This window comes from Chanodichthys erythropterus, chromosome 21 (assembly GCF_024489055.1).
Source record: "Chanodichthys erythropterus isolate Z2021 chromosome 21, ASM2448905v1, whole genome shotgun sequence".
NCBI classification, from domain to species: Eukaryota; Metazoa; Chordata; class Actinopteri; order Cypriniformes; family Xenocyprididae; genus Chanodichthys; species Chanodichthys erythropterus.
In genome coordinates, this window is record NC_090241.1 from 5,505,442 (window position 1) to 5,623,394 (window position 117,953).

The 117,953-nt window shown below is 38.5% G+C and overlaps 2 protein-coding genes and 1 long non-coding RNA gene across 10 annotated transcripts; 2 read left to right on the forward strand and 1 right to left on the reverse strand.

The window, feature by feature from the left end:
* The first annotated feature begins 3,973 nt into the window (after positions 1-3,973).
* scn1lab (sodium channel, voltage-gated, type I like, alpha b) lies at positions 3,974-46,292 on the forward strand. The gene is made up of 27 exons (XM_067374807.1): positions 3,974-4,018; positions 4,196-4,518; positions 4,703-4,821; positions 8,786-8,875; positions 11,441-11,569; positions 12,633-12,724; positions 15,747-15,998; positions 16,333-16,396; positions 16,838-16,979; positions 17,713-17,919; positions 18,807-19,082; positions 19,937-20,275; positions 20,384-20,513; positions 25,349-25,587; positions 27,225-27,398; positions 27,726-28,082; positions 30,001-30,492; positions 35,117-35,249; positions 36,929-37,083; positions 37,176-37,349; positions 37,478-37,600; positions 40,435-40,716; positions 40,828-40,881; positions 41,224-41,361; positions 41,778-41,882; positions 42,020-42,290; positions 43,669-46,292. Exons 2-27 carry the CDS (start codon positions 4,249-4,251, stop codon positions 44,862-44,864), a joined length of 6,003 nt encoding a protein of 2,000 aa, XP_067230908.1. The 5' UTR covers positions 3,974-4,018; positions 4,196-4,248; the 3' UTR covers positions 44,865-46,292.
* Positions 27,940-69,204, reverse strand: LOC137011720 (uncharacterized). Of its 2 annotated transcripts, none has more exons than XR_010893515.1 (3): positions 68,984-69,204; positions 41,266-41,339; positions 27,940-28,076 (listed from the first exon to the last, which is right to left on the reverse strand). It is a non-coding gene; the product is annotated as an uncharacterized lncRNA (long non-coding RNA). The 2 variants fall into 2 exon arrangements; XR_010893514.1 differs by lacking the exon at positions 27,940-28,076 and adding an exon at positions 40,576-40,913.
* On the forward strand, positions 57,761-101,896 carry xirp2a (xin actin binding repeat containing 2a). Of its 7 annotated transcripts, none has more exons than XR_010893513.1 (11): positions 57,761-58,932; positions 76,759-76,855; positions 82,693-82,823; positions 84,147-84,281; positions 84,579-84,647; positions 84,768-84,834; positions 84,941-85,044; positions 85,699-94,771; positions 101,381-101,413; positions 101,574-101,666; positions 101,759-101,896. XR_010893513.1 is itself a non-coding variant. In XM_067374804.1 (11 exons), exons 1-10 carry the CDS (start codon positions 58,747-58,749, stop codon positions 101,603-101,605), a joined length of 9,927 nt encoding a protein of 3,308 aa, XP_067230905.1. In that variant the 5' UTR covers positions 57,761-58,746; the 3' UTR covers positions 101,606-101,620; positions 101,759-101,896. The 7 variants fall into 7 exon arrangements, 6 of the variants coding, with proteins under 6 accessions (XP_067230905.1, XP_067230902.1, XP_067230903.1 ...); XM_067374804.1 differs by having other exon boundaries at positions 101,574-101,620; XM_067374801.1 differs by lacking the exon at positions 101,574-101,666 and having other exon boundaries at positions 57,762-58,932; positions 101,381-101,514; positions 101,759-101,895.
* Positions 101,897-117,953: the final 16,057 nt, after the last annotated feature.

Sequence of the window (117,953 nt, forward strand, 5' to 3'; positions counted from 1 at the left end):
ATCAATCAGTGAGATCCAAATCCTTAAAACAGACGGAAAATAACTAATTTATATTTTTATTTGCACTTTAACGGCCTGTAAAGTGCCAAATTTGCTATTAAATGAAATAAAAATAAATTTGTGTCTAAAAATGCGTTCAATACGTAAGAGTCAACGTGACTCAAAAACTGTCATCAAGAATAGCACGCGAATATGACGGCGGTGGAGGAAGCGCGTGGCGGATGACCTGAACTGAGCCCAGGCGGAAGCGCGCGCACACCTGTGTTTCAGCACCATGGAGAGCAGCTGTTGCGAATCCCTATTATTCTAGACGAAGCAGAACCATTTTAACACACAGTTGAGGAAAATGTGTCAAATTCTTAAATAGAATGCAGCAACACAGCCTATGGACATGTCACGTGTTGTTGTTTTGTTTGAGTTTAGTGTGAGGTATAGTGTGGAAGGTCACTCCCCCCCCCATCTGTCAGAAATCATATACGTACAGTCTTTAACACATACATACAGTGTCTAAATATGTATGCATGACTGTCATGGTTTGAGGGACAATTCTGACACACTTCAGATGCCTAGGAATATTTTAATCCATCTCTGTGACATACTGTCAAGATCTTTCAGTATCCCAGTAAACTAGAGTAGCATGCAGGATCCACTGAGGTGACATATTTTACTCTGATGATGGTCTATTTAATGAGTTTTCTCAATGGCATTGTATTTAGGATGACTATGCATGTTTCTGAACTTTATTATGATACCAGAGGAGCTTCCTCCATTTCTCAGTGTTTGTTTTTTGACAGCTCATCAAAATCATGAGGAGTAGTAGTGGTTTACCCAGGAGTGCCTACTGTACACTTAAACTGTGCCAATATCCCCAACCTCCTCTCTGAGGTTTGGTTTGACCCTGGAGACTCCCTGGCTGGGAGTAATGGCACTCCAGAGGGTTGGCTCATTTTTGGAGGGGGGTTAAATAAGGGGATCATTGGATGAGTGCTTGGATGGGTGGATGCATGGATGAGGGAGTTGTTTTTTTACTTCTGTCCTCAGAGGGAACAGGCTGAACTGGCTGGGTGACGGTAGGGAGAGAGAGACAAGTCACATTGCTCACTCGCAGACCCACATGCAAACAATTGCTTGTCGAATATTAGTCACAGTTGCAAGCTGAAATATAACCCAGAGCAGGCGAGGGCACCCTGGAATATTTTCTAGAAAACATTGTTAGCGGGAGTTCTGCACAGAATGAATGCAGACAACTCAAACTTGGTCAAAAATCTTACTGCACCAAGAAACTAAGAAAGTCTATGCTTCTACTGAATATATTAGTATACATTTGTACTGTAAGTATTGATTTATTTGAGGTATGCTTCATATTCCAGGCATGCAATTTTAATGCAGATTTGTATAAGGATGTTTGTTCTCAAACAGCTTTTCACCTCTGCTTTTCACTGTGGTAGTTATTTGTGCAAAGATGAAAAAGGTATAGCATATTTTGTTTGGTCACAGTTTTATAAATGCTTTTTATCTCTGTTTTCATCTTCATTCATTAAAAGTGCATGATCCGGTGAGTTAAGAGATTTTTAGTACTACTGATTTTTCAGTTTGCTTGATGAAATGTTTTTATTGCATCTAATACTCTGCCTTTTCAGTTGGATGAGGACTAAGAGTTTTGCATCGTGGGTGGTTTGGTTTGGAGCCATGTCAACTGTTGTTTGTGTGAAAGAAATCCTAGTTCTAGAAAATTCTAGAAACTGCTGTTGCATGTTAAATAAAACAATGACTGTTTTATAAATGTTTTGTTTTTTATAACTGTCAACTGAAATGGTATTGCCTAAAAAAGGAAGAATGGAGCCTCATTTAGGCATACTGTAGATAGGGTTGTAATTATGGCATCTTTAACATGGTTTCGAAACTATAACAAGAATGTGGCCTTTATTTTTCAGAGTTGTCCTGAATCCACCATTTTGAATTGGAAAATTGTTTTGTTAAAGATTAGGGGTGTAACGGTACACAAACATGACAGTTCGGTACCTACCTGGGTAGTTCGGCACGGGTTCGGTACAGCTGGGGGGAGAAAACTAAACCTAAAAATTGCTGAATTTAAACAGTGGCTTATTGAAAAAAATTGTGTCTCTCTTTTTAAATAAATTCAATTATAATTAACATTGTTTTAAGGATAAAAAAATCTATCTCAGCTAATGCTGTAAATTATATACAGGGAGCCGTTTCTTGCACATTACTATAATATTAAAGGTTACAATTAACAACAGAGCACAAATTATTAAATTCATCTGCTATTTATTTTTAGATATAATAATCAACACTCAAATAAAAAAAACAACATGTAAATTGCACATAAAGCAGGTTTTGCATTAACTTCTAAATCTAATTATAAAATTATTACTCCAATTCATTTTTGAACTATAATTATTTATAACTTGTTTTCATGACAAATTTATTTAAACATATATTAACTAATTAAGACATTACTAACAGGTAAAGTAAATATAATGAATATATAAGCTAATATAGTGCATATATTTAATGAAAGACTCCCCTCTAGAGTCAGTTTCTCTAATAAACTAACATGCTGTCAACACTAAATGACTTACCTGAGGTAAATGTAATACTAAATTAAATATTATTCTCAAGCTGTTTTATTAATGTCTTTCTACAGTTGAAACACTGGTTGAGAGATTACATAAGTATTGTCTCTTCTTCTGTGCTTTTTTCAGTTTGCAAACAGCGTTGCATTACAGTGCACACCTCCTTCTGAATTGGAGTGTGAATCGCATGTGACTGTATTCGTCGTCTAACTGCATGAACCGAACCGTGACGTACGTACCATAAGGTTCGGGATGAATACATGTACATGTTACACCCCTATTAAAGATGTATAAATCTAAATTGTTGGGGGATGGGGGATTGAATTTCATAATCCATTTTAGACAGCCAGATGAGTACTCAGGTGCCACTCACAGGAATGTTATTATCTCCCAAACTGGATTTTGTATTCCAGTGTGAGTTATGTGACATACAGTGTGTGTTACACAGTTAATAAATAAATGGACATAAAATATGTGCGGAAAAAAGGACATTAAACTATGCAATGTTCAGGCAGGTCAATTATACAGTTTAGTGGTCATTATAAAACAATATTTGACTGAGGAATTCTATGACTGACCAATCAGAATCAAGAACAGCAGATAACCTTGTAATAAAATGTGGGATCTTTCACTAGCCATTTTAAAAATATTTTTGCAAGAAGTCTCTTATGCTCACAAAGGCTGCATTTATTTGATCAAAATACAGTAAAAAGAGCAATCTGAAATAGAATTACAATTTAAAATAACTGTTTTAATATATTTTAAAATGTAATTTATTCCTGTGATAGCAAAGCTGAATTTTCAGCATCATTACTCCAGTCTTCAGTGTCACATGATTCTTAAGAAATCATCCTAATATGCTGATTTGGTGCTCAAGAAACATTTCCTCTAGCAGTTGTACTGTGTAATATTTTTATAGATACCGTGATCATTTTTCTAAAGAACATTCTTAATGAAATTTATTTGAAATATATTTTTTTAACAATGTAAAAGTCATTACTGTCACTTTTGATCAATTTAATGCATTCTGACGCCAAGCTTATGATTCATAGTCATCTCTTTCTCTTCCTTATGCTTTCTCCATCTCTATAGCTCTTTCTTCTGTTTTGCCTCATATCTTATCTTATATGTCTGTATTCTTTGAGTCAGTGAATCTTGAAGGGGAGGGGGGATTCATAGGGGCCATGGAGCCCCTGGGACTGTAGCTGATTTGCTCTGAGTACACGCCCAGTTTGGCGCTCACAGGTCTGGTCACAGCACTCAGGGCAGAACGCCAGACTGGCTATTTATGCCTGGTGACCCGCAGGCATTGCTTCCCTACTGTAACATACACAGAACTGGTACAACCATCTAGTTCTGTAAACACACACACACAAGCTGCACCTAATGTCACTGCATGAATATTAACAGCCTCTTTATTGGTAATAATTATGAAATCTTTTTCCGAGTCTCCGGTGTGATGCTGTTTGTTATGTAAATAAATTGACTTTGGTTAATTTAATATTTTTTTAAACTGTCACAGATTGACTCAATTCATAAAATTCAAGAATGGAATGATCAATCTTCTGTGTATTGAACGTGTGATTTCCTTCCTTCAGCTCCCAGAGTGACCGGAGATTAGCTGGTGCAGCTACCAGAGCAGGATGTCAATATGGCTGCTCAGCTGCTCGTTCCACCCGGACCTGACAGCTTCCGGCCCTTCGTGCCCGAGTCTCTCGCTGCTATCGAGCGCCGCATCGCAGAGGAGGCGGCCCAACGGCCCAAAGGCGAGAGACGGCCTGATGATGATGACGAAAACGGGCCCAAACCCAACAGCGATTTGGAGGCGGGAAAATCCCTGCCCTTTATCTATGGAGACCTTCCACCCAACATGGTGTCCGTCCCGCTGGAGGATCTGGACACCTACTACAGCAACCAAAAAGTATGTGAAAGAAGATTTTTAAAATGGAAACATTTAGCTTTGTGTTACTTGTTATTTGACAACAGGTCTTCAGTCTGGTGCGAGAACGTGTTTCATGCTATGAAGTTATATAACACCTTGTTATTTGAAAAGAGATTGTCACAGGCTGTGCACTGTAACCACAATCCGTTTTTCTCTGCTTCAGACCTTTATAGTATTGAATCGTGGGAAGGCTATATTCCGCTTTAATGCTACGCCGGCCTTGTATATTTTGAGCCCTTTCAATCCATTGAGGAGAATCTCCATCAGGGTCCTGGTGCATTCATATCCTTTATCAGCTGAATGGATGTATGCAAGCATCTAAACAGGTTATAGATTAAGGCCTGTTCACATGAAGAACAATAAATATAATGACAACTACATTAGCGCACATTGCAGTTATGTTGTCTGGCACTTTAAATGCTCAAACTCTTTAAAGTCTGGTGGATTCTGATTGGCTGTCACTAGCTACATTTACATGGACACTTTTTGTTTCAGTCGGAATGAAATGAGACTTAATATTGATCTATTTCAGGTCCTAGAGCACATGAACCATTGTGTTGTGCTCCTTATATTTAACAAGCAGTAAACCACCCTTCCCACGCCCAAAACACGCCCAAAATTTTTTTAGAATGACACGATATTCACTAGGGCTGGGTATTGACACAATTTTCACGATTCAATTCGATTTCCATTCACATGCTTTCGATTCGATTACGATTTCGATTCGATATCGATTTTTTTGAATGTAGTATATCAGTTACAGTACATGGCAAATTTTCTAGAGGAAAAAAATCTCTCAACTAATGCTGTAAACTACACATGGGAGTCAGTTGGTACTACTTTGCTATAACATTAAAGGTTAAAATGAACTTATTTATATACAAACGCAAATTACACTCAATTATGTTTTTTATAATAAGTAAAGTTTAGAATTACATAATCATATTTCTACTCCAATTCATTTTTTTTTTAATATAAACATTTAAATCGTGGATGGCGTAAATTATTTATTTAAACATGCATTAAATATTGAAGAACATTATAATGAATATGTAAAGGTGCATAGCTATATTTATCAGAATGCTCCTTTCTATAGTTCACTTTTATAGCTGACTAATGAGTTTATGGTCACTGAATATGTTTTTCTGAGGTAAATGTGACGTTACGTGACATTGTTTACAAGCTGTTTTATTGACGTCTCTCCGCGGTTGAAACACTGATTGAGCTATTTATTACACGAAGCATGATACGGATTTTGGTAAGTTGTACTGTATATTTTAAATTATATATATTTTATATTTATACCTTCAGATGTTAATTCATGTTTATTTTGCGCTGTAACTGGTATTAAAGCGGAGGATAGGATGTTCACATGCGCTCGTGCTGTCGCTTCTCTTTAAAGGTGCCGTAGAATGGAAAATTTAATTTACCTCAGCATAGTTGAATAATAAGAGTTCAGTACATGGAAATGACATACAGTTTCCTCCTTCTTATATAAATCTTATTTGTTTAAAAGACCTCCAAAAAACAGGTGAATCTCAACATAACACCGACTGTTACGTAACAGTCGGGATCATTAATATGTATGACCCCAATATTTGCATATGCCAGCCCAAGTTCCCAACATTATGAAAGGCATTAGACAAGGGCAGGACGTCTGGATGTGCATAGCTGAATCATCAGACTAGGTAAGCAAGCAATAACAACAGCGAAAAATGGCAGATGGAGCAATAATAACTGACATGATCCATGATAACATGATATTTTTAGTGATATTTGTAAATTGTCTTTCTAAATGTTTCGTTAGCATGTTGCTAATGTACTGTTAAATGTGGTTAAAGTTACCATCGTTTCTTACTGTATTCACGGAGACAATACTGTCGTTATTTTCATTTTTTAAACACTTGCAGTCTGTATAATGCATAAACACAACTTCATTCTTTATAAATCTCTCCAACAGTAATGTTAGCTTTAGCCCATTAGCCATGGAGCACCATCAAACTCATTCAGAATCAAATGTAAACATCCAAATAAATACCATACTTACGCGATTAGACATGCTGCATGACAAACACATTGTAAAGGTCCATTTTGAGGGTTATATTAGCTGTGTGAACTTTGTTTATGCTGTTTAAGGCAGTTGCGAGCTCGGGGGCAGGGAGCAGGAGAATTTAAAGGGGCCGCGCGCTGAATCAGCGCATATTTAATGATGCCCCAAATTAGGCACTTAAAAAAATGAATTAAAAAAATCTATGGGGTATTTTGAGCTGAAACTTCACAGACACATTCAGGGGACACCTTAGACTTATATTACATCTTTTGAAAACGCGTTCTACGGCACCTTTAACTGAGGCGCTAAAGCGATCTGTCACGCCACATTAAACAGCACCAAAACGGTATTTATTTTTTCATTCTCATAATAAGATGGATGTCATTTGAAATCTGAGACTTTGTTTCATATCAAAAGTAACAAAGCACAAAGATTATTGCAATTTATTGGATGGGAGGCGCTACATATTCTGCTCAATCATCAATTGAAAACAGACTAGACTAAGCGATTCTTGGGATTTAAGAATCGATATTGGTTCGTAAAAATGAGAATCGATTAAAATCAAGAAATCGATATTTGTTTACCCAGCCCTAATATTCACCAACAAAAGCATGTTCCTCCTGTCATTATGCCATTTCTACATCATTCCACATGTGCAGTACTTTACAGTTTCGGTTTTAAATCCGATCAAGTGTTTACATGTCCTCTCGATCGGATTAGAAAAGGATTAAATCACCCCTTGCAATTCTAATGAAATGTAATCAGATTTGGCTAATTCATTCCAATTGACGTGGTTACATGTGACATTTTCATTCCGACTGTGCAAGTAGTCCGATTACAATGGGATCATTAGGGTCCATGTAAAAGGAGCTATTGTTTTTATCGTTCATCAGCTGGGAAAAAATAGTTTTGAAAGTGATTCCACTGATAGTTTCTCTGTGCCTTATCGTTATAGATGTGGACAGTGCTATTCTTTTATATTTAGAATGATTTTTAGAACCATACTTTATTGTTATCTTTATAGATATTGTTTGATTGTGAATAGGCCTTTAGTCTTGTATAGCCAGACTGTCATGTGTAGCCTGTTTTGGTTTCGTTTTCCCTGTGTTCTGTTCCCATTTTTTCCTGCCTGATTTGCCAGTTAGTTTCCATGGTGTTTAATTAGTTAACACCTGTTCTGTTTCAGTTAATCATCCCCTGTGTATTTAAGCCCTCAATTGCCTGTGTTCCATTGTCTGGTCTAGTCTAGTCAGTGTGGTTTTCTGTTGGATTTATTAAAAGGCTGTTTATTTTGTATTCTTTTTTTGACTTCATGTGTTCATAACAGCCACAGTATGTGACAAAAAAAATGAAACCAAAACAGTCTACACGTGATACAGACTTTTTATTGCGACATTAATTCTAGTCTGTGTTAACAGGAACCAACATCTGACAATCTGACCAACATTTTAAGGGAACATAGTAAACTTGTTTTGTTTTTACATATACAGTTCAAAAGTTTGGGCTCTGTAAAATTTTGTATTGTTTTTTTGAAAGATGTCTCTTATGCTCACCAAGACTGCATTTATTTGATTAAAAAAAACAGTAATATTGTGAAATATTATTACAATTTAAAATAAGTTTTCTATTTTAATATACATTCATGTAATTTATTCCTGTGATGCAAAGCCGAATTTTCAGCATCATTAGTGTCACTAATGAAGTGACAGAAATCATCCTAATATGCTGATTTGTTGCTCAAGAAATAATTCTTATTATTATCAATGTTGAAAAACAGGTGCTTCGTACAGTATTTCTTTTAATTTTTTAAAAAGATTTCTTGATGAATAGATCAAAGAGTTGATACATTTTGTGACAATTTAAAAGTATTAACTGTCACTTTTGATCAATTTAATGCATCCTTACCAAATTAAAGTATGAATTTCGTACAAAATAAATCTTACAGACCCCAAACTTTTGAGTGGTATTGTACATACAGCAGAATTAGAGTTGTGCTTCTGTAAATTTAATTTGTAATTGTCTCAAAAATTTTGATTTCTTTCAAATATTTGGCAAACTTTGGCAAATCCAGTGATTAATTCTTTCCTACAGGCATTGCACATTTTGCCATTTGTCATTTGAGGCTGAGATTTGGTCTGGTTGTGTATATGTATTTGCATGTGTTTTCTTTGTGTATATTCCTTGACTTCTGCTTACGCTGTTCAGTTTTGTGATCATGTGCACAATCTTGACCAACTGCGCCTTCATGACCCTCAGCAATCCCCCGGACTGGGCCAAGAACGTGGAGTAAGTCACATCTTGCGCATAGATTTTTAGGAAGTTTACAATCTAACCTGATTAACAGTTGTTAAATACCCCAATAAATCAAAATTTTAGTTTTGTGGCTTTTAGTCCATTTATGTCAGCATTTGGACCATCTCTGTCCTAGTGTACTCCTAAATGTTGACAACATTATCAGTATTCTGGAGCAATGAACTAAACATATTGACGAACTTCTATGCAGTTGTATGGGCAAATTTTTGTCCAATAAAATGCTCTGTAAGATGTGTCATATCCCCCGATTTATATATGATATATATAGGCAATTTTGGAAAGGCTATCAATAGCAAGGTAGCTTTGAAAGCATAAGATGGTCCCACCCTCCCTTCCCAGCACTACTCAAAGCCACACCTCCTCCAAAACACATGAACGCACACAGCCAGAGCAGAGTCTGCAAAGCGTCTTGAGAGACGGCATTAAATGACCTTTTGTCTCAAAGCACATAACATTATAATAATATTGAACATAAACAACTTACAGAGCTCTTACTTGTACCACCTGACTGCTGAAGATTCATTTCGGCACTGATAGTGTTAACATAGAAACGCATAAATCCGAGTCTGAGGACGCGAACAGCTTCGGGTAGAATGTCACAGGTTGCCATCTTGTAATTATGGTGAGAACATGTATATATACAACATGGTTCAGGAGGAACTGTAAAATGTGGCTGCTGTTTGTTTGCTTCCAATTACTGCATTCGGACTGAATGCAATGATTGGACGAACATATTTTGGTCCTGAGACTTCGACAGAAGATATATGTACATGTTTTAATATTTAGACCACTTCTATTATTTATTGCTATTAGGATGTGAAGAGAGTTTCAACCAGAATAACAAAAAGTGTTTATGAAAAACATTGCCTACCCTACCTTTAAATACCAGCTGTTACTGAATAACAATGGAAATGACAAAAGAAAAAGAAAAACTCCAGCTAATATATATTCTACCATAATATAGTCTATATTTCAAGTTTTCTAAAGCCATACAATAACTTTGTGATAGGAAGTGACTGAAAATAGTCATTATTCACAGATAATCTTCTCCTCTAGTGAGTTGTTGATTCAAGAACTGCTGTGACCGGATCATTGAGTCAGTGATATTTCGAACAAATCTCTTGATCCAATTTTTCACTTATCTAGTTTTTGAGTTATACTCAGTGACTCAAACACTCAGTTGTTGCTGTTCTCAATAATATCTTAATGCAGTGGAAGATTTCCAGGGAAGTAACACACCCACTTTGTGCCCCATCAGACTGAGAACGAGACTGTAAACAAAACATACATTGAGAAGTATGTCTGATGGATGTTAACTAGTTAACTAATGAACCTTATTTTAAAATGTTACAATTAATACTAAAACTGAATTTCTCTGAAATCATTTTTTCAATGCAGTCAATAAGTGAAACGCAAGATGGCACCAATTGCATTTGTATGAAACAAGATTCAGCATTGCCATGGACAACAGTGAATATGTCTGACTAATAAATGCTGTGATTGACCAATCAAAATCACATATTATAGATAATAATATAATGAATGCCATTTAGTTGTTAATTTAATTATCATGCTTAATGTAAGGATGGGTATTGTTCCCTTATTAATAATAGGCTTAATTTATATGTTAATCATTAAATAATTGGCATATTATAAATATGTTATAAATCCACAAATAAATATAATTTATTTGTGGATTAATTTATTTAGTTTCTTAAATGTTCAAGATTCTTGTCTTTTTTTATTTCATTTTTCATTTTTAAAAAAAATGTCATTTGGTGTATAAGAAATAACTAAAACAACATTAAAAAATGCAATAAAGTTTCATGGTACTATAAAACTGAATTAGTTAAGCAGATTGCTTAAAGTTTTAAAATTATGAAATTGCACATGACATCGACCATTCTAAATGTGCTGCTCAAGTTAAAATTAAAAGTTCAACTTTTAAAAAACATGTCTCTAGACCTTTTTTTGTTTTGTTTTGTTTTAGTTTTTTTGTTCCACTGACTTGTGTTTTAACCGTAAAAAATGTGCTTTTTGTGCATGGCCCCTTATGCTTTTAATGTTCTTCTTTCTCTTCTTAAGGCCAATTCGCACTGCACCAACAGACGGCAACAGACACTTTGTCGGGTTTTGTCAGATCAGTATGTTACTCGTGTCGGTGTCTGTCAGCGTTGTTCAGCGCTTGATTTCGCCGATTGAACATGTTGAATCTGCATTTGTCGGGTCTTGGAATGTCTGAGAAATGACATACTGTAATCTGGTTGGCATCTGTCGGTGCAGTGTGAAGTGGCCTTTAGACATTTTTGTTTCATGTTAAAAGATTTAAGAGTTAAGTAAATAATTTTTACTTACTGTAAGTCTATCAGTATTCCTTGCCCCAAAGTCATTTTTCAAATGTAAATTCGTCAACACAGAATATAAAATAGCATTTGACAAATCATTACATGGGGTCTTTAACACTTGATTGTTTTAATTTCATATTTAATTGTTCTTAATTTTTTGAATGGTGGTGAAGATTTGTTTGTGTGCATTCAGGTACACGTTCACAGGGATCTACACCTTCGAGTCCCTGATTAAGATCCTGGCACGGGGCTTCTGCGTGGGGAAGTTCACTTTCCTGCGAGACCCCTGGAACTGGCTGGATTTCAGTGTCATTCTGATGGCGTGAGTATTTCTGAGGACAACTGCCTCTGATGCATATTAATTTGTATTAGAGCTGCATGATTCTGGATAAATTGAAAAAATTGCATTTATTTGGTTTAAAATAGAGATCACGATTCTCCCACGATTCTGAGTAGTGTTAATCGCTGCTTACTATTTAAAATATATATAATTTATAAGCAAATTAATTTGAATGAATTATTGTTTTTAAAGAATCGGTTTGAATGAATGATTCAATGACTCACTCATAAAGACTTAACTTGTTTCATTACTGGATTAATCAGCGTTTTTGAACAAATCTCTTGAATGTACGGAGCCCCACACAGGAAAAAAATAGTAGGCTAAACCGTGCGCAAGATTTACTAATTTGTTCCCTTGATATATAAATAGTGCGCACAATTTACTAATTAGTAAATCCTGTGCATGATTTACTTTTTTCTTGCATGTCATGTGCGGGGTTCCATATGAATGATTGATTCAATGACAAATACATTCTTTAACAGTCACTTGTCGCCACCTACTGGTGTAACAATGTAATTCTTTATTTGAAGCATCAAGTTACTTTCAAAAGGTGATTTGCTCTATTTTGAGCACTACTGTAGACATCAGTGTTTACATCCAAACTATAAACTTTCATAACTATAAACTTTCAAAAATTAATTTGAAATTTGTAAGACAGAATTAATAATACAGTGTCGTTGAAAAGACTGTCAAGCTGTTTCATACCTATGCCTATACACTGCTCTCTCTGGGTCAGTGGCAGCGAAGATTTTAATGTTCCGCTGAGATCGTACATAATAGACGTAGACGAATCGCTGTCATTTAGGAATAAGGGCCTTTGAATCGAGATCGTGATATTTTAACAATTAATCCTGCAGCTCTATTTTGTATTAAAAAATGAGATTGTACACTGTTTTCCCTGAACTGTTAATGAGAGTTTGCTCAGATAGTTTTGGACACATTGATGAAGGAAAGCTGGTGAATCCATGTCGGTTGCAGTTGTGTGAGTTTGAGCGAGTGTGTTGGCGTGCGTGTGCTTGTGGTAACTCTCTATTTGATTCTACAGGTATGTAACTGAGTTTGTAAACCTAGGCAATGTGTCAGCTCTCCGCACATTCAGAGTGCTCAGAGCTTTGAAAACTATCTCAGTCATCCCAGGTAAGGGATGTATGTGTGCGTGTGTATAGACGTGCGCATGCGTGTGCGCGTAAACACGGGTGTCAGTCAGGTGTGTGTCTCTGTGTGACGTTTCCCTCTGCTGCCCTGTCCTGTCCTAACATGTGCGTGTGTGTGTTTGTGCGTGCGTGTGTGTGTGTGTGTGTGTGTGACCCCTCCCCCTCCTCCCTCCCCTCCCTACAGATATGTAACAGAATTTGTGGATCTGGGCAATGTCTCAGCACTGAGAACCTTCAGGGTTTTACGAGCACTCAAAACTATATCAGTGATTCCAGGTGAGGGCTAGCTCACAGGCTGCCTCTCTCTTCATCTGAGCTCTCGCTCACTCCATCCCCTCCTCCGCTGGCCTTTCTCTCTCATTCTGTCGCTCCAAGCGGTCAGAGAAAGCAGGAATCCGCTCGGGTGTAAAAAAACGGGATTCCAGGCTTTTAAAAACACATTCTGTAGTTTTCCTCATAACCCTTTTGCCGGGCTCTGCGCTGTTATTTCCCAAAGACCATCACGCCTTGGGAAAGGTCTCCCATCATGCCTTGGGAAATAGACAACTGGGCATTTTTTGAGTTGTGTTGTTTTTCTTTTGCATGAGACATTGCTGAAGCCTATAGTCTGAGATAGAGAACTTGAGACCCTCTACTCTTCTCTTCTCCTCTGTCTGCTGTTTGAGTTCTATGTGCATGCGCATCGTCGGCCGTGTCCGTTATATCCTGTGCTGTGTGTGTGTGTGTGTGTGTAAAGCACAGATACACATGCATGCACGCACATGCTACACTTCCACTCACTGTCCTACACTGCATGCTTTAATGTTATTAATACGCAATATCACAAACATTTACTCAACTAACATGTACACTAATATTTTAAACCATGTTTTAATCTCCAAAGGCTTCTGATTGTTTACTTTTATATTTGTATTGTTATTCTAGTCCAAAGAAATGATTAAAGTAACTATAATGTCAAAATTAAAATCAATGTTGTATACTGCCAGATTTTAAAGAAATACTTCAGCCAGCCATTTTTCTTCTTTATTCATCCTCCAAACCTTATTCCAAACCAAACCTATATGCTGTTTTTTAAAATAGCGTGTGTGAAGGACATATCAGAATTTTAGTCTTAATTTAAAGGTACGCTACACAAGATTTTCTTAATGCCACCAAACCTGACGTTGACACATCAACAGAGATTTTCAGTGAAAATGACTTGAAAATGTCTTTTTTTTGTAACACAAAGCTATTAGATGGCTTCAGAAAGCTTAAAATGTAGTGGACCAAATATATAGGGCACTTTTATGGTGCTTTTATGGATAATATTTGGGATATTGACAGCTGTGGTTTCTATCAACTGTGTGAAGAACCTTTTAAAGGTGACCTATTATACCCCTTTTTACAAGATGTAATATAAGTCTCAGAGGTCCCCAGAATGTGTCTGTGAAGCTTCAGCTCAAATTACCCAGTTGATTTTTTTATTATACCGTGTCTATTTTTGGGTTGGAGAAACATTGCGCTGATTTGGTGTGTGTACCTTTAAATGCAAATTAGCTTGTGCTCCCCACCCCCAAGCTCACGATTCCAATACATTGAGTCATAAACAATACAGGAGAAGCTCACACAGCAAATAAAGCTCTCAAAATGGATCATTACAAACTGTTTGTGATGCAGCATATCAGATCACGTAGGTATGTCATGTATTTTGTGGATGTTTGCTAACATTCGATTCTGAATGATTTTGATAGCGTGCTGCACGGCTAACGTGGATAAAGTTGCACACTGTTGGAATAATACTCAATAAGAATGAAGATGCATTTATGAATTATACACACTGCAAGTGTTTTCGGGTTAAAAATAAAAATAACATGGCTCTGGTCTACGTGAAGACAGTAGGAAATAATGGTAACTTTAGCCACATTTAACAGTACATTAGCAACATGCTAACGAAACACATTCAGAAATACAATTTGTAAACATCACAAAATTTATATGAAATCGGATCATGAACAGTTGGTATCTATCCATCTTTGAGAGTCAACTTCACTGCAAATCTGGACACAGATCAGTGATAATGTTTACATATCACAAGCTTAGGGATGGTCGTTCTTGAGTCCTGCTGTCCTGCAGAGTTTTGCTCCGACCCAACTTCCTTCATGTAGCTTTAGTAATCCTGATGACATTCAGTTGTTTGTTCGGGACTGTAGCTAAAGTGTGCAGGACAGCTGCACTCCAGGACCAATGTTACTAGTACACCGTTGCTTGCGAAAATAAAACGTGCAGATTAAGGGGCAGTAATATTATAATAAGATCCCCTTCCTGCTTCACAAGGGGAGCGAAATCTTAGTGGCTCGTATTTTTCACATGCTTGCAGAGAAAGGCTTACCAAAACAAAGTTTGTCCTTTTTCACATTTTCTGGGTTGGTAGATGCAACAGGGACCCGATTATAGCACTTAAACATGGAAAAAGTCAGATTTTCATGACAAGTCCCCTTTAAATTTCATTTTTGTGCTTTCAAGGAAAAATAACAGCACAAAGGTTTGGAATAACATGAGGATGGATAAATAATGTGTTTCTGGGTGAACCATTCCTGGAAAAATATATGTACATATATATCAGGATGACAGAAACAGTAACAATTTAACAATAAGGTACTATTTGTTAACATTATTTAATGCATTAAGCATTATGAACTAACAATGAACAATATTTTATAGTATTTAGATTCATGGTAATTAACAGTATTAATAAACTATTGTTAATTATTCATGTTTGTGATAATCTTACACAAAAAAAGGTATAAATATATTAGTAAATGTAAGAATTAATAATATCTAAGATTAATAAATGTTATTTAACATAGCTATTATGTTATATAATGTTAACAGATTATACCTTATTATAAAGTGTTACCATAAGATCTTTTTAATATCTATGTAGTTGTAACATAGGCATACTCACAGTGTGTTTGAGTTGTTGTGCGCATCAGCAGTGTTTGTGACCACCGTTGCGTGTTCCTCAGGGCTGAAGACCATCGTTGGAGCTCTGATCCAGTCCGTGAAGAAGCTGTCAGACGTGATGATCCTGACGGTGTTCTGTCTGAGTGTGTTTGCTCTGATCGGACTGCAGCTCTTCATGGGAAACCTGCGGCAGAAGTGTGTGAAGATGCCGGAAGTCAATGTCACTGAAAACCACACTACCACGCTGAACTATAGTATCGGCTCAGAGCTGCAGAACTCCACCTTTAACTGGACAGTGTACATTAGTGATGAGAGTAAGTAAAGAATGTGTGTGTGTGTGTGTTAATGAGATGCTCGTTGACACTGCATGTTCTTGCGGATGTAAGGAGTGCTCCACTGGCCCAAGGAAAATTAGTCATCTTAAGCACTCTTATGGGTGTGTGTGTGTGTGTGTGTGTGTGTGTGTGTGTGTGTGTGTGTGTGAATGTGTGTTGCCAGCAGTGAATGTGATTTAAGGGCTAGCTTTCATTTAGAAACTTCCTTCAGGCTACAGGATTCAGGGCTAGAAACTTATATTGTGCGTCTTTGTGTGTTCTGCTTCTTATCTTTATATTATTTATCTTGACATTTAGCCTTTTTCCCTTTTAGAAAATTATTATTACCTCCCAGGCCGCAGAGATGCTTTGCTATGTGGAAATTCAAGCGATGCAGGGTAAATATATGTTCTTTCAGAATTTACATGCCAGTTCAAATTAAAACATGTCCTTATAGTTATTAGAATATAGATACAATTTTTGTAACAAAGACAAGTTTTGCAGGTTTTCTTATCAATCTAACATATCTCCCTTTTTTTATTAGTTAAGTGTATGAAATGCAGTGGTTCTGAGCCTTTTTTGACTCCAAGGGGGACCCCCATTTGTCCAAGACAATATTTGAAGATCCTCCTATTTAAGCTATAGTGGTACTTCTGTTGTAACAAAAATGCATTTAGCATTTAAATTATGTTAATAGAACTCAATTTTAATTATTTTAAGACTAATTGGGACCCCCGAAGTTTTCTGAGGCCACTGAACCACTGATATGGTGTAATAAATGGCTTACTCTTATTAACTGCATATACTGAAAACCCTTTTCTAATTGGTGGGGATTACAGGCAGTGCCCAGAGGGCTTCGCATGTATAAAAGCAGGGCGTAATCCTGACTACGGCTACACAAGCTTTGACACGTTCAGCTGGGCCTTCCTCTCTCTCTTCCGACTCATGACACAAGACTTCTGGGAAAACCTCTACCAGCAGGTACAGTTTTGATATCTCATCGCTGGCCACCTTGTCTCAATATCCTCCTGTAGGCATGAAAAGACACCCAGAATCCTTCTATACCAAGTCTAGACCATGGCTTTTTTATTTCCTATAAGCATTACCCCACACCACTATTTCTTGAATCTCCAGCGGCACAGCAGAATGATTCAGTTTTATATAATTTGTTAGCTAAATGAAAGCGATGAGAGAAAACTGTAATGAGGACAGTCAAAAAATGTTCTTGTTGTATACAAATTACTAAAGTTCTTGTAAGGAATTTAGCTGGCTGGAATATGTGTAGTACAAATTAAATCCATACAGACCACATCCACCATGTGTCACTTTGTCATGTGACCTACGGCATCAGTTGCATCACTTCACTGCCATTCACAACTCCTTCCCTGTGGCCTTTGAATACACACTTCTGAATCTCTGCGGGGTCATCCGGGTACTTTTCCCCTACTGTCTTCGAATACTATATAGTAAAGAAATAGGCATTTTCAGATGCAGGGCAGGTTCTTTTTTGTGTAGTAAGTGATATTTTATTAACATTAGCAAAAAGAATTAGGCTTCACCCCAAGCATTTGGCAACCAACCTGAGGCATTGGACCACATCAACATCTCTTCATTGACTAATTCGTACCATTTAATTTGCTTTCTCATTCTCTTTTTACAAAAGAAGCATTTTTGTAACATTTTGTTTTGTATTTGTGTGTTCTTTCTCTCACAGACACTGCGTGCAGCTGGAAAGCCCTATATGATCTTCTTTGTTCTTGTGATCTTTCTGGGCTCCTTTTATCTGGTGAATCTCATCCTGGCTGTGGTGGCCATGGCATATGATGAGCAGAACCAGGCCACCATAGAAGAGGCCCAACAGAAAGAAGAAGAGTTTCAAGCCATGCTGGAACAGCTGAAGAGACAACAAGAAGAGGCACAGGTAGCAAACAAACACACGCAAACTTGTACAAGCATGTTAGAATGCACAAACGTACATGAACGACGTCAAATGGTCTCCTCATGGGGCACGTTCACTTGAACAGACAGACAGTTTTTCACATTGATTTACAGTTATTATTTGTTCTCATTATTTTTGTTTTGATCATTATTTTATACTAGTTTACTGATCTCTTCCTATGCCTTCATAATCTCTGAAGTTTCTCAGCACCACACTTGCTGTGGCTAACACAGCCCTGTCGCCATGGAAACCAACAGATAATGAGAGAGACTGAGGGAGTGTCCTTTCTCCTAGTAAACATGAAAAAGAGAGAAATAATAGAAAAACAGAAAAAGAGCAAGATGCAGAATGAACTCCAAAATGGCGACTATGTGTTCTCTATGGTGGCGGATTGATGGATGGATGGATGGATGGATGGATGAATGAATGGATGAATGGATAGATAGATAGATAGATAGATAGATAGATAGATAGATAGATAGATAGATAGATAGATAGATAGATAGATAGATAGATAGATAGATAGATAGATAGATAGATAGATAGATAGATAGATAGATAGATAGATAGATAGATAGATAGGGGTTATTGCATGTGATTCTAAATGTTAGTCACAAAGACATAATAATTAAAAAAGAAAGTTAAAAACATTATGCAGTGGTAAGGATTAGTGAGAATGGAATAAAGCAGCAAGAACAACTATGTGACTAACACGTGTAATTTAGTCTGATCACATAAAGTGATCTTCTTTCCTTCTTCAATACTCACTGTTTATCCGTCTCTTGTCTCTGCTTTCGGTATGTAAGCTTGAACTGAGTCTACCCCTGGTTGCCCCTAACAACGGTGCTTGTGCTGTGATTGGCTGGCAGGTTGCCGCGGCAGCAGCAACAGAGAGTGGGGAGTACAGCGGGAGGGGGGGCTTGTCAGAGGAAAGCTCCTCCGGGGGGTCCAGACTCAGCTCCAAGAGCGCTAAAGAGAGAAGGAACAGGAGGAAGAAAAGAAAACAAAGGGAAGAAGAAGAGAAAGCCGATCAGGAGAAGTTCCATAAGTCCGCCTCAGAGGACAGTATCAGACGTTCTGGATTTCGATTATCCATAGATGCCAACCGCCTCTCATATGAGAAGAAATGTTCCACTCCAAATCAGGTGACTTCCTCCTTTGTGTGGCATTGTGGGAAATATGGTTTGATGAATGTTTCTGTGTTCTTCGGATAGTTCTCAGCTTTTCAAGATAGTTTAGGTGGGTGGAGTGCTAATTGGCTACAGCACCCAGTAAAGAAGTGTGACAGTCTCAGACAGAAAATTGTTAAACTCTTTATATTAGCTCATCAAAATGTTCAGCAATGCACTTGTACACAGAGGATTACAGGGCTCAGGTGTCATAAAGGTGTCATAGATGCATTACACAGATGCTTCAAAACTGATCCAGATATGAATTAAAGTTGATATAAATGTGGTTGAGATGTGGTTTCAATTAATTCTAACAAATCTGAACAAATGCAATCCACCAGAATCTATTATATAAGGGAAAACATAAATGCTACCTTCACAAAGGGTTGATGACGGCATCTACAATAAAACAAATCAGATATGCACTTACAATGAAATATGACATACAGTATTATGAGCACATGACATATTATAACAAATATAAACTTTAGAAACAAAATGAATAAATTTTTACATATTTTGCACCAGCTGATGATAGACATGCTGTCAGATTGCAGAATGCAAATCCACAGAGCAGGAATTTTGATGTCATAACAAACAAAATCAAATCTACAGGCGATTTAGTACAAAGATAGTAGATTTTAGAGAAACCATGTGTGTGTGTGTGGGTGTGTTCCTTAATTACGAATTATTTTTCAATGCAGTATTAGAGTTTCAAAGAAGCAAGCTATTAACCTTCAAAGATTAGTGATTAGTAATTTAATGGACACATAAATTCTCAGAATCGCTTGTAAAAAAAAATATAATTTTTGTTTTGATCTCTTTTTCAGTCTCTTCTCAGCATTCGTGGATCTCTCTTCTCCCCGAGGAGGAACAGTCGTGCGAGTCTTTTCAGTTTTCGTGGTAGAGCACGAGACTTTGGCTCAGAGAATGATTTTGCAGACGATGAGCACAGCACTTTTGAAGATAGCGACAGTCGCCGCGGATCGCTCTTCGTACCTCGTTGTATTGAGAGACGAAGTTCCACTGTCAGCCACTGCAGCCTTGCCCCCAGGATTATGCTCCCAGCCAATGGGAAAATGCATTGCACAGTTGATTGCAATGGAGTGGTGTCACTGGTGGGTGGGACATCTGTGCCAACTTCACCAATCGGACGTTTGTTACCAGAGGTAGAGCACTTGAAATACACAAAAATAAACGTTTAACCCATAAGGAAACTACAGCTTATATGTGAACAATATTATGCTCAATCCTCATGGTGTTTTTTTTCTTTCTAGGGCACAACCACTGAGTCTGATGTACGTAAGAAACGTTCAGGATCACACCAGCCATCTGATTATCTGGACGAAACAGTAGCCAGAAAAAGAGCTCTGAGTGTGGCCAGCATTCTGACAAATACTATGGAAGGTCTGAAACACACACTAACCTCAAATTTGCACATACAGAATACATATATAAGCACACACTTACTTAGATGTAGTTATGCAAAGTTTGATTCTGGCATGCATATATTTTTGAATGTTTGGACATTTTAACATGTACAATATCAACATATTGACAACATCAAAAATGTAAATATGACATACAGTATTGTTGGAGAGGCTTCTGCTCTCCTGGGTGTTGGTCAGAGCACAAATAATGAGGAGACAGGTAATCAGCTTAACACTGTGTATTGGAGGCAGAGGGATGGGCCACAGATTTATATTCAAAGATGTTCATAGTCTAAAAAACATTAGTACCATAAAGATAATGAATAAATTAAATATATATACAATAATAAACATTCACTGTTACATAATACAACAGAAGTATCCCTAATTCACATCAGTGAAGTTTACATACATAAACATATAGTTTAATAAACAGAAATGAGGCATTTCACAGAAAACCATAAGTGATAAGTTGCCATTACTAACATATAATGCCCATATTTGTATAGAATCATGGTGTAAATGAGCAGCATTCAGCCGAACATAATGCTATTCACTGTATTATATCCTATCATATATTATACAATTATATCAGAACCTGTAACATTAATCTGCATCTTAATAAAGAATGAATAATCACACGTTAAATAATACAGGACATGTCTACAGGACATGTCTGGGCATGCACGTATGTAAGAGAATAAATACAGTACCATTTGGAACACTGTAAACCTTAATATAATACAAATGGATTACTTTGAGGTCAATGACTAACACCTTGATGTTACATCTGCAGCAATCACCACAAACAAACTGGAATTAACATTCTTTCTGTTGATGGCTCAAACAAATAGCAATGACACAGCAGATAGCAGCAGCTCAACTGCTGCTCGCTACTAGAATATTACTTTGACTATGGTTTCAAAATAAAGGGCCTTCTTGATGGAGCCTTTAATACAGCTGCCCCCAAAAATGCAGAGCATCTTTGCTTTCATGAAATGCGACTCAACTAATCAGGGTTGGGGCATTAAGCCCATCCTTTGGTAAGGCCAGCAGGATGACCAGATCTAGTGTAAACTTTACCCTTTATCTCCACATCAGCTGACCTGATATGACCATCTGGGCTTGAGTGGGTCATGACTTGTCCCACAGGCTATAAGCTCCAAGGTAGTTGGAGGTGTACAATCATAACAAATATTTTCTCCTTCAAGTCAGGTGGGGAGGCTTGCCATTTCTGCCAGGTTTGAAGGCTAGGAAGGTAATCTCTTATGAACCTGGACCAGAATTGGTCTGCTTGGACCTTGGAATGTCTCCAGTGATCTCAGAATCTGGATAAATGGCTTGAGGTAGAGACCTGTCGGGCTGCCCCATGAGGAGACTATTTGACGTCATCTGCCATGTCTGATGACATACCCCAAGGGTTTTGAGTTCATTGAGACTTCCTCTGGAACTGACTGTGAACCTAAAACTGTGTACAAGACCGATTTAACAGATCTCACCTTCCTCTCCCAAATCCCAATGGGATTAAAGAGGAATTGGATCCTCTGGTAAGCAAGCTGGCACTGTAGGTCAGGAAGCATTGCGGCATAAGCTTCCCGTAACTCTCTTTCACCCCCATGGAAGTTTGTATCTTGATCCAACCATAACTTTGCTGGTGTCCCTCTCTTTGCGACAAATCTTCTAAGAGCCATGAGGAATGAGTCCATACTCATTCTAGGGAGTAGGTCAAAATTCACCGCTCTTGTTGTCAAACATTTAAGGAGAATATCCCACCACTTCTCTGTGCCTCTTCCAATTTTGACAAGAAGGGGTCTAAAGCAGTCCAGTCCTCAGGAATAGAAGGCAGGCTTGCAGAGATGAGGACCAGAGGATGTAAAACAGTGTCATTGACTCCTGCAACTCTCCTCAAATGCCCTCCTTCCCGGATCCATTTAAGGGGCTAGAGAAACTATTCGACTTCTGGACCTTAAAAACATGGAAGGATTCTTGCTGCACCCATTTGAGGATAAGGACCTCAGCCTGGCAGTAATCCTCAGCCTCTGGAGAAGTTCCTGGAGCAAGATTACTATGAAGTTCTTGGGTGGTAATGTCCAATAGTTACTGCCAGCTGTTGTAGTTCCTGCTATCGGTGTTGCCCAAAGAGGATCTCAGCGATTTGGTTTCCCACAAAGACTTGGTAGCGACTGGATTCTGGAGAGAAGAATAGTCCTCTCAGAGCTGTTATCAAGAAGAGTGAATCTTTGTCCTCCTTCTGGGATGGACTAACATTCACCCCATGAAGAGGACGGAGATGGGTGCCTTGGCAAAGGTTGCAGGGCTTCTTAAAGGGATAGTTCCCCCAAAATTTGGCGTAAAGGTCAAGGACTAGAATAAGCAGGCACAGAGTTGAATCACAGGTAAATGGGCACTGTCATATGGTTGGCAGGTAAGGGCTTGGATGCAGATGTTAGTAACTCTTTAGTAAAGCTCTTTAGGGGTAGGAGGGGGAGGAAGTCCACTAGTGGGTCTGTGGGATTACAGGTTGGTAAGTAGTGGCACCCATGTCGGACAGTGCAAGGGTGCCTCACCGTGTCCTCAAGTCAACATTAGGATCAGGCCATGGCAGTGGGGGAAGCTCAGCAAAGTTTTTATCCTCTGCAAGGGTTGTAGGTTCATATGGCCTCACGGGGGACTGGATAACTGCAATGGCCAATGGTTGTACTGGTGAGAGTTTCTGGCCTCTGGCTTGACTGAGGTTGGCTCAAAGGGACTCAGCCACTTAAACTAATTGTCTGACTTTTGCATGGACTTCTCCCAACTCCCTCAAGTCTGTACACTGTAGAGTCTTATAACTCAGACATGATCTTTAAACCATCAGAACAGACAAGGTCATCAACGTGGGGATGGGGTTGCTGGTGTTGTAAGGCTGGAAGGATTGAGGAATCCGTTGGGCCTCCCATGTGTATGTTACATCATACTCAGTGACAGGTCCACCTAGGGTATATTGTACCTCATATTGCTGTAGGTAAACTGGAAGAGGAGTGTGGTGCTTGGGGCAAGATGCTCAAGTAATCATCTCATCAGAGTCCATTATGTCAGAAGGAAATACTCAATCTGGCTCAAAGGACCAATTTTGTTGGAGAGGCTTTTAGAGTTTTAGGTTCTCATTAGGTAATGGATGAGTAAACCCCTGTGGGTGCCGGTTAGAGCACAAATAATGAGGAGACAGGTAATCAGCTTAACACTGTGTATTGGAGGCAGAGGAATGGGCCACAGATGTATATTCAAAGATGTATATTCAAGATAATCAATAAACTAAATATATAGATAACAGTAATACAGATTCACTGTTACATAATACAACAGAAGTATCCCCAATTCACATAAGTGACATTTCCATACATGAACATATAGATTAATAAACAGAAACGAGGTATTTCACAGAAAAATACAAGCCATAAGCAATAAGTTGCCATTACTAACATTCAGTGCTCATATATGGATAGAATCGTAGTGTAAATGAGCAGCATTCAACTAAACATAACACTAATCACTCATTCAGTATTATAACCGAATAAAGATTAAAGGGTCATGAAACGTTCAAATGTTATTATCCGTAGTTTTAATTGTAGGAGAAACCTAGATCATTTTAACTTTTGTTGCTTTTATTTTCATCTTCTGGGTTTAAATTAATCTTCGTGTCAACATCACAACGTGGCAACGTCAAACCTCCGGCAGAGGTTCTGTGTCGCATACATTCTCTTTAATTCATTTTGTCCCCACAACGTAGGGTTTACCAGAACCACACAAACACACACACACACACTCATATACTGAACTTTAAACACTGACTTTAAGTCACATAGCTGCTGACATGCCATTGCACTCTCAACATATTCATCTAATATTTAGTCATCACACACACACTAAACGTCACAATCTTCTACAAACAGTGTCATATACATTTTTTTCAAACCAACTTTCCTATTTATTCCTGCAAAATACTTTACAGTAACTTTACATGTAAAGCACTTTAAATGTACATATATGTGTACACTAGGCTTGCCTGTATATCAATTCCACTTTCAAATGTCCCATATTTGTGTAGATCAATCACATTGAGGTTTATATTCAATTGCCCATTAAATGTCAATTGTGGTAATGACATGATGCCATTCATTGTGCTGTGTACCCTAGTTTCATTAATGCAGCCCATCCAAAAACAATATTGTAATTTTCTTTCTTACAGCAACAGCTAATAGATTGTAAAGTCATTTTTTTCACACAGCATCATGATAGAGTGGTGAAATATTAACAGGGTCATAACAAATGAAAATGAACAAATTAATTTCGCTGTTTACTGTGATCAATTGCAATTGGTCTCATGTAATCCATTGTGATTGTGATTATAAACTTATTTATTAAATAAATAATATTAATAATAATAATAATATTAAAACTGGTAATTCCAAATAATAAATGCACTGTCAGAAAAAAATGTGCAAAAAATCTCATTTTAGTTTGTCACTCTGGCAGTGTACTCAAATGTGCACTTTTTTACTGTATCTGGTAATGTGCTAATATGCACCTTTTAGTCGTAAATAGGTACTGCACCAGTGACTGCTGCTGTTGTAGCCCTAAAGATGTAATTTTAACATTAATTTTTCTGACAGTATATAGAATCTACAGAAAGGGTGTGTTTTAAATAATATTTGTCTAATGGAATCTTTTTTAACATACTTCTATTATTTTTTATTTCTTAGGGTACAATTGGTAATTTTGAAAGCCAACAGTTATAATCTGTCCTAAACTGTAAATAATTTGTGTTCACAGAACTCGAGGAATCACGGCAGAAGTGCCCTCCTTGTTGGTACAAATTTGCCAATAGCTTCCTGATCTGGGACTGCTATCCAGCCTGGCTGAAGGTGAAGGAGATTGTGAACATGATCGTGATGGATCCGTTTGTTGACCTGGCCATAACCATCTGCATTGTTCTCAACACCCTCTTCATGGCTATGGAACACTACCCCATGACACCAGGATTCAACCATGTGCTGTCAGTTGGGAACCTGGTAAGATCTGAATGACAGATTCTCGTTAATGCAGTATTTTTTAATAGTTTTTTTATTATCTTTATTTTATTTAAAATCAGCACACAAATACACTATTGTTAGTAATTTTACTACTAAGATGAAGCAAACTCTTATGCTGCATTAAAATCTTAAGCCGCTTTTCCACCATCAGGCCTACGAACGATAAGTAATGGTTCCAGTTATATTTCCACTAGTGCTTGATTCAGCGTAGCATGATTACAAACCGTTTTTGGCCTGGAAATTCTCAGCACGGTTGGCTTACTGAACTGTGCTGGTAGAATGCATGTAGATCTCTATTTTAGCAAAATAAACACAAGTTAATAATATATGTATATTTTTTATAATTTTATTTATAACAGTTTTTATATAAACATAAAACAGATAAAAATCTCAATGTATACATAAATATACTATACACACAAAAAGGAAACAAACAAAAGAGAACCACACCCCCACCCCCCACGAACAGGCACCAGATACAATGAAAAATAAACATCTTACACAAAACCATACATAAACAAACAAAACATGGAGTGAAGAAATACATCAGTGAAGCTATCCATTTACATGAATGCACAAGCAAATTAAACTCTTAAACAGATACCTAAGAAAGGGGCCCCAGATTTAATCAAATTTTTTAAAAGCATCAATCCTGAAAAAACGAATCTTTTCGAGCTTGAGGGCAGCAACCATCTCCACCAACCATTTATGAAAACTGGGCAGTAAAGTGGACTTCCACTCCATCAAAATCACCCTTTTAGCTACCACCATACCAAACATAAGAGACAATTGCTGAGAATGTGTTAATGCTAGTGTAGGATCAGAACACCCAAGCAAAGCTAATTCAAAGTCTGGACTGATATTTTCTCCAAAAACATTTGAATACCACTGAAAAATATTCTTCCAAAACTCAGAAATCTCAGGGCAAAACCAAAAAGTATGAACATGCGTGCCATCTGAGCTCTTACATCTGTCACATAATGGGGAAACTGAAGGGTAAATTTTAGTTTAGTTTTGGTATAGTGTAACCTACGCTATACTTTAAACTGTATAAATTGTAATCTGTTATTAATAGAGCAGGTATAAATTAGTTTCAGTCCCTCTTCCCAAATCTCATTTGAGATATTAATTCTGATATCATTTTCCCTGCAGAATGAGAAACGAACAAAGAAACAAATTGTGTCACCAAATGTTTGTCCACAGGAGGTTGGCCCAAAAGATCGTACATATAATGATCCTGAGGCAAATCCTGAAATTCAGTAAAAGAATGGTTTATGTAGTGGCGCACTTGTAAATATCAGAAAAAAATGTGATTGGGAAAGATCAAAGGTTTTATACTAGTGTTCATAGGTGGCAGTTAATAATAAAATTAAAAGTAATATCTGATCATAAGGTGGTCGCTATTTACATCTCATACTGTCTGTAAACAAAGACCTCTGTTATCAGCCCCACAGTGGAAAATGAAACCATATCCATACAGGCTGGGACAGATCGGCATGAAACGGAATGGTTAAGCAACGAGAATGGTTTGGCTCACTGGTGGAAAAATGGCTTGTTGGGATTGTTTAGTTGCGTATCTCAGTTCTGCTGATTTGTTCCTGATGGGCTCTGTGCAGGTATTCACAGGAATCTTCACAGCAGAGATGTGTCTGAAAGTAATTGCTCTGGACCCATATTACTACTTCCAAGAAGGCTGGAATATCTTTGACGGCATCATTGTAAGCCTGAGTCTTATGGAACTGGGCCTGGCCAATGTTGAGGGACTTTCGGTGTTGCGCTCCTTTAGATTGGTGAGAAAATCTCTCTTCTTGCCTTCCTACAGAGGTCTCAAATTTTTGTATAGTGGGATTCGAAGGTTTAAGACCTCTAGTGAAAATGGTTCCATTTTGCTTTTTTTTTCTAATTTAATACTTATACTTTCATTACAAATAATGTCATAAACATATCAATTTGACTGAAATTTACAACAGTAGCACTTGAGCTGCATGAACGACACATGCATGTGGACTCAACTGTACAGTATGTCTGATACCATTTGAGAAATTTCAGGGTTATGGCTGGATCACAAAACATCTCTTTTCTAATGTTCCTTTTCTCATTCTTCTTCTTGCCCTTAGTTAAGAGTCTTTAAGCTGGCAAAGTCTTGGCCCACCCTGAACATGCTGATAAAGATTATTGGTAACTCAGTTGGTGCTTTGGGAAATCTAACCCTCGTCCTGGCCATCATTGTCTTCATATTCGCTGTGGTTGGAATGCAGCTGTTTGGAAAGAGTTACCGAGAGTGCGTCTGCAAGATTTCGGAGGACTGTGTGTTGCCGCGGTGGCACATGGACGATTTCTTCCACTCCTTCCTGATTGTATTCCGAGTGCTTTGTGGCGAATGGATCGAAACCATGTGGGACTGCATGGAAGTGGCGGGACAGTCAATGTGTCTCATCGTCTTCATGATGGTCATGGTCATTGGGAATCTGGTGGTAAGACCAATCATGTCACAAGGAGACACCTGGAAGATGGGCTTTCCCTATAACTTCCTCCTTCTATTGTGTCTTCCTTTTTATTTGTCTCATGTACATTTACTTTGCAGTTTGACGTATCCCGCATTGGTGACTGTGATTTTGGCAAGTAGGATATGCTCCTGGATCAACATCTTTGTTAATCCTGCAACAACATATGAACTAATCAGAATTCAAGTTTAGAGTATGGGCAAGGGTCAAGGCTTTGAGTTCAGCAATGTCCTGCCCATCTGATTTTAGGTATGTGATGGTTAAGGTTTAAGGTTATGTATATTTCACAGGATGTTGATTCAGGAACACTGCTACTTTGCAACTTCAGTCATTTGAAGTACTTGTTTTGGATTCCCTATGGAAAATTCACAAATTACAATTTAGTGCAGCTCAATTCAAATTTATCTTAAAAGGATGGTTCACCCAAAAATGAAAATTCTGTCATTAATTACTCACCCTCTCATGTTGTTTCAAACCCGTAAGACTTTCGTTCATCTTCGGAACACAAATTAAGATATTTTTGATGAAATCAAATTTTCTGAAGAGACACGATCGCTTTTTATGATGAACAGACTGAATTTAAGACTTTATTCAAATATACTCACACTCATACTTATTTACTCACACATCAGTTGTAGTAAATGGTGAGTAATTAATGGCAGAATTTCCATTTTTGGGTGAACTATCCTTTCAAGCTTTTATTTCTATTTTGATTTTCAAGAAATACAGAAAAATCATAAAATATAATATATATTATACTGACCAGGTAAATAATAATACTTGATTACACCTGTTATTGGACACTTACAGAATAAATTAATCATTGGTCATTAGTTCACATGAATATGGTGTTCTACAATGGCATTGGTAAGCAAAAATATTTACTTTTGCATGATGCTTTATGCATGCATATAGGTGACTGCATAAAGCCCATTGACCACTGTTGAAGCATGAATTAAAGTCAGCAAAGCATCTTTTTAACTGTTCAGTTGAACAAAAAAAGAACTGACCACAATCCAGTTATACGAGTGAATCTCTTTCACATTTTTAAATTTTGAAATTGTAATTTGCATAGAAAAAATTAAGCCTGTTTTGGGACCATTAAGATTTTTTGCATTTTCATGACATTTAAGCATATGTTCCTTCCCTTACATGTGATTTGTTTCAAATTTTTTTGCAATTCCCATTATTCTTGGTGATTCTATATGTGTACTACTGTAATACAGTATTTTTACTGTGTCATATTGGATAAAAGCATATATTACTGATTTTAAATTAAAATAGTAAAACATTATTTACAGAGTCCTACAATAGTTTTATTTTCATTACATTTGTTTTTTTCTTTTTTGAGGTACACTACCGTTCAAAAGTTTAGGATCAGTAATGTTTTTTAAAAGAAGCCTTTTATGCTCAACAAGGCTGTATTTATTTGATCAAATACTGTAAAAAACAGTAATATTGTGAAATATTATTACATTTAATTTAAAATAACTGTTTTCTATTTGAATATATTTTAAAATGTAATTTATTCCTGTGATGCAAAGCTGAATTTTCAGCATCATTACTCCAGTCTTCAGTGTCACATGATCCTTCAGAAATCATTCTAACATGCTTTAACAACATTTGGTGCTCAAGAAACATTTCACATTATTACTTATGTTGAAAACCAAACGTATTTACGGTCAATTTAATACATTTTTGCTGAATAATTGTATCAATTTCAAAACAAACAAACAAAAAAAAAACTCCCAACTTTTTACCCAGACATATTTTTAACAGGTTTCAAGAGATTCACCCTTACATGTTGTGATCATTTCTGAATAGAATCAATTCATCTTGTTGGTGCTTGACCTTGCTGATTCTGAGTGTGTGTGCTGTTGTGTGGCAGGTGTTGAACCTTTTCCTGGCCTTGCTGTTGAGCTCTTTCAGTGCCGATAATCTCGCCGCCACAGATGACGACAGCGAAATGAACAACCTGCAGATCGCCGTGGGCCGAATACATAAAGGTATTGCACTGGTCAAGTCAACTTTGCGCCAGTTCCTCCAAAGCCTCTGCCTGGCCGGCTCCAAACCACGCGCACTAGATGAAGAGAAACCCCTTGACGACCTACACAGCGACGGCAAGGAGAACTGCTTGTCCAATCACGCTCCAGTGGCCGTCGACCTCACTAAAGACTATCTGAAGGATGGTTGCGTTTCCCCTGGTAACGGGGTGGAAGGTCACGTAAAGTATGGAATTGAGGAAGGCGACTACATGTCGTTCATACACAATCCCAGCCTCACTGTTACAGTACCGATTGCGGTGGGAGAGTCGGACTTTGAAAATCTGAACACGGAAGATTTCAGTAGCGACTCGTCTGACGTCGAGGGCAGTAAAGAGGTAAGCCGGATTACTACGACTAAACAGAAATTTCACTTTTAATATGCATGAAACAATTCTGAGTTTTTGTTTCAGTGTCGGAGAGAGTTGCTATGTAACATAATGTAAAAAAAAAGTCATTTTAATGGTTTATTTTTATTAATTTAGGTTTGTTTGTAATTCATCAGGAGTCAATGTCTCTTTTCCTTTAGGGAACAAACAGTTGTGTTGAGTCATATTGCCATTGCATCATTCTCTGCTCAGAGCTACAGCCCATTACATGTGTGTGTATGTGTGTGTGTACGTGGGTGTTTTTACTGTGCCATGGGCTTCAGCGCAGTTTGACCCTGTTCATCTGCAGCTAGTTAAAACAAACCTCTGGGCATTGTAGCAGGTAGACTTAGTGAGTATACTCATTACATCAATACACGTTCTCATAAACGCGCACTGTCTGGCACACACACAACCTCTCACACACTCTAATGTGTATTATTTACGACCAACTGAGCAGGCATGGCATCATGCATCCCAGACTATGAATGAGGCTGTTAAATTCAGCATCCTTGCCCAGGGTGAAATTGAGTATGCTTAACTGTCTGTATGTTTGTGTGTGTCTATTATTGTCTGGCTGTATGTGTGTGTTTGTATTCCAGCACATTTCCATGCTTTTCCAGCAGTACTGTCAATGTGCTTAAACTTTTCTCTCTCCCCTCTTCTAACTTGATCTATTTCTATATCTAATTTAAGTGGTTCAGTGTTGAAGTTGCAGACGTTATTATCCATGTTATGTGAAGTGTGTATCTCCTCTCTGTGTGTGACCTGTTATTGCAGCGTTATGACAGACGAACCCCAGGTTTTCTCTGAGAGAGCCCTGTAAGAGACTCACCTTCCTCCTCACCCACACTAACCATGGAGACTGCCTTTGTCATCTAAATCAGACCAAACTCTCGTCTCTCTCATTTTATCTCTCTTTTTGGATCGGATTGCCCTTTTGTTTTTCGTTTCTCAATGCCTGTGCCCTTCCCTCCCTCTTAAACAACCCTATTTTGCACCGAAGAGAGACAGCTGTCAACCTTTTTGTTTTGGTTTGTTTTCTACATGACTTTGTGTTTCTGTTGTAGCACTGGGCTTCTTTGCAGTACCTTCAGTCATATGGAATGAGCAAGATCATCATTTTACATCAATAGCCCATCGAACATCTTTCTGTTACATTAGCTTGTATGTTTCCTTTTTTTTTTCTTTTTTTTTTTTTTGTACAAGCTATCAGTGAGCATTCAGAGCTAAATTACCTGAAAGCAGGAAGCGGTTGAGTGTGCACGTGCGTGTGTGTGTGTGAGGAGAGGTGAGCTTTGAAAAACAGCAAACTTATTACTGTCAATGTAGAATTAGTCAATCTCTAAATGATCCATAATAGAATGAGGAAAGCTAGTTGATCCAGCTACAAGCTTATTACAAATAGAGTTTTTTATTATTATTATTTTTTTTTTTTATATATATAAACAACTGTTTTTAAAGGTTTATCTTAACTTGCATATACAGTACAACCCGAATTCTGGAAAAGTTGGGAAGGTTTTTTTTAAATTTGAATAAAATGAAAACTAGAAGACCACATGAGCCAATGTTTATTCACAATAGAACATAGATAACATAACAAATGTTTAAACTGAGAAATTTTACACTTTTATGCACAAAATAAGCTCATTTCAAATTTGATGCCTGCTACAGGTCTCAAAAAAGTTGGCACAGGGGCAAAAAATGTCTGAAAAAGCAAGAAATTTTGAAAAGATTTAGCTGGGAGAACATCTAGCAACTATTAAATTAATTGATATCAGGTCTGTAAAATGATTAGCTATAAAAGGGATGTCTTAGAGAGACAGAGTCTCTCAAAAGTAAAGATGGGCAGAGCTGTGAAAGAGTGCGTAAAACGTCAAATTGCAAAGGCTTTGCAACATCATCAAAATATTCAGAGAAACTGGAGAAATCTCTGCATAAGGGACATGGCTGAAGACCTTTATTGAATGCCTGTGGTCTTCAGGCCCTCAGACAACACTGCGTGATTGTGTCAATGACATTACTAAATGGGCCCAGGAATACTTCCAGAAACCACTGTCGGTAAACACAGTCCGCCGTGCCATCTGCAGATGCCAACTAAAGCGTTATCATGTAGAAAGGAAGCCATTTGTGAACGTGGTCCAGAAGTGCCATAATGTCCTGTGGGCCAAGTTCATTTGAAATGGACTGTTTCAGAGTGGAAAGGTGTTCTATGGTCAGACGAGTCCAAATTTGACATTCTTGTTGGAAATCACGGACGCTGTGCTAAAGAGGAGGGAGGCCTTCCAGCATGTTATCAGCGTTCAGTTCAAAAGCCAGCATCTCTGATGGTATGGGGATGCATAAGAGCATACGGTATGGGCAGCTTGCATGTTTTGGAAGGCACTATGAATGCTTTCATTAAATTTTTTGTTGAAAGGTTTTAGAGCAACATTAAATGAAAAATACATCAAAGATAACCACAAACTCTTCAGCAGCTGAAAACTTATATCAAGCAAGAATGGGACCAAATTCCAAGACCAAAACTCCAGAAACCCATAACCTTGATGCCCAGACATCTTCAAACTATTTTGAAAAGAAGAGATGCTACACCATGGTAAACATGCCCCTGTCCCAACTATTTTGAGACCTGTAGCAGGCATCAAATATGAAATGAGCTCATTTTGTGCATAAAATTGTAAAATTTCTTAGTTTTAAACATTTGTTATGTTATCTATGTTCTATTGTGAATAAAATATTGGCTCATGTGATTCGAAAGTCTTCTAGTTTTCATTTTATTCAAATTTAAAAAAAACTTCCCAACTTTTCTGGAATTCGGGTCGTAATTCTTTTTGAATATTTTATTCATATTTGATGGCAGATTGTTATTTGCAAATATTATTGTGATATATTGCACTGTAAACTGCTGCAATAGTGGGAATCTGTCTTCATAGCAGTTCAAGGCATTGCTCAATCTGCTGAGGTGTGTAATTGCTAACTGCATTTATGTCATTTGTTGTTGCATATACAACGAGGAGGTTCTGCTCTGTTGGAACCAAGCCAATGGTTAATTTAGAAAGATATTTGATGATAACTTGACTTTTTGACTTCTGTGCCTCCTTACATTTGTCTGCCAATGAGACAGATCTATTCCTAATCGGATTTGAAGACATGAACTGGAAGTTAGGGAGTACCAGAGAGTAACAGGGGATTAGCAACCAAATCAGAATGTTTCACCCTTTAGACTTTAATCCATCAATTAGACTTGCTTTAGATCCAACATCAGAAAATATTTCAGATTAATGAGAGGCTTATTTAAAGCTTAGAGATTCTACAGTGAATCCATTCAGTCTGGGTCAGGGAAGCTTGTTCAGGTTTGCTCAGCCTCTTATATTCCTACTGTGATTAAAATGTTAGAGACATTCTGGAAGATTCTGAAATTGCACACCGCATGCTTACATCATTCCCCCGCGCCGCATTAGCTGGGTGCCACGGCAACCAGCGCTCCAGCTCAGTTTTAGACAGCATCCTCCTCTATGTATTTTTTTAGCCTCTTTCTGTTTCTCTGACTGACCGTTTTATCAATCCAGTGGCCGCAAAACCATCACAAGGGTCAATATCTTTACGACCCACAGTCTGTTAGGTTAAGAAGTACACTGTGGTCAGGAATACTTCATTATCATGTCAAATAATGAGTTCTTACCCACTACGTTTTAGGTGTACAATATCATATATTTCTAAATCATCAAATTTATTTATGGAAAAAGCTTTTGTGTTATTTTTCTGCAAAATAATCAACCCCTTGAGTGTATTAAGGGTGAATATTGTTAGATAATTATGTCATCCAGCAAAAATTGATAAGTAATTATGTTTTCCTGAGATGTTATCCCCATGTTAGGCTCCAGTTAAAGTCGTTTTCCTCAATCAAAGCTAATGAAATGCTGTCTCAGACTTAGCGTGTGGCTCTGGTGTTAGTTAACGCTAATGCGGCTCCCCTCCTCTTCAAACTGACTGGCGGACCGAAGCTTGACCACTGCTTAACGGAATGGACTTCCAGCCTGTGTTTTCATGTCAATCAAGGGATTGCACTCAGTGGGGCGGGGTCATGTGATAATCTGAATCATGCCAAACCAAATGTATTGGGATTATCCAATAGAAACCATTTATTTTTGGAAGGGGTGGGGAAAGGTAAGGGGTTGACATTTGCACTGGACATGAAAATACTCAAAGCACTCAACATTTGATGACAAGATCACAAGCTTGGATGAGAAAAAAATGCACCTTGAGAAACAAAAAAACATGCATGAGGAAGGAATGAAGGCACATCAAATGTACCCACAGCTGACTGTGAGATTATACGGTGAAGCCAGAGACGTTTGTCTTCATGCCTGGCTGCTAATTAGAAAATCAATTCACTGAATCAAATCAATCTCTAAATCCACCGGCTTGTAGGTACTTTTGAATGATCTGAAACTGCATGAGACTGAGAATAACTGCAAAAGTAAACTGGACGAGATGGTGTGCTTCAGCCAAGTCTAATTTTGTGCGTGTGTGTGTGTGTGTGTGTGTTTGCTTTCTTGTGTCTAATTGTGTGGCTGCATGGATGCCTGTGTAGAAGCTGCCTGTTGATGCGGTTCTCAGTTCCTCAGAGGGGAGCACAGTCGATATACGACCCCCAGGAGAGGGGGCGGAGTCCGTCGAGTTGGAGCCGGAAGAGTCCCTGGACCCAGAGGCCTGCTTTACAGAAGGTGTGTGTGTGTGTGTGGTTCAGGTATTCCCTACATTATGGGGACAAAATGTCCCCACAATGATAGTAATAACAGAAATTTTTGGTTTTGTGGGGACATTTTTGGTCCCCATGAGGAAATTGGCTAAATCATACTAAATATAAGAATATACAGTTTGCACAGTATATCATTATGTCAATGGAAAGTCCCCATAAAACATGGAAACCCAACATATCCAGCTTATTTGGCTGTAAAGAAAGATGTTCTCTCTTTAAACTCAACATGAAATGGAAATGGACCTAGATACCTTATTAATACACATTCGAGATTTTATTCTGGATGATTCTGTGACTAGTGCATGTTTTTTCAACATGATAACTTGCTCCGCCTTTAAATCAGTTTTTTTTTTTTTTTTTTTTTTGATGGGCTGTGCCTGCTTACTGGTTAATGTCACCCTATAACCATTGTTGGTTAAAGGTAATCATTAGCCAAAAAGCTATTTAGGCATTATTTTAGGCCATTGTTGTTGGTAATACAGCCTTTCTAAATGATTGCCCATAGTTAACGCTCTGATGGCAGTTAATGTTAATTAGAGAAAAGAGCATTACTATTGGCATATGTCACAATGGTCTTGTGGGTGAATTGACCCTCAGCCTATACAAACTGGTCAAGGGGGCAGTAACACTCCTCAATCAACTGACAACATTCATACTTGCCACCTGACTTCATTGTGGCTTTGGAATGACCATTTAGGATCAATTTCTAATTAGTCACAGCTTTTTTCACATTTAATGTTCTCTTTCACTCTGAAATGCAGTTACAAAATGAGTTGTGAGTACTGCATTGATTTTAAGGGGAGCATAGTTTGCAAAACCAGATTTATTTGCTTTTCTTATGAAAAAGATTTAAAGGCACTAAAGTATGTAAGTACTGATAGACTCAATCTCCCTCTCTAGTCCATTCATTGTAACAATGTTGACAAATTGGCTCATTTAGAAACATAAATATGAGTACATTTACAAAATGTTCACGGTCTGCAAGATTTTTTTTAAAGAAATCAATACTTTTATTCAGCATAGATGCATTAAATGAATCCAAAGTGACTGTAATTGTTACAAAAAATGTTGTTTCGAATAAATAAATAGTTCTTTTGAACCTTTCTATTTATCAAATACATACAAAGCAGCACAACTGTGTTCAACGCTAATAATGCTAAAAATAGTTTCTTGAGCACCAAAATCCGCTTATTACAATGATTTCTGAAGGATCATGTGAAACTGAAGACTGGAGTAATGATGCTGAAAATTCAGCTTTGCCATCACAGCAATAAATGATTGATCAAATAAATGCAGCCTTGGTCAGCTGAACCAAAACTTTTGAATAATAGTGTTTGGCCAAGTTCACATATCACAATTACAGTATTCAGCAACTTCATATGCATGTCCTGAAGGGTACATGCAGTAACAAACCAGCCTGTTTAAGGGCTAGAGAGAAGGTTGAAGCCTTGGATCTTTGACTAACATTATATTTGTATTTCAGAGGAAAAATGCTTTAAAAACTACAGTTCGGCTCCTTTATGGCATACTGTACATAGTACCAAAGCGAGAGAGAGTTTTTGGGAGAGTGGACTTTTTATACTGAGCTCAATTGTTATGCTGTCCACCCACATTAAGTGACTTTTCTCTGTATCTTTTGCTCAGGCTGTGTGATGAGGTTTCAGTGCTGTCAGGTCGATGTGGAGAAGGGAAAATGGAAGAGTTGGTGGAATCTCAGGAAAACCTGCTTCATCATTGTAGAGCACAACTGGTTTGAGTCCTTTATCATCTTCATGATTTTACTCAGCAGTGGAGCATTGGTGAGCACCCACACACACTATATACTCACCCCCTGTCAACCGTCCCAGTCTTTTTTATTACAAACATTTTGTTGCTGTTTATGTGTGTTCAGGCTTTTGAGGACATTTACATCGAGCAGCGCAAGACTATAAAGACGGTGTTGGAATATGCAGATAAAGTCTTCACATACGTCTTTATTTTGGAGATGCTTCTGAAGTGGGTTGCTTACGGCTTCGCCAAATACTTCACCAATGCTTGGTGCTGGCTTGACTTCCTGATTGTTGATGTATGTATGGACCTTGTATATTGCTTTGCAACTATACAGTATGTGTGTGTAAGTGCATAGTGTGTGTTTTCTGGATGTGAACACATGCATGTTCCCTACATGAATGGATGCATGTGTTTGTTTTGCAGGTGTCGTTGGTGAGTTTGGTGGCAAATGCTCTTGGTTACTCTGAACTAAGTGCCATTAAGTCCCTGAGAACTCTGCGTGCTCTTAGACCTTTGAGAGCATTGTCACGCTTCGAGGGAATGAGGGTAAGACACTCACACAAACACACTTAAGCATCATGTATGCTGTGATTTAACCAAGTAAGACATGTTCCTGGATGCCTAACCTTATATCTAACATTACAGAGTAATGATTGGGTGTTAGTGATGTAAAGATTCACATTAGTTACACTTAGTGTTGAAATTCTGTATGTTCTCTATTTGGTACATTGCTATTACTGTGGTGCACCGATTAGAAATTTTGAGGCTAATATGATAACCAATATTTTAGTCAGAAATTAAGATTGGATTCATTGTTACATTCATTTATAGTTAAGTTTAACTACTTTTACAATGTTAAAGGGTTAGTTTACACAAAAATTAAAATTCTGTCATTAATTTCTCACCCTCATGTCGTTCCACAACCGTAAGACCTTTGTTCATCTTCGTAACACAAATTAAGATATTTTTGATAAAATCCAATGGCTCAGTGAGTCCTCCATTGCCAGCAAGATAATTAACACTTTCAGATGCCCAGAAAGATACTAAAAACATATTTAAAACATGTTCATGTGACTACAGTGGTTCAACCTTAATGTTATGAAGTGACAAAAATACTTTTTGTGCGCCCAAAAAAGTAAAATTCAACAATATCTAGTGATAGGCGATTTCAAAACACTGCTTCATGAAGCTTCGAAGCTTTACGAATCTTTTGTTTCGAATCAGTGGTTCAAACTGCCAAAGTCATGCCCCCCAGTGGCGAACCATTGAAATTTCGAAACACTTATCACATAATGAAGCCTCTTTTACTGAAATCACATGACTTTGGCAATTTGATACACGTTGCGAACCACTGACGACACTGAATAAAGTCGTTATTTTGTTTTTTTGGCGCACAAAAAGTATTCTTGTCACTTCATAACATTAAAGGTGCTATCAAACGTTTTTTTTACAAGATGTAATATAAGTCTAAGGTGTCCCCTGAATGTGTCTGTGAAGTTTCAGCTCAAAATACCCCATAGATTTTTTTAAATTAATTTTTTTAACTGCCTAATTTCATTACATCATTAAATATGAGCCGATTTATGCTGTGCGGCCCCTTTAAATCTCGTGCTCTCCGCCCACGGAGCTCGCGCTTGCCTTAAACAGTGCATAAACAAAGTTCACACAGCTAATATAACCCTCAAATGGATCTTTACAAAGTGTCCGTCATGCATGTGGCATGCATGCGTCGGATTATGTGAGTATTGTATACTGTTATATTGTTGACATTTGATTCTGAATGAGTTTGAGGCTGTGATCCGTGGCTAACGGCTAATGCTACACTGTTGGAGAGATTTAAAAGTTGTGTTTATGCATTATACAGACTGCAAGTGTTTAAAAATGAAAATAGCGACGGCTCTTGTCTCAGTGAATACAGTAAGAAACGATGGTAACTTTAACCACATTTAACAGTACATTAGCAACAGTACATGCTAACGAAACAATTTACAAATATCACTAAAAATATCATGATATCATGGATCATGTCAGTTATTATTGCTCAATCTGCCATTTTTTGCTATTGTTCTTGCTTGCTTACCTAGTCTGATTATTTGGTTGTGCACATCCAGACGTTACTGGCTGCCCTTGTCTAATGCCTTTCATAATGTTGGGAACATGGGCTGGCATATGCAAATATTGGGGGCGTACACCCCGACTGTTAAGTAACAGTCAGTGTTATGTTGAGATTCGCCTGCTCTTCGGAGGTCTTTTAAACAAATGAGATTTATATAAGAAGGAGGAAACAATGGAGTTTGAGACTCACTGTATGTCTTTCCATGTACTGAACTCTTGTTATTTAACTATGCCAAGATAAATTAAATTTTTCATTCGAGGGCACCTTTAAGGTTGAATCACTGTAGTCACATGAACTTTTTTAATATGTTTTTAGTAGCTTTCTGGGCATTGAAAGTGTTAATTATCTTGCTGGCAAAATCAAACTACGCTTCAAATTTTTTTCAGAAAATTCTGTAATTTTGGGTTGACCAATGAACATGTCCTACTACTTGAGAAAAACATGTTAAGCAGCATGCTCTCATACAAAAATACTGTTAAATTTTTAAGTGTTGTTGGGAAGATGTGGCCCTCTTGCATGCTGATGGTGAATATTAAAGAGGACATCCTGTTTACATGAATAAGTGAATACTATATGTTGACTGTTTTTAGACTTTTCTCTTTAGTGTGCATGCCTCTCTGCATGTGCCTTGGTGAGAACTCTCTGATCTATTCTGATGATTCTGTGGTGGTTGTTGTGTTGTTTGTGACTTGACCTTACATTTCTTTCTCTGTTATGTGTCTCTTTTCATTTGCAGTAAACAAATGTTGTGACGTCATCGTGTCTCCACAAGGTTTTTTTCTGTTTTCATTTTTTGTTTTTTCCACATTTTGGTAGCTCAAAAGATGTGTGATACACCCTCTAAAAGATGTTTTTGTTAAAACATTATGTTCTATGAACAAAATTCTAGTGGGTTAATAATTAGAAATAATTAGCTATTAGATATAAATAAGGCAGATTGAATCAGAAATCAAATTGACACATTAGCCATTGTTCAATTATTATCCTTTTTATTAACTAATCGGTTTTAATGTAGAATAAAATAGGTTTAGCTTTGCTATTCTTTGCTAAACCCTCTAAAACTCAACTTGTCATTTCCCAGAATTGTATTATCTTAATTTGTGGTAAGGATTTAGCTTTTATTAGAGCGTAAGCTATACGTTATAGAAGTTTAGGAAGTTCATTGTAGTTTCCTCAGCTCTTGTGTCGTTAGCAAGAGTTTCTGTGCGTGACGTGAATAAGCTAAGGTATTTGTATGTGACATGATATATTTCTTTTTTTCTAGGTTGTAGTGAATGCCCTGCTGGGAGCCATACCTTCCATCATGAATGTGCTGCTGGTGTGTCTGATCTTCTGGCTGATCTTCAGCATCATGGGGGTGAACCTCTTCGCTGGGAAATACTACCATTGCATTAATATCACCAACGAAGAAATTATTCCCATCACTGTGGTCAATAACAAGTCCGATTGCCTAGCCCTGATTAATAACAATGATACGGCACGCTGGAAAAACGTGAAAATTAATTTCGATAACGTGGGAGCCGGATACCTGGCACTACTGCAAGTGGTGAGTGAGCTGAACTCGTGACCCAGACCGTGATTTATGTTAAGTACGAGGTTGTCTGTTGTAGTATATTTACATTATTTATTGATTATTGATTTTTTTCTGTTTCACAAGGCCACGTTTAAAGGATGGATGGACATCATGTACGCAGCTGTGGATTCTCGTGATGTAAGTGTTTCTCTTCACTGTAGTGGACAGATCTGTAAAAGCCATTTTTAATTATTCAGGTTGCAATGTTACTTTCAAACCACCTTTGCCTCTTATAGTTCACTGTCACTTGTATTCTTGTTTTGAAGTAAACATAAATTAATTAATATTTGTGATTTAACAATTAATGAATCAATGGGATAAAGAATATTTTTGCATGGAAATTCTCACATATCCTTTGGTTTTGTTTGAGTACAATACATAGACAACTGTGGTCAGTGAACTAATGCAGATTAAGTTACTTGTAATGCACATGAGTAGTGTGAATGTGTAATAAAATACAACATTTTCTTGTTCTTGCAGGTGGAGCTGCAGCCTGACTACGAATGTAACATTTACATGTACCTGTACTTCGTCATCTTCATTATCTTCGGCTCCTTCTTTACCCTCAACCTCTTCATTGGTGTCATCATCGATAACTTCAATCAGCAGAAGAAAAAGATAAGTATTTAAACTGATTGAGGTGAATTTAAACACTTTAATATAATGTAAGATGCAGCTCTGTTAAGACCTTAGTTATCATTGTTTGTGTTTAGTACAAGTAATGAGGAATATTAAGCATATTACAATATGAAGCCTCAAATCAACCTCTGCGATTTTCAGTTTACTTTCAAAGAGAATGTGATGTGTACACAATCTGTGGTTTTGTTTAGTGAGCACAATGGTACCTTATTGAACTGGTTTTGTTTATAAAACACACAATGGTTGTCCATTGAGAGATTAATAGAACCTGGTATGGGCTGAACTGCCTCTGACATTTTCTGAGGTTCACAGGTGAAAAACTGGTTGCTTTATGTTTGTGTTGTGACATATAATGAAACCATGGTTGTAACCAGTCTTCTTCATTTGCTCTTTACCTTGGAGGTCAGGATATATTCATGACAGAAGAACAGAAGAAATATTACAATGCCATGAAGAAACTGGGATCTAAGAAGCCTCAAAAGCCAATTCCCAGGCCTACGGTATGACACACACAGCTCACTTCCACAGACCGTCACACTAGGGTTTTAAGAACGTCCACTGTTTTTATTAAACAGCATTATTTTCTTTATATGACATAGATATATATATATGATAATTTCTCTGTACTTCCCTCTAGAACAAGTTTCAAGGCATTGTCTTTGACTTAATCACCAAACAAGCCTTCGATATTGTCATTATGATCCTGATCTGCTTGAACATGGTGACCATGATGGTGGAAACTGATGACCAGACAGATGATATGGACAATATTTTGTACTGGATAAACCTGGTTTTCATCGTCCTCTTCACTGGAGAATGTGTGCTCAAGATGATCTCCCTCCGGCACTACTACTTCACCATTGGCTGGAATGTGTTTGACTTCGTAGTGGTGATTCTGTCTATTGTTGGTAAGAGATTCTTGGAGATTCTACAAACATTTACTATCATAACACTTTTTAGTGGATTTAGGCCAACAACATACTTTATGTAAATATTATGTACATGTTGTTCCTTCATTACAGTAAAGGTGCAGTCACATATACAGTTGTTTGGCACATTTTTGCAGATGAAATCTAGTCATTTCAATAGGAATCCATTCGATCAGGAATTTCGAACGAGGGCAAAAGAAATAACTGATTCAGTTCCGTCCACGGGCAGCGGAAGCAAAAAAATGTGGGTGGATCCTCCCCCAGAAAGATTTTACTGGAGAAGATGCCATTTCCAGTATTCCAGTGCTTTTTAATTAGACAAGTAAGGGATAATCTATGTCTAGCTGTGCAGTAAACGATTTTAATGCACAGCCAGCCTTTAACATTTTTTATATGTACAGCTAGCCGTGGATTATTCCACTTATTTCATGGTAATTTTATTTATTTTTTTTTTTTAAGATATATTTATGGGTTTTTGTGCTTTTATTCAAATAGGACAGTAGAGAGCAGACAGGAAAGAGGGGGCAGGATCGGCAAAGGACCTCGAGACAGGAATCGAACTCAGGTCCCCGTGAACGCATTTGCGCCATGTGTCGTCGCACTAATCACTAGGCTATCGGCGCCAATGTCATTTTATTGTTAATGATTTTTGTAGTCAATGTTTGACTGGAAGGGTAAAACTGACAAACTGTTATTTTCGTCAGTGACGGTTCGTTAGATCTAGCATTCTGCCCACTTTTGAATCAGATACAGAGATTAAGCAGGGCGTGACTTGTTGACTTGGAACTACCTGGATTTGAGGAAGCAGCAGTTTTGATGTCAAGGCTGCCTGTAGCTAAAATGTGGAATGGAGTTTAATTTATTAGGGCATTCCTCAAGTGGAATGGATTTGACTGACGGTGCTCTGAAAAGTGAACAGACATATGCACTGAATTGGAAATGGTAAAAAAAAAATTGCAGAATGCGACCGCAACATAATTGATATGAAAGAGTAAACTGGCCAAAGAAGACAGTTTAGGCCAGGGATGGTGAACATCGGTCCTGGAGAGCCAAAGTCCTGCAAACACACCTGAACAAGCTATTCAAGCTCTACTAGAAAGCTATAGGCAGGTGTGTTTTTATCAGGGTTGGAGCTAAACTCTCTAGGACTGGAGTTCAGCACCGCTGGTTTAGGCTAATGTCTGCTATAGTTATATATGATTACCTTGCAGTAATGCTTAAAATGCAACAATGCTAGAAGCATTTACCATAATGTACTGTATTTGTGTAGAGTTTGCTTTGACCCTACCTCAATAGAGTGTTGTATAAAAATGATGAGATCACTTATTGTTTTTTTCTTTTTCTTTTTTTTTGTCAGGCATGTTCCTCTCTGAGATGATTGAGAAATATTTTGTATCGCCAACCTTATTCCGAGTCATCCGACTTGCCAGAATCGGTCGCATTCTTCGTCTCATCAAAGGCGCCAAAGGCATTCGTACGCTCCTGTTTGCCTTGATGATGTCACTTCCTGCCTTGTTCAATATTGGCCTCCTTCTCTTCCTAGTCATGTTTATCTATGCCATCTTTGGAATGTCCAACTTTGCCTATGTGAAGAAAGAGGCGGGGATCGATGACATGTTCAACTTTGAGACATTCGGGAACTCGATGCTTTGCCTGTTCCAGATCACCACTTCTGCAGGATGGGACGGCCTCTTGGCGCCCATCCTGAACAAGCAAGATCCAGACTGCGACAGCGAAACAGAGCACCCGGGCAGCTTGTACCGCGGCAACTGCGGAAACCCCTCGGTCGGCATCTTCTTCTTCGTGAGCTACATCATCATCTGCTTCCTGATTGTGGTGAACATGTACATCGCTGTGATCTTGGAGAACTTCAGCGTAGCCACCGAGGAGAGTGCCGAACCGCTCAGCGAGGATGACTTTGAAATGTTCTACGAAGTCTGGGAGCGATTCGACCCCAATGCTACGCAGTTCGTGGAGTACAACAAGCTTTCTGACTTTGCAGATGCTCTGGATCCTCCGTTACGCATCGCCAAGCCAAACAAGATCCAGCTCATTGCCATGGACCTGCCCATGGTCAGTGGGGATCGCATCCACTGCCTGGACATCCTGTTTGCCTTTACTCTGAGGGTACTGGGAGAGGAGGGTGAGATGGATGCCCTGAGGGGACAAATGGAGGATCGTTTCATGGCCTCCAATCCCTCCAAAGTCTCCTACGAGCCCATCACGACAACCCTCCGGAGGAAACAGGAGGAGATGTCGGCCTCCGTCATTCAAAGGGCCTTCCGACGGTACCGCATAAGGCAAACGGTAAAGAAGGCCTCTAAAGCGTATCGGCAACAGCTGCAAGACGGGGTCGTGCATATCCCGGAGAAAGAGGTGCTTGTCATTGGAAAGTTTCAAGAGAACTCTGCGTCGGACAAAACGGATATGACTCCCTCTTCTGCCTCTCCGCCATCTTATAACAGTGTGGCCAAGTCAGAGAAAGACAAATATGAAAAAGAGAGGAGAGAGAAGGAGGACAAAGCAAAAGATGCAAGGGACAGAAAAAAATGAACGAGGGATTGAAACAGAGACTGTTCTTTTCAACTGAGACACTGTTTACAGAGCGGAACGCAAGCACCGAGGGGCAATTCACCTCAAGCGGTTTTGGAACTAATGCCAAACTGAGTGCGTGTGTGGGCCGGAGTGTGTGTATGTGCGTGTGTCTAGACTATTGTGCGCGTGCCCACCGAGCTAGCCTTAGGGTGCGTTTATGGTGTTGACGGAAAGCGTTCATTCAAGGACAGTGCCGCGACGAACACACGCACGCACACACGCTCGAGTATGACTGTTGAATCCCTAAAGACATTGGTGTGAAACAAAATGGCAAGTATAGAGTGGTGTGTGAGTTTGTCTTTTAGTTTTGAGTGTTGTCACACAATCCTGAGGACTAAAAGAAACTGTTATAGTCATCAGTAGCTAGTGCTAACACTACCGCTGGTGTCTTTCTTATTGAATGGCGTATTATATACCTGCACATTTTTGTTAGCTCATTTTTTTAATCATGTTGAACTTTTCTACTCATAGGTTTGATTGTCTAAACTACTTCATTTAAGGGCACGTCTGTGGAGGGGCTGGGGAATGTCGGTCATATCCGGTAGTGAATTATCTGAACGCTCCTATAACGGGACCTCATTTACTTTAGCGTTAGCGTATGCCGAACAAACCACACACACACACACACACACACACACACACAAACACCTTTATATATATATATATATATATACACCAGTAGGTTCCAAGTGCTACAAAATCAATCACTCAGTAAGCTGAGAGCAGAATGCTACTGTACTAATCAGGACTTTAACACATAGAATGTTTTTTTATTATTTATGGATGGAGATGTAGACCTGTCTGCACTGCCTTACTGAACACAAAAATGGATTGATTGAACGCAATCGTCCACTGTTGATAGCGGAATGAGCCAAACTCAGTGATTTTGTCAAAATGTATCTGATTCAAAAATGCTGATCAATGTTTTAGGTTCATGTTAAGCTCAATTGACAGCATTTGTGTCACTATAAGGCACTTACAATGGGGGTAAAAATGATGTGATATAAAATGGTTAAATGACAATAGATATTAAAATACACACTGTTTACAGCCACATGTATAGTAGAGCCACAAAACTATTATATTATTAAATATTATGTACAAAATATTACATAGAATAAATGCGACTCGTGTGATATAACTGCTTACTAATCTTGTCGGTTATCTTTAAAATCTGTTATCACGATAACGCTAGTAAAGCCTGTAAACTCAATAAAATTTTGCACAATATCTGCACAAAGACACCAAGAAGGAAGGTGAGGCGTTGTACCAAATTTCCAGATTTTTTTGTTATTTCTATCTTAAAGGGTCAGTTCACCCAAAAATGAAAATTCTCTCAATGTTATGAAGCGACGATAATACTTTTTGTGCGCCAAAAAAACTAAATAACGGCTTTACTCAACAATATCTAGTGATGGGCGCTTTCAAAACACTGCTTCATGAAGCTTCACAAATCTTTTTTTTTTTTTCAAATCAGTTGTTCGGAGCGTGTATCAAACTGCCAAAGTCACGTGATTTCAGTAAACGAGGCTAGTTACTTCATAAGTGTGTCAAAACGTTTCGAAATTTCAATGGTTCACGTGACTGGCAGTTTGATACGCGCTCTGAACCACTGATTCGAAACAAAAGATTTGTGAAGCTTCATGAAGCAGTGTTTTGAAATCGCCCATCACTAGATATTGTTGAATAAAGTCGTTATTTTGGTATTCTCAACACTTCATAACATTAAGGTACTCACATGAACTGTTTTAAATATGTCTTTAGTAGCTTTCTGGGCAATGAAAGTGTTAATTGTCTTGCTCTCAATGAAGGCCTCAGATTTTATTAAAAATATCTTAATTTGTGTTCTGAAGATGAACGAAGGTCTTACAGGTGTGGAACGACATGAGGGTGAGTAATTAATGACAGAAATTTCATTTTTGGGTGAACTAACCCTTTAAAGGGGCCACTTCCTATATTTTTTCTGTGCGTCTAATCAGAAGTTGTTTATTATGTCTTTACCCGACACCTGGTGCAAACAACACGTTTCTGGAATAGCAAAAACCACAGAAATTAAATTAAAAAAATATCTTACTACAAAAATTACTTTTAAATTCTCAAACAATGATTCTTTTTTTAATATAATTATTTATTATTTCCTTTCACATAAGATTCAATGTAACCGTTTTATCAAAAATATGAGTTGTACATCTTGGCATGCAAACCCTTCAGATGCTTACTTCTATTGGCAGTGTCTTACTCTAACCTTGATTCTTATTTTAGGGACTTCATTCCCGATGGTAATCAATATTATGCAACAAATGTTGTTCATTGAAGCCTAAACATTCTTTTAATTTGTACACCACAGATGATGGCGAACACAAGACATGTATCCATTCCACCCCTCCGTAAATGAGCGCAATGTTAACAGACTTCGGATAGCCTGAATGTACACTCACTGGTGAACGTGATAGGAAACGCCAATGTCACCCTACTGAATGTCTCTGTGCCAGACAGCCACATGTCTCACCTCCTCATTTTATTTTGAACAAAAAGAAAGAAAAAAAAAAAAAACATGCATAGATCTTCCAGATCTAATACCATTCCGTGCATAGGTGCAGGTCAACCTGTCAGTGGATGTCTACTGAAAAACAATTTTCCTCGTTTTTGAAGTTCAATGTCTGTCGCCGAGCAACAGCAACACCCTGAGTTCAGCTGAATAATACAATTATGACATGAGCTCTTCTGTTGAATTAGTGGTGGTGATTTTGTATGTATATACTGGCACGCTGTATCTCACCTCTGTACTCAACTCTGTAGAGGAGCACTTTTACACGCCACTTAAACTGTCATTTGGATGCATGTGATCAGTGTGTGAGAGGTGTACGTGCGAGTGTGAAAGAGAAAAAGAATATGAGAGATCTATATGTGTTTTGACTGTATGTACTGGGGCCACCATCGATGTGCTTTATTCTCATTTTCTTTATTGTTTATAATGTAAATAGTAGTTTGAAGCTCATGTTATTGTTTTGTTTTGTTTTTTTAACTTATTTTGTTTACATTTTTTTGCACAGTGCTACATGTGAAGGCCAGGTCCTGGTTTTAAATGTACATAAAAATTTATGAAGCAATCAGTGGTCGTCATATTTCATTCGTAGTGTGGTAGTAAACTGCATGCACTATATTAACCAATTACATGGTGACGTTATTTTAAAAGCCAAAAGAATAAAGATCATATTTTTTGTACCAAAGTTAAACTTATTATATTCGTTATTACGCACTCTGAAAGTACATTGCAAATATAATTTCGAGAGAGAATCATGGCAGAGAAATACATACTTTTTGTTGGGTTACTTGAAAATGCTTATGATTTGCAATCGTGTACCTTTTGTTTTGAATGTGCAATATGAATTGATTTCCTCTGAAGCGGAGCAGAGTTTGCAGACATCCACTGTAGTTTTCCAAAATAAAGCACATTTTGGGAAACCAGTAACTGAAAAGCCTAAGACAGTTATTTTGGAAATGTTTTTTTTTTTTTTTTTTTTTTGTCAAATAAGCAGCATTTGTCTCCAGTCTATTGACTGTATTGGTATATTTGTGCCATTCAAAAATTAATAAATAATCCAAATATAACAAATAGCTATCAGTCGATATAGCCATTATTTTGTGAACATTTCACCTCTAGACATCACAAATTGCTGAGAAGAGAAATGGAAGGAGGTGTAGAAGAGAGGTAAGAACAGGAGAGGGTCTAAATTTAGTCTGTTGGGTGAGATTAACTGCTGCAATCATCCTTCTAGTACTGCTAACATAGAACCAAGACTGAGAGTGTGTGTGTGTGTGTGTGTGTGTGTGTGTGTGTGTGTGTGTGTACATGGAGAAACACTCTGCAATCAGGAGTGACCCTGCTGGAGTGCCTTTCTTCCTGTTGCCTGGCAACCTGACATCACAGTACACCCTTCAGTGATTGATCACACAGCATCTACCCATAGTGCTCTGGGGTTTTCAGCAGGCTTTCCCCAACCAACAGCCCTCATTCTCAGTGTCTCTCATCCCCTCTCTCTCACACTCACTCATTCATGCTTTTTGTTCAGTCAGAGAGAGACACGGGCTCACGTTTCCTGACGTCACACTGTCTCTGTCTGATTCTTTTGAGGAGAGCTGTTTATTTTAGTCTTTAATGGCGAGGTCTGCTACAGGAGATGACGCTGCTGTGTTTATGTATGAGCTGATAAGGTTTTTTTTATGATCTGAAAATGTGTTTGTTTGTCCATTTTTTCCCCCCCAAATCAACTGAATCAAAAAACAGAAAAATAATGAAGGATAACATCAGAGATGCACAGATTAATATCCGCACCATATTCTATATTCTAAAAAAATAGAGGGTGGGGTTGGTGAATGGTGAGTGACTGACACTGGTAACATTTCAATAAAGTCTCATTCTAAATAGTCCGAGGCGCCCTCTTGTGGTTGAATGATGGTACACGTGTTGTATGATCGACGATTGCCCTTCATAAGCAAACGTGGCGTTGCACCACATGAGCAGAGAGAGTTTTTAATGATTTCTGTCTTAAAGGGGCCATAGCCTGCACTTTTTAAATCATGTTTTGATCAAATGATAAAGTAATTAATCGCTACGTTTTCAGTAAATAGTCAGTGAAAAAAGGTGCTTTAGAAAATGCTGATGATCAACCTCAGGTAAATTACTCCATTTTAAGGAATTCTCCATTTTTACGTTTTAGATAATGCATTTTGTCACTTAAGAAATTATAGTTTGGAACAACATTAGGGTAACTGATGACAGTTTTTTTTTTTTTTTTTTTTGGTTGATCTAAACCTTTGAACCTCTTGTGGAAAAGAAGTACACTTTAGTATAGGCCTACTTTTAAAAATAACACTTAATACAGAAATGATATACTTTAAAGGAATATACTTACAGTATATGCAAACTTAGTGTAATTTTTTGGACAGTTAACTGGCATGTAATTTACAGTTAAATGAAGATGTAATAGTTAAAATGTTTTATTAAATGTAGTTAGTTCAACTTAAGAGTACTTTTATGACACATTTAAAGGGTTAGTTCACTCAAAAATGAAAATTCTGTCATTAATTACTCACATTCATGTTGTTCCACACCTGTAAGACCTTCATTCATCTTCAGAACACAAATTAAGATATTTTTGATGAAATCTGAGATGTTAGTCAACCTGACTACAGTGGTTCAGCCACAGTGTAAGCATTCTGCAGTAGAACCTGGAAGCACTGAACTTAGTGTAAGGGAATGACAGGGGAGAGAAGTAATTGTTGAATAAATAATTATTTTTGTTTGTTTTTTGCACACAAAAAGCATTCTCATCGCTTTATAACATTAAGGTTGAACCGCTGTAGTCATGTTGACTATTTTAACCATGTCTTTACTACTTTTCTGGACATTAAATGTGGTACTTACATTGCTTTCTATGGAGGATAAAAAAAAAAAAACCTCTTGGATTTCATCAAAAATATCTTAATTTGTGTTCCGAAGATGAACGAAGGTCTTACAGGTGTGGAACGACATGAGGGTGAGTAATTAATGACAGAATTTTCATTTTTGGGTGAACCAACTCTAAGCAGGAATTAGATACATTTTTATATGTAATTTCATAATTCTATTGTTATTAATGGTAAACTACAATACTTTAATATAATTGCTATTGAAAACAATTGTAGTGTCATGTATGTAAATATGTAATTACACATTTTATAAAGTTTAAGTTGTAATTTTGAATTTAAAATACTTTATTTGTAATATAAAATAACACACTACAGTTAAAATTATGATCAAGTATTTTACATGCACTTTCGTTTGTTCAAATCAAAACAAGCATAGTTCATTAAAGCACAACAAAAGATTATTAAAATATAATGATCTAAAATTCAGTTTTTAAGTAAAACATTTAATTTGACATTATTACAATGCAAAGTGCTCTTTTTAACAGTTAAGAAACAGTCATGAAAGTGTAATCTCTTTAAGTAGCCTTTTATGTCATTAATATTACATTATCATTCAATTAAAGGTACAATTTGTGATATTTTTTTCCGCTAGAGGTCGCTAGAAGCCTATTCAAAACAAAGGCGTAGTTTGATGACGCCAAGTTTTAGAGCGGAAACTTGGGACATGTGGTCTCTATCTCAACGGACGGTGCAAAAGAATAGGGATTGGAGTCTGGAAGAACTCATGTTCGTGGATGCGATTATTAACGTTATTGAAGTATGAAGCAGAGCAGGACCGAGTGTTGTGGAGCTGAACGAGGAGCTGGAGCGATTGATCAACACACGCCTCACGAGCAGCGGGACTTTTATTATGAAACAGTCACCGGCGCCGCTTCCGCTTTTCCGGTCATGAGTTTACGGGAGCTGTCCTTGTCGACAGAACTAGCGGCAGATGGTAAACAGTAATTATGTTCCATAAATAAGTAACACAATCCACCATAAAACGTGCAAGAAGTAAATAAGGAACTGCTTGAAGCAAGCTAGTGGTTTGCTGGACACTAGACACTACTTCCGCATTTGTCCACGGCACTGTTGTCATGTGGTTTCTACGTCAGTAAAGGCGGTAACAAAGGGAACTGACGTCATTGACAGGTGACTGCACTGCCCCGTGTCACTGTTTAGAATGGGAATTTTCTCATGATTTACAAGTAGTTGAAAACATTAGAGATATTGTTTGTAATCAGCTGGACAAAATATATATCACTAGCCTAGTGGTTTTTGGATATTTTACTGCAAAAATTTTACATATTGTACCTTTAAGAGCCCTTCTTTTTCACACGGGTTTATTGTATGCTTGTGTAAATATGTGAGCTCCTAAATGTGTGTGCGGCTCTTTAAATGCTGTGAGTAACTGCTTCTGAATGTCACCAGCTCAATTTTTCCACCAAGTAAAAATGTGGGAAAATAAAAGAAAAAGCCTGATGATGGGAAGGGAGGGGAGGTGGAAACCATCTCACCATCTGCATTTGTGTTAAAGGGAAAGTACAGGCATTTTACCAAACCCAACAAGCTGCAAAGAGACTAGAAATGTCCCTCTTTGTGACACATGGATAAATGTTCTGATGGATAAAAGTGATGAGAAGAAAGGCATGTGATCCAAGGAACAATGCATTTAACTCTTTGAGCCGTGTTCCTCCGTGGAATCTCATATTGCCAGAAGTAGAAGATAAGTAGGTCAAGTGAGGAGAGAGTGAAGGAGAGAAAGAAACAGAGAACCTCAATCCAACCTGAAACACTTCTCTTTACCAGTGAGGAGCAATCTCATCTCCACTCAAAGATGGATTCAACACATGGTCAAATATACACTACAATATTTTACTCTCCAGAGTCAGTGTATTGCATGATAATGTCTGACCTCCAAGAACTATTTTCATGGAACTGAAAATGGTCCAGAACACAAGAGTGTAATACAATAGAGAGCCATTTAAAGAGTCTGGGACCAAACAGCTAAAGAATGCTCATTACAAGAACATAAAAATTCCTTTTTAGGAGGGCTGAGTTTTTTCCCCATTGTGAACAAAATGTCACAGGGCCTTCCAGGCCATGAGAAGACTAATGTGAGACTTCCAGTCTTTGGTTGTCAGGTGTTGATGATAGTTTATTAAAAGAACTGAATGGTAATTGGTGATGGTAATTCATGGTGTTTCTCAAGAATATCTGCTGTTTCACTTTTATTAGCTGCTTCACTCAAAAATCATTTTCAAAGTATTATGATATGATAACATAATTTTCCAAAAGTAATATTCAAACAAATGGTCTAAATTAGATTTATTTAAATATGCTTAAAGTGTTAGTGCACCCAAAATTGAAAATTCTGTCATTAATTACGCACCCTCATGTCGTTCCACACCTGTGAGACCTTTGTTCATCTTCAGAATACAAATTAAGATATTTTTGATAAAATCTGATGGCACAGTGAGTTCTGCATCGCCAGCAATAACACTCCCTTTTTCAAGGCCCAGAAAGCTGCTAAAAACATATTTAAAACAGTTCATGTGACTATAGAAACCTAATAACGACTTTATTCCACAATATCTAGTGATGGGTGATTTCAAAACACTGCTTTATGAAGCTTCAAAGCTTTGTGAATCATTTGTTTTAAATCAGTGGTTCAGAGCACCAAAATCACGTGATTTCAGTAAACGAGGCTTCGTTACATCATAAGTGTTTTGAAATTTCAATAGTTCACGTGACTTTGGCAGTTTGATACACGATCCGAGCCACTGATTCGAAACAAAAAATTCATAAAGCTTTGAAGCTTCATGAAGCAGTGTTTTGAAATCACCCATCACTAGATATTGTGGAATAAAGTCGTTATTTTGTTTTTTTGGCACACAAAAAGTATTCTCGTCGCTTTATAATATTAAAGTTGAACCACTGTAGTCACATGAACTGTTTTAAATGTTTTTAGTAGCTTTCTGGGCATTGAAAAAGGGAGTGTTATTGCTGATGAATGCAAAGATGAACGAAGGGGGAGTAATTAATGACATAATTTTCATTTTTGGGTGAACTAACCCTTTAATTTAGTTAAATTTGATAAGTATAGAATTCAGTTAATGTCAGTTCAATTAATGCAAAAGCAAATTGTCATTCAACTTTTTGAAATATGTTTTCTAAGATTAACAAAGTTTAACTTAAATTAAATTATTTTATATTTTAATTTTTTATTCAACATTTGAAATATTTTTGAGTTATTTCTATTGGAATTAAAGGAATAATTCACCCAAAAAATTAAAATTCTGTCTTCATTTACTCACCCTCATGTCGTTTCAATGTCGATTGACTTTCTTTCTTCTGTGGAACACAAAAGAAGATATTTAGAAGAATGTTGGTAATAGTTTAGTGACCATTGACGCCACTGAATGAATTAAAAAAAACAAAAAAACAACAGACATTTCTCAAAATATCTTCTTTTGTGTTCAGGAGAAGAAATAAATTCATACAGGTTTGGAACGACTTGAGGGTGAGTAAATGATGACACAATTTTCATTTTGGGTGAACTATCCTTTAACTTACTGGATTTAGTTGGCTGCTTCACTGAGTATTGTAGACTACTTAAGCACACAATGTGAGGTTTGTGCAAAAAATAAATAAAAATAAAAATCTGTCCCTCCTTCAAAATGTCTAGAAATATTGTCCACAAATGAGTAAACTCTAGCAGAATGTCTCTCTCTCTGTATTTCGGTGTGTGTGTAGTACTGTATGTAAGATGAGTGGACGGGCCTGTAAGCGAGCTGTGTTTCTGTGGGTTAAATAATGCATTTCTGTGACGTTCTCCTCCTCTCTCTCTCCTTACAGTCGTGTCTTACTTCTCTTATCATTAGTTTGCATTAACCTGACCCCATCATTCCCTCTCTTCCATTATCTCTCCTGCTCTGTACTTGCAATCTCCATCTTTTCGCCTCATCAGACATTCTTACAGTCTCCTCAGTGAAGTACAAGCATCCACTGTAGCAGAAGGTAAGAACGTGTAAATCTAGGTCACATGTTTTCACCTGTCCATGACTCAGCCGTCTGAACGTGTCCTGTATGGAATTGATTTACTTAAGTAATGCTGGTCACAGAATCCTCCCACTGGTTTATATATATAACGGGTTTCCTCCATTCATCCATCTGTCTATGGCCATTTCCCGTAAGATAAATGCAGTCATGATAAAACTGTTCACAATAAGAATGAGTTTAAGCACAGCAGTTGATTTTTTTCTGCTTACAAGCTCAGATCTATCAACAGCTTCTATGGCATGCTGTTGATTACCACAGGAAATAATTTCAACTGTTTGTAAAAATAAACTGAAATATGCATGAAACAATGTCCTAACCAGGCAATGTAGTGATAAAAGCTCAGTTTTTGTCATGTCTAGCTGTGACCATGACAGGACATTTTGTCCATTGCCTGATATCTCATTGGCCTAAAATCTACTTCTATCATACAGGTGCTGGTCATATAATCAGAATATCATCAACAAGTTGATTTATTTCACTAATTCCATTCAAAAAGTGAAACTTGTATATTATATTCATTCATTACACACAGACTGATATATTTCAAATGTTTATGATTATAACTGACAACTAAGGAAAATCCCAAATTCAGTATCTCAGAAAATTAGAATATTGTGAAAAGGTTCAATATTGAAGATACCTGGTGCCACACTCTAATCAGCTAATTAACTCAAAACACCTGCAAATGCCTTTAAATGGTCTCTCAGTCTAGTTCTGTAGGCTACACAATCACGGGGAAGACTGCTGGCTTGACAGTTGTCCAAAAGACAACCATTGACAAAGGAGGGCAAGACACAAAAGGTCATTGAAAAAGAGGCTGGGCAAATATGTCCAAGCACATTAATAGAGAGGCGAAGGGAAGGAAAAGATGTGGTAGAAAAAAGTGTACAAGCAATAGGGATAACCGCACCCTGGAGAGGATTGTGAAACAAAACCCATTCAAAAATGTGGGGGAGATTCACAAAGAGTGGACTGCAGCTGGAGTCAGTGCTTCAAGAACCACCACGCACAGACGTATGTAAGACACGGGTTTCAGCTGTCGCATTCCTTGTGTCAAGCCACTCTTGAACAACAGTGTCAGAAGCGTCTAAAGACAAAAAGGACTGGACTGCTGCTGAGTGGTCCAAAGTTATGTTCTCTGATGAAAGTAAATTTTGCATTTCCTTTGGAAATCAGGGTCCAAGAGTCTGCAGGAAGAGAGGAGAGGCACACAATCCACGTTGCTTGAGGTCCAGTGTAAAGTTTCCACAGTCAGTGATGGTTTGGGGTGCCATGTCATCTGCTGGTGTTGGTCCACTGTGTTTTCTGAGGTCCAAGGTCAACGCAGCCGTATACTAGGAAGTTTTAGAGCACTTCATGCTTTCTGCTGCTGACCAACTTTATGGAGATGCAGATTTCATTTTCCAACAGGACTTGGCACCTGCACACAGTGCCAAAGCTACCAGTACCTGGTTTAAGGACCATGGTTTCCCTGTTCTTAATTGGCCAGCAAACTGCGATATGCCAGACCCAACAATGCAGAAGAGCTGAAGGCCACTATCAGAGCAACCTGGGCTCTCATAACACCTGAGCAGTGCCACAGACTGATCGACTCCATGCCACGCCGCATTTCTGCAGTAATTCAGGCAAAAGGAGCCCCAACTAAGTATTGAGTGCTGTACATGCTCATACTTTTCAGTTGGCCAAGATTTCTAAAAATCCTTTCTTTGTAATATTCTCATTTTCTGAGATAGTGAGTTTGGGATTTTCCTTAGTTGTCAGTTATAATCATCAAAATTAAAAGAAATAAACATTTGAAATATATCAGTCTGTGTGTAATGAACGAATATAATATACAAGTTTCACTTTTTGAATGGAATTAGTGAAATAAATCAACTTTTTGATGATATTCTAATTATATGACCAGCACCTGTATATACCATACAGTTTAAAAGTTTGGGGTCGATAAGATTTTACAATTTTTTAAAAAGAAATCTGTTCAACAAGGCTGCATTCATTTGATCAAAACTACAGTTAAAAACAGTAATAATGCAGAATATTATTAGACTACAACTGAACTGTTTTCTATTTTAATATATTTTAAAATGTAATTTATTTCTGTGATGGCAAACCTGATTTTTTAGCAGCCATTACTCCAGTCTTCAGTGTCAAATGATCCTTCAGAAATCATACTAAACATTATTATCAATATTGAAAACAGTTTAATATTTCTGTGAAAAAAAAGGTCAAAAGGACAGCATTAATTTGATTTATTTCTTTTATAATACATTAAATGTATTTACTGTCATTTTTGATTAATGTGTCTTTAATAAAAGTATTAATTGCATTAAAAAATTTAAAAATGTTTTGACTGACCCCAAACTATTTAACAGTAATGTAACTAAATTGTCACTGTAAACATTTGTGTCATGCCTGGTTAGGACACAATACAATGGTTCCCCCTTAAACATCCATTTATTTATTTATTGTAACTAAGATACAAGTAAAAATATAAATCAGTTATTGTAGCTAAGATACTAACAATAGAGCCTAAATTGTATTTAACCTAAGATATTTCTAAATATGCAAGGATTAATTACAGTATGGCAATGAGTCACTGCTAATGGAGTTTGGTATAAATATTGACACCATGATGTTTTCACTTTTGTAATTGTGATTTAATTTCTCATCATACGCAGACTAAACACTACAGAAACAATTCAAACATTATAAGCTGCTTGAGGAGTAGCACTTGTATAAAGCACTCATGATCACCAGCTAAAATTCATGTTTTTTTTGGGGGGGTTAGATGAAAAAAAAGTGGCAATTATGATATAAACTCTCTGAATTTTGGCTTTATATGTCGCAATTGTGAGCTCTAATGTGTAAATCACAATATGCCATCTTATTTTTTTCTTTTAAAGTTGCAGTAAGTGGTCTGGCAAATGCTAACTTTAGCCTGTTAGCAGTATTGAAAGCATACAATCCCATCCCTCTGTCCAAAGCCACACACCATCCCCCAAAACATAAGAATGCACACACACAGCACAAGAGATGGCGTTAAACTAGCTGTCTCAAAGCACATAACATTATAATAATAATGAACGTAAACAATTTAGAGAGCTTGTACCTGACTGCTGCAGATTCATTTCGGTGTTGATACTGTTCACATGGAAACGGATATTTCTGAGTCTAACTGAAGATCCCCGGTTAGAATGTAACAGGTTGCATCTCATAATGAACATGAACGCAGCATAAGCTTGTTGTTTTGATTTGGTAAGAACTGTAAATGTGTGTCTGTGTCTGTCTGTATAAACTCTGCATAGCATGAAACGCGCTGATGGCGTATGATGTCCGCGCGAACAGGATGTAAAAACACACGTTGACAGGCAGGTAGTCATTGTATTATTTCATATGGACCGAATATAATAATTGGATGAACATTTTATGGTCCTACGCCTTCCACAGACGGTATATACAGTATTTATAGAAAATGTGTTTAACATGGGATCCAGGGTATGAGGAGACTTTCAACCAGTATGAATCACCGGCACATTTCAAGTGGGGCGGGGAGGGGGTTGATTTCCAATGGTGGTCTCCAATGAAGGTGAAGATTATTGAAGTACGTTTTACAAGAAAAAACTATTTCAATCTTTCTACTTCAAAATTTTATGTTTAATTCAATGTTACTAGTCTTGCCGTTTCTTTGTAATTATTTGTGAAAGTGACTAGCATTTTCTGAGTAGAAAGGAAATCCTTCGCCAGATGTTTTTCAGTGTAGTGTGTATCTGTCTTTATTTAAATAAAATTTATTTTCTTCTCTTTTTTTATGTTTTTGGGAATTTTATGGCTGTGTGCAGGATACAGTCTCTGGGTGGGTTCTTTTTTTAGGAAATGTGTGTGTGTTGAAAGGAAAGGGTGTTGGTGTCAAAGCCGTGAGGAGGGCTGCGGTCAAGTTTCCATGATTTGTTCAGGGGTGATGTTTGTTTCCTGTTGCCAAGAGTGTGTGTGATTATGTTTTACTGAACTGCAATGCTTCTGAAACCCTTAACTTTGGCATTCTGTGTGTGCGTGTGATTGTGTTTACTGGAAGGAAATTCATAGCAAGAGTTCACAGAGAATTTTTTTCTTCTTTTCTTTCCATTTCTCCTCCTTCAAGGCTGTCCTCGGTTTGTCCGTCTGGTTCGGCCTCCTAGACACCACAATTGTGCCACGCAGTCCTTCCTCCACATCCCTCTGTTGCTCTCTTTTCCTCTCTCTCAGCGTGTCTCTCTTCCTCTGTCCACTCTCTCAGTAGTGGTCCTCTCTGCTCTTGTGGGGGAGGCTGGAATATCTGGTTTCCTGAACAATGGAAACTCAATCAGGAAATGGACCCGAGGTGTTGAAAGAAGGAGAGTACGCTTGTTCATCTCCTCTCGCACTGCGGCCTGTGGACGCTAAAGAGGACCTGGAGGAGAACAGGCGCATTGAGAAGTTTGACATCCCACTCAGCAGTCTGAAGCAAATGTTTGAGAAACCGACGGCGCAACATGTGGTGAGTCTTAGAGCGAAAGAGAAAGAATGAGAGAATGAGAATGTGCAGAAGACAAATTATGAGCTCTTGAGTCTGTCTGTTAATGAAAAGAAAGAGTGTGTGCATTAGGATGATGTTTTTATGACATTTCACTGGTGGCTGCAAAATATAGATAGATCCTAGGCATTCTAAATAAAATCTAAAGATCCCTTCCCTTTATCATTCTTTGGTATTTAAATGATCTGTTTTGTACATTTTTTCTTGTGATTTTGTTAACTTGCAACTGTCTCTTCTGTCTGTGAGATCCTGTTTGAAAATGAAGTGCTTATATGCTAACAGTAACAGATAATGTTCTGAAAGACATGGTTAACTTTGGGGTATTTTACAACAAACACATTCTTTGCAAACATGTTCTTTCTTTGAAGCACATTCACCGGTTAGAGATCTGGACTACCAATAAAGGTTTGAAGTCAGTAAGATTTATTAATGCTTTTGAAAGCAGTGTCTTTACAGGGCTGCATTTGTTTGATAAAAAATACAGTAAAAACAGTAATATTGTGAAATATTTCTACAATTAAAAATAACTGTTGTATGTATTCCTGTGATGTCAAAGCTGAATTTTCAGCATCGTTACTCCAGTCTTCAGTGTCACATGATCCTTCAGAAATCATTCTAACATGCTGATGTGGTGCTTAAGAAACCTTTCTTATTATTATCAACAATGAAAATATTTGTGCTGCTTAATATTTTTGTGGAACATTATAGTTTTTTTGTAAATTCTTTGATAAATACAAAGTTCAAAAGAACAGCATTTGTTTGAAATATAATTTTTTTGTAACAATGCAAATAAATAAATACATTTATAGTCAGTTCTTTCTGGTTCTCGAATCTGATTGGCTGGCAGCATGCAATATTTTAGTGATAACTTTTCACCATTTGTATCACTCTGCTTGAAGCAACTGTCATGGCAGCTGAAAAATTCCACCGTATTTTTTTACAAATACTACACTTGTAGTTTTAAGAGTTTTTTTTTTTAGGTGAGAATGTAGTTGTTTAGACCTGAAATATTTAATCATATTTAATCATAGCACCTATTTTAATGATTGTTTAAATGTTTTCGGAGATGCAAGCTCCAGGCTGTCAGCGATCGTTCAGTGTACCCGCTTAGAACAGCTTCATCTCGGCCAGTGCTTCGGGGATTTGCTGCTGGCTCTTATAGTGGTTAAACATGAGATATAATTCATTTTGGGTACATAAAACGTGCAATCTTTGGTCTTAAATCTACGACTTTTTCCAGAGAAAATTAAATTGGGCTACGTTATTGCCAATATATCTAACCAAACTATTCATGTTATCGTAACTCTTCAACCAACTGCACTATCAAAATAATTCAAATTAATAAAAATTCAAATTAATAAAAAAATCTTACTGTTTCCAAACTTTGAATTTGTAGCATTTATCCATATGCATTTCCACATCTGACATCCTGTCCAGTCTGACAACAGACAGAAGATATCTAGAGATACATTTCACTGAGTTTTGTGAGCATCAGTTTATTTCCCCTAATCATGTTTTGGTATATAAGTATTTTAAAGCATTGCTGCTTTCTAGTTCTGTAACGTTATATTCGAAAGTGAAATGCTGTGCTAATAGTTTGAGACAATGAATTGAAAGGAAAAGTAAAGTGACCTGGGATCCCATTCTTTCTCTGGACAAGTTTTGGTTTCACTTGCAATAAACCTTGGATTTTCTGTTTTCCAAAGCAAACTTGCAGATTAATCAGCTATGTTATCAAAGCAACATATCCAATTTCTAAAACCTGATCAGTAGCAGGATGGCCTGCTCAAAAGACCAGCTCAGGCTGGCATAATATCCCATGCTGCTTCATGCTTATCTGGTATAGTTTGGAATATTGCCAAGCTGTTTACCAGCACAAGCTGGTGAAACTGGTCAACCAGCATTAACTTTATAATGATACAACACCAGCACACCCGTATCCCATGTTGGTGACTAGCGTTCAAAATCTTACTGTCTTTTCATGAGGGTAAGTGGTTCTCAGGTTTGTGCTACTGAAAGTTATCATACTTCGAAGAACGGCTTTGAAAGTTTAGTGTTCAACAGTCAGTTCAGTGAAGTGACACTGATGGGATGGCTGAGAATAAAAAATTCATGAGACAGGAATGAGAAATAAGTGATACAAGAATGAAAATTGAAAGAGCAGACATGAAAGGAGTAAGAAAAGATTAATAGAGACAGTAGATTAAGAGAGCAAATCAGTTTAAATTGTGTTTCATAGTTTTCATACCTTGGCAAACTGCTCTGCACTGGAAAGCTCTTGTTTTGCTGGCCTTTTACATAGGAACATTTAATCCCTTAAATTAAATTTTGTTGTGAGCTCACAGAGAGAGAGACAGAGAGAAAGGTCACAATCTGCACAATCTGGTAATACAGAGAATGTGCGTCAGCACACACACACACACACACACACACACACACACACACACACACACACACACACACACACACACACACACACAACAAAGCTACAGACACTCACAACAGAAGCAGCTACTGGCAATAAACTTGTGGGAAGCAGAGCAACTGTGCGCTGACATGCTTTCACACACACACACACAAAATGTTTCACTATGTTATTTAAAACTTATTTTGGGGGTTCTTTCCGCAACACTGGCTTTCGTATAAATAACCCTATAATTTGCATGCGGGTAATGTGTGTGTGTGTGGGCAGAGTAAAACCAACAGAAGAAAGTGAGAGAGATATAGACATATAAAGAGAGAGAACGAATGAACTAATTAGTTTAGCATGGTTTGGTTTTACTCATACTTGCAAGTACACACACACACACACAAAACCTGCGAGTTCAAAAGAATAGTTTTAATGTTATTGAAGTTGTAATAATGACTGGTGTTTGGGGTAAAACATTATAAGTAGTTAAATTATCAGATTACTTTTTTAAGTAACTAGTGAAGTAACATTACTTTTCAAGTTTCTTTTTCAAAAAAGTAAAGCAAATTATGTTTTCACATTTCTTGACTGACAGCTCTCCTGTCCTCATGTTGAGAGAAATAAAGAGCAGAGGTGTTGTGTGCGCTGTGTGAATATGATGGTTATTGTAGTTCTAGACTAAATGTGAACATGCATTTACTCATCTCACTTGCACAAAAACATTCAGTATTCCTCAAAATCAATAAAAACAGTTAAATGCAATCTCAGAATTGTATGCAAACCTGTAATAATTAACTATATTAAATTACACAAATATACTTTGTTTAATCTCACTTATTAACCAATGTCTTTGCTGCTGACCTTCAATGATCTAACTCAACCATACTAATAAGCTGAACTTTATTCTGCTGTATCTTATTCTTCTTTAATCCAGAATGGCAGCACAGCTGAAAAAAGTTTGTTTGAGCTGCGCCTTCTACTGTACAGGCATAAATATGCATTTCCTTCAGCCTGAGGCTTATTCATTTCACTTTTGGTGTGAAAGGGCCAAAGAACATTTGCCAAAAATATAACTTTTTTTGTTGTTATTAAAAAACATACAAGCAAGCCCAGCCCAGGTGACAAAAGGTAATGCAAAAGTAATGAAATGCATTACTTTTTATAAAAAGTAACTAAGTATCACAATTAGTTACTTTTTTAGGGAGTGACGTAATATTGTAATGCATTCCTTTTAAAAGTAACTTTCCACAACACTGATAATGACCATCATGTTCTTAGGATACTAGGTCAGTTATATTTTATCAGATGTATTGTATATGTACTGCATATCATCATGTATACCATCCACTGCCCTTGCATGTTCATTTATTACAGTTTTTTAAAATGGCTTACACTCAAACTTTGTTCTTTTTCTCAGCAAAACATGACACATCATTCGCAAAAGCAAACACTTAAAAAATATTCTAAAAATGGTGCTTAGCCATATACACATGAAACTATACACATAGGTAAAAAATGTAAAGCACTGCTGTCTTTTGCTTGTTGAGTGTGCAGTGGAGTGCACAGGAGTTTGTCATAGCACTCAAACATGTATATGCACAAATACGTTGTATATCTATGCACAATTGTTGCAATCCTGTTTTCACTATAAAGCTGCTTTGAAACCACCTGTAATGAAGTACTATATAAATAAAGGTGATTGATTGACTTTACAGTTATTAAAGTGAGCTGAATAAACATTGAACTGACTTGTATAATGACACTATTGGGTGGTTAGAGCTGCTTAACAGCAGGATTTGAATTTGTTACTATTGTGAAGCTGCTTTGAAACAATCTGTACTGTATAAAGTGCTATAGAAATAAAGGTGATTTGACTTGTATGCATATTCAGTATATATATGCAAAATAAACAAATTCAAGACTGAAAATGTATTATTTTTTTCTCTCAAAACATTGAGTTTTGATTTCTAAGTGAACAAATTATGTATAAGTGTTTTCACACATGACCATTAGGTGTAGGTAATCAGAAAATGAGTGTGAATGGCAGTGTTTTCCAAACAAAACACAAGAGCTGTTGGTTTTGAATGATGAGTCTAATGTAGACAATTGTTCTTGCAGTTTTGTAGACTTGTTCTGAAGATTAGGCATACAAGTGAATGGTTCCACTGAATGGGCCTCAAGTACCACTTTTAGTGTGCAAGCAATAAAAAAATGTAAATGTTTTGTGTACATACTATTTTGATATCAACTACCAGCAGGAGTGTAGTACTCTAAGCTCAGTTTAACCATGTGTACATCCATTCTGCAGAATTCCACAGAAAATGCTCTTTAGTATGGATCATCATCAGGCTAGGAATGATTCATTTCTCTCCCATTAGTTCTCAAAAAAAATGTCAAAATGCCAAAATACATCAGGATGTAACGGAAGTAGCAACATATCTTTTCTTCCATATTATGACATCAAAATGAAAAAAAAATGTAGGGTGGGGACTTGGCTCAAACCATTGGTTGTTGATTGGATAGAGGCAGATCTGAATGCTAACTTGGAGTCGATTGTATAAAAAAAAAAAAAGGCAGGGTTTATGCAGTTTTATGTTTTTTTAGTGCACATACTTACGCTGTGCACTAAAAAAGTATGTACTTAGCACTAAAAGTACACTAAAATTATGTATTTAGCATGTACTTTGAGTATGTATTATAGTAAGATGATGCCCTTGTACTGGATTATTGTCGCATATTGGTAAAGATTGCAAATTTACAACTTTAAAATGGAGCATTAGCAGTTACGTTTTAGGTTCACTTAAAAGGTTCGCCTTACATTTTTCTCTAACTGAAAAAGTCTAAAGTCAGTTGTCTCAAACTTAATATCAGCTACAAAAATATCCAGGGATGCACAATTTTCTCTGCTCTATGATCTGGAACAGACACATTCTTATCTCACTCACCATTCAAGATGGAGGATAAAATGCAAAAAGGCATTGGCAGCAATTGTTTCCACAATAAAATGGTGATAACTTGGTATTACCTATCATGGTCACCTCTGTGAAGAAATTAAGTATAGGACTTTAGTCATTTTACAGCAGCAATAACTGTAGTAACTATGGTATTTTGATGGAAACCACTGTTGAATATTTTTGTTAGAGTCTCCAGGGTAATCCATGCATAAAGCTTGAATTTGACAGGAAAAAAAGATGTAATCTAGAATACTTGGTATGTGACTTAAAGTGACATTTACCCCCAAAATGACATTTCTGTCATAATTTACTCATCCTCTAGTTGTTCCAAACCTGTATAATGTCTTTCTTCTGCTAAAGATATTTAGAAGAATGTCAGTAACCAAACAGTTGAAGGGCCCCATTGACTTCCATAGTATTTTTCTCCATACTATGGAAGTCAATTGGGTCCATTAACTGTTTGGCTACTGACATTCTTCAAAATATCTTCTTTTCAGCAGAATAAAGAAATTCATACAGGTTTGGAACAACTTGAGGGTGAGTAAATGATGACAGAATTTTCATTTTTGAGTGAACTGTCCCTTTAAGATGTAGATTTCTTCATCCTGGTGGTGAAACATGTGTCTGATCGGAAGCTCGAGTCTTGATTCTGAGGGGGTTTTGGAGCAGAATGAGTGAATGGTGTTCCTGATTGAGTGGCTAATTGTTGGCTAGGTAAACACAGGAAGAGGAGAGAGATTGCTAGAGATCCATCTATCGTTTCTATCTGAAACATGACCTCTCCACCCCACGGGGGTTATTAATATTTCATGATCCCTTTGCGTAGACACACACACACACACACTTGAGTCTTTCTCTCTGTCTCTCTCATTCATTATTACTCAGTTAGGGTATACAGAGAGACTGCATGATAAAAGGCTGTCAGAAAGAGACTGAGAAACTTTCATTTCAGACATGAAATCCTTCTCCTGTTATTCATCAACCACTTTAGAACATAAAGGAATACAAATCCTCACATCCTGTTTAAAGTCTAGTTGGATTTTAATTTAGGTTCATCCAAGGTTTAGATAACACTTTTAAACTCTTCAGCTGGCCCAGAGATGTTGTTGTGCATTCTATCCAGTAGAGGTCACTATCAGCAAATGTAATGCTTCTGCCTGCAGAACTATATTAATACTGCATTATTGTCATAATGATCTGATACCTAATCAATGTTTTCCCATAGTATAATTATTCAGTTAAAACTTCATAAATCTGCCTAAAATGTCAACAAGGAAAAGAATGCTTCTTACCGAAATGGAGTAATTGTTTGGATATGTGGTCTCAATATAAACAAATATCTTCACAGTGCTTGAGCTGATCTAATTTCGCTGTTTGTTTCCTTTCAAGCAAATATGTACTTCAGAATTCAAGGAATAGAGTGAAACACTTCAAACACCCTAGTGAAAATACCAGTATAATCCATCATGAATTCCATGGTCCTGGGTCATGCTGGCTAGTGGTTAGTGCTGGTTAGGTATTGGTAGTCCATCATATCGACAGGTTTGCTATTTACCAGCCTGAGTACTGACAAAGTTAAAGAAATATTCTTGGTTCAGTACAAGCTGACAGCTTTGTAACATGCAGTCGATTACCACAAAAAATAACTTCCCTCTGCCTATGAAAACCAATAAAATCTTAGAGCTCTTACAATGAAAGTCAATGTCAAACATTGCTTCAAAAGTATACCTTTGTGAAAAATAAGTGTGCTCATAATTATATTGAATGTTCACTTGTAGTGTACAGTACTTCAAATCTTAAAATTGTAACACTTTACAATAAGGTTTGTTAGTTAACACGAACTAATAATGAACTGCACTTCTACAGCATTTATTAATTAGGGGTTGTATTTGTTAACAGTTAATGCACTGTGAACTAACATGAACAAACAATGAATTGCTGTATTTTTATTAACTAACATTAACAAAGTATTGCTCATTGTTAGTTCATGTTAGTTAATACATTAACTGATGTTTAACTAATGAACCTTATTGTAAAGTGTTACCACTGTGTGTGTGTGTGTGTGTAGATATATATATTTAAAAATAATAATAATGTAAAATGAATGACTTTTATGACTGTTTCTTTACACATAAGTACACTTTTTGTGATTAATGCAAAATTAAAAGTTTTACTTTAAAGTACATTTTAAATCATTATGTTTTAATCTGTTTTAAAAATACACTCTAAAAAATGCTGGGTTAAAAACAACCCAAGTTGGGTTGAAAATGGACAAACCCAACAATTGGGTTGTTTTAACCCAGCGGTAGGGTTAAATGTTTGCCCAACCTGCTGGGTAGTTTTATTTAACTCAACTATTGTTTAAAAATTACTGTATTGCTTAATTAAAATTAACCCAAAGTATGTTGTAAATGAACATTTATTAATGTTCAATGAATATTTATTAAACAATACACATTTATTAAATTGCTTATTAATACATGTATATTAATAAACTATTAAACTATTACATTTATATTCATAAAATATTAAAGCTTATTAATAAACATAAGCTAGCCATATAACAATTTTTAAACAATAGTTGGTTTAAATAAAACTACCCAGCAGGTTGGGCAAACATTTAACCCAACCGCTGGGTTTGTCCATTTTCAACCCAACTTGGGTTGTTTTTAACCCAGCATTTTTTAGAGTGTAGTTGTGCTTTAAAGAACTACTTATTTTGATGTGTTGACTAACATACTAAAGCACATGTAAAGTGCTTGACTATAATTTTAACTGTAGTGTATTATTCAATATTACATTTAAAGGTAAAATACTTCAAAATGTATTAAATTGCAACTTCATTATTACAAATGTATAATTAATACAAATATATTTAATGAAATACATGATAGTCAAGTTTCAATAGAAATATTTAAGTTTACCATAAGTGCTTGTCAGCAGATTCGTCAGTATAACCATATACTTTAAAGTCAAATACGCACTCTAAAGTTCAGCTAATTGCATTTAATAAAAACATACATTTTCACTTAATTGTAATTAACATGCAATTAAGAGCCCAAACACATTAAGTTTATACTTCTATTAAAGTATATTATATACAGAACAAGTGCTCTTTTAAAAGTAAGCTTTCTTTTGACAAGGGTACAGCCACTCAAACATTATAAATGTTTCCTTACCTTGTCTGTGCGAAGTTATATCCAATTTTTCCTGTCATAAAGCTAATAAAATCTGTAACTTTTGCGTGATATGTGCAAACCCACCCACAGGGATTGGTTGGCAATACATAATTATACGTTCATCTGCCTAAAATAATCCCATCACTAAAAGGATGATTTATAATACTTGTAAGTATATTACTTTTAAGTATGACTGATTTTGTTGTTTTTATAAACAAGTCAAAATTATTTTCTGTAGTAATCAACAGCACTGTCAAATGTCAATACAGCATAACTTGTTTAGAACCCCCTGACATTCCTTTAACGTTTAGTTTTGAATAGACATGAACTCAAGCTACAGGCTATAGCTGAGAGTTAACAACTGCCCAGTCACTGCTAAATATACCCTACAAACACAGTAACTTCACTGCTAAATGTGTAGAAAGTATTAGGTGCTGTCATCTCTTTTATAGTTATCCCTGCGCTATGTGTGGAGCTCAGGCTAAAAGCAGCTCCTTGTGACTCTTTCTGGCTGCCTTTAGTGTTAAAAAAGAAAAGAAAAACAGAACTGTCGGTCAAGGCCTGGGGACAATAACTCAGATATTTAGATGTTTAGATGTTCACGCACTGTCACAGGATGTTCGGTATGAGTTCTTGTGTCATCTCAGGTGCGCATGGTAATCATACCATGCCTTCATGCCTTGTTCTGATTACAAACCACCATTCATCATGCTTTCTTTCCTCTGTGTGTGCATAAAAACCTCTCAGTTTGTTTGATTTTAAATTGTTGGTGGGAATATTGTTTGTGTTAGCAAGAAGATGGTTATATATCTGTTTGTGTGTATGTGTGAGAGAGAGAGCTGCCCTGCTTGTTTTTCTAACTCCAGGTCAGTGACTCATGTTTAAATATGTCCACTTATCACAGAGACAGGAGAGTAATGGGAGACTCTCAGTGGCGCTTACAAAAACAGGAAATCCCCTTACATACACAAACACACGTAGGTGACCAGATGTCAAAAATGAAAACCAAGGACATTTCTAGATCAGTGATTCAACATATTAAAATTTCCAATGTAATCATCATTCCAGTTTTGTGTATTTTGACCTTTGTATAATATGAGCAAATGTACTGTGATGAACTAGTATGTCATATAATCTTTAAGAAAAATGCTTCTAAACAGTATCAAATTGGGGTTCTTCATCTTGTAACAATAGCAGAACCTGTTTTGGTGCTTAATAGAACCCTTTTTATAAGGTTCCACAAAGAATCATGATTTTAAAGTGTTACAAGACCGTATTAATGGTGTTATAAATAACCTTTTTAATAAGTTTATCTTCATATTATTAATATAATATTAGTATTATTAATATTATTCTTATATATTATTTATTTTATTTATTTTTTGTTACTCCTCTATCTGCCTGGTCTTATAATATGATTGTTGCCTCTATTTAATTAAATGTATAGATATTTTAAGAAAGAAATCATTTACCTGTTGAGAGTGTGCTGACCTCCAGAAAATCAGTAATGACGTGACGTTGGCAGTTAAAGATTTGAAAAACAAAAATGCGGGAATAAAGAACCCTAAACAGAAACATTTCAGCATATAAAGGGTTCTTCAGGATGATGCGGTTCTAAATAGAACTGTTACTACGTGTAAAGAAACGTTAAAGAACCATCTTTTTTAACCTTATGCGCCAGAGAAACAAGCACGCCACCATCTTTAATAATATTGTCTTTGAACTTCCGTTTAAGCGGTAGCTAAGCAATATATTTCGATGGCATCGCTGTCATAGAATAATTAGCTGGTGAAGAGGATTTACTTGTTGTAGAGTTAATGAAAGTTACCATGAGCTTTGTAATGTTTAAAGCAGATGTCTTAACAAATGTATGTAGACCGGGAAGATTTTAAAACGAGCAGTTCATTCATAAATACTTAAGATCGCTGTGGAAATACAAACCGAAAGACAAAAGACAAGCGCAGCGCGGGAAAAGGGGCGGGGCTTCTGTCATTTGTATTAGTTTTTTAAAACTGTTTCCTTTTAGGTTTATTTTTAGTTCAGTTTTAGTTTTTATTTATTTCCAGTTAGTGTTTCAACTTATTTCAGTTACTGTAATTTCCCAAAATAATTTTCATTTAGTTTAAGTACTTCATCTAATTTATTTATATTCAATCAGCTTTATTTCAGTTGACAAAAATGTTTTTAATAGTTTTTCGATTTAGTTAAATAATAAACCTGCTTGCAACTAATGTTCATCAACTACTTTTTATGTTCAGTAATCTCATTAGATATTATTTCACTTTACAGGCTGTTTTGAATGGATAAGCCACCAAAAATGGGAACATAGTTACCCAAAAAACACACCATATTGTTGTCATTTTGGACATGATTTTTGGTGACATCATGTTTTTGAACACTACCATGATGGTAGTCCCATGGTATTCTTTGAAGTACTTTGGAATGCCATGTAAATACCATATGAACTTAGTACCATTATATGCATCAAAGTACCGTATGACCATCTGATATAAGGACAAACTTAGGGACACACAATATTGGGAAGATCTGTACATGTAAATCCCTTTGGTTTTCAACCTTTGATTGAAAAGTTCCACATGCTCCATTCCTGAATGATAGAGTAAACAAAAAAACATACTATTTAGGAAATAAATAACTAGAATCTGATCATATCTCATTCATTATCTGAAGTTTGTTCAGGTGAATTAACTCACAGCTCTTTTAATCTTTATCCAGGTAAAATTTTAACTGCGTAACTATGGTGAATTCAGGTTGGACATTTTTGCCATTGAGAAAAGTGAAAAAACCTGAGTTCACCATACAGTTTTTGACAGCTACAATTCTGCCAAAATATGGGTGCATTTAAAAACACAATCAAGGTGTTTGACGGCACTGTGACGTTGATGACAACATGAGAAACCTACACGCACGGCTGTTTATTAGAATTCATTTACAGTAGTTAGCCTTTAATTTACTTGCCGTGTAACTGATAAAGTGAAACTCAGCCGTTCAGTGTGTGTAAATGAAACCACCTGTTCTCTGCTGGGCACGGTGATCCTTGACCTCTCGGCTCAGTATTTGTCAGACTCTGTGTGTGCGTCTTATACCAGATGAGCTGAATAGTGAAATGCGACTCCACATGACACAATCAATGTGTGCGTGTCTGCATTAGCATGTGTGGGATAGTGTTGATTTTCCCTTCCTGATGTTTTGAACTACAGCTGCATGAGTATTATAGAAGAGCTGATCTCTCTCTCTCTCTCTCTGATTTGATTTGCAAATTGTTTTGTAAAACAAAACAGACAGAGAGGGGTAAAGGAAAGAGAGCACTAGATAGCGAAAATAGAGTTTCATCCAGTTTTTACTGTATGTGAGTAACATGTATATCATGTGATGTCTGTATAGCTGATGTGTGTAATGTTTTTTTTTAGGGTTAATAGAAAAGTTCACACGGAAAAGAAAATTATGTACTTACCCTCACGTCATTTGTAAACCACGAATTTTTCTTCCGTGGAACACGGATATGATTTTCCATACAGTTAAATTCAATTGTTACCACAGCCATCAAGCACGATTTTCAAAGCATGATGAAGTCTGTTCCTCACAGTTATTATATGACTTGAAATAAGTCATATGGACTACTTTAATAAGGCTTTTATAGGTCTTTTTTTTTTTTTTTTTTTAATGTTTCTGGTTCCCTTCCAATAAAAGCAGCTAAATTTGCTAAATTTCTTTGAGTTTAACCACATATAGTCTTAAAAGAAATGCAGTGACAATAGTATGCTAGTAGGAGACCTGTGTAATTTAAAGGGTTAGTTCACCCAAAAATTAAACATTCGGTCATTAATTACTCACCCTCATGTCGTTCCAAACCTGTAAGACCTTCGTTCATCTTCAGAACACAAATTAAGATCTTTTTAATGGAGTCTGACAGCTTTCTGTCCCTCCATTGACAGTCTACGCAACTACCACTTTTCAACGCGCGTCCAATGTCTGTGTCAAAGTGCTCTCGTGAATGCATGTCAGAGATTAAGATTTTGTAAATAAAGTGGTGTTTTATGCGCAAACAAAGCACTTGCGTCACTTCATAAAATTGAGTTTAAACCACTTGCGTCACATGGATTACTTTAATAATGTCTTTACTACCTTTCTGGGGCTTGAAAGTGGTAGTTGTAGATTGTAGTGGTAGACTGTCAATGGAGGGACAGAAAGCTTCAGATTTCATTAAAAATCTCTTTATTTGTGTTCCAAAGATGAACAAAAGTCTTAAGGGTTTGGAATGACAATTGGGTGAGTAATTAATGACAGAATTTTCATTTTGGGGTGAACTATCCCTTTAAAATATTATCTTTTTATCTATAATATCTTACATTTACATGACAATGATGTACTAAAAACTACACTCTAAAAAATGCTGGGTTAAAAACAACCCAAGTTGGGTTGAAAAATGGACAAACCCAGCGATTGGGTTGCTTTAATCCAACTGTTGGGTTAAATGTTTGCCCAACCTGCTGGGTAGTTTTATTTAACCCAACTATTGTTTGAAAATGACTATATGACTGACTTAAAATGAATCTAAAATGAAATTAAAATGTTCATTTATCAAACATATTAATAAATGTTAATTTTCAAGATATTTTGGGTTCATTTTAATTAAGCAATACTGTAATTTTTAAACAATAGTTGAGTTGAGTAAAACTACCCAGCAGGTTGGGCAAACATTTAACCCCACTGCTGGGTTCGTCCATTTTCAACCCAACTTTGGTTGTTTTTAACCCAGCATTTTTTAGAGTGTAAGAAGTTTTGGTGTTCACTCTTGTGGTGTAAATAACTGGCCAAAACGCATGAAAAGTTTGTAGTGGTGTAGTGTAAACACCCCCTTAGCTTAATATGCAGAGACAACTGTAAGCTTGGCTGATTCCCTTATAAAGTTTAAAAACATTAGGCTAGGCAAAGCAATTTTATTTGTATAGCACATTTCATACACAATGGTAAATCAAAGTGCTTTACATAAAGAAGAACCAAATACATAATAATAAAAATGGAACGCATAAGAAATAGAAATAGCGGAATTCTTTGTTTTTACTGTTATCTGGATGGAAGAGTTAGGATGGTTTTTGTTGTCCATCAGAGCGGATCTAAATGGATCTTCCTCACGCAGAGGAATAACTATTTATATTTGTCAGGTAGCTGTGTGTTTAAACAGTACTGTAACGAAGGGGACTCACAGGCAGGGATCCAAATGCAGCGTTTACTAGAAGTAAGAGTGGTCGTACAGGCAGGGTCAAAACAGGAACAAACAGGAGCAGTGAGGAACAGGCAGAGTCGTAGTCAAGGGACAGGCAAAGATCAGGACAGGCAGCAACGGGTCAAAAACAAGAAACAGGCAGGAACGATAACAAGCAGGCAGACAGGATAGAAACGCTCAGAAATGATACAATGGTAATCAAGACCTCGCGGTGAGGTGGTGTGAGTGAAAGTCCTTTATAGTCCTGTTAATGTACTGCAGCTGGGTGTGGTGATTAGTGATAGTGATTGGTGGAGTGAGTGCAGGTGATTGGCAGAGAGGATTATGGGTAATGTAGTCCGGGAACTGACAGGAACAGACGGTGATCATAACATAACGCCCCCCTCCCGGAAGGCGCGTCCTCGCGGCGTAAAAGGAACAGCTAGGGAGGGGGGGTGGGTGCATTGGGGACCTGCATGCAGAAAGGAACAGGGTCCCCAATGCAGGTCCAGGAACTCGGGCAGCCACGGAGGGTCAGGTGCCACGGGCAGCCACGGCGGGTCAGGAGCCACGGGCAGCCACGGAGGGTCAGGTGGCTTGAGCAGCCACGGCGGGTCAGGTGCCACGGGAGGCCACGGCGGGTCAGGTGCCACGGGAGGCCACGGCGGGTCAGGTGCCACGGGAGGCCACGGCAGGTCAGGTGCCACGGGAGGCCACGGCAGGTCAGGTGCCACGGGAGGCCACGGCAGGTCAGGTGGCTCGGGCGGCCACGGCGGGTCAGGTGCCACGGGAGGCCACGGCAGGTCAGGTGGGTCAGGTGGCTCGGGCGGCCACGGCGGGTCAGGTGCCACAGGAAGCCACGGCAGGTCAAATGGCTTGGGTAGCCACGGCAGGTCAGGAGCCACAGGCAGCCCTAGCAGTTCAGAGGCCGCTGATGACCGCGGCCGTGCAGGGTCCCCACCCACAAGCTCCCCACCCTTAGGTATACTGCCCCCCCCAAAAAAGTTCTTGGGGATTTCAACGGGGACCGTGGCGGGTTTGTGGGCAAGGAGATCGGGCGGCGCCGGCCGGGCAAGGCGTTTGGGCGGCGCCAGCAAGGCAAGAAGCACAGGTGGCGCCGGCAGGGCAAGGAGCACAGGTGGCGCCGGCAGGGCAAGGAGCACAGGTGGCGCCGGCAGGGCAAGGAGCACAGGTGGCGCAGGCAGGGCAAGGAGCACAGGTGGCGCAGGCAGGGCAAGGAGCACAGGTGGCGCAGGCAGGGCAAAGAGCACAGGTGGCGCCGGCAGGGCAAGGAGCACAGGTGGCGCCGGCAGAGCGAGGAGCTTGGGTGTAAGAAGGGGAAGAATAGAAGGAGCCTTCCTCTTCCTCCTCCTCCTCCTCTTCCGAGGATGAGGCGATGGTTCACCGGTTGGAGCGTGTTCAGGAGCAGACTCACTGGCTGAAGCGGGTTCTGGAGCGGACTCAATGGCTGGGACGCCCCCCACATCCTTGAGCACTGCAGGGGCGGCCATCTTGCCCGTGGGCACTGGCAAAGCAGCCATCTTGTCCAGCGCGTCCAGGGCGCTTGAGAGCGTTGCAACCGGCGAACTTGAGAGCGTTGCAACCGGCGAACTTGAGAGCGTTGCAACCGGCGAACTTGAGAGCGTTGCAACCGGCGAACTTGAGAGCGTTGCAACCGGCGAACTTGAGAGCGTTGAAACAGACGAACTTGAGAGCGTTGAAACAGACGAACTTGAGAGCGAAGCGGCAGCCGGGCTTGAGTGCGAAGCGGCCGCCGGGCTTGAGAGCGAAGCGGCCGCCGGGCTTGAGAGCGAAGCGGTCGCCGGGCTTGAGAGCGAAGTGGTCGCCGGGCTTGAGTGCGAAGCGGCCAGTTGATGCCTTGGAATGCCAGCCGCTCGCGCTGAAATCAGCGGTGGGTCAACCACACTGGAACGTAATCCTTGCCGTTTTCTGACTGATCTAGAGACGTGACGTGGCTCTGGGCGATCAGCGGCGACGTGACATTGCTCTGGGTGATCAGCGAAGGCGTGACGTTGCTCTGGGCGATCAGCGGCGACGTGACATTGCTCTGGGCGATCAGCAAAGGCGTGACGTTGCTCTGGGCGATCAGCGGAGACGTGACTTGACTCTGGGTGATCAGCGAAGACAGGACGTGGTTCTAGGGGATCAGTGAAAACGTGATGTGATGTTGTCGTGACCGCCATTATGTGAGTGTTCTTTGATGCAGCGGCCATTAAATGATTCACTGCGGTGTCGTATTTCCCCTCGACACCCACAGTAAAACGTGAACCAACGGTAAGCAGGGCAAAGTCCAAGAACTCCACGAACGACCCTCGGGGACCATTGGTGAGTAAATAGTCCTTAAGTGGTTCGTTTAATCCATAAGTGAAAAAGTCAATGAGGGCACAGTCAGGTAGATCAGATAGGTGGGCAATATCCAGAAACTTCTGAATATGTGCCTCCAGGGTACAGTTACCTTGACGAAGGCTGACCAGACATATTGCTGGGTCCATGATGAAGGCTGGACACACTCGTATAAGCTGCTGGATCGTAGATGGCGAGGTCTTCTGTAACGAAGGGGACTCACAGGCAGGGATCCAAATGCAGCGTTTACTAGAAGTAAGAGTGGTCGTACAGGCAGGGTCAAAACAGGAACAAACAGGAGCAGTGAGGAACAGGCAGAGTCGTAGTCAAGGGACAGGCAAAGATCAGGACAGGCAGCAACGGGTCAAAAACAAGAAACAGGCAGGAACGATAACAAGCAGGCAGACAGGATAGAAACGCTCAGAAATGATACAATGGTAATCAAGACCTCGCGGTGAGGTGGTGTGAGTGAAAGTCCTTTATAGTCCTGTTAATGTACTGCAGCTGGGTGTGGTGATTAGTGATAGTGATTGGTGGAGTGAGTGCAGCTGATTGGCAGAGAGGATTATGGGTAATGTAGTCCGGGAACTGACAGGAACAGACGGTGATCATAACAAGTACCCTTACAGACAAATCTTCCTGTCAGAGCTCCATCCAGGGATAACAAATGCTTACTTCCTAATTTTCCCAGCTCTTTCAACCAGACAGCAAGATTTAAAATGCATTAAAAGTCAGAAATAAAAAGATGATACATAAAAGATTGATATAAAATGCATTAAAAATGAAATAAAAACAAGAAAAAGATAATACATATAAAGTAAAGTGCAAACAGTTCAGACATAGCACAGTGCTCAATCATTAAATGCATAGATAAAAAGATATGTTTTGAGTCTGGATTTGAATGTGGCTGCATTATCAAAACATGACCTGACACAGCAACTTTGACACAACCAGTGAGCTCATCCTAAACTCCGTACTGTTGTTAAAGTTGGACATCTTCATTATACATGTTTGTTTAATTATTTGTCATTAATATTCAAAAAGCAAGCGCACAGCCAATGATGATGATTAGACACGCTGAGCTCTTTTTGATGCATGTGTGCATGCTATGCAAATTTAGCAGCTTTGAACTGTTCAGATACTTGCAACAAAATAAATCAAATATTAAAATATTGCAAAATGTTCTATTATTTCACTTAAACTCAATGTTGTTGGTTTATAGTTTTGAGCTGTGTGTTATGGCAGAATGTTTGCTTTCGATGACAGTGATGTCAAAATGATGTACACACTGGAAATACATTTATATGTACTGTATAAATATATTTCCTTTTCTATTTATGCAAATATACTTTACAGTTGGCCATTTATTTCAGTGTTCTCTATCTCCTTCCCCATTCATGTTCCTCTTTCAAGGCCATTTCTATTGACCCGGTGACAGCTTTCAAGCTTCAGGTGAACTCTTGCTTATATAACACAAAACTGAGTCTTGTTGATATACTGTTAATGATAGACCAAACAAACACACACACACGCTTCAACACAGTCTCTCTGTTCTGAACTTTTGTTCAATGTCTCGTGGAACGCAAATGAAACACGTACTAGAAATTGTTCTTTAACCACACCTGCCTCTCTCTCTCTCTCTCTCTCTCTCTCTAGGAAGTGAGTGGTTCACATTCATCCAGCGGGAGAGTTGCAGACAAATATAGTGGTGTAAGGGAAAAAATGTCAAATCAGGATTCAAACTTTGGAAACTGTGAGTATTTTTTGGCTTTTATGCTACAGTAACTCAGTGTTTTTAAATTGAACACCAGATTTTTTGAATTCACCCTAAAGATGTTTATGTTTGGCTCTATAAAGTCTGATTCAGGAACTTTTACACTCAAACATTTGTGATCTCTTGTTTCTTATGTGATTTACATGTTTGTGACAGTTCAGTGTGTGTGTGTAAAAGTGGCATGATTAAAGACCACACATTGCTGTCTCGCATGATGACAACTGTGATGACAGACTTCAGCTTTAGTGCTCATGCATGCATATGTGTACGTACTGTGCATGTATTTGGACTTCTGCTGCAATCTTGTTCTTAAAAGGCACTGGTTTCTTTTACTTTGAGTTTAATCAGATACAGGATGTAGTCTTAAAAGTACCTCTACTATAACTTTATTTTACAATGCTCATATGTTTTGAAATGCAGTGACAATAGTATGCTAGTGGGAGGCCTGTGTAATTTAATAGGATTGTTTGACAGGTGAGCTGATTTGTGTATGGTCAGTGTCTACATGTGTCTCTCTTTTGTTATCCCTCTTTCATTCTTTAAATCGGGCTATCAGCTTGTCTTTGAAATAGATAACCTTGTTTATGACCAGTCCACATTCACACGTTCATATCCTACTCTGGAAATGTTGTGTTCATCCCTGCATTCTCTTGAGTGTTGGTATCTGGTATCTTTTGACACTTCTGATGCATGGCTTTAGTGCTGTCCAGGAGCAAAGGAGGAAATTCTGATTGCTATGATTATATCATTACAATATTTTTTCCTACTTTCTTTCTCTACACTTTCTCTCTTTTTATTAACCCCTTAGCTATCCCAAGTAGCGCTTGGCACTCTTTTTTTTTTTTTTTTTTTTTGCATTTTTTATTATCACATATTTTATTAATCATCATAAATTAGGTATCATTTGAAAGCTTACACCTTCAGTATTCATCCTGTGAAAAACATTGTGAAATTGGACATTGTTTTACCACGGAAACAGTACTTAAATTCCTTTTAGCGGGATCCTCCCTATAGTGTACGGTGTCATGTTTCATATTACAAAATGTATTTTATAATCAAAACTTTTTCTAATCTTTTTTTTAAAACAAATTGTTGGAAAGGTCTGAGACTCAAGTTTCCATATTTGGTGAGTGTTTTGTGATATTGTGACAAATGTATTAATTTGTGACATAAAAAAAAAAAAAATTCAGTAGTGGCTATTTTTGGTACAGCGCCTAAACAAAATCTCATAGGAACTTCAATTTTTGTGATATCAACTTCAAATCTGAAGCAACTTGGTTATACATATGCCTTAGCATTTCTAAGGTAAAAAATTATTTAGTAAAATATAAATTTTGTATAAAATAAATACTGTTTGGTACAGTACATTTGCTTTACAGTAAATTAAAACTTCTATAACTTTTTTATACATTCACTTCAGCAATAATATGACGAGTGTATTCTTTAAAAAGAGACCAACCTTAGGTTTGTATTCCAATATTTATAAGAGGATAATTTTCTAACCATATAAAAAGCACACAGCATCAATTTGGCCAAAAATTCTATTTCATCTGAACAATTACGACATCAAATACAAAATTAAACAGATGCTCAACTATTAATATTTTAATGTAATAAATAATAAAATATATAATTTTTAAAAGTTATTTATATATATATATATATATATATATATATATATATATATATATATATATATATATATATATAGACTCTATATATATTATATATATTATTTAAAATTTTGTAGAATTATTTAAAATAATTGGCTGGTCCCTCTGTTAGATTATACAGTTCTCTACTGTCTGTAAATGATTTTTTTTATATTGAAATTGTTTTACTGAAATTGTTTTTTGCCATTTCTGTCACTTTGAGTGACCAAAATCCTCGCTATTTTCTGACCCTGACGGCAACACATACAAACTGTCACCTCCTGTGATCCCCTTTAAATGGAAAAAGTTCTCTGTCATTGAAAATTGTGTTCATCATTTATTAACCCTCATGTTGTTCTAAACATTGTTTTTTCCATGGAACACAAAAGGAAAATTTCCGAAGAATTTCCCATACAACTTTCATAATATCCATGTCTTTTAGGCTCCAAAAAAATAACAGAATAGAGGTAGTCCATATGACTTGTGCTCTATATTCCAAGTCTTTAAAAGTAACAGTCCAAAATTTAAATCATTATTCACTGATTATCTTTCTCTCAATTATCCGGTCTCAGTGGTTCTTTAGTTTATTGAGATTATCAGCGAGCTGTTCCTTACACAAATCAATCTAATGGCTTCAGAAGACTATGTGTTGTACTTTAATGATACATTTATGTATTTTTTGTGTGATTTTTGGAGCTTTACAGCTGTGGTCACTATGAGCTGTAATTGTAAACTGAAAAAGATTTACTTGTAGATTTTAGGAAAATTAAAAAGAGAGAACTATATTTTGATGAACTATTCTTTTAATAATTATGCAAATTTTAAGACACGAATAGGGATGTTAGTGCATTTTATTAAAGCCAAGGATGAATGACCCTAAAATCTCTCAGACAGCAGGGTGCCTCTCCCCCTCAGTGTGTCTGTCTGTCTGTCTGTCACTCTGTGACTTCAGGTTAAGGGCATGTTGAGTAGCTTATCTAAAAAAAGGCCAAGCAGACTGGCAATCTTTTAAAGAGGAGGAGGGTAATGGTAGGGGCCTCTAAAATACAACCAGCTGTCTCTGCCCTCCATCACTCTGAGGTGAACCGGACAGTAGACTGGAGCTGGTCTCCAAACATACACTCAGACTTTCACACACGGACGCTGGGTGTCTAGGGGTCTCCAGGTGGGATTTGGTGTCCAGGTGACACTATAGTATCGTTGAGGAACCGAGAGGAAACGTCAGACCACTATAGGTGAGTGTGGTTCGACAGAAGTGGTTTCTGATGTACTGTAAAAAGTCTGTTGTACGTGTTTGTTGCTCATCTGGAAGATAATTTAACCAATTTTGATAATGAATTATAGTAATCAGTGCTACTCAATAATTCATCATTTGACAATAATCTCAATTTTCTTTTTTTTTTTTTGAATGGTAAATTGGGTTGAGATGAACTGAATAAGTGAAATATATTTCCAGGTTAGTGGCGCACTTGCACGTGTTTCGAGAGCGCTCATTAACAATGCATGAAGAGGACACATGGCGTATTGTTACATCATAATTGAGTTGAACAAAATGAATATTGATGAGTATTTATGTGAACAGAAAGTAACAAAAGGGTTCTTTTCTCGTCATCTATAAACCGAGCAATTTTCCAATACCTTGTTCACTGGCCTATTTTTGGGGTTTTGGGTTTTAGCAATTCTAAACTCATCCTGCTTTTCATTGTACAATAGTAACAGTTTAATGTATTTAAAGAAAACTGTGATGACTGGATTTAAAGTTATATGAACAATTATGTGAAGAAAAATGGAAAATGAGATGAGTGAAACATGTTGACTGTATAAATTGTCTTTATCCTAATGAGCATTTTGGATGCTTTAAGACGTTGAGTCTCATATATGTCGACTCACTCCATGAGTGTCTCAGAATAGAGTCCCAAAGACTGGACTTTCTGAATTTAGCCTGTAAGCTACTGCTGCATTCCATAGACTAGAGTCTAGAATATTACAGGCCTTCTGACATAATGCTAACACATACGTGTATTAATACGCAGCACATTTAGTAGACATCTAACACATTTATAGAATGCTAATACTGAACCAAACCCAAAGCAGTAATTTATGTCAATCTACACTAATGCCTATTTCTCTTTGTCATAGGTGACAGAGAAAGGCAGATAATACTGTATTATTAGAGAAGTAGAAATATGAACGATGGACAAGTGACCGATATAAAGATTTCCTTGGCTTTGCACTTTAGGAAGTCACTCTTCCTGGTGCTCCTCACTCTCTCTCTCGCTCTGAAATATGAAACTAACGGGCCTTGGTTTAAAATAAGTCTTCTTTAATTGCTCTCAGCACTGTGGTTACTTCACGTCATGGTAATGTGCAATAGTCTCGAATGCCGCCAGCCCCTGCGGTTCTAGATACTTGGAGGTTTTCTGGAATGTTGAGCCTTGCATCGTCCATCCTCCCCGCTGATGTCTTTCTCTTACCATAATGACAAACGAGTGCGTGATCCCACATCGTCTCTGTGTTTGAAAAGTGTCAGATACCCTTAGGTGTAGAGTTTCTGTTCAACAGCTACTAAAGCCTGCTTATTCTGGATCTGAATCATCTCTCTCCCTCTGCTGGCTAGCTTTACACTGGCATGCTCTGAATAACTGCTCTGCTAAAATTAACGGTTCAGGGAACATATCTTGGTCACATGGTGATACGGTCATGCTTTACTGATGCAAGAAAAGCAGTGTGGTTGTGTGACACAGTACAAAGATCTGGCTTGAAATAATCCGCAAATAGCATTGCAGTACATCCTCCAGTGGCTCTTATTTTTAACGGTTATGGACAGAAGTCAAATATTTAATGAAGAATTTAAAATGTGCAACTATTAAAAGAGTTACACTATGGAACAGTGGGGTTCTATGTGGAACCCTAAGGTTATTGTCTCAGTTTTAAGGAATCCTTTATGCCACAAAGGTTCTATATAAAGCAGAATGTCTTAAATGATGCATAATACTTTCATGTTTATCAGGTTATTTAATTTTTTTTCTAGTGATAAAGTATGTTTATGAGCTGTGTAATTCATAAAATTTAATGAAAAAAAAAAAATTAATGAATTAATAACTAAATCCCTAAAATAATCCCATGATGGAAACCCCTAAAAGGTTCTATAAGCATCTGACAGAACTCTTTCAGGTTCTATATAGAAGCTTTTCTTCTAAGTGTGTAGTATGTGTCTGTCTAGAATGTTGTGACATTTCATTCATAATTCATCATGGCATACAGTTTTGTGTTTATTGTGTTCTTACATGTGTTAAGTGACTTCTTAAATTATTTTAAAGCTATTTTACAAATATTGAATATGAAAGGAATTTCTATGAATACATGCTACAGTATTATGAGCTAATAAGAACCAAAATCATGAGCATTTTACAGCAACCTTGTACATCAACCACCGATATTAAAATTGACAAGATACTGACAAGCCAATAATTAATTTTCATGTCATGGCCCATAAATGGCCAATATTAAAATTCTACACCATGATGTGTAAAAAAATAGAAAAATAAAACAAGAAAAAATAAAAAAGTTTTAAACGCTTCAATTAACTTTATAATAAAAAAAATGAAATACCATTTTAATTTTTTTATTTCTGCTAAAGATTATTGTGGTGTTATAAAAAATATTTTAAATGAGTCTGAAATGACTCTGAAATGAATATCCATTATTGACAGATACCACTAAATTAGAAAAAGAAATCCTAATATTGTTACTGATATATATGGTGACATTATATTGTGCATCATTAGCAATATGTGTAAATGACCTTATATGTGTACAACCCTTACCAGAGCTGGAGGTGGTGATGGCTTGGATGATCAAACTTCGAAAACAGTGATTGATGTGAACGACGTGCATGCTTTATGACATCATTCCTCATCTTGTCACTAGAGCCATCTATAGACTGAGAGACAGAGAGAGAGTCAGCATTAGCTGTCACAATACATCCCTGTTGTCAGTTTGGCTTTGTCTGGCTAAATTTACTCTTAAAAAATGACAGATGAGTTTCCCTGAACCAATCATGAGGCCTGAGTCAGGGTATAGAAATGCATCTATTTATGTTACAGTTTCAGGTTTAATAGCGAATGATGTACATGCTGCAACCTGAGTGTTTGTGTGTTTCAGCTGCAGGCAGCGCAGGTGTTTCACAATCAGGAGAGACACACGCTGACGGTGAGACTGAGACCTTGCCTCTCAAGCAGAGACTGGCCCTATACCAAGCTGCCGCTACCAAGGAGGAGAGAAGCCCATCTGTGGTATTTACCAGCATGAACACACACACACACACGAACATAAACTACCCTACAGACTCATATACCTGTAAGATTTCTTATTTACTGTCTAAGGCCTTCCACTTCCTGTTTAATACAATTCTGTGAAATTTCCTTTTAGCCCATGTAAGCGTGCAGCACTTATTGGCTATGTAATACATAACAGATGCATAAAATAAACATTAAATTGATTTACATTTGTTTGATCCCATGTGGGAATTTGAGTTGCATTAAATAAATTGAGAAGCCAGTTACTGGATGAAGTGGAGTATGACATATGAGCCCTAAACAGATAAAGAGAAACAGGCTAGATCTGTAAATAAATCTGTGTTTGTGTACTAACCACCTACAATCATGGAAAAACATTTCATCAGTTGCTTGTATTTTATAGAGCTGTATTTTAAAAAAAAACTGTTGTTTTAGTATCACTGATATACTATTATAGTTTTTGTTAATATTTTAATTACATTTTATATTATCTGTTTTCATTTTAATTTCAGTTAAAGTTTTAGTAAATTTGTTGTTTTGTGGTTATTATTATTATTATTATTTTTTAAATATGTCTGTGCATTTTTTAAGTTTTAGTTTATTTTGACTTAGTACTTTAATTTAAACTAAATGAAAATGAGAAATATTTCCTTGGCAACTAGCTGAAATAAATTATAAAAGTTTAATTTTTTTAAATATTTTATTTCAAGTAAATGATTTTTTTATGGTTTTAGTTAATGATAATAACCCCGCAGTAATGGTGTCAATTTGTAGGTCAGTCTGGAAGGTTCTGGAAGGTGGTCTGCCCGTTGTGAAATCCCTGTGGTTGAAAATTAAATATCAAATATGTTTTGATTGTTTGCTATTGCATAATTGAATAATAAATTATTAAGAATAACGAATAATGATATGACTTATTAAATGATAATTTGTGTTTCGGCTCTAATAAAAGAGGAGATTAAGACTTTGTTTTCAACCTTGTAGTGCCCCCTAGAGGAGAATGTACATCCTGATTTTGCCAAGTTGGACACGTTCCTGGGTCAACATATTTTGTTGATCAACATTCTGAAAATTTAATCATTACCATATCTCTACCCCTAAACCTAACCCTACCCATAAGATAGCACTAAAATCAGAGGAAAATGATAGGTGAATAATACTGATGTGGAAGCACCTAATCCTGGTTGTAAGCCTAAACTTGACATGTCCCTCAAATCTGGTTGATTGGAATGTTGCACTTGGTTAAATCAGGTTCTGCAAGGAGAATCATGTATATCTATATTTATGAATGTGTCTGAGCAATTTATTATGTGTTATAAGGTCATGGACAGCTCTGAGCCGTGCTCTCTGCCAGGCGGACTGGCCAGCGTGAAGAAACAGTTTGAAAGCCATGAGCTCAGTTCCTCTTCTGCATCCCAAAGCACAGTTACACAATACCACTACCAGCAGAGACAGGTACAGCAAAGAGCAAACAAGAACAATGGGATCCACAACACACACACTCGATTCCACAAAAACACATTCATAGACTTTAACAAGACTTGATGAAAGAGTACAGTTTGCAATGTTACTAAATCCACTATTTGGCAATTACCAGTTGTGCATGCAGTAAACACCTTTCTGATTCCACAATGTTTAATTTTCATATCACTAGGCATTGAGCAGTGCTACGCTGTTGGTTATGCATACTAACAGGAGTGAGTTGCATATTGTGTATGTTTGTTTTACAACAGATGTTCTCTGTCTTAATAGCAGGTGGTGAGCTCATCAGAGGTGATGGTACGAAGCAGTGTTAAAGAAAGTAGCACCTCAAATGCTCAGGTATATCCACACAAGATAGGATATAAAACCTAATACAGTTTTCTAGAAAACCTATATTTTGGGGTTAGGCATTCTTTTTATAAGGTCTTAAATTATGAAGTGTCACTGTTTTCATGTTAGGTTTCCCTGGACCAGAATGTTCATCAGAGTGTGGCCTCAAGTTTTGGGGATCATTACGATGAGAAAGGTAGTGCTGTGCAGAATTATTTGTTTTAAATAATAAATTGTGAGAAAATGGTGATTTACCTCATAACTAATTATTTTTCCTCATTCTGTCTTTTACCCTGTTAAAGTGATGGTAATTGGAGGAGAAAATTTGCCAAAAGTTTCTACACAAGCTCTGAAACAGCAACATGAAAAAAGTATTGAGGAGGCCACTCCACCCAAACATATCAAGGTAAAAATAAAGTATACTGATGCACACAGTAAAGTGTTTTATTTTCAATAGATTAAAAAGAAAAAAAAAAATCATTATGCGTGTTTCGCACTGGCTAAGCAAACAGAGCTGGAGCTGGAACACCCATTGTGCTTTCACAATGGCAGCGTTTGTCACGCGCAGCTTAACTTGGTACTATCTAATCTAGCTGTAATTTTGTTAAATTATATAAAAATTGTTAAATATTATTATATTTTTGTGATACATAATATACTAGATATGAAATTAGCCTAAAGTTTAAAATGTAATTTCCACCTATGAATAAAATTAAAGGCGATAAATAATTCGAGATGTGGTGGAAATGATACTTTGATGTAAAAATGTACATACTAAATTAAAAACAAACTAATAACAGTGTAAAATTTTTTTTAAGAGTTTATTAAAAGTCCACATCCCCAAAAGTGCCCAAATTTAAAGAAATGCCAATATGTTAGTTTACATACAGTACATCAACTTTGTCAACACTGAATATTCTATTCATGCATATTTCTTTGTATCACTCCTTTTCTGTACTTATACATGGAAATAATTTCACAACAGTAGAATATATTTAATATGTGTGTATGATGTATTGATAAAAGGTTTTGCTTGTTTTTCCCATCTATAACAACAAAGATTGATCTCGATTACAACCAGTTTCCTTGGGCCCCAGTAAATGTTTCTTCAAAGACTACTGCCACAGGTAGCTACGAGACCACGTCTGTCACTAAAACAATGCAAGAGGCCTCCACCTCCTCTGTGGCCTCCTCACAATATGAGGCCGTGGAGAACTTCTCACAACCAGTATCTGCTACACATCAGATTCAAGTGACTTCCCAAGTCCCAGGACATTGTCTTTCCCCTAAGCCAACAGATGCACCTACTTCAGCCAAATATGCAGTCAATAAAGAGGAGTACTCTAAGCAGAGGAACCTCTATGAACTTAAGCGCCTCTACAAGCACATTCATCCAGAAGTGCGTAAAAACCTGGAGCGTGACTTCTTCACTGAAGTGACAGACACAGAGCAAACTTATGTGGACAGTGATGAGGAGGTGAGCAGAGACATTCAGCAAGCACGTTATGTTTTTGAAAACAGCAGAAGTACCAGTCCTGGCAAGTGCATAAGCCCAGAGAGAGAGTATTTGGAGTGGGATGAGATCCTGAAAGGTGAGGTTCAGTCAATGCGTTGGATGTTTGAGAACAAGCCCCTAGATTCCATTAAAGATGGAACACCAGATGAGGATGAGGGCAAGAACATAGCCCAACAAGAAATTATCGCTGGAAAAGATGTGAAGTATACCACATGGATGTTTGAAACACAGCCCATCGATGCTCTAGGTACAGAAAAAACAGACTCAGCAGAGCACAGTGGGAAAATAGAGCTTGCGAGGGGAGATGTCCAGACTGCAACATGGCTATTTGAGACACAACCGCTAGACACACTCAACAGAATTTACCAAGAGGATGAGCAAGAGACACATGTGATGTATACGAAAGACATTTCTGGGGGTGATGTGAAAACTGCTAGGTACTTGTTTGAAACACAGCATCTGGACACACTTGGACACACTGAGACTATTGATGAAAGTCACTTCCTGCAGCTGAAGTCAGCGCTTGAAGAAATCAAGGGTGAGGTAAAGAAGACAACCAAGATGTTCGAAACACAGCCCATGTGTGTCATCCGAGGTGACTCCGGTGAGATGCTGGAGATTACCAAGGTGCGACGTGAAGAAACTGAAAAAGGTGATGTCAGGACATCACGCTGGCTCTTTGAAACTCAGCCACTGGACCTGATCAGCAAAGATCCAAGCCAGGTAAAACTAATCTGTGGGGTCTCCATGGAGGAAAACTATCAGGGTGGGGTGAACAGGGGAAGATGGCTGTTTGAGACAAAGACACTTGATCAGATCAAAGATGAGGAATGGGAAAGCACAAAGACTCAGAAGCAGGAGATCTTAGGTGCAGATGTGAGGAGACACTGCCTGATCTTTGAAACACAGCCGATGGATAAACTTAAAGACAATACCAATGCAAGACCACTGGAGCCAGAAGACATTATGGGTGGTGATGTTGCTTCTGCTAGGCATTTGTTTGAAACAGTGCCAATGGAGAATCTGAAAGAGTTACCTGAAGTTGGAAAGCTGCAAAAGGTGATAGCTTCAGAAGAAGAGAAAGGTGACGTGAGACACCAGAGGTGGTTGTTTGAAAGCAAACCTCTTGAGCAGATCAGAGAGGAAAAGAAAGAGATCACAAGGACTATTAATCTAGAGGAGCTTGAAAAGGGTGATGTCACAAATTACAAAGAGATATTTGAGACAATGGACCTGAGCAAGTGTATAGATGCACAAAGAATACAAGTGGAGGGTGTCACCAGCGGCTCAGTGAAATCAAATAAAGTGTTCTTTGAGTCAACACCCTTGTATGCTGTACAGGACAGCTCAGGACACTACCATGAGGTCAAAACCGTGCGCAGAGAGGAAGTTGTGAAAGGAGATGTGAGAAGCTGCAAATGGATGTTTGAAACTCGTCCCATTGATCAGTTTGATGAGAGCATCACTAAGTTCCAGATAATCAAAGGAATATCTAAAGAAGAAATCCAATCAGGTGATGTCAAAACTGCCAAATGGCTTTTCGAAACCCAGCCCCTTGATGGAATTAAATACTTCAACTTAGAGGAAGAGGACAACAGGAAAAATGAGAGCATTGAGATCCAAAGAGGGGACGTTAAAACATGCAGATGGTTGTTCGAAACCCAGCCAATGGATGTATTGTACGAGAAAGTAGAGACAAAGACTGAGGACCTCACAGACATCCAGAAAGGAGATGTAAAAACTTGTACATGGCTTTTTGAGACTCAGAGTCTTGACAGCATCAAAGATGAGTCTGAGACAGTCCTGAAAACTTGCACAGTAAAGCAAGACGATGTACAAGGTAAGGATGTACGTCTAGTGCGTTTCCTATTTGAGACTGAAAACCTGGAAAACATCACAGATGATGAGGATCATAGTGGCTTTAAGCGAATCACTGAGATTGACATTCACTCTGGAGATGTATCACGGATGAAGTACATCTTTGAGAATCAGTCATCTGATATAATGACTTCTACATCAGAGGAGACCATGCAGAAACTCAAATGCCATCAAGCAGAGGACATTCAGAAAGGAAATGTGGTAAACTGTACCTGGATATTTGAAAACCAACCAATTGATTCCATCAGGGCAAATTCTGAGGAATTCAAGGAGTCACGCACAGTAACGGATATTCAGGGAGGTAATGTTGATAAAGGTCGCTTCATTTTTGAGACATACTCACTGGATAAGATTCAGGAGGAAGCATCTGATACTGAGATCAGCAAACTCCAAAGCATCATACACAAGGAGATTGAGAAAGGGGACGTAAAAAACTACACCATGATGTTTGAGACTCAACCACTGTATGCTATCAGGGACAAAGAAGGACACTATCATGAGGTTACTACAGTCACAAAAGAAGAGATTCTGCGAGGAGATGTGGTTGGGGCAAGATGGTTATTTGAGACAAAGCCCCTTGACTCAATTAAAGACACAGATGAGGTTTATGTCATCAAGGCTGTTACTGAAGAAGACATCCAAAAAGGAGACGTCAGCACAGCCAGGTGGAGGTTTGAAACTCAGCCTCTAGATGAGATTGCAGAGGATATGAAAATCGCTGTTAAAACGGTAGCAGACATCCAGGGGGGGGATGTGAAAACAAACAAGCAGCGTTTTGAAATGGATGACCTATCAAAAAAATATGTGAGAACTGTTAGTGTCAGTGAGATTCAGAGAGGCAATGTGAGAAGCTCCACATGGATGTTTGAAACTCATACCATTGACAAGATCCGTGGTGACGGTTCGGAGTATGACGAGATGGAGAAGGTGACACGTGAAGAAGTGGTAAAAGGTGATGTTAAGCAGTCTGTGTGGCTCTTTGAAAAGGAACCACTTGATCGTATCAAGGAAGTTGATGAAACAGATATTGTAATTTCTCGTGAGGAAATCCCAAAAGCCGATGTGAAGACAACAACATGGTTATTTGAAACTACCCCCCTAACAGAGTTTAATGAGAGCAGTGTGGAGAGAACAGAGATTGTTGGTAAGAGCATCAAGACAACCCTAGAAGAGCTGTATTCTCAGAAAATGGTTGAGTCACAAGGGATTTTAATTGAGGCAGATGAGATTGGAGATGTCAGAATGGCTAAATACAAACTTCTAAACCAGGAGACTCCAGAGATCCAGAGAGAAGAAGTAATACATGGAGACCTGAACAATATTATGATGAACCTGCTCAACAGACGAGAGACAACAGAGAGGGCAATCACCATAGATAGAGAAGAAAGAGGAAATATCAACTCAACTGTCCAACAGCTCTTTAATCAGGATAAGAGTGATAATGTCGAGAAAGAGGTAATTATCAGAGGAGACATCCAAGAGGCAATTAATAACTTGCTCAAGCAGGAAGGATCTTCCAAACGTGGCATTCTCATTCAAGAAGATGAGAAAGGAGATGTGAGAATGACCATCTACTCACTTCTCAATAAAGAAAGTGAGAGCAATGTTGAGAAAGAGGATATTGTTAAAGGAAATATTCGTGGAACACTGCATAGGCTGCTGGGTAGTTCTGATGCAAAGGACCAATCCTCTAAGATAACTGTTGGAGAAGCAGAGAGGGGAAATGTCAGTTTTTATTCTACTTGTATTGAGTCTGGGGCACTGGACTACCTCAGACAACTTCAGGTGGGGGCTGATGAAATTGTTCAGGAAAAAATTAAAGAAAAGATTATTGGAGGTGATGTAGAACAAACAAAGCAGATTCTAAGAAGAAGCCAGCAGACAATAGGACGAACGGTTGCCGAAGATGATATTGTACCAGGTGATGTAAATAACACAGTACAGGTGTTTATGATGGAACCCATACTATCCCTGCATAACATGCAGAAAGAGGAAATAGTAAAGGGAGACTTGAGAGCAGCTCTTGACTCTCTTACGCAAGCTGCAAACCAACGTGTTGTCATAGAAAAAGAAGAGGTAGTAAAAGGAGATATCAGCACAACACTTAGGTCTCTTGAGGAGGCTCAAAACCAACTAAAAGAAATAGAAAAACCTGAAATTGTCCCTGGTGACATTAGGGGTGCATTAGAATCTCTTGAAAAATCAACATCTGTAAAGACTGAGGTAATTATTGAAGATTTGGTCCCAGGGGATATTAAAGGTACCTTAAAATCCCTGGAGGAGGCAAAACAGGCAGTAAAAGAGGTTGAGAAGGAGGAGATTGTTAAAGGTGACATTCAGACTGCTCTTCTTAGTCTTCAAGAGGCTTCAACAGAAAAGAGGGTTTTTCAGCACCAAGTAAGTGAACAGGGTGACGTGAAAGGTACAATTCAGCTCTTACTGGAGCCAGCCTCATCCCCATGTATGCAGAGGAGGCCAAGCACAGAGGGTGACATAAAATCCTCCATCAAATCCCTTTATGAACAGGAGCAAATGCAAATTGAGAAAGAAGAGGTGATTAAGGGAGATGTTCAGGGCACTATTAAATCTCTGATGAAGAAGAAAGAGCAATCAAGCCACAAATCAAAAATTAATAAGAAAGCTAAAGCTCCCATTAAGAATCCTGTTCCCCCTCAACAAGCAACTCGTGAATGCCCGGCTGGACCTAAAACTGAGGAAAAGCCAGAAAATCCACCTCCAGTGAGAAACATGCAGCAGAGCAGCACACAAAAGACATCAGAGATCAAATCTTCAGAATGTCAGACTTCTTCTAAAGATTATCATTCTACTACCAAACAAATGACTACAGCTGTTCATTCACAAGAGTCCTCTACTCAAGGCTCTCAAAAGATGAATGTGAAGCAGCAACATATAAAACAAAAACAGAACATTCCTAGTCCAGTTTTAATAAAGAAGAAGAATGTTGGAGGTCAGATGAGTGAGACGAAATCTGAAATTGCAGCTGTGTCTTCAACAAATGCATCAGTGGAGGTATCACAAAGTAACATTAGCATGAAGCAAACTGAGGAGACAAAGACAGTCACACAGATTCAGGAGACTAAGACAACCGAGCACACCACCATAACCCAGAAGCAGAGCAGCAAGAATTTAAAATCAGAGAAAAATGTTAAAAGCTTGAACCGCAATCTCAGTCCCAAAGGAATGATAAAAAAAGTGAAGCCACATCCAGAGATTCACTTTCCACCACCTCCGAGTTCTCCTCCACCACCCTCTGAGTCAGAGCTCTCTCTGCCTCCTCCTCCCTCACCAGTGGCAGAAAGTGAGTCAGCCCTCTTACCACGCCCTCCTTTGGTTACGAGACAGGACAGTGACCTTCCCCCTCCACCACCTCCACCCCCTATCATGGAGACAGACACTGAATTCTTTCCACCACCTCCTCCACCCCAAGACCTCCTCCCTCCTCCTCCATCTCAACAGGAACTCAGCTCGGCCACTCAACCTGGAAAACCAAAAGGCAGAGCTCTATTCAAAGTGCCCAAACCTGAGCCTCCCAAGCAACCACAGCCCAAAACATTTAAATGGCAGAAAAAACAAACTGCACCTGCTCCACCACTTCCACCTCCTCCACCAGTGGCAGAGCAGAGTGAAACAGTTGCATCAAACATAACTACAGTTACTGAAACTACAGAGAACATCACCAAGCAAACAGGACTAGTTAAAACAATTGAGCCTCCAGCTCCAAATATTGCTAAAGCTTCATTAGCAATACCTGTGTTACAACCAGCAGCTGAGGAACCACCACGCCCTAAAAAGGTTTTCGTTCCGCCAATTAAACTCCCACCTCCACCTGACACTGCTGCTCCAAAACCAAGACCTTATGCAAGTAAATTCAAAACCCCTCTCATGCTTGCAGAAGAGAAATATCGCAAACAAAGAGAGGAGGCTGAAAAGAACACGGGAGAAAGTACTCCCACCTCACCCCCACCTACTAAAACATTTAATGTCAGTGAAATGAAGGCTGAAGCAGAGTCAAGCACACAGAAAGCTGAAGAGCCTCAAATAATTTTTGAGACACAGCAAGAAACATCTAAAGTACTGGAGCCTAAGCAGAAGCCAGTCATGTTGACCAAAGAAACATCAGAAAAACTTGCCCCCCCAAAAAGCCCACAGGCCCCTCCAAAGCAAAAGCCACCTGCAAATTTTCAGATAAGCAAACCTTCAATTCCCAAAGTTGGTAAGAAAACAACCACAGAACCATCCAACACTGTAGCAGATAAAAAGCAGGCATCTAGCACTGCTGCCTTAGAAATTAAAAGCCATCCAGCCCCTACAGTCCATCCACACTCTGTTACAGAGCAAATTGAGAGTACAAAAGCTCACTCTGTAAAACAAGAGAGCATCCAGGCCACAAAAAGTATTCAAAGTCAGATCACTGCTTCTGCTCAACAAGAAGAGATCAAGAGCCTAGAGACTTGTGCAGCTCAAGAAGTCAAGAAGTTTCCCTCTCAGCCCACAAAGATCCCAAAAGTGACCCCTAGCTTTAAGGTGAAAACATTTAAGGTGCCTAAGGTAGAGAAGTCAGAGAAACAGGAAGAGGGAAAGGACATAGTTCAATCAAGTGTGCAAACAAGTGTGTCTCAAGTGTGCATAGGTCAGGAGGGCCTCCAAAAATCCACCAGTGCCATGGAAAAAACTGAAGTAAAAGTTGAGAAAAAGGAGGAAATGAGACAAACCAAGCAAGACACTAAAATGGAGGTCCAGTTGAAGAAACAAAGACAAACATCAGTTAAGCAGCCACCACCTGTGGCACCAAGACCATCAGTTGAGATACATCAAATACAACCAGCAATATCTATAGAGGTACATCAAGGTCAAGGGCAGACAACTGTCATTCAGTCCCATCAAGCAGTGAGAGAGGAACATGTACAGATTCATGAAGAGAGGATGGTCACTCAGAGCACAGTTCAACAACAGAGCACTCAACAAAAAAGTAAATTCCAGATCAAAAAGCAGGTAAAGCCTCCACTGAGGCCTCCAAGCAGGGAGGAGTCCATAAAACAGTCAATGCAGAAAGAGGAGCAAATCAAAACAGAGATTACAGAATCAGCAGATTCTGAAAAGAGTGCATCAATGACAACTGAAAATTCTAATGCACAAAAATATGAAGAGATTCAAAGATTACTGAGTTACATCAAGGAGTTTGAAGGATCCCCTGCAAAAATGAATCCAAAGTCATTAAAGACCATGCTGAGTATCATTCCTGATTGGCTAGTCAGTTCTGAGGAGAAGGACGATTTAAGCCGTACTCAGTACAACAAGCAGAAAATGATAGAGGTCATAACTTACGTACAGAACCTTGCCCTGGCTAAACTGATTTTTTTAGAGGGAAATTTGTCTGTTTCAGAGTTGGCAAAAAGTGAGTCACCACAGGAGAAGAAAACAGTAGGTGGAGCCACACAAAAAATATCTAAGATCACTATTGGCTCAGCGAAAATAGAGACTCAGAAGAAAGTAGTGGAGGAAAAGAAGACAGAGTGCCAGAGTGAATCAAAGACAGCAGAGCACAAAATGCCACCTGAGCTAAGAATGCGGACACCATCACCAACGTATATCTGCATTGAGTCTGCCAAGAGGACAGACTCTCCCTTGAGAGTGACTCCATCACCGCCTTCCTCTTACAGGTCGGGCGCCACACCAACACCTCCACCTCGCTGGTCTGAAACACCAACACGCCTAAACCAATCCACACCCTCCCCCACAATGAGTCGCTCTGAGAAGTTAGCTAAACTAAGAGATACCACAGCCAAACTCTCACAAGGCATGACTCCACCACCCATGCCTTTGCCAGAGTACATGATAAAGGCCCAAACCGATCTGGAAGGGTCTCGCTCATCCAGCTGTTCAGAGACTACCTTTGAGACTCAAATGATGGAATCATCTCTGATGGATATTACAGATATCCACGGAGACTCAATGATGACCGTGAAAGACAAGCGTGAGTTCTTTGAAGAGGCTCGGAAAGCAGAGGTCTCTCGTACATATGTACGCAAGGATCCTATTGACATCCCAGAGCGTCTTGAACCAGATACAGAAGATAATGAGTCAGAGATCCCGAGATCCATAGATGCACATGAGAGAATGTTAGAGGACCTGCCCAAGGTTGACCTGTCCAGGCTTGTTAACAAATTTGAGTCTCCCCAGCCTAAAGTTTATGTTCGAAAAGACCCCATTGTGATTACTGAGAGACTTGGAAGTGACACAGAAGATCCTGAACCTGAGAAAAAGTCAGCCTTAGTGGAGGACATACCAAGCTTTGATATTAAGGCCCTCAAGAATGTCTTTGAAATGGGTGAGCAAGCCCACCAATACCTAAGGGAAGAGAGAAAGAATCTTGAGAAACAAGAGGGAGCACCTGAAGGATTTTCTGAAACTAAATCTGCAACTGAGCAGTTCTCCACAGTAGATGAGTTTGGAAACATTGTAACGGGCTCAAAGACTGAAACAGCCTTCCACTCTGAGAGTGTGACAACCCGAGGTGATCCACCAACTTATGCAGATGTAGTAAGAGGGAATGTTGCTGTCCTGGATGTTCCACCAGAGGCCTCTGCAGAAGAGTTATTAAAGAGCTTCCAGCAGACATGGGCAGAGAGTGAAAACGTCTTCAAAAACCTGGGCTTCACTGTGTCTGAACAACACAGATTACAGACTGTTTCACACCAGCACCAGACTGTTGTCACCGGTAAACCTGTGTGATGCGCATGGAAAGGATAACAAAGAGTACAGTGTGATGACTAAAACAGTGATGGTGTGTTTGCACTTGACAAATTGTGATGCTTTAGGTCTTCCTTGTGCCTGTACATTTATTTTGATCTTTTAGTTTGAGTTGATAATGGAGTGCTGCTAAACTGGGTATCATGGTCAAAGTGAATGTGATTATTGTTTTGTGATAACCAACTGAACATTTGCCCTTTAGATTTTATGAGACTGTGCTGAGGTCCAGGTGTAATGTGTGCAGTTGTATTGAACTAAATGCATGTAGTCCTTAAATATTTTAATTCCAGCAACTACACTAACAGCTTTTGTGTTACTTTTTCTGTATTCCTTAATATAGAAATTAATGTATATTAATCTCATATATATTCGGCATGTACCTCGGTATTGAAGTCATGGTTTGGTACGGGTTCAGTACAGTGGAGGGGAGGAAACTAAATATAAAATTGCTTCTTTTTTCTTCTTTTTTTTTTATAAAACTGTGGTTTATTGAACAAATGGTATCTCTCTCTTTAAATAAATTAAATTATAATTTACATTTTCTTAAAGATAAAAAAATCTATCTCAGCTAATGCTGTAAACTATATACAGATTATATTAGAGTGTAAGTTGCACATAAGACAGTTCCCTTTCGTGGGAACTATCGACGCTACGTCGGATGACGTGATGGGAACCCTCTGTATTTTGTGTTCGTGAAGCACCTCTGTATCCAACCAATGAAAAGACGCGACGTCAGAGGCGGGTGACGTCACGGATCAGGAAGCTATAAAGCACACCTGAACACAAAGCACGCCAGCTTCTGTTGTCTTCAGCAAGCGTTCTCTGTATCTTGTCTGTCTTATTTATTGTTGTCTGTCTGATATATATATACATATTCACACAGTGATCTCTTCGTCCGAGGACAAGAGTTTCAAAGCACAAAAATAAGACAAAAAGCATTATGGCGGAAAAGCAGCAACAGTTTAAAAAGTGTACTCCTCCTTGTCCACGCTACATAGTGACAGGAGATTCACACGACATGTGTGTGAAATGCCTGGGGGTTGAGCATGCACAGGCGGCTCTCGAGGGAGCCGTCTGTGTACACTGCGATCAGCTCACCCTCAGAGTGCTGCGATCTCGCCGGGCGCTCTTTGAGGAGGGCGCCGAGGCGAGTGTTCCCCGCGGGTCTGGTCCCGCTGCTGCCGAGGCACAGCGAAGGCTGCACTCGTGGGGTTCACAGATGGATCTAGCAGAGGGGGAAGAGACGGACACTGCCCTATCGCTTCCCTTACCTGCTAGACCCAGTGTCTCTTCTTTGGTGGCGGAAGCACGTGTAGCGGTTTCTTCCCCCCGAAGAGAGGCACCGATGCTCAACATATCTTCCTCCGAGGAGGTTGATGTGGGGAGTGTTGATGAGGAACCGCCATCCTCATCCCCTGCATATGAGGAGCTATTAGAGGTAGTGACCAGGGCAGTAGAAAAGTTAAAAATCGACTGGCCTGCGGAAAAAGCTGAAAATAAACCAAAAAGTAAGCTTGATGAAAGGTTTCTTCCCGTGCGGTCACTACCTCAGCGCCGGGGTCTGCCGTTTTTTCCCGACCTCCACACCGAGGTGTCGAGGTCGTGGAAGAGGCCAGTACAATACAGACTGTACAGCCCGCAGACGTCACTATATAGCAATATAGTTGGGCTGAAACGTCACGGCTATGGGGCGATGCCTCGGGTCGAGGAGACGCTCGCGAGCCATCTCTCACCCGAGCCCACATCGTCCCTTAAGACCCCGACGCTGCCCACCAAGCCCCTAAAGACAACTTCCAGCTTGGTGGGCAAGGCTTATTCGGCGACAGGTCAGGCGGCGGCATGCCTTCATACCATGTCTATCTTACAGGCATACCAAGCCGACCTGCTGGGGGAAATTGATGACACTGGGGAAGCGTCCTTTGAGGCTATTCACGAGCTCAGAAAGGCAACAGATTTAGCTCTCCGGGCCACCAAGGAGACGGCCAAATCCATCGGCCGCTCTATGGCAGCCCTGGTGGCCACGGAGAGGCATCTCTGGCTCAACCTCTCAGACATCAAGGAGAGAGATAAAAATGTTCTCATGGACGCGCCGCTGTCTCCTGATGGCCTGTTCGGCGACGCAGTGTCAACTGTCGTCGACAGGTTTCAGGAGACACGAAAGCAGACAGCGGCATTTTCTAAAATTATTCCCCGCCGCTCTCATCCCCCCGAGGCTGCTGGGCGGGAGCAGCCTCGGCCGACAGCCAGCTCCTCAGCACACAGGGTGCAACAAAAAGCCAGTGTCGCCTCCCGCGCTCCCCCACAAAGATTTGGGGGGCCGGGACGGGTGGCACAGGCGAAGCCTTCCGGAGGTAGGACGGATCTGAGGACCGTCATTATCTCCCGGAAGGCTTCAAAGAAGAGGTCCTGACCTTTATAGTGCAGGATCTCTCGAGGGCAGCCCCCTCCGGGGGGATTCGGATATCGGGTCCCTCCCGGTGCCCTCAGGGGACCGTCCTGTCAACCCTGCCACCCAGCGTGCGTCAGGGCACAGCGGTCTCCGCCGATCCTCCGAGGAGGGTTGGCCAGCACGTGATTCGCCTGTCTGCCGGTGCGCCGCGTCAGATGGACGAGCCAAGTGCTCAAAAAACACCAGAGACCAGTTTCGAGAGACTGGTTCCCTTAGTAGAATATTTGGAAGAGTGGAAAAATCTCCCGAATGTTTCGAAGTGGGTGCTGCTCATGGTAGAACAGGGCTACAGAATTCAGTTCGGTTCACGACCGCCCAAGTTCAATGGGGTGCTTCCTACGGTGGTAACCCCAGAGCAGTCTCTGGTGATGGAGCAAGAAGTAATGACGCTTTTGCAAAAAGGGGCTATAGAAAGGGTTTCCCCTCCCAGCAAAATGTCGGGCTTTTACAGCCGCTACTTCATTGTTCCGAAGAAGGATGGAGGGTTGCGTCCGATCATAGATTTACGTGTGTTAAATCGATCAGTAAGGAAGTTGAAGTTCAAAATGCTTACACTCAGACAGATCATCCCTCAGATCAGGTCCGAGGACTGGTCTGTAGCGATAGATCTGAAAGACGCATACTTTCATGTATCCATCCATCCTTCACACAGGAAGTTCCTCAGGTTTGCTTTCGGGGGCGAAGCTTACCAATACAGGGTTCTTCCGTTCGGCCCATCCCTCTCACCCCGCACGTTCACGAAGTGCGTGGATGCAGCGCTGGCTCCGCTGAGACTCCAGGGCATCCGCGTGCTGAACTATATCGACGATTGGTTGATACTAGCTCAAACAGAACAATTGGCAGTTCAACATCGAGATGTTGTTCTGTCGCACATGAAAAGGCTTGGGCTGAGGCTCAACGCCAAAAAGAGTGTGCTGGTCCCAAGTCAGGTTGCAAACTACTTAGGTGTAATCTGGGATTCCACCACGATGCAGGCGCAGTTGTCCCCTGCTCGTGTGAGTTCCATTCTCGGGGCCGTGAAAGGGGTGAAATTAGGCCAGTCACTCACTGTAAAACAGTTTCAGAGACTGTTGGGTCTGATGGCAGCTGCGTCCAACGTCATTACTTTTGGCCTCCTGCACATGAGACCCTTACAGTGGTGGCTCAGGACCAAGGGGTTTTCCCCGAGGGGAAATCCTTTTCGCATGATCAAAGTCACGCGGCGATGCCTTCGTGCTCTGGTCATGTGGAAGAAGCCTTGGTTCCTAACCCAGGGACCCGTGCTGGGGACTTCTGGTCGTCGTGTAATGCTTACGACAGATGCTTCCCTCACGGGCTGGGGGGCGATCATGAGTGGTCGCTCGGCTCAGGGTCTTTGGGAGGACCATCAGCTCTCCTGGCACATAAATCGGCTGGAGATGATGGCGGTGTTTCTTGCACTGAAACACTTCCTCCCGACCTGAGAGACCATCATGTGCTGGTCCGTACGGACAACACTACGGTGGTCTCGTATATCAACCATCAGGGGGGTTTGCGGTCTCGCCCATTATCAAAGTTGGCCAGTCGCATCCTCCTCTGGTCCCAGGGAAAGCTCCTCTCGCTGAGAGCAGCTTACATCCCCGGGCGGTTGAATGTGGGAGCGGACGCCCTGTCGAGGCAGGGCGCGAGACCGGGGGAATGGAAACTCCACACCGAGGTGGTGGAGTTGATATGGAAAACTTTTGGTCGAGCTCAAGTCGATCTTTTTGCCACAGAGGAGTCAGCTCAGTGCCCTCTGTGGTACTCACTTCAGCACCCAGCACCTCTAGGGCTGGATGCCATGCTACAGACGTGGCCGAGGCTACGTCTGTATGCATTTCCCCCAGTCTCAATGCTCCCGGGAGTTCTGGAAAAGGTTCGCCAGGAGAAGGTCGACCTAATATTGGTGGCCCCTTACTGGCCGACCAGAATATGGTTTTCGGACATAATGTCTCTTCTGCACGGCTCTCCCTTAGAGCTTCCCCTCAGGCAGGATCTCCTGTCTCAAGTGGGCGGCACGATTCTCCATCCCCGCCCAGAAATGTGGAAACTGTGGGCCTGGCCCCTGAGGGGGCAAGGCTCATAGGATCTGGTCTCCCAACTGAGGTTGTGGAGACCATCCTTCATTCCAGAGCTCCCTCCACGAGGAAGTTGTACTTATACAAATGGAAATTGTTCTCTGTGTGGTGTGAACAACATAATTTGGACCCGGTCCATTCTTCAGTCTCAGACGTGCTTCGGTTCCTTCAGGAAAAGTTCTCGGAAGGTTTAACCCCTTCCACGCTGAAAGTCTATGTGGCCGCTATTTCGGCTCATCATATTCCTGTAGGGGGCTCCTGGCTGGGTCGAGACCCCCTAGTAGTACGCTTCCTCCGTGGTGCACTCAGGTTGAGGCCTGTGGTGCGCACAAAGACCCCGACCTGGGACCTCACTATTGTGCTCCAAGGGCTGGCTGAGGCTCCCTTCGAGCCAATAGAGGAGGTGTCAGACAAGTTCTTGACACTTAAAACTATCTTTCTCTTGGCCGTCTCTTCTTTGAAGAGAATTGGTGATTTACAAGCGCTGTCAGTAGCTCCATCTTGTCTTGAGTTTGCGCCTGGTATGGTGAAAGCCTTTCTGCATACCAGGCCGGGCTATGTTCCAAAGGTTCCGACGAGGGTCCCAGGCCCCATTGTACTTGAGGCTTGCTGCCCGCCTCCTTTTGCAAACTTGGATCAGGAAAGGAAGAATCTGCTTTGCCCTGTAAGAGCATTAGATGCGTATGTCCACAGAGCTGCCCTGTGGAGAAAAACAGAACAATTGTTTGTGTGTTATGGGTCCCCTAAGAAGGGGGGCCCAGCATCTAAACAGCGGATGAGCAAGTGGGTGGTCGAGGCCATCTCACTTGCGTATGAGACGGTGGGGCGCCCGTGTCCTTTGATGGTGCGGGCTCACTCCACGAGAGGTATGGCCGCGTCCAGAGCTCTTCTATCTGATGTCTCTATGGACGACATTTGTGGTGCGGCTGGATGGTCATCCCAGCACACCTTTATCAGATTTTACAATCTTCACCTTAATATCACTCCGGGGGCCAGGGTGCTACAAGATAGCAGCCAGGCACTTGGAGAGACGAGCGTAGTTGGGATTGCGTTCCCATCACGTCATCCGACGTAGCGTCGATAGTTCCCACGAAAGGGAACGTCTCGGGTTACGAGTGTAACCCTTGTTCCCTGAGTAAGGGAACGAGACGCTACGTCACGTGGCCGTATCTCCTGCATACCTGGTGCGCTTGCTTCAGACAACCTACAGAAGCTGGCGTGCTTTGTGTTCAGGTGTGCTTTATAGCTTCCTGATCCGTGACGTCACCCGCCTCTGACGTCGCGTCTTTTCATTGGTTGGATACAGAGGTGCTTCACGAACACAAAATACAGAGGGTTCCCATCACGTCATCCGACGTAGCGTCTCGTTCCCTTACTCAGGGAACAAGGGTTACACTCGTAACCCGAGACGTTTTGCATTAACTTCTGAATGCAATTATAACATTATTTTTCAATTATTTTTTCTACTTCAATTCATTTTTAAAATATAATCATTTACACTGTTACTGTCATGACTTGTTTTCATGACACATTTATTTAAACATATATTAACTAATTAAGACATTACTAACAGGTATAGTAAATATAATGAATATCTAAGCTAATATAGTGTATATATTTAATTAAATGCACCCCTCTAGAGTTCATTTCTTTAGTGAACTAACATGTTGTAGACACAAAATGACTTGCCTGAGGTAAATGTAATGTGAAAATATTATTCTCAAACTATTTTATTTGTCTTTCCACGGTTGTAACATTGGTTGAGAGATTACTCGTAAACATGTCTATGCATAAATTATCCGTTCTTCTGCACTTTTTACTGTTGTGGTGGTTAGCAAATGTTAGCAAGTGCTGCATTACTGTGCGCGCCCCCTTCTGAACTGGAGTGTGGATTGCATGTGACTGATTGTATTCGTCATCTGACTGTATGCACCAAACCGTGACGTCTATACCGTGACGATTCAGGACGAATACATGTACCGTTACACCCCTAATATGTGACAGATTTAAAAGCATTTTCTGATGTCAGTCTCTCTCTCTCTCTCTCCTACAGAAGGTACGGGTGCCAGAGTCCGAACTGTGTCAGGTATGTCGGAAGAGGGTGTATCCCATGGAGTCTCTAATAGCAGACAAGCAAAACTTCCATAAAAGCTGTTTTAGATGTGCCCACTGCAGCAGCCAGCTCAGGTAGTGGCTTCTTTTTTACATGAATCCTCAATGTTTTTCCACATTTTAATGTGTTACAGCAATGGAACAAGTGAGAAGTTTTTCTTGGTGAAATGCATCATGAAAAGTCAGTTCAACTTGTTATTTAAACTGATTACAACATTGGCAAGAAGGTTTGAAATTTGAGTGAGCTTGTATGATTTCTTCTGTGGGTTCTAGTTCTTATGAGATTCAAATTATATTTGTGTTTATCTCTGTGCTTCAGTCTTGGAACCTATGCTTCTCTCCATGGAAGAATGTACTGCAAGCCACACTACAAACAACTTTTCAAGTCTAAAGGCAACTATGATGAAGGGTTTGGAGAAAGGCCCCACAAAGAACTTTGGAGTTCAAAGAATCAGAACAACTCGTTAGAAACAATAAACATGAAAAACAATCCTCCTGTCAATTTGAATGACAAAGCAACTCACAGCCCACAAGAAAATGTCCCTACAGAGAATATGACTCAAGCAAAGATGAACGATGACATTAAGAAGCCAGCAAGTAAAATGGCAGTTGTGTGGCCACCCCTCTGTGATTCACCAAAGAAGACATTTAATTTAGAGGATGACATAAAGGTAGTCAAACCTGTCTGGCCTCCTCAAGTTGAATCAGAACTCTCAGGTAAAGAGAACAATGATCCAGCAGTAAATAAGAGGCAAACCACAATTACTAGTGGAAATCCAGCAGAAAATGGGCCCAAAGAAAATGATGGAGGGCTTGTGTCACCCATAAATATGCCAGAAAAGTCATCTACAGATGCTAAAATAACTCAAGAACCAGAGGAGCCAACACCAATACCTGAAACAGCTGAGGGGGCAGAGGATGCCAGTGATACAGGCAAAGCCATTGAGTCCTCCAACGAAAGCCAGCAAACCACAGAGCAGAAAGATAATGAGAAAACTCAAGAAATGAAGGCAAAAGAAGGAGGTGAGATGAATGGTCAAAAAGAGGAGAAATTGGAGAATGGAGTTGCAGAAAGAACTAAGAATGTGAACACAGATGAGGAGAGTGACAATGCAAAAAACACTGATGAAAATGGTGCTAAAGAAAGTGAAAAGAAAGTGCAAGTAAATGAGGGAGAAGAGGTAACGGTGACAGTGATAGATGGTGAAATACCAAATGGCCAAACAGCCAATGGGAATGCAAACAACAATAATAATAACAACAACAGTAACCTATTATTGGACAACAATGCCAGTTTGGCAGGAATTAATGAAATTAAAGAAGAACCAGAGCTGCTGGACTTGTCCTCCTCAGGGGCACTTCCTTCACAGGAATCATTTAAAGAAGAGATCAGGGCTTCTGACATTTTCCAGCAACTTCAAGAGGACAGCTCATGTGCCAAATACTCACAAGACATGAAAGAGGCAGAACAAGAACATCCCACTACCAAAACTTTGGCTTTCACGGAGACAGATGACAACAAAAAAATGAGTGCCTCAAGTTTTCTAGACAACATATTTGCAGGTTTTGATGACAGTTCTAGTTTGTTTCATGAATTTAAGGATGACATTTATAGCAAGGAATCAGCTTCATCTCCGCTGGATGACCTTCTGGATTTTGGAATAGAATTAAAGAGGGAGATGGGCCAACATACTGAGGCGGAAACGAGGAAGAATCCGCTCGATAAAAATGACACCAAAGCTTCTGGGTTGCTGAGTGAAGCCAGCAGCCTCTGGCAGGATGAAAATGAATTCTTGTCTGTAGAGGATCAAATTAAACAGAACCGATATTATGATGATGACTGATGGGGGGAAAATTAACACTCTGTTTAATCTGCCATACACTCATTTATACACAATCAAAGTTTCTGTTAACATCCCTTAGAACAGTCCCAAAGCTCTGTTCATGGAGAGATGAATGTTAGCATGCTTGTATTGTATTTTATACTCAGCTCGCAGCAGACAGCACATTTAACTGCATTCTGAACGTTTTTAAAAGCTTTATTTAAAGCACCTGGTGTGCAAGACAAATTTGGGAAATATGATGGTGATTCTTTTTGTTTTTGCTGTAAACATTTAATTCAGAATTCATGTATCTTTGCCTGTGTCTGTGTTTGCAGATACTCTTTTACTTTCTTTATAGAACATTCATAGGGGGTTATGATTTCTGCTTTTGTTTGAAAGAATTTTTGATTGTCTATCTTAAGGTGGTTAGAATGAATGTTTCCATTATACTGCTAATGCAATGACTAAATAAAAACCATGTTTCTGAAATTATCAGTATTATCTTTTGTTTCATCAGCATAATGGTCATATTTTTAGTATGAAATACCCATGTATAGCCAAAGAACATTAACAGAAGTTCATTTTTAAATGAGTCATCTACCACAAAATAGTTAAGTAATCATTTAAAATCAAAAGCTGAAGCTAATTATTTTTCAAGATAACGCTTTATAATTAAAGGTACAATACAGTGACACGGGGCAGTCCAGTCGCCTGTCAATGACGTCAGTTACCTTTGTTACCGCCTTTACTGACGTAGAAACCACATGACAACAGTGCCGTGGACAAATGCGGAAGTTTTATGGTGAATTGTGTTACTTATTTATGGAACATAATTACGGTTTACCATCTGCCGCTGGTTCTGTCGACAAGGACAGCTCCCGTATAAACTCATGACCGGAAAAGCGGAAGCGGCGCCGGCGACTGTGTCATAATAAAAGTCCCGCTGCTCGTGAGGCGTGTGTTGATCAATCGCTCCAGCTCCTCGTTCAGCTCCCACAACACTCTGTCCTGCTCTGCTTCATACTACAGTAACGTTAATAATCGCATCCACGAACATGAGTTCTTCCAGATTCCAATCCCTATTCTTTTGCACCGTCCGTTAAGATGGAGACCAAGTTTCCACTCTAAAACTTGGCGTCATCAAACTGCGCCTTTGTTTTGAATAGGCTTCTAGCGACCTCTAGCGGAAAAAAATATCACAAATTGTACCTTTAAGCACTGTCCCCCTTGGTTACTGTTGCTAACTCAGGCAAGCTTTAAAAGATTCCAATGAATAGAGTGCATGCCAACTTTTTCAGCTGCTTTGGTTCCATAAGTATTTTTTCCATTCATTTCTCCCATAGGGATTTCAAAAAAGTCTTATTTAAAGCATTATGAGACATGAACCGAGCCATGAACCAAGCCAACCAGCCACAAGGTGAATCACAACATTACAAACTTTGATATGATTTGAACAAAGGTACAAGACTGTGTACTTATTAATGCTTTAAAACGTGCGCAAAACAGAATCAAGGCAAATGACAAAAGAAAAGCCTCGTTTGAAGAACATTAGTGTAACTGGATATACAGCAACAAAGCCACTGTGGTATTGTGATCTATAGTAAACATTTGAAGTGGATCAAAAAAGTTAATCAAAGTTGTCCTAAAAAGAAGGTTTTAGGACAACTTTGATAAAAGGTTTTGATCCACTTCAAATGTTGACTAGTGTATTTAGTTATTGACATTTCGCATAGCCAGATCTTCTGACTGTGCAGAATGTCTGGACTTCATAGTAGCTTTCATTGGCCAAGGACTGCCCAAGAATGTCTGAATGACATGTGAAGCAACCAATCAAGTTTTTTTTGTTCAGCATCATGTTTAGGGGCATGAAGATGTAAAGCCAATGTCTCCACAATAACAGACCGTATTGCAATTCATTCAAGAACGTTGTGCAAGTTTACGGCAACAATGGTGCTGTGAACTTCACATACTTTTAAAATCCAGCGTTTAGTTGATCCTGATATGTGCTCAATGTCACAGTTGTAAACAAGATGGCTTTCTTCTTCCATAAGAGGGTTTGGCATCACAATGGCTTTGTTTCCATACGGACAATTAAAGAACACACGTCTCGTGGAAATCCTGAAAAATTCTTGCCTGGAAAATCCAGCCTCACCACTGTACCAGCGGATGAGTCTGGTCAGCCATTGAATCAATTAGATTTCTAGGGCGGAGCAAATCCGAGCAAACAGGAAGCGGAGTAAACCAATCAGAGAAGGGCGGATATGACGTTAGCAAAGCGACAAGAGAGTCAACAGCGAAAAGTAAATAATTAATGTGTTTTTGGTCATTTCAAACTGAATTCACGGCCGAATAGAACAAACTCTCGGGTCTCCTGTGTGCAATCTTTGTTGATACTGAAGGGACTTTCGCAGCACTAGAGTGACGCTGTTTGCGTCACTGAAATAAACAAATCTGATTGCACGTTAAGAAAAGAAAAAGGCAAGAAAAATTCATCCAGTCAGAGGATAATTTGACTGACAGCAGAAGGTCTGGACTCTATAACAGCTTTCATTGGCCAAGGACCGCCCAAGAGAACCTTTAACTGACATGTAATGCAACCAATCACAGTTCACTTTGTTCCATGTCATGTTTAGGGGTGTGAAAGGTAAAAGACCGGCGTGCATCTAATTAATTATTTATTTAAGAACGTGCAAGTTTACTGCAACAATGGAGCCACGAACATCACATACAAATCCAGTGTTTAGTTGATCCTGGTAAGCCTCACTGTCACAATTGTAAACATGACGGCGTTCTTCTTTCATGAGGGAGTTTGGCATCACGGCATTTGTTTCCAGGCGGACCGTTAAAGAACGCAACACCCGTACATCCTGAATTCAACCAACCAGATGACGACTTCGAAGCTCCTGAAGTTTTTCCAGTTAAGTGTGCCATATCAAAGACTATAGAATAACACAAGACGCATCACTCGTACTGTTTTGAATGGGAGAAAGTGCAACGCATAATATGGCGGAATAAGTCCTGCCTTCTAAATAAGAGCCAATCGCCGATTGGTAAAGTCATCACATCACTGCAACGGCCGTTAGAAGCTCCGGTTCCTATAGAAACAGTCAGATGCTCGCCTCCGAAATGAGGCACAAGAGACGCACATTTAGGACTGCACATTAGCTTGATCCAGCCTGGAAGATTTTTTATTTTTTTTTGTCATGATTCGAGCATTTAAAAATAAACTTTCTGAGAAAGTTGTTCAGATTTCATATATGAAATTCAAATATGAAATTTAATCGAAAGCTTGGCAAACCGCTTTGGAGAATTTGTTGTTTCCCCATTCAAACAGATAGGAGCTGCACTTGCATGCCTGAGAGGGGTTTCAAAGATGGCCGCCGAGTTAAATGACTTGTCTTACTTTAAAATAAGACAAATACTTGTCTTACTTTGGCCATATGCATCAGCCAACGGTCCATGGGCGTGACGTCTGAGGCTGAGACTATCAACATGACTACAATGACCAGAATCAATATGCTGCTTAAAAGATATTGCATTATTTACCTGGAGCAGGTGTCCACCGATGGCCATTTGGGGATGTAGAGAGACACTTAATCCACAGCATGCACTTTTTTAAAAGAAAACAATACTACTTGTATGCTCTGTATCCTTGTACATTGGAAAAGAACTTAGTTGCGTCCCAAATGACACACTATACACTATGCACTTATACACTATGTACTTGTGCACTATGCACTCATCCATGTAGTGCGTGAATTGTATGAGGTTATTTTGTCATTTAACAACGGAGTCCGATCCTCCCTTCCCCTCTGCTACGTAATTAAAGCTGCGACTGTTGAGTGCACGAAGTGTCCAACATTCCACACTTCGTTTTTTCCGTTAATTTAGTGCATCATCCGGGTATTTAAAGTGTACTTTTTCTTTTTGGAACTTTAGGTGCGTCCCAATTCGCGTACTTATGCACTATTCTATGACGTTTTTAAGTATAAATAGTGTGAGTAGTGCGTTCACACTGAAAGTTCCAAAAAGAAAAAGTACACTTTAAATACCCGGATGATGCATTAAATTAACGGAAAAAACGAAGTGTGGAATGTTGGACACTTCGTGCACTCAACAGTCGCAGCTTTAATTACGTAGCAGAGGGGAAGGGAGGATCGGACTCCGTTGTTAAATGACAAAATAACCTCATACAATTCACGCACTACATGGATGAGTGCATAGTGCACAAGTACATAGTGTATAAGTGCATAGTGTATAGTGTGTCATTTGGGACGCAACTTTTCAGCGTGAACGCACTACTCGCACTATTTATACTTAAAAACGTCATAGAATAGTGCACAAGTACGCGAATTGGGACGCACCACTTGTCTGAAAAAATGGCGGGTATGCAATGTTTATGAACTGTTTTTTTACAGTTTTATAGCAAAGGTGAGTTATGATTATTATTAGGCTACTGTACTTTATATAGATAGATGTCATTTTATATTTTTACAAATTAATGCATTAATATAGGCTACAATAGTTAGAATTGTCATGAAACTTTAATATATTTATAGACTACATTAACAATCCAAGTGTTATCTGGTAACTTAAAAAGGAATATTTTACCGTTTACAGTGAAATTAATTCAGTTATCAGACTTGCCTTATCAAAAGCAGTCGACATCTTGACCTATGGCTTTGTAGAGAGAGGTTGCAGTATGAAGTGGAGGGTGTAGGTTGTTCAAATGAGCAGTAGCGGTAGGCTGGCACTGGTTCTCCTTCTGCGGGCTGCTGATTGGACAGCGCTGTATAACCCGCTGCAGCGCAGCACCTCGCAACCATTCGCCTCGTTCACTACACAGTCCGTTCGCTTTGTGCTTTGCAGACAAATGGCTGGATTTCACCAAGGCAGATAATCTGACCGAAAAGGTAGGTTCGCATTGCTTCGTTTTAGTTTACCGCGTGTGTCGAGCATCTGCGTTTGCCGAGCGTCCTGTTCTTTAAGGTGAGAGGAGCAGCGCTACAATGAGTCATGTGATGTTATTTTCGGGGTTTTGGGTGAAAGGAGCGATGCATAAAGCAGTATCTGCGTATATTCTGTGATCTGTTATCAGGAGACCAGCATACATCCATTTTCATCTGTAAATACTATAAAATATAGAAATTATGACAGGCTATATAAATGTTATAATACAAAGTTCAGCTTTGTCGATTTTAGACGAAAATCAGTTTGTAACTGTTGTTGCTAGTATTATTATCTTCCTAGTAACTACACAAAATAGACTACTATTATCTTTTTTATATATAGTATATATTCATTAGATTAGTACTTTCAACAGCAGGCTACTACTATCTATTTAATCCATTTAGTATCTATTTAGTTATTGGTAATTATTATTTAAAAACTAGCCTACTAATTCCTTTGCTACTAGTCACTAACCCTCCAGTGACAGGTGACTGTACAGTTGTCACTGGTAACAGCTGACAAAATCATTTTTATAAATATTCACTATTTTGACAACTATTCACTACTGACTAGTAGCTTAACTATTGCAGTTATCGCTGATACCTATTTCAGTGTTACTAGTAGGCCTCATTATTTATCAGGTAATACTAGTACTTAATCTTTAGTTAGATTGGATTCTAGTTTGACTTTTTAAAGGGTAATGGCCACGCCTTCTCATGAATAATAACCAGAGGTACTAATCACACTAATCCAGTCTAAACACAAATACATCACATCTGTCATCTGTCTCTAAATTAAAATCTCTAAATTAACCACTTTTCTCCTTTAAATTAAAAATAATGTGATAACATAGGTCTATTTTTGTAAGCCAATCTGGTTCCCCCAACCAAAACCCAGCAGAATTTTTCCTTTGGCTTTTGGATTATTGCAGAAAATAAGCTCTGTGACCAACAAAACTGTATAATTCTTACACATTTTGTTCATCATGATAATCTTCATAAATGAACACAAATTTTAAAGCCTAAATACAATCGGCAGAATTAAAAAGCTATAGGCTATAAACGAAAAGTGTTTTGGTATTTGATGAGGCTTTAAAGGGATAGTTCATCTCAAAATGAAAATTCTGTCATCATTTACTCATACTCATGTCATTAACAGTCTATAAAAATGTTTTGAAATTGGTTCATCATTGTACAGAGCCCCGCATGTGACATGCAGGAAAAAAAGTAAATTGTGCGCAAGCTTTACTAAGTCATTCCCTCGATTTGCTAAATCGTGTGCATGATTTACTATTTTGTTCCCTCGATTCATAAATCATGCTCATGATTTACTATTTTGTTCGCTCGATTTATAAATCGTGTTCATGATTTACTATTTAGTTCCCTCGATTCATAAATCGTGCGCATGGTTTACTATTTCGTTCCCTCAATTTATAAATCATGTTCATGATTTACAATTTGTTCACTCGAATAATAAATTGTGCGCATGGTTTACTATTTCATTCCCTCGATTTGCTAAATCATGCACACGATTTACTAACAAATTAGTTAATCGTGCACACGATTTATAAATCGAGGGAACGATTTAGTAAAGCCTGCACTCAATTTAATCTACTATTTTTTTCCTGCATTGTCCGGGGCTCCATTGGACCCCATTGGCTGTCATTGCATGGGCAAAAAACTCTTTTCAAATGATCTTCTTTTGTGCTTCACAGAAGAGAGAAAGTTTGGAATGAGATAAGGGTGAGTAACTATCCCTTTAAGTCAGTGGTGTAGATCCTAGGGCGAGGACGGCACAGGAAAGCAACAAATTGTCAATAGTATAATCAATATTGTGAAGACAGTTTTGTGTTCAAATAAGATATACACCCCTGCCTGGAGGCCATGTTTTTGTACTATGAAGGAAATGCAGAGGTTTTTGTGTTTTGTGCCTAGTGTACTTTATTTGGAGCTTTTTAAAATGAGTACTGCTATGCATTATATTTTGCAGTTTGAATGGAGGCCATCCTACACACCTGACCTCTGTCAGTCTGTTACTTTTTGTTTAGTGGAGAGAGATTATTTATTCATGAGGCTGTTGGCATGCTCTTATGATTTGGGTGGTTGGCATGCTTTCGATTATGTGCTTTTGGGGATTAATTCTGCTGAGCTATAGCAATTAAAGCCTCCTGCATAATCAAGAAACTTTCATGGGTACCTTAAAGTTGTAATGTTGCTATTTTAAGCTTTCTCATCCCTGTGATCTAGCATGACATTCCGAAAGGTATCTGAGTATGACTTAAACTCGACTCTTACAGTAAATATTTAGGACCCTAATAGCGCATGTCCCTCACCCTGAGGACCTGATATAGTACATCTGTCTGAGCTCCTAAGATTTCTGTCTGAGCTCCACATTTATTGCAGAATGATGTAATGCATACAGTATTGTGAGTGAGTTACTTTAAAATTATATTTCTCCATGTTGATCACATCTGTTAGTGTGTTTTTACTTTTATAGTGATATTTCATAGTTATTGTGAAGTGAGAGGTATAAATTCCCATTCATATCTATTTTCCCTGATTTTCTCAAGTTGACGGGTGAGTTTTACCATAGCACTGGTAATATAATATCATTGTATTAGTGTATGTGTGTGTGTGTGTGTGTGGTTCTGGTAAACCCAATATTGTGGGAACCAAATGTTCCCACAAGGATAGTAATACCAGAAAATGTTGACCTTGTTTGACCATGAGGAAAACAAGTTTATAAAAATCATATTAAATCATGTTCTTTTTTTTCTTTTTTTGAAAATGTAAAAATTCATAAAGTTTTCTGTAAGGGTTGTGTTTAGGGTTAGGGGATGGAATATATAGACATCATTAAGTCCCCGTAAAACATAAAAAAAACAACAACGTGTGTGTATGTGTGTGTACGTTTCAGAACACAAATTTGTTTAATGACATGGGTATGACATAGGTATTACAAGGAGAGGGTGACTTATGACGACATTACCCCATGTCCCCATTTTTCAAAAGGCTTATAATTCATTCAGAGTGAGGTTTTTTGAGAAAGTAAAAATGTTCACAGTTTCCTGTGATGGGTAGGTTTAGGGTGATTAAAAAATATGGTTTGTACAATATAAAAATCATTCCGTCTATGGAATGTCCCGACAATTCACAAAAACAAATGTTTGTGTGTGTGTGTGTGTGTGTGTGATTTCTATCTAAGTAGAGCAGTTTCTCTCAGAGCTGAGGGAAAACAAACCCACTTGCATACCAATTACATTTTCTTGTTTAAGCATTTCTTATCCACATAAATATTTAAATAGTGGAGATTTCTGAAGTGCAGTTGAAACAGTTCTGATTTATAAAAGCAGTTATTAGACAGAACCCAATATGCTACCAAGACTGTAAAATACATTCATCAGTACTGAGACAGAAAGAAAGTGCTCCTGACCATGAAACGTTTGTCGCCTGCTGAGACTCTATGGTTCATTGCCTATCAATGGATTTAAACATTTGAAACTAGAGCTCAATGTAAATGCAAAAATGTAAATGTGAGATTCAAAATAATGGACTTTGGGGCTAATATGTTAATTTTTTCATTCTCTGGGGTCATTGTATTTTTACTAACAATATGCTAAACAATCATACACAATTCTTGCTTTATTCACTTTGTATTTGGAGTTTATATTTATTCATCTCTGATTGTGTGAATGCAGCTTTATTTATGGGTCAATGACATTGTGGGTCATTTTTTTGTCCAAAGGCCTTAATAATAATAAAAAACAAAGATATGACATCCAAAGTATGTGAGGTAGTACAACTAGATCTCTTTTATCAAATCCAAAATGTTTTAATTATACAGATAAAGGTATTTTAAAGATTTTGAAGTGTCAAAAGGTCATTCGGTTTATCCGTCCAAAGGCCAATATAGCCATTTCAATTGTGATTAAAATATCTTAAAATGTAATAAATGTATATATTTTATTAAGGCATGATTTTATTACATCATATATCAACATAGAGCAAAATGGTATTAAAATTATGTGTAGAAGTCGTTGCTTTGTTTTGAGAAAGAATGTCTGGAAAAATTAATTTTATTGATGTCATTTGGAGTAACCAAAATAAAGGGGCCATTAAATGGGTCAAGTCATGCGGTCAATATCTTGTGACAGGATGTGACATCATTCAGACACCTGCAAACGACCACATGGTCGTGAAGCAAAGTAACCGATTCTCTCTTAACTATTTGAAAAATCCATGTTTTTACTCGCTCATACGCATGTCCCGAAACATCAGGTCATTCGGTACAACCGCTATAAAACATGGAAAATGTTATAATATTTAAAAAAACGTACTACTATAAATATGAATATTAAATATGAAATGATTGATTGTCCTTTTGCTAGCTAGATATCGGCCTGTTAGCATTTTTTGAAAATATCGTCAATTGGTATAACCAAAAGTGTCATTCGGTAAAACCGCAGTTTAGGTTAAACCGAATGACTTTTTTGGTGACAAATTTTGTACATCTTCTAAAAAAATGACAAAAGCTGTGTTAATTGATTATAATCTCAATGTTAACACTTAATAAAACTTATAAATTAATTGTACTATATCTCCATTAGGTTTTTTTAACTCTTATAAAAAAAAACCTTAAAGGTGCAGTGTTTAAATTTGTGATGAGGTGGAGGCTGACGCCGAGTTAGAATCCATATGCAGAAGTTTATTAGAGATAGTGCAATCAAAAACCAAATCGATAGGCAGATAATCATAAACGAGAAAGCAGGCAAAGGTCAAGTTCACAACAAAACAGTCCAGTCCAAAGGGAAATCCAATAACAGAAACGAGGAAGGCAGGCAATGGGTCATACACAAGAAATAACAGGCAATGGTAAATGAACACCCATTAAGGCAGGTAAAATTGGCAATACTTCGCACCTACTGTTTTGCATGGCTAGGCTATATGGCTGCCAAACCGGACATCGCTGCAGAGCTAGCAGAGGGAGTGGTTACAGTCAGTACTTGGGTGAAGGCTCCCTCTGCTGGTGTGGCGTTACAAAATTTTAGCAGCATCTAGTGGTGAGGTTGCGAATTGCAACCAACGGCTCAGTCCACCCCTCACCCCTTTGTTTCAAAGCACATAGAGAAGCTACGGTGGCCAACACAGGACAAAGATATCGTCTGAGACAGCAGAGAGTAGCGAGTCAAGCAATGAGCAGTTTGTCCGTTTAGTGCTACTGTAGAAACAGGCAGCGCAAAATGGCGACTTCAATGTAAGGAGACCTGATCTTGATCTACAAAATTAGTTATGTATATTATATTGCATTTCTGTCAATAGATCCTCCTAAATATTACACACTGGACCTTTAAAAAGCTTATGACGCTTATGAAGAAGTCCTTTCTACAGTATAGCACATTACCTTAGCTGGATCCAAATTCACATTTTAGATATGACTCTGTGTAATTTATGTTGTAAAACAAAAAAAATCTCATTTGGTAACCACAAACCTGATTTTACTGATTTTACAACCGTTCTAAAATCCCATAGGAATTTCCTGAAGCAAATCCCATGGTGAATTAGCCATCCAGGTTTGGTCTACAAATTGATGCCATGACTATTACAATTAAACATCCTGTGAAACGTGGCCAAATCAATTCAGATTCCAACTCATCAACTGAATTGAATAATCCTGGGAAGAACATTTTGTCGATTTGGAACACGTGCATTTTTAGAAGGGTTTTAGAGTATGTAATTAGTGTATATCATGTTGTATAATTTAATTATATAATGTCTATTTTTCTATTATGTTTTTGTTATTTGTTTATTTTCAATGGACAATATGAATAGAAAAAAAACTGTTGAAGCCAGTGCCAGGAAGGATAATACATACGCACACTGCCTCAAGATTTATCATTAGTGAGAGAAGCAGTGCCGGCCATCTGTTTATTGATCAGTAAATCACAGAAAGCCTTACGTTAGCAAACACAATTATACACATGACAAATATGCAGCCATTGAACCGAGAAATATGGTTTAGTCTCCAGCAGACATTATTTACTTCCTTTCATAACAGACTGAGTCAGTCAGAGAGAGAGAGAGAGAAGAGACCAAGATAACATTGGCCATGACTGAGTTGTTTTAACGTTCATTTTTCTCACTTTTTATTTTTTAATTAAAAAACAATAAAAGAAGATTTGCCAGTGAAGTAAGACAAATATATCGAGTACAGTTTTGCTTAAGTATATATATTTGTTTTAAGATTGTAATATGATTAGATATTTTTACTGGAAAACAAAACAAAACAAAAATACTGATGAAATTTTTTTGGCAGTTAATTTAGTATAGCTAAATATAGTTATAGTAGCAGTAATTGTCAGTGGAAGCTAACTCAATTTGTGAATCTAATTAAATGACATCTGCCTGAGTTTAAAACATAATCCCCATCCATCACTATTCAGCTGCCTGTCCTGTTATTTGCAGGTTGTAACAGTTATGCTGCTAAGACTATTCAGAATATACGGCATATGTAAGAACACAAACTATATATCCTCAGTATCTCTTTCCTTCACTCTTAAAGGGACAGTTCTCCCAAAAATGAAAATTTAGTAATCATGGTATTGACTGTCATCTACAGTATCTGCCTTTCTATACAATGAAAGAAATTGGAGAATTGGGTGATTGTGCTCCTGTCAGGTCTGTTATTGTTGTTGGTTCACTGTCATGTTTTCATGTCTTTTATTTTGAAGTTTTCTCATTGTCATGTTTCTTGTCATGTCATGTGATTCCAGCACCCCTCATGTGATTATGTCATGTGCTTCTTTTGCTCTATGGGTGCTTCTCAAACGGAAGACTGCATCTTACCGAGACTGCGCCTTTCCTATTCCAGTCCTTCTGAGGCTTGTAAGTTAGTGTCCTTCTCAGCATTAAAGGTGCCCTAGATTCAAAAATTTAATTTACCTCGGCATAGTTAAATAACAAGAGTTCAGTACATGGAAATGACATACAGTGAGTCTCAAACTCTATTGTTTCCTCCTTCTTATATAAATCTCATTTGTTTAAAAGACCTCTGAAGAACAGGCGAATCTCAACATAACACCGACTGTTACGTAACGTGCATATGCCAGCCCATGTTCCCAACATTATGAAAGGCATTAGATTAGAAAAGGGCAGAACGTCTGGATGTGCACAGCTGAATCATCAGACTAGGTAAGCAAGCAAGGACAATAGCAAAAAATGGCAGATGGAGCAATAATAACTGACATGATTCATGAAAACATGATATTTTTAGTGATATTTGTAAATTGTCTTTCTAAATGTTTCGTTAGCATGTTGCTAATGTACTGTTAAATATGGTTAAAGTTATCATCGTTTCTTACTGTATTCACGGAGACAAGAGCCGTCGCTATTTTCATTATTAAACACTTGCAGTCTGTATAATGCATAAACACAACTTCATTCTTTATAAATCTCTCCAACAGTGTAGCATTAGCCGTTAGCCACGGAACACAGCCCCAAACTCATTCAGAATCAAATGTAAACATCAAAATAAACACTGTACTTACACGATTAGTCATGCTGCATGATGAACACTTTGTAAAGATCCCTTTTGAGGGTTATATTAGCTGTGTGAACTTTTTTTATGTTGTTTAAGGCAAGCGCGAGCTCTTGGGGCGCGGAGCACGAGATTTAAAGGGCCACACACCCTGCTTCGGCTCATTTCTAATTATGCCCCAAAATAGGCAGTTAAAAAAATCTAAAGGGTATTTTGAGCTGAAACTTCACAGACACATTCAGGGGACACCTTAGACTTATATTACATCTTGTAAAAAAAAGTTCTAGGGCACCTTTAAACTACTACAATCATTTTCATGTCTGTTGTCTGCGCGGCAATTATTTGTTCTGCGCGGCCGTGGTTTTAGAAGTGCGCGGCCGTGCACACGCGCAGCTTAGAGGGAACATTGGTTGCGAAACATACATACTGTGCCTTTAAGAAAGATTCATGAAATATTCTCTTTTAGTATTCTTTTAGTTCACCCAAAAATGAAATTTCTGTCATTAATTACTCACCCTCATGTCATCCCAAACCCGTAAAACCTTTGTTTATCTTCAGAACACAAATTAAGATATTTTTGATGAAATCCAAGGGTTTCTGAAGCACACAAAGGCAGCAACATCATTGCACTTTTGAGGTCCAGAAAGGTATTAAAGACATCGTTAAAATAGTCCATGTGACTACAGCGATTCAACCTTAATGTTATGAAGCGACGAGAATACTTTTTGTGTGCAAAAACAAAACAAAAATAACAACTTTACCAATTTGTCATGCAGTTGAACTAGTAAACGCAGTTCAGTGTTTATGTCTGAACGCCGGCTCAGTATTATATATATATAATTAATATATATATATATATATATATAATTAATGACCCAGAAACAATTTCATGCAAACTGTATGCAAATTTACTGTTGCTAGAGAGAGACACACAACCATTCATAGGGATGATGCTATACTTAGTTTTGTCCAAGTACAATGTTGAAGGTTAATCACTGTGCTCAGAACTGTTTGACTGGGTGCCCCATGGCAACAGCAGAGTGTCCCATGGCAACAGAAGACAGATGCTGTATTCCGAGAACCAAAATGGAACTATCACTTGAAAATAGAATACTAAACGAAAGACTGGGGCATCAAGATGGCTGTTACATATGATTGTGACTGGCAAAATTGAAAAGAATCGAAGTTTGTTGGTGTGCCTGTGTGTGATCATCCATAAAACATACACACAACTTGGGTTTTCATGTTTTGTGAGGACTTTCCATAGACAATGATTTTTATACTTTACTAACAGTAGATTCTATCCCCTAACCCTACCCATCTCAGAAAACTTTCTGCATTTTTACATTTTTCAAAAAATCACTATATTTATCACTTTTATCTTTGTGGGAATGTTTTGTCCCCATAATGTAGGGTTTACTAGGACCATACACACACATTTATTCCAGGAAAAAGTACAGACTTGCTAAATCAGTATGTAATGTGTATCACTGCAGAGGTTGTTCTTTAGCTGTGGCATTTGCAGTATTTGCATGTATCTGACCTTTTAAAAGAAAAGGACAGGGAGGCCGGTGTTGATCTGATGCAAAGAAGGGGGAATCAAGATGAAGAAAATATTCTGTTTGTATAGTGGAGACTCTTGTATAACCCAGTCTTATTTTTAGGACCAAAAACCCATCATTCTATCTATCAATCAACTATCTCTGCCTTTTCATTCTGCTCTCTCTCTCTCTCTCTCTCTCTCTCTCTCTCTCGGTTGTGGCTAGAATGGATACAGCTATGGCCAGAAGTGATGTAAAACCTTGCCATAAAATAACAATATATTATATTTGCTACTTATCAGATTGTGTTTTATTAACGTCTACACCCACCCCAACCCTAAACCTACCCTCACAATAATGCAAATGCAGTAATTAATTGTTGTTCAGCGTGACAAAAAATGATGCAATATTGATGTGCACATGTCAAGTAAGCTCTGGTAGGACAGTCTGGCCATAGTTGTATCCCTTCTAGCCCCAATCCTCTCTCTCTCTCTCTCTCTCTCTCTCCCCCAGAGTCCTCTGCTATTTCTACCTCCATTTGTTAGACATAGTAATAAACATGTTAACAAATGCCTGTAACCACCTTCCTGATTTGACAGGTAGACCTATATTAGAAAGTGCTGTCTGTCTGTAAAAACTGTTATATTTTGAAATATTATTACATTTT

Coding starts and splice junctions, on each gene's coding strand:
- scn1lab (XM_067374807.1), top strand. CDS start 4,249: ATGGCTGCTCAGCTGCTCGTTCCACCCGGACCTGACAGCTTCCGGCCC. Junction 4,519..4,702: donor CCTACTACAGCAACCAAAAA/GTATGTGAAAGA, acceptor TCTCTGCTTCAG/ACCTTTATAGTATTGAATCG. Junction 11,570..12,632: donor TTCAGTGTCATTCTGATGGC/GTGAGTATTTCT, acceptor TTGATTCTACAG/GTATGTAACTGAGTTTGTAA.
- xirp2a (XM_067374801.1), top strand. CDS start 58,747: ATGGAAACTCAATCAGGAAATGGACCCGAGGTGTTGAAAGAAGGAGAG. Junction 84,282..84,578: donor ACCACTACCAGCAGAGACAG/GTACAGCAAAGA, acceptor CTGTCTTAATAG/CAGGTGGTGAGCTCATCAGA. Junction 84,835..84,940: donor GGATCATTACGATGAGAAAG/GTAGTGCTGTGC, acceptor ACCCTGTTAAAG/TGATGGTAATTGGAGGAGAA.